The sequence below is a fragment of the Ostrinia nubilalis genome, chromosome 4, assembly GCF_963855985.1.
Source record: "Ostrinia nubilalis chromosome 4, ilOstNubi1.1, whole genome shotgun sequence".
NCBI lineage: Eukaryota > Metazoa > Arthropoda > Insecta > Lepidoptera > Crambidae > Ostrinia > Ostrinia nubilalis.
In genome coordinates, this window is record NC_087091.1 from 2039990 (window position 1) to 2161885 (window position 121896).

Here is a 121896-nt window from a genome sequence, read left to right on the forward strand (position 1 = left end):
ATTATGTGTCATGTCGTATTCCTAAACAATAGTAAACTTTTTTATAAAATACAATTATTTGTAAGGAAATGAAAAGTCATTTCTTGAATTCGAATACAATAATATATTGGTTATGGCTATTGGAGCGGGTACCACTTTCCATAAATTTGTGCCCATCATCCTTTATCCTCAGACACTACACAATCTATTTATTGTGACAATAAATCATAGAAACAATTAACACTTCACAAAGGAAGCCAACAAAGAAATATACTTACACAGATATAGGCCAGTAGAATTAAACACAAAAATGAATTAAATCGGAAATAATTCCTACTAAAGATTTTAGTGCTTTAAATTTAATGGCTTCATTAGTTGCCCATAAAGACTCTCCTAGGTTTTCGACTTCGACGGAGTTGTGCTTAAGTGGTGGGGGCCCCCGAAAGGGGCGTTTTTCGGTTTTCCGGTTATACCGCGTAAAGGACTTACCCTATCGAAAAGTGGTCTTCCTGACGGTCAAAGGGCATTTAATCCTGCATTAAATAAGACCAAATTCATATGTTTTGAACAAACCGTTCTCGTGCAAATGTTCGGCAAAGTAGAAAATATGTTTATAATTAATGAGCCTCTCCACGTCCAATGGCTCGTTACCCGCAGGCTTCCAAGTCTTGAAAAGGAGCGCCTTAACCAGTTTAACCCTATCAAGGCTTACGAACTGAATGCGCCTATCCTTGTTCTTCCCAGCCGTTCCTTAACTGCGGTTGCTGCACCTCTTCCTGGCACTCACCTGAACGACTCTGTGTTACCTACTGTGGCTACCCCTCTTCCTTGTATTTGATTTCACAAAAAATAATAGTAATTAGGAACCAAATAATAACAGGCCATAGTAAGTAAAATCGTTATGAAATGAAATGAAAGAGTTTATTCAGAACATAGGTCCTTTCCAGGGCACGTCCCAAATACATATAGCTTGCCCTACCACCACTTCGGGGCAACATATGGGCTGGTGTTGAGAATAATTTATCTTCAGGCATTTTTTATCCTCGAATCTTTTAGACCTCTTTTTTAGAATGGCAGTATCCCAGGCATTTGGCCGGCTCATTGTCCTCATAGAACAAGTCCGTTAGATTTAACATTACCAATGACCTTATGTAAACAAATACCTAGTCCTAGAGACAGAGAACTAATAAACTATTTTTACGCGCTACGTACTCGCCATTGCTACAGTTTTATCACTTAGGTTGGGTTGCACCATCTTACTTCAACTTTGACAAACGTCAAAAATCTGTCAAACTGCCTTCAAAAAACACCGGTTATAGTTATAGTTTCTGTTAAAGTCCGGTAGTGAAACAGCCTAAAGGATCTCATTTTATTTTATGATTGAGTTTTTTCAGTTCTAAGTAGAGTTTAGTCATCTACAAGTTATCTAACGAATAAAGTTGGGTTAGTAGTAGTTTCGCACGATTTTCCTTCTAATCTACTAACTACTACTAACCCATAAAGAAGTTTGCTAAAAACCAACTCATTGTTTACCATAAAAATAATTTATAAAATGCTGTCAAAGCCTTAAAGTTCTCTTTTTATTTTTGACAAGGTATGTGGAGGACAAGAATCTTACCTCATGTTAAGTGTAGTGCAATCAGTATTGTTCAGTATCGCATCAGTATTGTTGTTATAACTTATTAATTGCTGCAAAACCATTGACAATGTTATCGAAAGCATCATGTCACAATTGTGGGTATAAGATAAAAAACAGTAATTGTACCCGCGCTCCTAGCCTACAGATTTTGCAAGATGTAGTCAAGGTCGGATCGCTTCGGGCTACTTGAAACGCTTGAACTTTTTCAAATTCTATTCTGTTGCTAAAATAACAATCTGATTTAATAGATAACATTGTGACAAGCATTCCACTTAACCGCTAGTTAAACTTCAAATAGGTATTTCCATGCCTGAACTTAGAATACGCGATAGAAGTCGGGGAAAAAATTCGGTTACTCAATTAATTAGCATTGCTGTCTAAAAATATTTAGTTTACAATAATCGCCATTTTAGTAAGATACCACATAAAAGCCTTCTTATAAGGATCGAAGAATGCGTAAAGTGTGGGTGTGTTCCCGAATCTTCTCACAAGAAAACAAACTTAATTCAACAGAAATTGGCAAATATCATAATAAAAATTGACTCAAGCAGTTGTCTCATTATGACTTCACTTTGAACTGAAAACGGGACTATTCCCTCCTCTCGTTCCCACCGTTGCAACTCCTGTGTAGGCAGGATCTACAGCTTCACCGCCAATAAAAACCCAACCAGTGAAGGTCAAGTTTGTCTCGGGGGAAAGTTAAAAATATGTCATTTCACTGAATGTACGTTGCACTGAAAGTAAAAAGTCATGAAAGTGAGAATTTTTTGCAATATAGCTTTTAAAGAGCTCAATAATTCGTAGTCCATAGGTTATCCGACTTACGTCCGTATTCACAAACGATGCTTATTTTATTTTATTTTTCTTTATTCAGAAAATCACAGCTCTTAAGTGCAGTTGTGAAGTTGAATAGAGCTCTGTGATTGGTTCGTGTCACCCTGTGCGTCCACGCGCACTGTGAGACCTCATAGTAATGTTTGTGAATACGGGCTGCAAAAATCGCCAGTCTCTATCGGCGCTATATAGCCCACCTGTCATGGGCGTCACGTCCCAGCCATAGGACTATGCGCGCGCAATCTCTTTATTATCACAGACGCACGCGATCCGATTGCACTTTGTTTCGATCAAACGACGCGCGCGCAGCCCTCCGTCGTGCTGAGAAAAAAAAAACTTTTTGAATTTTTTTTTCAGCTTCCAATTTTGAAAAGTGAAGTGGTGTGAATACTTCTTAGATTGGACTTATTTTAAGAGCGATGAGCAGTATGAACGGTAAGTAAATAAATAGATATTTAGTATACTTATTCATAGTTGAATCATCTGGAAAAATCTAAGATTAAGTCGGAAAATTGCGGAGCAAATAGTTATTTAAGGATTAGTAATTGAGACCGACTCATTGCGTCATAAAAACAATTACATATACTTACTTGTAAACAATAAAAATATTGTCTTACAACAGCTCTAAATGTAAACCCCATTTACCTACGTGAATATGTTTAAAGCTTAAATTCAAACATAATAAGAAGCGGGTAAATAGCGGTTAAATTCTATCAAGCTATTAAATGAATAAGAATCTTAAATATTTCAAACACAAAAAGAACATTAAACAAGATTTATTTTACATAACTTTTGCCTTGAAATAAGTTAAGTTAAAAGTGTAATCGCAATAAAACTATATCAAAACTTATGTCAGCAAATATGCTATTAGGCAATAAACTGAAAGAATCAAATTTCAGCACATGAAATGAAATCTGATGATCTGATATTTTATTACTGTACAATACGTGTACTTTTACCGCTTTAATTTTCAATTTTGACAAATCTTTAAAATAAAAACATTATTTACTATGTTTTATTAGAACAACTTCAGTTAAAAAACAAAGATTTGGAACAAATATTATGGTATAATTTCGCACTAAAGTCAATGAAGTCTTTATTAAAAAATACGCATAACAAATTAAGCAGATAAGCCACTCCCATTTAATACAAAACAAAGCTTTATTAGGATTTTATCAAACAACAAATCCTGTTTCACTCACACGGTTTATCTAAAGGATAAAAATATCGATACAACTACATTGTATTTATTTACCATATTAATGCTTATCGCGGATTAAAAATTGCTGAATTATCTTGTTTCTAAGAAATCCATGAGAAATAAACCACCCATGTTGTAAGGTGAAAACTAAATCAACACTAGCTTTTTTCCGCGGCTTCGTCCGTGACTAGTTCGGTCTGTCATAGTTAAATAGGCTTTAGCGCGAGACCTATCTCCTGTCAAAATACTTTTCCTTTCTAAAAAGCTACCTATCCTTTGTTATTCCCTCAGTCTCAAATATCTCTATCTAAATTGAATCTACATCAAAATATATTCAGTGCTTTAAGTGCGAAAAGGTAAAAGACGAAGTGGTTCCTTTCCATAATGTTAGGATTTGATTGGCATTAATAAAAAATGTCTGCTTCTGCATAAAAGGCACACACACCTTTTGCGGAATTCCTTTAATATTACGAAAGTAGATGACCTTGGCTTTTACGTAAACTTACACCGAGTTACTCTTACGTACGGTCTTAATTGCAATGACCTGATGATTCAGTCACTTATATTGATTATAATCAAAATAAAATAAAAAGTGAATCATTTTGTCTCGTAATATTTTTGTTATTATTTCGTACACTTATTTATTTACCAGCATAACTCATGTTTAAAGCAAAAATGAGACAATAAAAATAATTAAATTATTTCACTAAAGTGAAGGAAGAAGAATAGTGTCTCTTGGAGTATAATAACCCCGTAAGAACCACAAAAACTTATGGGTAGTGTGAATTTTACGTGAAGTTTATTATTTTAGATCATTCAGAGTACAAAGCACTTTTGTCCTTCCTAAAACTGGAATTGGAAATGTCATTGTTTGGCTAAATTATAGTGTTTTTGAGTAACACTTTGAAGTAGGTACACAAAAATATTAATATTGTATCTAATGTTGGCTTTTGCATGAAGTTAGATTTTGATAAAAAAAGGAAAACTTAGTTTCTGTATAAACTAATCATCCGTGTGTTGTTATTGGATAAATCTCTACCTTAACTTGGACAATTTTCAGCTACATACTTGTAAATTCCTTGAATCGTTTCAGAAGAGAGATGAAGATTTTAAAAACGATGTTATGTATCTAAAATATTTAAATAGGTATAGGCTACCATTATGGCGTCATCCAAAAAACCAGCTTCATAAAATATCACTAGTCTAGGCAAAATTTCGACTCATCACTCACTCCCATACATGTAGCTCGCCTATAATGGCACTATCTGCTATACGGCCACTAACATTAATAATTTACTGCCTGACGATGTCTTTTTTTCAATCCAAAAACATTGTTTTTCTTGAAGGCTGTTTAAGTTTACCTTGTCCATGAACTCCATCGTTACTTTATAGCAGACTATTATAATATTATTGATATTAGTATTATTACATTGAAATAATACTAATATCAAATAGAATATTAATTATTAATTAAATTATTTTTTTCTATATTGATCGATGCCATGAATAAAGTCACAACTAAAATAGGAAATCCAATGTGAATACGTCATTTTGCAAAAAAATATATCGTTTTTGGAGCTATGTGCGTAAACGCACTGAGCGATCACTACCGAGGTCAAAGTCTATGTTCACCTTTGTAACCAATTTATTGTTTACTAGCGGCCGCCCGCGACTTCGTACGCGTGGACCTCGTTTTACCCCCTTAGTTCGTAAAATCTGTTGTTAGATATCATGTTGATAGATGGCGTTTCATGGCTTCCCCCGCATGAATATTTACGAACGTCATAAGCAGTAGTTTGTCCAGCGGAGTAGATTTTACCAATGACGATAGATGGCGAGTTTTTAGACACGTCTTATTTATTTATTGAAATTTATTTGTCATATATCGTCATAAATTATAGCCTATATGTTAATCTGGGTTATAAACAATAACATTGTAAAGTTTCAACAAAATCCGTTCAGTAGTTTTTGCGTGAACGAGTAACAAATATCCATCCAGACATCATGACATCCAGACATCCAAACTTTCGCTTTTATAATAATAATTATTAGTAGGAATAGGTGACAATGATGATATACTTAGTGTTTATCTTGATCATAATCATTCTGACTGAGGGTTATCTGGGAATTACCTAAAGATGAGAGTTTAATGTAGTACGCATTATTCTTATGTTATTTACTAAAATAAAGTTTTTTTTTGTAAACTTGACTGTATACAATATCCCTAACCAGGTGGTTCTTTGTGAAAATAAGTTATAAATAAATAAATTCATTTTTGAGTTAAGATTGTTAGTGCTTCTAAATCACGAACACATTTCGGCCGTTTGGTGTAGTGGTTCAGAACGGACTACTATGCCGAGAGGTCCCGGGTTCGATTCCCGGCCGGGCAGAAATTGAAATGATGAATTTTAATTTCTATGTATGACTATGTATAATATTTATGTATTAAAAAAAAAGTATATAAGTAGTATATCCGTTAAGCTAGCACCCATAACACAAGCATTAAGTTGCTTACTTTGGGGCTAGCTGGCGCTGTGTGAAATTGTCCAAAGATTTATTTATTTATTTATTATTATTTATTTATTATTACAAACTAGCTTTTCAGTACCTATCTAAAACCCTGCATTAGCTTAGCAAACCTAATTAATTCATCTACGCACATCTCCTCACTGATATTATTATCTTAGGTTGAGTGGGTCGAGGTAAGCCGAAAGGTTAAAATATCATTTCGTTTAGTCCTTTAGAAGCAAATCCACAAAAAAGCAAAGGCGACTGTAACGAGAAATTTTATTCTAACATGCTTCGACCCTTTCTTTTCTGTGGTTTATTTTAGGACTGTTCCTTGAACTGGTTGGTGTTTAAAACCGGGTGTGCAAATGAGTGTATTGGATTAGTTATTTTATTCCAATCAGTCAATACCACTGGTAGAATTATGGAGTCTCGATTCGCAAGGTTTTATTAACTCGGGACTATTCCCACCTCTCGTTCCCACCACTGCAACTCCTGTGTAGCCAGGATCTACAGCTTGACCGCCATAAAAACCCAACCAATGAAGGTCAGGTTTTATTAACAAGTAAGACAGCAAAACATTTATTACCAAAAAGTGTTTATAATATTTGATTAGCATCAAATGACTCTGAAATGAATGAAATTCTCCTATGTTCTTCTGATTAATTTCGTTGCGGGTCCAATGACAGTAACTTTCCTCCGGGACAAACTTGACCTACACTGGTTGGGTTTTTATTGGCGGTCAAGCTGTAGATCCTGGACAAGGAGCTGCAGCGGTGGGAACGAGAGGTAGGAATAGTCCCGTAGTATCAAATGGCCCAGTACCAGGAGTATGCTTACAATAATTTATTACAATTACAATAAAAGCAAAGGAAACAAACTTGCTAAAAATACTTTTAAGTCTTAAGTTGTAAAACTTATGACTCTTTTAGAAGCTTGACATAATAAATGAACTATTCGTGTATTTTTAACTCAGTAATAATAATGCTTGAATTCATACAACAACGCCGTAAATTGGACTTAATACGAGAAGTTTAACTTGATATTTTGTTGGAAATTTCCCATGATTGTGTTTACGTTGACGATTTCATGTTTGTTTTGCTTTTTACAAGCCTATATTTAGCTTAACTTGTCCTGGTAATTACTAGTCAAAAGTTATGTACCTAAATAATCGTACACTTAGGTTGAGTAGCACCATCTTACTTTAACTTTGAGAAACTTCAAAAATCTGTCAAACTCCATACAAAAAAACGCCAGCTACCGTTATAGTTACGGTCAAAGTTTGGTGGTGCAACTCAGCCTTCGTATTTGGCCTAAACTTAAACGCTTATCTACATACTCAAAATTTTAGCTATAGAATGTATCTCAAAGTCAAAGAACTAAAAAACCGGTAAATCCAAATTCAGATTCCGATATGAGTCATTCTAATCATCAAACCATGGAATTTTCAACCGATAATCATTCAACTCAACCGGAATCGCGGGTCAATATGGACCCGTCGCGAAAAAAAAAACCTTTTATTTTCGATGCGCATGTATAGTGTTTATTTTTGTGAGCTATGCTAATATCATATTCTGAGTGCTGGATATTTGGAATGTACAACTTTATAGAAGTAGAAATCTATATAAATAAAAATGAATTGATGTTCGTTAGTCTGATTAAAACTCGAGAACGGCTGGGCCGATTGAGCTGATTTTGGTTTTAAAATATTTGTCGTAGTCCAGGGTAGGTCTAAACCACATCTAAACGGTGAGCAAATACGCGCGCGATATTGTTTTTCTGTGACAGACAAAATTCCACGCGGGCGAAGCCGCGGGCGGAAAGCTAGTTATTATATAATATTATAGCTTTTATTGACTCACTCAGTTACATAAACAACGAAATTAATAAAAATCACAGACAGATAAATCTGCTATCGATCCTGAAATTGACTAAAAACAACTCTCTTTAACCAATAAAGTCGAAGGAAATTAAACTTTTGTCTTTGAATATAGATTTAAACGACATTTTATGATGCATAGGACAAACGTACTTATTGCAAATTATGTCAATAAATCGAGAAGAAACCTGAAATAATCGGCCACTTATGTCAACGAACCGTGTTCAATGAACGCTTGACGTCATGGCAATCTTCCTTAGGCCGCCAAAGGAAGAGGCTCCCTTTAAGAAATTATTATCAAATCAAGTCTCATTAAAACTCTCTTCACTGTTTATGTATAAGTCCACTATTGCATGCCGTGGCAACCTATAATTAAGGCAGCACTTAGATTAAGTTAAATACGTTGTAAATATTGATTGTCTTCCAGTGTATGTCTTGTTGGTTGTCCTATTAAATAAATAATAAAAATAAATAAAACCACTGACAAAAAATGAATAGAGGCCGATACTGCACCATAAGCACATGACTTCAACCATTTTCTGACTCTTCTGTGCATGAGTGCATCTTAAAGAGCAGTAAGTAAGATTTTATAGAAGTAATTTCATCTCGTGCATAAAAAAAAACACACACACAACAGTACTCATAAATTAATCGTTTCACACTGTCTTTTGGACATCAACCCACAAGAACTTACGCCCGTATTCACAAACAATGTTTGCTTAAGTGAAGCAGCAAATCGAAAGCACAGCGTTGAATAGAGCTCTGTGATTGGTTCGTGTGTCACCCTGTACGTCCACGCGCAATATGAGACCTCATAGTAATATTTGTGAATTGGCGTCAGTTTGGGCCTTCACAACTGCAACTTCAAAATCAAAACCTCTCGTCTAGATGAAACTGCGACAAATAAACCCACATTTTAATTAAAACAGTAAGTGCGATAAATAATTAATATGAACGCTAGTTCCTACTTTATAGTAGTATGACTAGTTGTCACGACAACTCCCTACTCAAAAGTTTTTAAAATTACGTGGTCCTTAAGTATTTTTTAAAATTAAAAGAGTTTAAAGACGTTACTATGCGGCTACTTTAACATTAACGCCTTTCAACTTCCTCAAATAAAAATATTTGTCCTTTCACTTGAAAATAAGCAAAAAAGCAACGTATGTTGAGCAATTATATGATCCAGAAATTGTAATTTATTAATACCTATTTATTATTTAAAAGAGTCAAACTCGATTAACTATACACCCAAGGTCTCTTGTCACTGTCATTCCAAGATACATTTCAAAACAGTAGAGTTTTTATATGTTGATTTTATCTCCAGTTGGTTACTTCGCTCGTAATATCAATTAGTATGAAAATAATTGCATAGCTACCTACCATTACGCATAATCTAGTAAATGGAAATAACAATATCAATATAATTAAATACATTTGTCTTGAAAATTCCTCACGCCAGAAGCTGAGTTCATAAAGACTTCTAACTGTAAGTTATTTTATTATAAATACTAAAGAAAAATTATTTATAATATGATCGACGCCGCCTGAAACCTGATTTAAACTCGCTTCAAAAAAGCTTGTAAAAATATTAAATTCTGCTATTCAATCATAGGGGAGGCCGAGGAAAGTTGTGTGACAGAGGAGAGTTGTGACATTGTCGATTTTTGGAAACCTATTAATTATTTATTTATCAGCGAGCTCGCAGCAGCGCGTATTTGTTAGCTCGAGACTTGAACTAAAAAACGCGCATTATTACGAGCTAGTAGTTAATAAGTTCCAAAAAATCGACAATGTCACAACTCTCCCTTGGTCTCCTCTACCGTTTACGTACCTATAAGAAAGCAAGTAAAAAAAAACCCAGCGCCATGTACACACGCGCTTACTATAAACATAAACAAACGACGTCAAATGTTAATGACATTGTCAACATTATATAATGTTTACACTTGACGTGTACACGCATAAAGCTCTAACAATGTTACATAGAGTTTGTTAATTGCTAATGTACCTAGTTGGCACGTGTTGTGAATGATAAGATGATAAAAATGACACTATAATAATATCATTTATATGAAATAATATTATTATGAAATTACATTGTTAATTATGTAATTTTTATCAAAGCATGTACTAATTATATTTGCAAATAACACATTCATGTCATGTCATAAATCATATCAGATACCTAGTCCATACAAAACGTAAAACATTAGGTAGGTACTATGTTATGTTTTACACCAGTAATTGGTGATAGCTGTTATTAATACTATCCTAATCAACAGTATGTTTTAATAAAACAAATTATGTGAGGGCTAATCCACGAAAAACCATTATTCTCCAGGGTTGAGTAGGTACGATATCAATATAAAAAAAAATATAAACTTGCTCAATAAGGCTATAAACATTGGGCCTTGGCTAACAAATAAAAACACTTACTTGGTTCTCCAGAAGTCTTTAGATAAGTACATCACATGAGATCCGTCCACTGGTCCACCAGGTAGGGCCCAACAGTGGTGGGCCCTTCCCCTTCCTTTCACTCGGTCCCTGTACCGACGCGACTGCATGTTAGTCATATTATAACACAAATCACCAATATCCACTAATTTCTCTGTTAGGAATTGGGATAAAAAAGGAGTAAAAATGATACCCAGGCTCAAGGAAGGGAAAACGATATAATAGTAAAAGGATTAAAGGAAGATACAGGAAAACAGGGATAAAGAAGAGACAGCAAGATGACAAGTGACATATAGAAAAATATAAAAATATAAACCATAAACGCTATCAAAAGAGGCCGTTCGTAACATCTCTCCCTCTCTCTCAACAATGATAGAATACGAATATCAAGAAAAAAGAGAGAGAGAGAGAGTGGGAGAGATTGATACGACCGGCCTTAAGGTGGGCTATCAAAAGAGTTAAAAGTTTATCTAACTTTGTGACGTGACGTGGTGGTTCTAAATGTGCTGGCTTCGGGTCAGGGGGTGGTGGAGTCTTGCAGTCAGGTGAACAGAAGAGGCGTCGTGCAGAAAGGAAGAGGCGTGGCAACCGTAGATAAAGCAGCGTCCAGCAGAGTTGAAGGAAGAGGCGCAGCAACCTTAGATAAGGAACGGCCAGGATGCACAGAGGTAGGCGCATCCTCGGTGGCAGCTCCAGATTGCAAATCGGGTACACTTGAAGAAGCAGGTCTACCTGGGCACACAGAGATAGGCGCGCCCGGAGAGGGAAACCTGCGGCAGCTCTACCTGGACACGCAGAGATAGGCGCGCCCGGAGAGGCAGAGCTGTAGATATGTGATGCCCGACTTGAAGGCGCCGTATTCTCCAACCATTTCAGAGTATCAACGCTGCAGCGGCTACCATTGGCTTCAACAGGCTACGAGCGGTCCCTTTCTGGATACGACGAATTTGAAAATGCCGAGCCGTAAATCCGATGGAGCTTCAGCATCCAAAGTCTCATCAACGACCATATTGGTATGCCGTGAGCAAGGCGTTGGTGATAATGACACGTCAGCAATCCACTAACTCGATGCGTTCCACCCAAGACTTCCACTCTCGACGACAGAAGTGGCCATCCAATTTTCAAAAGCAGTTAGATGTTACCGAGAGCCACAATAACCATCTTGGTATTAAATCAGAACCACGCGTCGAAGTTTTACTTTGCAAAAGTTAAGACAAATAAAAAAACTAGAGTAGCCAAAGTTAAAGATTAAAAATAAATATAAACTTAGGATTGCACAGTTTGAAATGCCAGGAGCGTGCAAGGTTTACACACATTAGCTCTACCTTACAAACACCTGATGAACTGATGCGCGATCGTTATTGAAACGAAAAATGCAGCCATTGGCTGAAACGGAACGGATCCGTACACAAAAATAATATAGTGGAAATGAATGGTTTAAATACCGATAATATACAAATGGAATTTGCTAATGGCGAAACCTCTTCGACTTCCAACAAAAAAGTGAGAACTAAAAATGAAGACTAATAAATTATTTACGTCTTTCTAAATGAAAAAATAACAATACTTCTAAAATTAATGGAAACGAGTGTACTAGGGCATATCATATCATATTACACGAAATGAAATTGAAAGTGGGATAATGTGTTGGTTGACCTTAGTAACCAAATATTCAAAAAAGAAATAGTGAAATCCTACTGATCAGGTATGGGATACCGGATGAAACCAAAAGCTCGTACGCTTTTCTAAAGATTACTTCTATCTACATAATTACTATCTACAAACTTGAGCTCAGAAGGCACAAGAGCGGGTGCCTCCGGAATAATCGAGACCCAAATGCCTTTAAAATGCACTCGCTTTTGCACCTCATGCACTAAAGATGATCGAAACGGCAAATAGGAAAGATCGCGGCATGGGAAGTGTCGTACGTCCTTGTATTGGGATCCAATCTTAATCTCCTTGATGGCAATTGAACAAGAATCTCTATCCTCTCGAACCAGGAAAATCATATCATCGTGCGAGAATAGCAGATCTGGGCCAGATAATGGAGGAGAATTAAGACTGGAAGGAGCACAAGGGACGTCGACTGCGCGTAATTTTTCATGATGTCGATGTCGATGCCTGTATTTACAACCGGAGACTTGACATAAAGTATTTGGATTATACGACTTATAAGTATGAAAACCTTTTTTCAAGCACCGAGTGCAAACTTTTTCCTTACGGACCCAATTTAATTTTGACATAATGTCTAGATGACGAAATTTATGACAGTTGTCAATCAAATGTTGTTGTTGACAATAATTACAATATGGTTTGTACAGTACAGATTGTGGATGATTATTTACAGATGGCGAAGAACCGATGGCTGTGGTGCACAACGATTTGTTTATGGGCCGTTCAGATAAAGTGCGGACAGGTAACAGGTGTTCCTGCGGGACACTGGGACCGGCGAGCAGGAGGGTTGGGTCAAGGGGCGCGGCAACCATAGAAACGGAATGGCCGGGATGCGCAGAGGTAGGCGCATCCCCGGTGACAGCTCCAGGTTGTCCTGAAATAGGCACGTTAGCAAGGGCAGATTTACCTGGGCACGCAGAAATAGGCGCGCCCGGAGAGGCAAACCTGCTGGTAGACGATGCCTGATTTGAAGGCGCCGTATCCTTCAACCACTCCGGGACACTGGGACCGGCGAACAGGAGGGTTGGGTCAAGGGGCGCGGCAACCATAGAAACGGAACGGCCGGGATGCGCAGAGGTAGGCGCATCCCCGGTGGCAGCTCCAGATTGTCCTAAAATAGGCACGCTAACAAGGGCAGATTTACCTGGGCACGCAGAGATAGGCGCGCCCGGAGAGGCAAACCTGCTGGTAGACGATGCCTGATTTGAAGGCGCCGTATCCTCCAACCACTCCGTAAGATTGCGGCTGCTGTGACGACTGGAGCGAGATCGGCTGAAGCTGGCTTCTATATGGGCGAGTTCCGCTTGCAGCTCAAGCTCACTCGCCACGGCTTCGGCAGCTTCTAACCGCGCTCTTTCTTCAGCGGCACGCACGCGTTCCGCTTCCACGCGCGCTCGCTCTGCGTCGGCAGCTCTGCGAGCGAACTTAGCTTGCACGGCGAGGATGCGTGCTCGAACGGTGGCCGATGAACAAGATGACGATCCTGTAACAGATGCCGCGTCGGCGCACTATGAACCAAAAGCCCAATCTAGCTGGACAAAAAGGGTCATCGCATATCTTTCATTCGTTTAGCAAAAACGATAGCTTAATAACCAGAGGTTACGATTCAGTCATTATTTTTAGCAACTATCCTCTGATAATTTAGTAATTTTAAGACGAACTTGAACAAGTGAGTATTTTACGATCAAATTATTCACTTTCTTGAGGTTGATATATCAGTGTCTCCTGATTAATTCTAATACAATTGTGAAATTTTTTGTTATGGATCGTTAAGTAGAAGGTATGTATTACTCATTAAACCAAAAAAATGTTCCTAAAGCCTATTAATTAATTAAGATACATGTAGAAATAAAATGAAAATTCGTATTTTTTCACGTTTTTCTGTATTTGCGAGACCAGGAACTACATGGCCCCTCATGTCCCCGGGCTGGATTTTTTATATGAAGTAGGCACATATGTGAGCTTCAAAAAATAGTAGGTTGTAGACAGCACACTGAAGCACAACTTTGATTTTTTTGCAGAAAACGTAGTGGCGGTGACCAGAAGCGAGTTTTATTACGAATGGTTAAAACACACAAAAACAATAAAATTTCAGGACTATTCCATTATTTCTTAGCTAGATAAGACTAAAAAGACGTGATGGAGTGTTGTTTAAGAAACATTATAAAGAATTTAGTCAGATTAGCTCAAAATTAGGCAAAAAAATGGGTTTAGTTTGGTAAAATTCGGGACGATTTTGTGACAAGGCCGATTGGTGTTGAATGGCTGAATGGTGAAAACTTATTTAATATCCATTATTTATTAACCAGCTGTGCTCGCGTCTTTGTATGCGTAAAAATAGTTTAAATAATACTTCCCGTTTTTGCAAAAATTTTCTTTACTGCTCCACCCCTATTGGCTGTAGGGTGTTATATCGACTAATGCCTTTCTTGATAAATGGGCTATCCAATACAAAAATAATTTTTCAAATCGGGCTGTAGCTTAGTTCCTGAAATTAGCGCGTTTAACCAAACAAACAAGGTCTTCAGCTTTGTAATTTTCAGTATAGAAAGCCATCTTTAAAAGTAATTAGGCTTAGGTTTAGCATTATACCTTAGTACTTTTACAGAACTAGTGCAAAGATGTTAAAATATCAAGTACCAGTATAAAAAAACAATAATTTACCTTAACTAACAAGTCCAGTTTAACTAGACCTCCATACACGTACAAAATGTTTAATGAAGAGGGTCAGCTTATACTGGTTTTTGTTTTATAATTATTAAAAGCTTTCTGTTCATTTTTTTTAACATATTATATCAAAGTAAGAGTTTTTAAAGCGTTTAGTACCTATTCCAAGCCTTAAATAATTTTGTCCAGCTAGATTGGCCTTTTGGTTCACAGTGCGGCGGCCGCCGCGGGGGCGGTCGCGACTGGTGCGGGGTCGGGTGCGGCAGCGTGAGGGGAGCCCCGTATGGGCTGCGTAGCCTCGGCCATACCCGATTGGCTTTGCGCTTTTCTTTGAGCCCGAGTGATCATGGCTGGTAAGCGAAAAAATGAAGGGAAACATTTTTGATTTTTTTTATAAATAATGCCGGAAAGAAGGACCAAAAATGTTAGGAATTGGGATAAAAAAGGAGTAAAAATGATACCCAGGCTCAAGGAAGGGAAAACGATATAATAGTAAAAGGATTAAAGGAAGATACAGGAAAACAGGGATAAAGAAGAGACAGCAAGATGACAATAGACATATAGAAAAATATAAAAATATAAACCATAAACGCTATCAAAAGAGGCCGTTCGTAACATTCTCATTTTCGTTTTCAGCGAAATAGACAGTTTTGACATTTCAACAGAATTAATAAACCTTTGGTAGTAATTGACGCTTAATTCAAAATTGGAACTAGATACGTGTTTAAAAAGTCCCAAATTCAAAGAGCTTTGATTCAAATAGGATAAATATTTAAAAAGTGACACCAAAACGTTTGTAAGTATTTAATGTAAAGTATCCAATGTTACATTTTATTTAAATTACACAAAAGTAAGCTGTAAATATAGCTACGGAGTTTTAATAATTTAGAATTTTCTTAGTTATTCTTAAGACAGTTTTTTATTTTGCTGCAGGTACTATGCATACATTTTTTTTTTCAAACTCAAATCTTTATTGCTTCTTTATCAATAACAATTTTTGAGTTAAATTAATTTAATAATATTTAAGACGCTTTATAAAAGTGACGCCCACACAAATTTTGTACAGATTTTTTAATTGTGTTTTATGAGATAAAATGCTTACCGCTATATTCCGCAAACAAAACAAAAAGAAATGGGTCCGTTGCTCTTTTGTCCCTTGTGTTTTTCCGCAATTACCTACCTCAGTGTGCTTACCATGAGTTTACGTTAAGTGTGCTCGCTAGCGAGTGCGTCAAAAAATATATTATTATGTATGAACATTTTAGTTCTTGAAAGTAGCCGCTGCGTCTTTCCATTCTATACATAGCCAGAACGCAAGGGTGTGAAACTAATCGAGTATAGTTTGGATGTGACTTTTTTTACTAAGCTCCTCCAAACTATACACGACCAGTACGCATACGCTGCGTACTGCTCGCGTATACTTTGTAGTGACTTAGGTCAATTATCTTACTCCAAAATATACATCGTCAGTACGCATACGGACTAATCATGTATGTATTGTAATAAGTTCGCGATTACAATGTATACGCGAGTACTTAGTTGCATGCTCGTCATTTTGACTTATTTACCTCTCTTTCTATTGCATATTAATTCATAACTGCGTGTCTACTTTAAACATTGAATCAATTTCGACACGTGCCATTGTTTTGATAAAGAGCTTTTTGGTGTTTCATATTCTGCCATAGAAAAGATATTTGTTTTGGGGCTGAATAACTCTGAAATTAAGAATTATGTATGTGAAAATGATTTTTGTTCTTGAGATAAAAGCTTATAAATAAAAATGAATATCCCTGGACATTTTACACTGCGCTTCTAGTCCCAAACTAAGCAAAGCTTGTACTATGGGTACTAGATAACGGATATAAACATACTTAAATACTTTTTTTGTAAATACATACTTACCTATTATACATAGAAGACACCCAGTCCAATACAAACAAATATCAAAATATGTTCATGCACACAAATTAATGTTTGTACTGTGCGGGAATCGAACCCGCTACCTCCGGAACAGTTATCCGTTTCGAACCACTACACCGAACGGTCGACAATTTTAGTTAATAATGCACGTTTAACTTTATTCATTCACTCTCACTAATAAATAATTGTTATTTAATTTGAAATCTACCTAATCAATTTAATTTCAGAAACCACTTACATTAGTGTTATAAATCTAGATTTATTATAATAATATGTAGATTCAGTAAAATAATAATATTTTATGTAAAAATTAATGAATTTAAAAATGGCATCACCGTACGTGATCTACATAGGTAGTTCTTATTTCTAATGTCGAGGACAAAGCACGAGCATAATATCTAATAAATGTAATAATTTTAAATATAATTCCATATTTTATTAAATCAAATAAACTAAACACACTCTAGTCAACTGTAAGTGGTGTAGTATAGTTTGGAGCGAAGACGGAATCCATCCACGACACAAACTATACACGATCAGTACGCAAAATTCGTGTATAGTTTGTAGTGACCGACTTACAAAGAGACACTCCAAAATATACACGAGCAGTTTCCTATGGGTGCGTTCTGGCCATGTATAGAACGGAAAGACGCGTAGCCGCTAGTGGCGGTCTACAATTTGTCATAAATAATTTATAATAATAATAAGAAGAAGAATTTATTGTATTTTTTTACGTAGTCGCCAGACACACCTAACGTTAACTCATGGTAGGCACACAGTAGAAAGCCTAAACTTATTTGATCAAACCAAATGTTTTAAAAAATAAATTTTCTCAATAATTTTACAAGCACGTCTGTTGAACTTCTCTGAGGTCTAGTTTTAATAGTTCTGGGAGATCAGAGGCTTTTAATCCAAATGGGACTTAATTCATTAAAGTAGGCTGCCCCCATTTAATGGTAGTTATAAATATATTAATTTATTGAAGTTTTATTATAATCAATTAAATATAATTTTACCAAAATCCCTATGGTTCTAGCGCTTGACTCAGTCAGTGCTTTAGGTATGGGAGCGGCAATTTAACTACCTAAATACGATATGTAGGCACAACATAAATAAATGTAGTAATTATGCTTAGGTAACAATTATCTAAATTAAATTAAGCAGAATTGCTAAAATCAAGTGGCAGTGGGCGGGGCACATAGCTCGTAGAGACGATGGCCGTTGGGGCAGGAAAGTTCTCGAGTGGCGACCACGGGCTGGAAGACGTAGCGTGGGCAGGCCTCCTACTAGGTGGACCGACGATCTGGTGAAGGTCGCGGGAAGAGCCTGGATGCGGGCAGCGCAGGACCGTTCATTGTGGAAAACCTTGGGAGAGGCCTTTGTCCAGCAGTGGACGTCATTTGGCTGAAAAGAAGAACAATTATCTACCAGGGTCGTTTGATGCAAGTCACAAATCGCTTGGTTGTATTATTTTATATGTAGATTAGGAAATACTAAGGCTGAGTTTCACCACCTAACTTTAACAGCAACTATAACAATAACCGGTGTGTTTTGTACGGAGTTTGACAGATTTTTGAGATTTGTCAAAGTTAAAGAAAGATGGTACAACGCGGCCTAAGTCTGCAGTAGAGATGTTATGGATATGTAGTTTCGGTTATGGATACGGTTACGGATATAGGAAAATTATTATACTGGTTTCGGTTACGGATATTTTTTTATTTCGGATATCCGAAAGTTTCGGTTACGGTTACGGATATCCATGACATCCCTGGTCTGCAGTCACCCTGATTTAAACAGCTATTTATTTATTATTAAAGAGTTTAATGACACGCGGCGATGTAATATGCCTACTATTTTTTACAAATAGGTAACAAGATACTCCGTGTGTAAAATAAAACTAAGTCTAGCATACTTTTGGTAATAATTTGGGTACGTATCTATGCAATATGTTTGTAATGTTATACATTCTCTATTTTAGTCACTCTTGAATAAAATGTCTACTTAAACCTTCGACGTTGCTAAAGTTATCGCATTTACTTTCAAGTTGGAAGTTCTGTATGTTAACCGTGAGTTTAAGTTAGGTGTGCTCGCTAGCGAGTACGTCAAAAAATCTATGAACATTTTATTCCTTGTAAGTAGCCGCAAGGGGCGCTGCACAATATTTCATACATTCAATGTAATTTTTTTACGCAGTCGGTAGAGAGCACACCTAACGTAAACTCATGGTAAGCACACTGAGTTCATAATAATATGAACTATGTTCGTTCGTTCGTTCGTTTCAGTCAAATGACGTCCACTGCTGGACAAAGGCCTCCCCCAAGGTTTTCCACAATTAACGGTCCTGCGCTGCCCGCATCCAGGCTCTTCCCGCGACCTTTACCAGATCGTCGGTCCACCTAGTAGGAGGCCTGCCCACGCTACGTCTTCCAGCCCGTGGTCGCCACTCGAGAACTATGTGTCACTGAGTTATCTTAGTGGCACAGGCATAGCACATTTTATGTATGTGTGTATTCTAAAATACAACTTTTTGCTTGGAACTAACGTCGATAGGTCAAAAATTGTAATTCCTAAGTATACTTTTTTGTAATTTCGGTATTACCTATACAAGAAGTTGTGTATGAAAACCTGTAGGACAAGCAAAGCTAGTTTTTTTTAATGCATCGCAAAGCTCGCATACCGTCAAGAGCAAATCCCTCTCATAAAAAACAATTGCTATAAAAACTTGTACACATTGAGTTTTTATAAAGTGACGGCATGTATCTTTTACCTACACATACTCGCCAACTGACTTCATTCTTAATAAAAAACAAGCTGTATTCTAACTATCCTCTATCAAATGCATACTAAAGTATGATCAAAAATCATACGCTACGAAAACTACGGAAACTAATTTTATTTAGTTCTATCCTCTACCTCTACCTACCGAATAGATTCTACGAGTGTAAATGACGAATAATAAACATTATTTGCATCATCATTAACTATGCATTATTAGATTGAGATTTACAAAAGAAACATAACATAAATAATAAATAGGTAAATAGGCGAGTCTAAATACGAAAATACATAGTCATTCATTGTAACGTAGCCATTCGTTATGAACATCTGTTTACTAAAATTCAGAAACCGCGTGCAGTCACTTTTTACGGTAATCAAATCAAATCAAATCAAAATTATCTTTATTTGTTTAGACTAATTAAATTAGTACTTACAAATCGTCAAATGCTCTTAAGGAGCCTATACATGTCTCATTCTTTTTTTGCCCTACCAATAAAACTTGACTAGCGTAGGTACAAAATAACAAAATGCTCGTTGATTTTTTACTAAAACATTATGAGAAAATGTGGCACTAGTTTCAATGTGCATGCATTAATGCAAATGCGTTCATTGACATGAACAAAATTTGCTATGGGAGCGAAATTGCAACAGCAAAAACCGCCAACATGCTGTGTTAGTCACTGAATGTTACCTATCACAGCAAAGTTTGTACAGTGAGAATCAACAAGTCTAGGTATAAAGCGTAGGGAATGACTGCAAGGATAATATTGTAAAGACAAAATTAGGTGGTTGATGGGTCGTTGTAGATTAGGATATGCCTCAATACAATAAGAAATCAACTCATTCACTACTTGTAGTATCAAACTTACGCAATAGGTACTTATCCCATAAATAAATCGCATTTTATCTGCATTTGTGCATGTTCAAGCTTATGATGCCTCGATGCGAAGGTCAGCATCAATGCAAATTATACAAACAAAGCGAGAAATAAGGAAAATAGTTTTCCGTTTGACCTGTGGTGATCTTTTTGTGTGAAATATTTAATTAATTATGAGTATATAGGAACAATAATTAAGTTGCTTTGTTTTTTAAAGAATTGTATTAATTTCAATTTTCTGAATTGAATAAATTGGTTGAATTTTAATTTGAAGCCATAGTTGGGTATCTGAGATAAAGCCATAGAAAAATTGGAATCGAATAAATAAAATAAAATGGGTTGGTAATAATAATTATTATGCGTAAAATATTTTAGACGCCAATAATCGCAGGTGCGATTGCGGTCAAATACATGCCTTGTTATGCATAAAAAAATCGAGTTATTCATAAAACACTGAACTTCAATATTTACTTGTTTATCCCGCCTCTTAGACAGTTTGATTTTTTCAAGTTGTTTATTTAAAATTTACTTGTTTGTGGTTACTTGGATCATTCACATGAAAACTTATTTAACGTAGTAAATGAGTCACATAATTAAACCGGTTAAGTGTTTATGTTTATTTCTGATATAATAACCATTTGCATGCATAAACCGTTGACGTCATGATGCGACAAGAGTTATACATATTCAAAATATCTATCGCAGATAAATATCATGGCTTTTTCCATTAATTGTATTATCATAATGGATTAGACTTAATCGACTTTTCCATCTGTAGATAACGGAATCTTAGGTCTATAATACAGAACAAAGCTCAAACCTAGATTCAATAGGTCTAAAACCTAGGTCTGAATATTGAATTTAATTTTAAAAGTTAATTTATTGCGAAATCATTTATATTATCATAAATTCTTAAAATAGTCAATTGATTAATAACTCTTCACTCTTCTTTTATAAAAAAAAGTAAGAGTAAAAAAGTGATGAGGTTCTCAATTCTTGACAATCTAAATATTATAATTCAAATCTAAACATAGTGATCTATCAACGCACAGCCCAAATCACTGGACGGAACCGGCTGAAATTTGGCATGCAGGTAGATGTTAGAACGTAGGCATCCGCTAAGAAAGGATTTTACGAAACTTCACCCCTAAGGGGGTAAAACGGGATGCACGCGTACGAAATCACGGGCGGCCGCTAGTTTAAAATAACATTAAAAGAAACGCAAGAGCTAATTAATTATGATAGTGATGATAATGATGATGATGAAGACCATTAACATGAACCAGATACTGCGGTTTTCAATGTGGTCTGGTCACATCAATTATTGCGAACTGCGACCCGGAATAAAAATCTACGCCTAATACCCATTTTGGCAATTTTAGCTATTTTTCGAAGGTTTTTTCACCGCAAATGTAAAGGTCATAGGTTTTAGCAATTTAGTCACCAATACTTCCTTATTTTTTAGACATAAGTGTGGGCAGACAACATCCTATAATGTACTATAGATTTATTTACACGGATCCAATCGGTATAAAGGTGTGACATTGGCTGCTATAAATGGGTACAGTCATAATAACAGACATTTTGTTCCAAAATCGCATCTATTGCGACTCCATAAGACACCAGTGTGTAGATAGTTGTGCCAGTGTGTACGTTGCACGTGTAATAAATAATATTTTAGCACGTTATAAAGTTTCAAGTTCATATAAAAATAATAATTAGATTCGCTATTTTTAAATGGATAGACTCTATTTTTGGTAAATACACGGATCAAAGTTCACTCACTAACAATCAAATTAAAATGGTTGGTTTCGTTGTAAACAATACCAATTTACGTACAGTGAGCATTAAAATTAATTACTATTATCTTAATCATTTACAGTTTAAATTCGCCGATGGTAATTAGATGTTGTTAAATAGTGATAATTTCATCAATCTTCTTCTTTCAATAATAATACTTCCTGTAATACTTATCTGATTTCACGATCCCGGTGTCAGACTTGATTTGCCACCATCAATGTCTGAAATGTGACGAAATCATTAGGGGAGGCCTTGTTCAGCAGTGGATGTCCTGTGGCTAAAATGATGATGATGATGATGACGAATGGCTGAAAATCATGTTCGATGACTTAACATGCTTTTTGATGCATTATTTTCAGAAAATTAGGTTCTGGCCTACAATGTCCTTTCCAATGTTTCATTCATAATAAGCATTCAATGTAGAATTGTGGAATGAGTGAGTAGTGTCGAATGAGTGAATTTGAGCATATTATTATTAGTCTTCGAAGCCGATCCAAACTCTATCAATAAGACAACCCTCTGACATTTAAAACTAATAACAGTAGCTAGTTTTAGTGTTTTAAATTTTTAATAATAATGTATGAAGCTAACTCACATCATAGCTTAGATTTTGCAGATGTTGGATTTCCCTATTTACAATTCTATTGACTTTTTATGTTATTTCATTTTATGATACCTACTTACTTATTCATAAATACATAATAATGACATATTCAAGTAGGTGTGCACAAAATGTTCTCATGATACCTAGTTCATTATTATTTTTGCACTATAGCTATCAAACGTGGCCTAAAATTTTGTCCTTGCAAAACAAAACAAAATGGATCCTATCTTAATCGGAAGAAGCTTTTCTTGGTATGAATTTGCATAATATTCTTCCTTATTACCGGACTTAGCGAGAGAGCCTCGGAAGTGATCACCGATGTCAAGAAACCCAGGTTGTGAGTGGATGGGTCGCCGCCAGACCATATTTTGCGGTATATTTAATTTTATAGTTTTTTTTTAGTTTTTGTTTTCCTTGATTTCTGATTATGTGTATCTTTTTGTACCCTTACTTTAACTAGCTCGTCGTATTCGTTATTCTGTGCTTCTACCCGTACTTAATTTTACTTCTTAATGTTTTGTTAATTCCCAAATATCTTCTCGGCCAGAGAACTCAAAAATTTTTTGTCTGAATAAAAAGGACCATTCCCATTGTTCATTGTTCAACTTGTGTGTTGGGTCTAAAGTAAAATAAGTGAAGACCATGTTACGGAGAAAATAACCCTTGTCTCAATGATTAATGCCTGTTAAAAGATAACTAATTTTTTTCTTGAAACATTTGACAATATTTCTAATACCATTCGTATTATTTTTTGGTTAATATTAGAAAATAATAATAGATCGCTGTCTGGAATATTCATTATTCGAATTACAAAAAAACTGCATATGTATCACCTAAAAACTTTAATCGTATATACGCTCGTCCTATTGTATACGGGCTGTAACAATAGATAGTTATAGTAAGGTCATTGGCATTGTTTCGTAACTGGACTATTAATAGTATAGCTTGCGAGTACTCACGTCTTTACAATTAATATTTAAATGGATGTAGACTAACTTGGTGACGTAGTTATTGATTTGGGAAAATAATTTCTTTCTTCCATCCTACATAACCGGTACCAAAATCAAAAATCAAAATCAAAAATATTTATTCAGTTTAGACCACAAGTGGCACTTATGAACGTCAATAGAAAATAATAAAAAAAGAAAAAGGTAGCCCTTATGGGGCACTTTACATGTCTCCTTATCTTTTGGGCCCTACCAGCGCTTCGAGACAAACATATGGCAAGTGCTGAGAAGAAACGCCGGAACAAACTCAGTCACCACTTATTGCCAGGAATTATCTAACGGTAAGAATAGTCAAATTTAAGTACATCAAATATGTGCAGACTGAACTGACCACGCATCCTTGTCATCAATATAGTCTCGAACCTTGTAGTACCCTTTGGACATAAGGGTATTTTTTATATGTATCTTAAATTTGTTTATTGGCAATTCGACAAGGTTGTGTGGTATTTTGTTAAATATGGTAATACATTTCCCCAAGAATGAATTACCTATCTTATGCAACCTAAATGATGGAACAGCAAGTTTATTCTTATGTCTCGTGTTAAATGAGTGGACGTCACTTTTCTTAGTATATAAATGTATATGTTTACGGACATACATAATGTTATCAAATATGTATTGCGAAGCCACAGTCAATATATTGATTTCTTTAAAAACTTCTCTAAGCGAGTCACGTGGTTTAAGACCGTATATTGCCCGAACAGCTCTTTTCTGTAAAATGAAAATTGATTCTATGTCTGCTGCTGAGCCCCACAGTAAAAGACCATAAGACATAATACTATGAAAATAACTAAAATATACAAGCCTTGCTGTTTCAACATCAGTCAAGTTTCTGATCTTTCTCACCGCAAAGGCAGCTGAACTAAGTCTTCCCGCCAAGGCAGCAATATGGGGGCCCCATTGTAATTTACAGTCTAGGGTAATACCTAGAAAGACAGTAGAGTTTATCAGTTCAATGCGTTCATTATTTACTGTAATATTAGTATTAACTTGTTTGACATTAGGCATAGTGAATTTTAAACATTTGGTTTTTTTTGCGTTTAATAGCAAATTATTAGTTGTAAACCAGTCTAATACTTTGGAAAGAGCATTATTCACGTCGTCAAATATTTCCTGACGCCTGTCAGTTTTAAAAATTAAAGAAGTGTCATCAGCAAATAATACTATCTCACAAAGGTCCTTTGAATAAAAAGGTAGATCATTTATATAAATCAGAAAGAGCAATGGTCCCAGTATTGAGCCTTGGGGCACACCCATTTTTAGGGGGGCGCCCGAAGAGTTAGTTCCGTGAATATTTACTTTTTGTAATCTGTCTGAGAGGTAAGAGTGTAATAGGCTTAAGGCCTTGCCTGATACGCCATAATGTTCTAGCTTAAATAACAGAGTTTGATGATCAACACAGTCAAACGCCTTCGATAAGTCACAAAATACACCAATAGCATCTTTTTTCTCCTGCCAAGCATCGAAAATGTGTTTGATAAGAGCAACCCCTGCATCGGTCGTACTTTTCCCTTTTGTGAACCCATATTGTTTTTCATGAAACAGTTTATTTAAGTTAAAATGAGACAGTAGTTGATTGAAAATAATTTTTTCAAATATTTTACTGAGCGCAGGTAGTATCGATATAGGTCTAAAGTTGGATGGGTCACTTTTGTCTCCTGCTTTAAATAATGGTATGATTTTACTATGTTTCATCAGGGTAGGGAACTGACCTTCGTTAATACATTCATTAAAGATATGAGCTAAATGGGGAGCTATAAGAGGAATGATGGGTTTTATTATGTCTGTTGATATGCCCCATATATCCTCTGTCTTTTTTATATTTAGTTCTTTGAAAGTTTTTATAATAACTATGGGGTCTATTTGTCTAAATTTTAATGGGCTATTGCAAACATCAACACAACCCTCGAGAAGAGACATTGCCTGATATGAACATGAATTAAGATTGCTTGTTGTTATGATTGGTACATTTGAGAAGTAACCTTCGAATGCGTTTGCTACCTTATCATTGCATTTAATATACTTATTATCAATTTTTAACGCGAATGTGTCATCCCGAGATATAATTCTACAAGTTTCTTTATTAATACAATTCCAAGTAGCTTTAATTTTGTTGCCAGAGTTTTTAATTTTGTCACGTATGTAAATAGATTTTGCCATAGTACAAACTTGTTTAAAAACTTTTGAGTATTTTTTTACATATTCTATAAAGTCCGGGTCGCTACTATAGGCTTTTCTACCATATAATTCAAACATTTTTTTCCTACTAATATAAATACCTACTGTAGCCCAGTCACTGAATTTAGTTTTATTGTTTTTAATAATAATTGTTTTCTTAGGAAAAATTTTATTGAACTCATTTTTAATTAATTCAAATAATTGCTCATATAAAATATTTATACTACAGTTAAAGTAATGCAAAAGTGGGACCTTATTAGATATTTGAGATTTAAATTTGTCTTTCTGGGATGCAGTGACTGGTCTATATTCTATTTCCTTGCTCGATGGCGCAAAATGGTGTTGAAATGACGCTATTTGACCGCAATGATCAGAATTAACAAAATTTATTATTGATTTCTCTAGCACTAAGCAGTTACAGAATATATTGTCTAAGCAAGTAGCTGATGTTGGAGTCACCCTAGTTGGTTCAGAGAAAAGATTAAACAAGTTAAAAGATTTGAATAAATTTAAAAACCGTATTGAAAGAGAGGAATCTTCTATTATATTGATATTAAAGTCTCCACATACAACTACTTTCTTTGAACTATTACACACTCTTCTAAGTACCTCTTCCATTGTGGTTTCAAATAATTCATAGTTACTAGATGGGGGTCTATATACACATACAATAACATAGTCGTCCAGTTCTGCACATGACAGCTCAATAGTTCGCTCAACAGAGAGAGATACAATATCTTTACGCTCTTTACATTTTAATTTATCATTGATTAATATTAGTGACCCTCCACGAATAGCTAACTCTCTAGTGAATGAACTAATAAGCTTATAATTATTAATGCTCAGCATTAGTTCATATTGCCTGAGCCAATGTTCCGTTAAACATAAGACATGAATATTCAATTCTTGGATAAATAACTCAATTTCCAAGTCTTTGCCTGAGAAGCCTTGTACATTTTGATGCACTAAATTAAAACCGTTAAATTTCTTTGTACCCGAATTTTGTATGCCAGAGTTATCCTCTATTGTCTTACGATGTAATTTAAATTATGATTTGGAACAGATTCCAAGGGTCGAACATCCATGGTCTGCTCAATAAAAGCAGTTTGGCTAGCCAAATTAATGGCTAAATATTTAATAAAATATGATAGCGAATTCGCTATTCGTCTTTTACAATATTTATTTAGATAATTATATTTATCTATTGTCAATAAACATTTATTTTTTAAATAATTGTTAATGTCAATTACATGGAATTTGCATTGATTATATGTCAGTGTATTCAATGTCAAATTCAATTTATATCTTAAATTATTTTCCTCCTGTGGCAAGCTTCTACTGTACCAGCGTGGTTCATACCAAAGTGGACTGACGACCTCATAGCTACCAACCAGGCGATGTGGAAATCATTGGGGGACGTCCTGTGGCTGCAATGATGATGATGATCCTACTTATTTTCTATTAATACTTTTTTAGATGTGAAAAGTAAGGATGGATTTTTGCTTAATTTCTAAGGCTGAGTTGCACCACTTAACTTTGACCGTAACTATAACGATAACCGGTGCGTTTTGTATGGAGTTTGACAGATTTTTGACGTTTGTCAAAGTTAAAGTAAGATGGTGCAATTAAGCCTTACTCTTTCATGCAAAAAGTAGTGATAGATTTTTGATGAAACTTTGCAGTATTAGATCAGAATAAACATTGTGAAAATGACGAAGGCTAAACCGCGGGATATGCTAGTGGTACATATTTTTGTCAGGCTTTTTATGCTTCAAGCGGCTTAACATGTCCTACTGCCGTTAAGTATTTCTATTTGTTTCAACCGGCAGACAGCGGTGACTGAGTTTGTTGCGGCGCTTCTTCTCAGCACTTGCCAATGTTGGTCTCGAAGCGCTGGTAGGGTAAAAAGATTATGAGACATGCTCTTTATAAGCAAAACTAAGTTCTTTTATTAGTCTTTTATCTTTTTTTTTCTTAAAATATTTAAAAATTTGTAATTATATTTAATAGTCCATACAAATAAAGAAATTTTTGACTTTGACTTCAACTCCAAGGATAAAAATAACTGCCTCATTTTGGTTTTTGTATTCTAATCTTTGCGATCCCAGAAGGTCGTCCGCAATGGTTTTGGTCTGCCATGGGAAATCTTTTTGCCTTGTTATTAAATACTTTATTTTTTTCAAAAAGCATTATTTGTATTTTGATACTTATGTATCCTTAACTTGATATGTGAATGCCTTTATATTCGAGGTCTGATCTCCAGCTCAGAAATCATGCCAAAACTAGTACTGAAATATAAAGACAAACAATTAACATTAGGTATTGTGTATAATAATATTAGTAATAGTATACCTACTTTAATTTTTTCCACAAATCTGATGTCAGAGGAGAGTTTGTTTTGTTAGTTAGAGTGTAGAGTTAGAATCTTGGCTCGACATGAGATCTGATAACTTTTTTACAATGCGATCCAAACCATTTGACGCGTCTTGGCATTGTTTAATTTCTAAAATTCTTTCTAAAAAGTTGGCTTTACTCTTCAAACCATCTCCAACATTATTAATTAAGCATAAAATTATTTAACATATTCATTAATGAACATCAATAACACATGTAAACAAATTGCATTGTGATTTTTCAATTATCATAAAACGTATTCATGCATTGACCTCACTGTTAATGGTCCACGAACGTGAGAGGAGGGGTCAGGCATGAGATTATCTGTCAAGTGCTAGGCAGACGAGGTCGTCTAAAATGCAGATTCATCTATCAGTTATTATAAGCTTTGAAGCAAGGTCACTATCATAGGGCCCGAGCATTGAGTAAGCATAGAGAGCTTAGAGCGTAGGAGTGGATGTCCTTTACTTGGTAGATAAAAAAATGCAAAATATATTTTGACTGCTTGCTGAAATTACAAATAGACTAAGAGCTAGTGAACGCAAGACCTCCGTCATTTTATAAAAGCTGAAAGTTTGTCAGTTTGTACTCCCAATATAGGATATAATGTTGGTGAATCATGAAGTTTGGGTCATCGTGGCTTTGGCAACTATCCTAAAAAAAACTGTCTGGCAAGGAGTTGGAACTGTCAAAACTGTCTGGCTGATGAGGAAACTACTTCTAATTATTGCCCTAATATTTTATAAATAAAAATCAGCTTTTATGGTATAACAAAAGCCTTTTTCTGTATATTCAATAGACTGTAATTCTACTTACGTTCCGTACGTGTAAAGTCCCTTTTCATGCTTGCTACCAGACCCAGTACTGCAGCAAGCAGACTGCAATGTCTTATCAACATTTTAGAGCCCTTGAGGCATAGCATAATTATACTTTTATCAATAGAAACTAAACTGTCCTGTTCCTGTGGACCGACGATCTGGTGAGGGTCGCGGGAGGTGCCTGGATGCGAGCGGCGCAGGACCGGTCTTTGTGGAAATCCTTGGGGGAGGCCTTTGTCCAGCAGTGAACGTCTTTCGGCTGCAACGAACGAACGAACGAAACTGTCCTTTAACTGTAAATATATTTTGTATTTATTATGAAAAGGATTGAATACAAGCTATTCATACATCTGAAGTAACTGAATTGATTATATTATCAATATAAATTTATATTCAGTGTCAAGTTACTATTAAGATGTCAGTTTGTAAAATCAAGTACGATCCAGCAAATTGGTCTCGCATTAACCAGATGGGCTCTTTTGATAAAACACAAGTGTTATTGATGTAAAGGCACATTTAATTGAATGTCAGAGTTTACAGTTGAGTAAGGCGTATTGGTGCCGTATGGAAGGCGCGGCAGCCTTGGTAGTTCTGTTTTCAAAGTTTCACAATACCGCCTTTTTGGAGACCGATTCATAATGATTGTTTATTTTAATGGTGCGGAGAAATTGGCCTTTTCTGAGTAATAGGTTAAGTGACCCTTAAGGAAGGTGGAATTATGACATTTTTCAATGAAGTGGTGGGATAGGATTTGCGTGATGGATTCTGTGGTGTAAATTAAATACATGAAATTAGTGTAGGTAAATTGACAGACATTAGCTTTGAATATAATTATGATTTAAGGTTTTTAAAGTGGTTTGAACTAATAAAATAATAATAATATGTTGTAGATCTCAAAATCCTTGAATCTTTAGTTGAAAATGATGGTAATTTTATGCTCATCATCATCTTTAAATTTTGCCAGTCATCTTCTATCATTTGAACTGACGATTTTGACTTTTTACATCACAATTAATACGACTATGATTTCGTTTGAATAAATAGCTGTTTTTTATTTGCATTCTTGCTTCCACCGAATTAACCAAAAACACTTTTTGTGAGTATTAAATCAACACCACAAAATTCAAGTTGATTAGAATCCACTCGATGTATGAGTAAAAAAGTGTGACCGTGGATTGTCGATGGATAAGTGGATGTGATCCATACAACATGTATGGCTTTATGCATGCTGTAACTAGTGGGTGGACTAAACATTCTTCGAATAATTCAATGGCTACTTGACGTTCTTGAGTGTATGACACAAGAAGATCTTGCGATAAAAATGTAAGCTCTGGTGTGCTTTCAACTATTCCTAGTCCCAGGCATAATTTTTTTGTTCTTCTTAAAAAAAAAACAGTATAGATTTTTGGACAGATGTCCCCAAAACAAACTACCAAAGATTTAACACAATCTGACCAATCTTACGGTTTCAAAAGGCATTGGGGACAAACATACGAACATTAATTTATATATATTTAAGTAAATATAATCATTATGTAGCTTTAGATAACGTATTTATCATACAGATAAAAAGAGTTGCAGAGTTATGAATAGTCCCATTTATCCCTTTTCATTGTTGCTCTATTACGGACTTATCTGTTTAATATATTTTTAATAGTTTTTTTGCTTATTACTTTTCTTTTTTTTAATGACACATTATTGGCTTAAAAATGCAATTTTTTATTTATCTGTAAAATGGGCACTTAAGAAATACAATCAATTTTTATGTAGTGTCACATAAAAAATGAATTTAAACAATTAAGCCCCCCCATTCCAGGAGGAGGGGGGTGGGCCCACATAAAATTGACATCACAACATCGTCTTAAATTATCGCTAGCCCTATCTCAAAATTCCCAAACACACTGTAAAGTTTAGAAACAATCGAGTAATATCACTCATCGTTTCCACCCTGTATAATGACGTAACTGTATTTTTAAAAGTCGTGTCTTGTTTAATTGTTATAATCAACTTTTGTTTGGCATCCGTATCATCAAAAGTAATAACGTCAATTAGCAAACAAGTGCATTAAAAATCTTTTGAGTTTTTACCGTTGTAATTTGTATTATTAACAGTTTTAGCCTTCAAAGTTGGAGCGATGAAGCAATATTAACAATACTTCATTGTTGATTATGTTTAGCAAATATTCGATACTTTAATGATAACAATAAATTTTATACGTGTTTTCAACGAGGAATGAAATGTCAAGGTGAACGTAAAAATATTTTTTCCTTGAAACGAAAACAAAAAATACCTAGATCTAGAGAATAGCGAGAACAGTGCAGACTTAAAAGCATTGTAAATAGAGTCTTAATTGTCTATTTTTATGCTATCTAAATCTTGCTCTATCTAATTTCTTTTGTTGACATAGTTTTATGGAACTGCGTTCGTATTGCATACCTTTTATCTTCTGAGAAGACAAAAATGGTGATATAGATCGTACAATGCAATATGTGCACTATTTTTATCAGATCTCGTACGTTTTTTGCTTCATTTTCCATGAAGTTTGTGAATAGAAATAATAATTGTACTTATAATGCTCCTTCGTCAATTTTAACTCATAAAAATAATGATAATTTAGTAATCAAAACTATTGAATATTAATTAAATAGTTTGTTTTTTCTGCGGGCCACATCCAAATAAAAGAAAAAAAGGTTTTTTTTTCACTTCATCAAACACAGTAAATATTAATACGTTAAGGTTCATTTTACGTATTACATAAAACAATAGAACAAAGGGTCTTCTTTGTAAACAAAGCTAAACAAAGGTGTTTTCCAAAAGTCTTCAATTTTCCTCCACGTGTAGTAAAGAATATCCCATGGGGTCTGTAATTAGAGTGTGCTCCGCCCTTTCAATGATGTATGATGACATTGGGCAAAGGCTAAGTAAGATACCTTCTAGTAAAACAGTTTTTTTAGTGCAGAACAAGGCAGGTATTTGATCGCAATCGCACCTGATGTTAAGTGAGATGCCTGTAAGGGCCTATACACTCTCGCCTTAAAAAGGCCCGGATTATAGTGTTGGGTAAATACTGCAGCAGGTAGCGAATTCCAGTCCCTAGCTGTTCACTTAGTGAGAGTCCAAATAAAATAGGAATGGAAAACTATTTTTATTTTAATACTATTCTAGAACCTAGACTTAGCTAATTAGGTCAGTGAGAAGTTTAGTAATTAACAAAAAAATTCCATGGATGATTTATTTAAAAAAATGCAAATAATTCCAGAAACTTTTTTAGCATTAGCAAACCCAACATAAAACATTAAAGCAGTCTCATTGCCATGTATTGCAAAAATGTATTATAATTTAGATTTTTTGTGTGTTACAAATGACCCCTGTTTCCTCTTGATGGGAATTGCGATGACGAGTTACTTGATTGCATGTTTTTCATTTGGATTTTACCATTCTAGTACAGATGATATCATATCATGCAACCACCGTAGCATCATAGGTACTTGTGGTACTATTTTGCATCGTAGTTGTCCTTAATCATAAACTAAATTTTGGTTTGGTCTATTAATCATAGTCGACAGGAAAATATTAAGGCTGGGTTGGACCAACTTACTTTAACTTTGACAAACGTCAAAAATCGTCAAACTCCATACAAAAACACTGGTTATCGTTATAGTTACGGTCAAAGTTAGATGGAGCAACCAACCTTAAGAAATTGAAAAGTGTGGCTTTGTAGGGAAACAAATTGCAATATTGCATAACGATCTGTAGTAAACAGGAAGGCGCTTTGGATGCACATACTTTCCGAGGTTACGGGACTATTCCTACCTCTCTTATCCACCGCTGCAACTCCTGTGTAGCCAGGATCTACAGCTTGACCGCCAATAAAAACCAGTGAAGGTCAAGTTTGTCCCTTTCCGAGGTTATTACTTATTTATTGCTAAGGTACATCTTAAATCCGTTCAGGCATATGACACATACCTACTCGTACATAAATGCCGCGCGAAAAAAAGGCGCCATTTTCCGGCATTGTCTTTTAAAACAAAAAATGCAAAATAGCAAATACAAAGTTATTTGTAAATACTTCGTATAAACATGCTTAAAATCATGTTGACACATCCAATTAGCATAAATCCACAAATGTCAAAATTAATCAAATTGTTATATCTCGTACGTTTCCCGCATATAAGTAAATGCAATGTTTATTTACCTACCAATTGGTGTTCTTGCTATCAGTTTTTTGCAAGATCTTTTTGATACAATGATTTATTTATGACTCTAGAGTCGTACACTTTGTTTAAATTAAGAATAATACAACTCAAAATAATTATTTTGACAGGATTATCAAGTAGTTCACGTAATGTTTGACGTAGATTCCGATATAATTTCCACTATCTTCATTTAAGATTATTTTGAGTTATGTAACCCTTTCTGCGTCCGTTTTTACCTATGCCTTCTTTAAACTAGACTTATTTTACATAAAAATTTCGTTGCTATCAATATAGCTGGCAGGTATTAAAATTAAAGGATAAACAAAATATGTTTTCCTAGTTCATGTGAGTAATAATTACACCGTCAGCTTCAATTTATATAAAGAAAAAAAAAAAGATGCAGTCCACTTGTTACCCATAGTGACAGGTTAAAGACACATTATAAATTTAACCGACCTTGATCAAGATTTTATAATTATTTTCTTTTACTTTAAAGCTTAAATGCCGAGACCAGGAAATAAAATAAAAATTCCTGTTAAGACAGGACTCGTTTTCTGTAACGACGCTACATAAACTCAATCGTAGAATTCCATTGCATTTGCAAATAAAATAATTAGTAGTAAGTAGAAAGATAAAGTTTTTTTTCATATTTCACTCTTAATTTAAAATAACTTGAGTATCATAAAATTCTCAATTTCAACTACTTGATTTACACTTTACAGCTCTTTTTAAAATTTCCACCCTGTATAACCAAACAAATGATTGACTAACAACTTTTACATTGAAAACTAAGATCAAAGGTGCAACTCTATTACAAATGTCTTAAAGTATATTGATTAAAACAATGAAGTTCATTTAGATTCAAAATTAACATTTTAACTCAATGTTATTTGTTTATGCGTGAAGGTTTTAGCCAGAAATACTCATATCATTTAATTTATTTAACTATCACACCGATTAAAACAATTTTACTAAGCAGAAATATAGTTTTATTCTGGCCGCTGCGATTTCTTTTTTCTTCTTCGACTTTTTTGAACTGATCGGTCATTAAAAATGTGTACTGTTTTTAAAGTGTTGTAACATATGTTATCCAAATAAACGTTTTATCTATCTATCTATCTACTAGGTATTTTAGTCTTCAAAGGTCAGACTATGATGCTGCTGTCTTTCCCGAAAACTATAATCCGGGCCTTTTCAAGGCGAGAGTGAATAGGCACTTACAGGGCAGATATGTACCATCCTAGACTGCATCCCACTTAACATCAGGTGCGATTGTGGTCAAACTGCGTTGTTATGCATTAAAAAAAAAAGAAAAAAAAAGTACCAACTAGTACAACTGGGACCACCTCTATTCTTGCCGTGGATATAATAAGAGGCATCATTAGGCCTCCCCAAAACGTCTGGCCTGTGTAGAAATCCTCTTTACCTCTGGTGAATTGGAGAAGGTCGAGTACCGGAAAACGCAGCGTGGGACGTCCACCCACAAGGTGGACAGACGACCTGATAAAGGTAGCAGGAAGGCGCTGGATGCAGGCCGCTACCAACCGTGCGATGTGGAAGTCATTGGGGGAGGCCTATGTTCAGCAGTGGACGTCCTATGGCTGAAATGATGATGATGATGATGTTTACCTGCAGTGAAGACTAACTCCCGTATTCACAAACGACGCTTGCTTAAGTGAAGCAGCAAATAGAACGCACAGCGTTGAATAGAGCTCTGTGATTGGTTCGTGTGCGTCCACGCGCACTGTGAGACCTCATAGTAATATTTGTGAATACGGGCGTAAAAGACTTGTAGGCCTAAGATGCGCATCGCTAAATATAAACTTTTATTGTGCCATTTTATCGATTTTAAGCGATAAGCCCATACATTGATCATCTAAAATCATCGTTAAAATTTTATCACGGCGCGCATCCTAGCCTAGATGATGATGTTGATAGTCCCTTAAAAATTTATATTCATGACTTCTCACAATATTAATAATTAGTCACAAAACTGTTTCGTAACTCGTACTACGTGTCAGTGACATCGGAGTAATTAGTGAGCCTAATAGAGAGTTGACAACGATTCATTACTGAGACATTTGTAGGCCATGGTGGACTACCATAGCCATCATTATGCTTAATAACTTTTCAACCGCTAGTGGTAAGATCTGACCCAGAACCATAGGTCCCGGATTGGATTTGACAAAATTGTCTGCTCAGATTGGTATCAACCAAACGAAGTTCACCACCGGTGTGCTTACCATGAGTTTACGTTAGGTGTGCTCGCTAGAGAGTACGACAAAAAATATATGAAGATTTTTATTTCTTGAAAGTAGCCGCTAGGGGCGCTGCACAATATGTCATACATTTAATGTCATTTTTTCACGCTAGCGAGCTCACATAACGTAAACTCATGGTAAGCACACAGGTAGGGCATGTTTTATGTTCACTAGCTACCATCATCTTACCTATGTCTTTCGCCATAATAACAATGATAACGATATAGTATTAGCAATTTAGGTAAGATTACTATGTTAGTTACTCTGTGGTTAAGGATTCCGGTGGAGATCACCACCGCCATCAGATTGATCATCACTTTTCAATATTTTGTGAGATGGAGACCAAAGACTACCTCGTAGTAGTTAAAAAAGTACAGCAGCTGTTTAAGTTTTTGATGAACCATTTTAGGTAGTGGTTAACAATGCGGCCACTAAAACGGTCGTAACGTCTACACAGAACAAACACTCGTGAGTTTGAGTGTATGTGTATTTTGTCTGGGTTGATTTCTTTGTGATATGTATGTACTTATTAACAAAAAATGTCTAAAGTATGTTGAATTATATCTGTACAAGTTTTGTTTGATATTAAAGGCTCCGTGTTATTATCTTCAAGGATAACATAATTAATTCAACGACGAATATGCGGAATTGGTTCCATTTTATTAAACCACTACTCCCTTAGTTGAAAGTGTTGCATTAAAGATTATTTTCACCTTTCTTATTTCCTAATAAGTAAGTATAATTTTATAAATTGACCAATTATTACTGTACATTTTAGTACACTTTTTTGCTGGAGCTGGTTTTATTCAGTAAAACCAGTAACAGTTTGACGATTTCCGAAGGGATGACAATATCACCTCATCTAAATATTTTTCAGCCAGGTCAGTAATGTTCGTGGTTGGCCCAAATAATAGAAATTCAACCACTTACAAGCTTGGACCTATCTTCTTTTTCTTCTTGTCCTGTCGACATCAAACCTACACAGTGTCAGCTCAAAACTCCGCTACAAGTGGCGTTGGACACGGTCCTTGGACTTATGATTAAGTTTGAATTGTGTTTTGTTTTGGTCTTTTTTTTTAATAAGAGTAGTGACCTTGATCAGTTGATGTTCGGCCATTGGTCTTTTGACTTGACCATTGATTCGCATTCGGAACAAAGGTCAACTCAAATCCGTGTTTGGTTTTGGAAACTTAGTGTGGACTTTTTTGGGATCGCAAATATAAACCGGTTTTGATGTATTCAAAAAATTTTACATCGTACTAGTCTTTTTTGGGACCGCAAAAATTAACTTGTGTTTTATTGTTTTTGAAATAGTAGTATTTTATGTGCACCTGGTTTTATAATTATTATGTTATATAACCTGTAGAGAGTTGATAAATCTTCTTTAATGTTAAAATTATGCGACAAATAAATTTTCAGATATCGATTAAAGCGTGTGGGTGTCATTTGAGTGTTTAGGTGTCCATTTAAGTTAGTTGGGACGAATTTCCAAAGCTATGAAGTTACAAACTGGCCGATAATTATCTTTACGTTTTGCAACATGGCCTAGACAATGCACTATCTAATTTTTAGACAGACAATGTCGTTGCAACAACAATGATCGCGAGCTAATAAATAAATTATCCACTCACGGTATCGCACAAATTAGTATAAATTTCTTGCCCGTTGCGTAGCTCATGACAATCTAATTACGGTAAAAACCATACAACAATGAATTTCCAGTGATCTTTCTACATCGGGTCATAATTACTAAATGATTGACACACATTAATGAACCTTAATGCTTAATCATTAGGGAATTGTTTGGCGTCGAAAAATACTTGCTATCGAGATAGGTTTCCGTGAGAATACGGGTAAGGTTACAAACGAAATCATTTGATTGGATTTTTCACATTAAAAGTACAAAATAAGTGAATGCAGTAGGTAAATGTTTTCTTAAAATATCTCTACAAAGCCATTGAATAATATTAGTCTATGACAAAGCCCACCAAAGAAATAAATGTGTGATGGATTGAATTTCTATAATTTTCGACTGATAATAATTTCAAGTCCTATTTCTTTAGATTCAGGTGGTTTTACAAAATTCAATGCCTTGGTGCCTGGAAAATTCAGCTAAGGAGAGATGACGAATAATATTATAATTTGGGGAGTAGATAACAAAATATGCCCTTATTCTTTGGCAGTTCAAGTTTTTACAGATTCAAAACTCGTTACTCGTATTTACATTTTTACCATCTATGGCATTTGTCCATTACCATAATAATGCTGAACATTCTTAATAGAAATGCCTACTGCCTACCATAATACGTTTTGACTATGTAAAACAAAGGTTTACGGTAGCTACAAGTATGACAAACATTTTTTTGAGCGTAAGAGATCGTCTGCGTATATTTTATTCGTTCAATAAATGCTTAAAGGTTACCTTGACCTAATAATGCCTTCGCAAAATAGGGTCTTGTTGCATGTTTGCGCCCATTTACCTATTCACGTCCAAGAGACTAGTGTAAAATACTTGTGGAAAGGAGTGTGACCTCAGATCATAGAAAGAGAATAGATATGAAGTCGCGCGTAACTACAACGAGAACCAGTGTCCCCACATTTCCCCCACCACAGCTCCCACACACACATTCAACTGTGTAAAAACAAAGCGACTGAGAGTCTACGACAACATGTGCAACCGGCTTAAAAGTGCTGTGATTGGCCAGAAGGCGTGCCTTATGGCCAATCAATGGCCGCGTGACGTGACGCACACTTTGAAAAAAGCAATTAGAGAGAAGAAAGATAAAATGGAGTCGATAAGATATCGATACTTTAAATCCTGGGGGCAAGGCTCGAAATTGGTTTAAAAAATGCTTGTATGAAAACCTTTTTATTATTATACGTTATTATTATGTTCTTTAACGATTTTTGCATAAAGGAGTCAGTTCCATTTTGTATGGACGAAAAACTCAGAATCAATTATTGGGACTAAATGAAGTTACCTTATATTAATTTACCCCAACCAAAGCTCAATGTCGTTATCGATGGAGTATAGAAGTTATAGACTGACAAAGTTTGTATGAAAAGTCATGGGCTAAGTAGGTACTTGCGATTTTTACCAGTATTTACAATATTGGTAATATATTATTATTTACTTTAATAATAATAACAGGATCACTGTAATTATTATTAACTACTATCGCGCATTAACTTTTTAATTATGGCGAAATTCGTACCGCCTATGTTTATCAAAAATAATGCCTATATTAGGCTTTCAACTAGCTCTTATAGTAATTACATAGTTGACAGTTACTAATCCCTTCTACTATTGTTATTGTTTTTGTAAAAACTTAAAAATCGCAAGCAACTCATGATTTTTTCATTCAAAATTAGAAAATAGAAAATAATAATTTACTTCTATTTATCGATAATAGGAAACCGTATTAGAACACGAGCCCTGCACTATGTTACGACCGGCACATGCGGCCGTACTGTGTATTTTCACGCGTCAGTGGATATCGGAAGAAATAAAATACATTGCGCAGTAGTTACGCATGACATAAAGTGGTTGCTAACTAAATCGTCAATGTACAACGTGTTTGAATTTTTATCACCACTAATTGCGATATCGCAGTAAATGTCACGGCACTGAATTCGTTCGTAAAAATGTTTAGTTTTTTTTATTTATAAGCAAAATACCAATGGATTTGCAATACTTACATGTGGTAAATGACTTCATTGTTCCTGTAGTTCTTCGTTTCACTTATATTATTGCACGTTACGACGCATTATCCAACAATATCGGAGAACATTTCCTCAGTACGACTGAATCGCGACTAACCTGGCGTCGCGGGCGATGTTCGTTTCTGGGCATATCGCGGAGACACGCGCCACGCCCCCGTTTCACATCTATTCCCTTCTATGATCTGAGAGTGTGACTCAGCTGACGCATCCAGGCATTTATAGAAGACATTTGGTTTTATGTGTTTCAGTGTTGGTATGGCTATTTTCACTTATCAATCGTTACTCTAAGGTAAGTGAATAAGTAGAGTGGTCGTGATCGTCATTCACGGTGGATGTTTGAAAGATTGATTGTTTGATTGCTCAATGGCGAATACGTGGTGGACGTAAACAGGCGACATCACCCTAAGTACCAATGTTACTAGGTGAATAAAGTCCATTGACATACAGCCTTGACTTTACGTCGGGTGGTACAGCATATTTGATTGGTTGACATGACTGTCATAACTATTATGACAACAAATGGGATTGCTTTAGGCTCTATTTGGATGTGTAAGTTTTCATATCACTTCGATTATTTAAGTTAATGAAAAACCGGGCCTCGTGTAAATTACTATCGCGAATAAAAGGTTTTTTATCATTACGAATGATTTTTGGGTTTTTTAAAGTCTAGTAGTTTGATACCACAATTAATTAGAATTTAGATAGTTTTTTTTTAGAGAGAGTAGAAAAGTTTCTCACATGATTTTGGGTGTTGTTCTCATATTATTTAACAGAAAAAAATAAAATTAGTCTGACGGAATCGCAGTTAATAACGCATAGCCTTAATTTATAATATTTTTTTATTTTTGACTTTTCTGTAGATTCAAAGAAAGAATAGATCTTTTAAAACCCAACCATAGCTTGAAGCTTAAAATTTTTTAAAGGCAAAGTTTCTTTGTTATTTTTTTATTTATTTTAATTACACAGGTTTATATTACACAGGCTTAACAAACCTAGATGACTCTATTAGAAATGATTTAGTTTTAATTAAATGGAATTTAACATAGTGACAAATGGTCCAATTATGTCGCATGCAAGCATGCTAACTGATTCATAATGATGTTATTTTCCATACCAATATACCTGACAGCTGCAATTAAAGTAATTAGTAACCGCGAGCGTATAATATTATTATTGTCTAAACAAAACTATGTACCTACTAATAATACTTTTTGGAATATACTAGAATGAAAGAAGAAAACTTATACAGGGTGTCCCAAAAAGTAGTATCAAGCCGAAGCCCAGAGGTAGAGCATCACTAGGGCTACCCAAATCACCTGTGTACCGAGTTATAAGTAGGTAATATGTTTCTGTATAAAGTTTTTTGTTTTTCGTTCTCAGTAGTTTGCTTTTGCAAGTAAAAAGCCATAAACTAAATAGCTATATCAATTGTTTATTACGTCAGGTCTAAGTGTCAAGTCATTTTGTTAATCATGACAAAATGTAAAATTTATGAACAAAAATCATAGCTATGGTCAACGACCCCGTTATGCAAAAACTTGATTAAATTTTAGATTAATTGGTGATTTACAGTGGTCAGTCGGTTTGCCATTGCATTTTATAGTAAAACTAGTTATACTAAAATACAAAATCGTGCCTGTTCATCATGGCCATCATCTATTTCAGTGGTGTATATTTTTAAAGTTACAAATACAAAAATACAAAATTTCTTTTTTTTCTTAAAGGACTGTTATCTTAGAAAGTAGAAAGTTCTTACCTAGATTATTACCTACCTTCTTCCGAAAAAAAATTTAAAGACACTGACAATATTTTTTTGATATTTATACAATTTAAGCGCCTAAAATGAATCATTAATCCAGTAACCTAATTAGGGTGATTACCCTGACGGGTACAATCTGGCGCCAATAAAATTAAAGCGAAAGCTATAATGTGTTTATAATTAATAACTAACTGTAATTTATATAAACACCATCATTAGGGAATTGATTTGTTTTAACAAATTTATTTTCAAATGTACCAGAACCCTTGACACTTGAAAAATTTCACAAGAAGAAAACAGTCGTCATCAAGATATACATTTTTTTTCTCTTGCAAGTTAGCATGAAACATTATAAGATGTCACAATGTTTACTTTTTACTAACTAAAACTTTATGTTGGTAGCACCTTTTCAAGACAGGACAACGTGTTTCAAAAGCTTTTTGTTTGAAAATTGTTTGGCAATTCTAAGTTAATAAATATACATTAGGTACATTTGCGTAGCACGTTACTAAAAATACCAAGCTGAATTGAAAACGCAAAGTAATGTATAATATAATGATCATTGTCATTGCTTGCTATCTAACGACTTTACATCGTATTATTATGACATATCTAATATTACGCTTTGAAATTGCCAAATTAAGAGTTGTATCAAAAAACTTAAAGGTCAAATTTGTATCGCGCAGTTACATTAAATTATCAAATGCAGCGCAATTTTTGTAAGAAAATATGATAAACATTTCAATTACATTTTTCTGATTATTATTGTGATTTTTTCTTTTGACAGTAAAAAAATCTTGAATGACACAAACAAAATGATTACCTACATTTACGAAGAAACAGTGTGCAATGTAATGTTGTAAGTGAATTAAATACCATTTATTGACATAAAATGTCTATCTAATTAAAGTATAGCTATCAACCAATAATAAACGGATCTTTTTGGAAACATTATAGGTAACTAAAATTAAGGTAGAGTCGACACCATCTACATAGAATTTTCTTACAAAATCGTTCCTATAACAAGAGCGTATCGCCCGTATTCGCAAACATTACTATGAGGTCTCACAGTGCGCGTGGACGCACAGGGTGACATACGAACCAATCACAGAGCTCTATTCAACGCTATAGTTCTATTTGCTGCTTCACTTAAGCAACACGGGCGTAAGATGCCACTGTGTTATTGATGTGCTCTCTACAAACAATGACGTCCATTCAAAGTCATGTCGTTACGTCACATGTACTTGACATTCAGCGAGGTCCGCCCTGGTCCATTACTGACATTACTGACTAATTGTTTTTCGCAACGACACTAATTTTACCTGAAGCTTGCGCGTTACCGAGGGTCAGTTACCGATTGTGCTTGTGGCGGACCGTCAGTATTGACATTTACCAGTGGATATTTATTTATTAAAAAAAAATAAGTTGGAGTTCACAATAGAATAGGTGCGTGTATTTTTTTATTTTACATTTGTGTGCGAAGAAATTGCAACATTGAAGTCTAATTCGTTGTTGATTTCAATGTGTATATTTACGGAGCTGGAACGTTTAAAAGTTTAAAGCTGAGTTGCACCATGTAACTTAGATCGTAACTATAACATAACCGGTGTTTTTGTATGGAGTTTGACAGATATTTGACGTTTGTCTCAGTTAAAGTAAGATGGTGCAACCCAGCCTAAGTATTAATGACTAACTTACATCTTTGATAGGCAATTAATGGGTAAAAATATGGTTCATTTTGTAAAAAAAAAAGTTCTAGCTGTGGACTCGAATGAACTACTGGTAAATACAGCTAGCTAAAACGCATCACATTGGATTTTATTGCAAAATAACAATACGTCGTCAGTACAATGACTCAACTCCACAAGTCCGCCTTGGTGCTAAATTTTCGTCACTTGCCCTATATAATTCTTGAAAAATGTTAATGACATGCCTATCATTACAAATTGAGTTTTGACACAAGAATGTGGAGTCTCACACGAAAGTTCATTCAATTGGGACATTCTCTTCAACTTAAGGATAACCAGTGCTTTTATTTACTTTTCTTGAACTTTATGCAAGATTGACACCGTCCTGTGAACTTTTTATGTAAACATTGACGTAATAAAATATCTGAAACATTGTTTGACATCAAATTTTAAATGATTGCGGACTTAAATTTGTTTTTTATGTCCAAAACTGAAAGAGACAATCTGTTTGACATATTACATGCAATTACATGCTCATAATTTTGTTAACCTTTGTTACTTCACCAAAAAAGTTAGGCTGAGTTGCACCACCTAACTTTAACCGTGACTATGACGATAACCGGTGTATTTTGTATGGAGTTTGACAGATTTTTGACGTTTGTTAAAGTCAAAGTAAGATGGTGCAACTTAGACTTAGATTTGATTACTCACGAGCTGTAAAATGTAGCTAATCTATTTTAGAGCCTGCTCAGAAGAGTATCTTTTGTATAATAAACTATATCTTTTGTATAACTTTGAAAACATTAATTAAAATAATTATAATTACTACTAATTTCTCTTTTCAGGTGTCAATTCAACACTCGAGATGTCGTTCGTGGACTCATACAAAAATTTCATGCAAAGAAATAGCGGTAAGTTCTTAAAACTAAAGATAAAGTAAAGATTGAAGATTTCCTAACATTAATGATCCAGTGTGAGAATACAAGACAATACTGATATGGTTGTGCCATGCCATGGAATAAATAAAAAAAAATTAACTTACACCTAATCGAAGAATTATTGATTAGAATACTAGTCCAGTCAAAATAGACATGAACCCTGCAATAATTCGCATACAGCTGAAAATTGGTACGAATGTTCGGAGCACCATTATGAATTAACTGTGAAAAGTCCCCATCGATCCGACATGTGCTAAAAAAAAAATTCAGGGTCAATCTTAAAAAATACGGGTTTTTGAGATTTTCAGCCAAACGGTAAGTTTTATCACAAAAATATGTACGACAAGGTTTAAGACCATACAATTATCTATCAAAATTGTCTAAACACTTTCTCCTAAGAGTCAGCGTTTCTGAGATTCGATGATCCGAAGAGTCAAAAAAGTGTTTTCTTCATAACGGTCTCACACATAAATCCAATGTGATATCGCCTCGTGCCACGACTCAGCATTGTATCATGATGTGTTGTCGACGTCGAATATAAAATGATCAACTTCAATGTCGTTTGTCATCTTTAATTGTCGAAAAATGTTTGCAACTTAGACGAAGGACTGCACCGTGAGTTTCTAAGATACGAAGTTTTCGTGTCTATTATGTTTAAGAGCTCTTATATGCACACGTCACTACTCTACTTGTAACTCTATGGTCACTCTTTAAGCCCGGTCAAGTCAGAAAATCCAGGTTATAATAATTCGCATAGAGCTGAAAATTTGTGTGATTGTTGAGAACACCATCCTTAATGAAATGTCAAAAGTCCCCAGCGATCCGTCATTTGAAAAAAAAATTTACGAAATCCAAGTTTTTTGCATTTTTCCACCAAACAGTAAACTTATTATAAGAAATGATAAGAAATATTGGTAGATCATAAAATTATCTATTAAAATTGTCTATGCCAGTTTTTCCAGAGTCACCGTTTATGTGGTAACGATGCAAAAAGTTGGAGAATTCGTATTCTGTTAACTACTCTACAAGTCCACAACTTCAACTCTATTAAAATAGTTTTGAATTGAACAGGATAACAAATACATCTTAAAAAAGGCCTACTGGGGAAACCTGGTAAAAAAAAATGCGCCAAATAACCCTCATAGGTATTGTGGAAACATGTGCATATAACGAGAACATCTTAACTAACTTTTTGAATCGTTCTACCTCATAATCGGTGACTCTTAGGAAAAAGGGGTAAAGACAATTTTAATAGATAATTTTATGATCTGCTATTATTTCTTATCTATTTTTATGAGAAGTTTACTACTTATCCAAAAAATGCAAAAAACTTGGGACTTCGAAAACTTTTTTTTTAAATGACGGATCGTCGGGGACTTTTGACATTTCATTTAGGATGGTGTTCTCAACATTCACACAAATTTTCAGCTCTATGTGAATTATTATAACCTGGACTGTCTACCTTGGTCGGGCTAAAATAGTGACCATAGAGTTATAAGTGGAATAGTGACGTGTGCATATAAGAGCTTTTAAACATAATCGACACGAAAACTACGAATCGTAGAAACTCACGGTGCAGTCCTTTGTCAAAGTTGCACCCCTTTTTCGATAATTAAAGATGACAGACGACATTGAGGTTGATCATTTTATATTCGACGTCGACAACACATCATGATACAATGCTGAATCGTGCCACGAGGCGATATCACATTGGATTTATGTGTGAGACTGTTATGAAGATAACACTTTTTTGACTCTTCGGATCATCGAATCTCAGAAACGCTGACTCTTAGGAGAAAGTGTTTAGACAATTTTGATAGATAATTGTGTGGTCTTAAACCTTGTCATACATATTTTTGTGATAAAACTTACCGTTTGGCTGAAAATCTCAAAAACCCGTATTTTTTAAGTTTGACCTTGAATTTTTTTTTTAGCACATGTCGTATCGATGGGGACTTTTCACAGTTAATTCATAATGGTGCTCCGAACATTCGTACCAATTTTCAGCTGTATGCGAATTATTGCAGGGTTCATGTCTAATTTGACTGGACTATACTAGATCTCAAAGTTTGAACACAAAAATACTCTAAGCTTAATGCAAGGTTTTATTTCAATAAATCAATCCTACTCCATATTATCACGTCTTGAAATTATCAATCTTTACATAATAGTCTATTACTGAAATATAATATTACTGAAATATTATCATGCACAAAGATAACGATTTATCAGAAATGCAATAAAATGTCAGATATATTTATCATTAATTAATGAAATACACTGTACACAATACTGATATTTAATTCAGAGTTTATTGACTTAGCCACAAAATATTTTGTGACTTCGTAACGTGAACAGGGCTGTCAAATGTACAATGTTCTTATGACGTCATCTCAAAATAAGTCAGAATAATCCATGATTATTGGTTTAGCATCTTATTTTTTAAACCTTAAGTTTAAAAGTACTCAAATTCAAAAATGTTGACTACATATTTTGACTCTTTAGTTAGTTACTTGAAAAAAAGCGACAAATCTTACTGTACCGCCTCATCAAGGCTTAAATCAATGAATTAATCCAAATGAAAATGTATTTATAAATTAGTATAAGATGGTGGATACGAGCAGCACAGGACCGGTCGTTATGAATACCTTTGGGGGAGGCCTTTGTCCAGCAGTGGCTGAAACGAACGTTCAACAAATGAATGCATTTTCAGGAGGACGTCAGTTGATTCAGAATTCTGGTCCTCCATTGGTATTAGTAGTAGAGAACATAAATCAAGTGAAAGCTAGCAACCCTAGCTTCTTTAAAATAAATAAAAGCACAGAACATAGAAAGTCTATGTTCTGTGAATAAAAGGCTATAAAACGCAGCGAGCGTTGATGCAAGCCCAGCCTTGTTGCAACTGAGAATCTTGATAACCCATAATTTGGCCCGGTCTTAGTGGATTGCAAAAAGTTGGCCAATGTGAACGGAAATGATTGTTTTGGGTGTAATAATAATTAACTGAGTGGAAGTGCTTCCACGTTTAAGGCCAGATAGTAAGCGTGACTGTGAAAGTCAGAAACTATCAAAACCGAAATTTATGTAATTTGGACCAACTTTTTATGATAAACTATGTTTCGACATAAAGTTTGACATTGTAGGGTCTCTTTTCGAAGTCAAGTGACTGAATTATTGTTGAATTCAAGATCGAATTAAATGCAGAGTAGCGGAAAAAAAGTGTGAAAATGTACATTCTGAAAAATATTTCTTCTAATACGAATTATTGAAATTACCCGGTAAAAGATTATGCACACACCTTTAGCACCTTATAAAATTGTTTTACTTTTCGGCTACATACTCTACAATTTGATGTCATATTAATTAATTTATGACGTGTGCACTATGCGTGTTTTATAAAAACAAAAGACGATTAAAAAGCAGCAACTGGCCAAAAATTTATGAAAAAGAAAAACAAAAAACTTTCTGGCGGCCAGTGCGCTACTGGTTAAAACGGCCTAGAAAGTTACGTCATTAAAAATATTGTGTACAAATTCATAAACTAGTTTTGATATTTTTGTAAGGCATTGAACTTGAACTAAACCAGTTTTAGCCGAAGTCTAACGAATTTTAAGTAAACCGTTATTTTTATTTACATTTATTTTTATATTATAGGAGATTTGAATATTATAATTATGAGTAAATTAATTGATGTTACATCTCAGAGACAACATAATATTCTATTGTTTGTTGTCTAAGATTGTTTTGTAAGAAAAAAGTAGACTAAATTGGTCTAAAACGCGAATTATCCCGTTACTTGACTTATGGTCCTATGTCCCCTAGATGGGGCAGAGGGCGTCCACAACAGTCCTCCATCTCGTTCGGTCTTGAGCTTCTCGCTTGATCTCGCTCCAGGTCTTGCCGATCTTCTTCGCCTCGTCCGCTACAGCTAAATTACAGTTTTATCGCCATTTGCGACATGGGGTGAGCAATAATATAGATAACTTATATACCTGATTGTTGCATTATTTCCAGTATTAACATAATTTATGAAAATACAAACAAATCAGATTCAAAAACAAGAGAAACCATCATTGAGTGGATTTAAATTGAACAACTTTTGTTTGAGCCTTACAAAAAGATATTTAACATGTTTTTATTTAATAACACTAAATGTATGGATTTTCCTATTAAATCCGCGCTCCAAAAAACTTATTTGCGTCAAACGATGATAGTCTTTTTTAGTCAGATTAGATCATAGTTCGTATTGTAATAGAAAATATAGACACATAATGAACGCCTGGACAACTAACTAGGGTTGCCAGTTGTTACTACTTAAAACCTTATAAACAATATTGCATTGGTAAGAGTTACTTACTTCATGAGATCCTATCATCCAAAGTCAATGTTCAAATTCAAATGTAAAAAATCTTTTGTTCACGTCACAAATATAGTTTGCTCTACCAACACCTCAGGGCATTATAGATGCTAAGAAGTGGGGGAACGAAATCTGCATAGCTTAGGAATCAGAAACAGTTAAATCAATGCACTTTTGGATCACTTTATTTATTCATCAAAACTTGTTTCCATTATTTCTAAAGTATAACACTAATTTCTAAAAATGTTGTCTAATTAACTGTTAATCAACTGAATATCTAATGAAACTGAGAATTTTGAAAATCCTGTAGGGTAATTCAAGTGCAATCTGTCATTTCAATCTATTCTATTTGTCATTTAGCTTGTTTAATCTGTGCTGAATAAAGTGCACAATATTTAAGCAGGATATGGTTGCACGCGGATTTTTAGAGAGTTAAATCTTTTGGCCAATAGAAAACGTCATAATAGTTATTATATGAACTGGGATTGGTCAATGACTTTTGAAATTAAAATCCGATGGCCTGAAAAAATCGGTTTTCCAACAAACGTCAGTTACGCGCAAGGAGGTTTAGCTATTTATCCATCGAAGTTAATAAGGGAGAAGACATAAGACTAATTTTATTATTTGCCTGCCGCGACCCGGTTTTTACGAACAATGACGATGACGAACGATGAACCAGTAACGAGGAGCACACTTAGCAATGCTTCCAGGTTGCGCCTCGGTATCAATTAAGTAACATTTTCTGTTAAGTTTACTTTATGGCCAACTAAAGGACTTTTGCCGTCTCCATGGACAAACTCGAAGTATGATAACTACAGTCATTGTCAAAATTTTGCACTGCCATTGCCGCTGGATACCATATATCGCTACTATATTCATAGATAATAGACTTTCAGTTAATCGTCAAAATTGACATTGTTTTTTAAATAACAACAAATGGTATGAATTTTTAAATGTGATATTTTTATAAAGGTAAGTCCCCAAAACAACATTTGATAGCCTATTTTCTTTCGTTGGCATCTAAGTTCCTGTTTTCTACATATATGTTACTACTACCTATTGGATAAGTAACTAAGAACTTTGTCGTTTATTCCATGTGAACAAAATCCCTAAAAGCCCATTTGTAATAATATTCTTACTAAACACTGCTGAAAAAGGACTAAACTTCTGAGCTATGAACGTATAATCCAGTAGCATTAAGTAGGTAGGTACGTATAGCGACGTTGGAACTTGATATAGAAGTTAGCTGTTTTATATTTTTTTTTCACAGCAGAAATCTTTATCTTTGATCTTAATATCTGATCGTACGTATTGTCTTTTAAAATATTACATTTGCCTAAATAAAAATAACCGACCTGCTGCTTATGTAAATTATAATTATTTATAACCCTACTTACTACAATGCATAACAATCATAATTAGGTATTATAACCCTACTTAACAATGCATAACAATCATAAGATAGTTTGGCGTATAAGTAGGTAGGTAGGTACTATCTAGGCCGAAGGTGGAAGCGATCGACCCGGAAATATTCTCAACCATCTCAACTATCACCCTTCTGACCCACCGCACTACCAAACCACACTACCAGTAGTGTCGTGGGGAATATTTTTTCCCTTCTGCACTACCAAGCCAGTAGTGTCGTGGGTATCATACATCTTCATTCCCATCGACACTACTACCATAACTAAATGTAAAATTTGTAAAATTTTGGATGGTTTTGTAATAAATTATGTTTATATGCAACCCTAACCTCTGTGCAAATTTGCAGTTTGACGGAATTTACTAAAAATAAAATATTACCTAAAAGGGCTTAGGTATACCGTATACCTCTATAACTTTGCGTGAAAGAAAAACAAAAATTAAATTATTTTTACCCGACTACGGCAAAGCAAAAGGAGGGTTATGATTTTGACAGGCTATGTATGTATGTATGTTCATCTGTTCCCTCGTAACTTCTAAACTACTTATCAGAATTCGACAAATGACATATCATTAGAAGCGTCTTAATTGTCCGCTGGTTATAGGCTATATGGGGTTTCACAAAATCTAATGTGGCGCCCTCTAGCGGACAAACCATACAGAGTAAAAAAATAAAGTTAAGATAAATATGCCGTGTTTGGTATCATTTGAAAGCGCTTTACTTGTACATTTACCGTAACATGTATAAGCCCTTTTAGGTAATATTTTATTTTCAGTAAATTCCGTCAAACTGCAAAATTGCACAGAGGTTAGGGTTGCATAATTATAGACATAGTTTATTACAAAACATTCCAAAATTTTACAATTTTTACATTTAGTTATGGTAGTAGTGTCGATGGGAATGAAGATGTAAGGCCATTAAAAATTACCCACGACACTACTGGCTTGGTAGTGTAGAAGGGAAAAAATATTCCCCACGACACTACTGGTAGTGTGGTTTAGTAGTGCGGTGGGTCAGAAGGGCTTATTTGCACCTAGTTTATCAATCACCATGTTAATTCCATGCTTTCTATCCAGTCGACTGCTCTAACGACAAGGGTGGGCAGTCGTTGAGATGACAGCGCGAAAATCGTCGGCATCCACTAATTATGACCCTTATGTACCACTATATTGACAAAGTTCTCCGTCTTCGTACGCGATATTGGAAATTTGGCATCTACCATCGGCTGATCTGACATTAGGCGTAGTCTGGCTTTGATATTCAATTTTCAACTGTATTACCTTGACAATCAGTTCAAAATTGATTACTAGAAAATTATTTGACAGACGATTTCTACTCTCGACAAATGCATTTGAATTAGCCCACTGGTTCGAAATAACTTTGAAAGTTCGATGACTTTTTGTAATCGACGAGTATCAATATGGGTTTTTATGGGTTTTACCCACTACAAAATCGCGTTTTTGTTTCTAGACATACTATAACATATTATTAAATATTGTTCATTATAATCCACCTCTACGAGACCTCGTCAAGATTTTGACCATTATTTCACCCATAGAATTAAAAAAAAGGTTTTGTTATAGCTGTTGCGAAAATTGTGTAAATCAAACTAGTTATATTTATATACTACTAGCTTTCCGCCCGCGGCTTCGCCCGCGTGGAATTTTGTCTGTCACAGAAAACCTTTATCGCGCGTGTCCCTGTTTCAAAAACCGGGATAAAAACTATCCTATGTCCTTTCTCGGGACTCAAACTATCTCTATGCCAAATTTCATCAAAATCAGTTCAGTGGTTTAGGCGTGAAAGCAAGACAGACAGACAGACAGAGTTACTTTCGCATTTATAATATTAGTATAGATTTTTCGGTCTTTGAACTTGAAATTATAATGTTGGTAGCAATGATATTTGCATATAATGGCAGGTTGCTGCAAGAATACATTTGTAATTGATTGCAAAATTGCAAATACGTAGGTTAATGCTATTATAGACTAGTTTTTACTTAAGTATGTACCTACGATTTGAAATTATGACAGACGCATTTTTGATTAATTGGTAGAAGTAAATACCTACTTATCAAAAATGCCGCGGTGTCAGTTATTATTATTAAATATCTGTTGAAGTCATTGATTGGTGACTATGAAAATATTTTCATTGGTTCATTTTATTATATTCTCAACTAGCTGACCCGGCGAACTCTGTTCCGCCTTAAAGGCAATAAATAAGCAAATCTTTCCTTATTTGCTCACCGTTTAGACCTACCCTGGACTACGACAAACATTTTAACACCAAAATCAGCTCAATCGGCCCAGCCGTTCTCGAGTTTTAATCAGACTAACGAACATCAATTCATTTTTATTTATATAGATAGATAGATTTCCCACCAACAGGCCCAGGCAAACTTGTAGTTGATAGAATTAACTGCCATAATAAAATTAATACGCGGGAAGTATAGGCCAAATTCCCCACTTGCCTAAAGAGAAGGTCATGCAGTCATGCATCGGGACTAAATGGTCTCTAGTCCCGCATTGAACACTAAATGAATGACCTAAAAACTTTGCCCGATAAAAGTTTTTAGGTTTATCGATATTGCATGATTAGCCCATACATTTGTCATCTAAAATCGTCGACAAGATTTTTCCATGGTAGCATCTTAGCCCTGCAGATGATAAAGAATGAAATAAAAATAATTGACGGTCGACTCTCCCAGTGGTTTGCGTTCCAGACTTCAAAACTTGATGATGAAGATTTTATATCCGGAGTCATGTACGGTTTAGTACATACATCATAATTTACTGCGTCTTCTACTACTTTTTGTGCGTGTTTAGAATTACAAAAAGAGCACTGTGGTGGGTCGATAGAGCTGTGATTATTTTTATCGACAAATAAGACGTTAATTTAAAATAAAACATGATTACATGTAAGCGGTTCGCGATGAAATCATACTCAAATGTGACTTGCAACCTAATCAAATGAACTAAAGTATGGTATTATGTTGTATGTAAATATATTTTCTTTATTCAGAAGTCTAATTTTTTTATGTGTTATGGAAACTATCTAGTAGTCGGCCTTATTTAGTAATGTAGCTCTATTTGATTGGTAATGTATTAGCTTCGAGTGTAACATCTGATTCATATGATAAGTATAATTTATTTAATAAGAAATATTTCATAATCATAATAATAAAAGGAATGACTAATTTAATATTAATTTGTACAATATCTTACATAATTATTGTAGTTATTTGCTGCATAGTCTCAGTTTGAAACGTATCCTTGACAGAGACAAGTCATATTGGTATGTAAGTATTTACAATAAAAACTACATTAAGTATCTAATGGACATCTCGCGTTATGTTTTATTAAATATTTATTTAAGCCACCATTTATTTAACTAAGTTGTTCGTGCTACTTATTATTGCTTACTAATTAGAAGGCAGGTTTAATAACAGTGTGTCAATTGACGACTTATTGAAATTGAAATTGAAAAAAAATATTGTCAGACCGGGGTCCATAATCGTGTTAGTAACAATTTTCACTTAGCCTATGTTAGTAAGATACAAATAATGAATATGAAGCCGCTTACATAGCACTGGAGACGTGCAAGCTAAGCCAGCGCCCCAGCAGCGGCGACTTATGAATAGTGATCGAAAATATACTTGAAGTAAATATACCTACATTCGATTATCCGATCACTGCTTATGACACAAACGTCTGTCTTTTGCGGACAACGAACCCCCATCTCTTTTGTGTCTCGAAAGTTAACCACTAACATTCGTTTTCATACTCGCTTTGTTGCCCCGTGTAAGTGTACCAGTAGGCCTTAGATTACACCGTCAGGTTTTAGTGTGTAGGCCCTGCCTTCTGGCAGGGAGAGCTCACGTAACCCACTGGTTCCCCCGGGGCAGTGGGTGCAATTTCATGCATTTCCTAAAAAATAAAAAAAGGATTCACGCCGCGTCAAGCTTTTATCGTTCCAATTTATGTAATGTAGCGATGCATGTGAAATAATAATTATGTAGTTGGGAAATCTTTAACAATAATTTTTATTACATTTTATCGATTTTAAGCGATAAGCCCATACATTTGTCGTCTGAAATGATCCATAAGAATGTATCCTAGCCGGGCAGGTCTTTAATCGTTATCAATGCAAAATAAACAAACACGCAACGCAAACGTATAGCATGAGCAAGCCGTGCGCGCGCACATAAAGATGGATATTATTGTAATAAGCTAAACTTCCGCATTTTTCATTGTTATCGAATACTTGATACGTAATAACTAAGTTTGATGGATGTTAATATTCCATTATTGTCTCCAGGTATATTTTTGCAAAACACAAAAATTTATCTGGATGGTAAAACGCGAAAAAAAATATATCGACGTTGCCCATTTATGAAAAATCTGCAATTTTAGTTAAAAGCTCGTTTGTTGTCTTCAACCAAATGACGTCCACTGCTAGACAAAGACCTTCCCCAAGATAAAAACTAGTCTCATTTATTTAGTCTATTTTATAAAAATTACAAACGTGTAATTAATTATTGATAGCATTAATTCAAACGGTAATTCGTTAACCCATTTAGCCCTACCGTACCCTATGTGGTACGGTATCTTTTTGAAAATATTTTGAAGTACCAAACTGTTGTTAATTTGTAAAAATGATTGTGACGGTAAGCTTAAAGTGATTATTTTACATAAAAATATTTTAAAATATGTTTTAACAAGTGGTTTCGGAAATATTTATGAAATTCCTCGACAGAAAACCAAAAAAATATTTACAATATATTTAAGAATGTATAATTTCTTATTACTCATGGTAAATTATGTTATTTATCAATTTTATTTTAAAAATAGAGTACAATAGATATTATGACTACAAAAAAAATATTATTCAGTTTATTTTTATACGGTTTATTCCAGTCTAAAATAGGTGTACCGTATAAGGTACAGTAGGTCTATGCATGAGCAAGTCATGCGAAAAAATATAATTAATATTTATTATTTTTATTTGTTTTAGGCTATTGATGCTTCACTATATTGCCACAACTCATGAAAAATTTGATAATTTCAGCAAACATAAAGCAGTCTTGGTATTTTTCTACTGCTGTCTTATCAGATGACCGCTAATGATGATCAGATTGACGAAGATTTAGGCGATAAAGATAGTGTCAATGTAAATAATAACCCTCAGAGTTTTCTTCGATGGATTTGCTAAATTTCCATCATCATGTTGCTAAATCCGATTATGGATAGCACTAAACGTAACAAATCAGAAGAAGCCAGGTCTTCTTCAGCTATCCTCAATAACTTAGGAGAAGGTAGGAAAAAAGAACCAAATGTGGTTAGTATCACAGAAAACGTCTTACAAGATATGCCAAGTGTGATACTAGTGATCATGTGATTTTATTTTTATTTTATATCATACAAAAATAAATAAAAATCTTCTTTGAACAACGACTATGTTTTGCTTGCTTATAGACCTACTGTACCCTATATGGTACGGGCTCCCCACGGCCCCCTATTTATGGATTATTTTTTAAAATATTTTTTTCATGATTTTTAGGCTTCCCTTTGTAAGTTTTTGCTGAAAAAACGATATTTATTTACAAAAATAATTATCGGTCTAAATGGGTTAATCTGAGTTTTTCATTATCTAAGTGTTTGCATATTTGAGTCACCTAACAGCAATAAGATGCCTACATACTTACTCGTAACGTTAATTGATGTCTTCCACTCTATGACCTAGGCCTTTTCAAGGCAACCATGAATGGACACTTAAACTCATCTGCATTTACTAAGTGCTATTGCGGTCACTGCCTTTTTAAAAGCATTTCATCCAAAAATGCAACTTAAATGTGCATATTTTAAGATCATAATCACACTGCATTAATATGCAATTGTATCACAGGTGCTTAGTTTACACGTTCCATTGTTGTACTGCATAATTTATTGCACAACCAACGAGGCCTTAATTGATTGAATGCAACACATTGTGTGGCTAATTAATACGCTTTGAGTCGAATGGACATAGTAATGAGTAGTGCAGATACAGGGTTATCTTTATTTTATATTAAAACTAGCGGCCGCCCGCGACTTCGTACGCGTGGATCCCGTTTTACCCCCTTCATCTATCTTACGCGGTTTAGATTTTTTCATACAAATGTTTTTTTCCGCTAATTCCCGTTCCCGTGGGAATTCCTAAGTATACTATAACCTGCCCAGGAGTATGAAGAATAATTGTACCAAGTTTCGTTAAAATCCGTCGAGTAGTTTTTGTTTCTATAAGGAACATACATACAGACAGACAGACAGACAAAAATTTTACTGATTGCATTTTTGGCATCAGTATCGATCACTAATCACCCCCTGATAGTTATTTTGAAAATATATTTCATGTACAGAATTGACTTCTCTACAGACTTACTATAAGTATAGACATCTAGCTGTGCGATGCGTTGCGGTGATTCCCCAACCCGTCTGGCCAGATAGGAGTGGGGAGTGTAGACCAAATCCTCCATTTGCCTCTGGTGCATTATAGTAGGGAATTTAGTGCAATGATTTGTATGGAGACCCCTCCACTTTGGTATAGAAGGCTCATTTTTGCAACAGTGGTTCTTTGGGTGCTCCTGAGTGGATTTCCGTCGGTAGACATCGGGAGCCCCCCCTGTGGTAGCAGGGGGAGGGGGGGCAAGTTTCCTTCCGCCGCGCTTCACTTTAAGGCCCATATCTTCAAAACTATGGGTACTAGGGCAAGTGTGGTATCATTTTCGGATAATTAAAGAATGGCGAATTCATTTCTAGAACAAACTTTTTGCCTTTTCATACAAAAAATTGAAATATTGAGTAAAATTCACAAAAACCAAAAAGTATTTTTTTAAATAAACGTCGTTTACTTTTAAACCACTGGAGATAATCTAATAAAAAAAATATGACCTGAAAGCTACATTTATCAGGATTATAAAAATATAACATTATATGGTACTTTTTTCGCAAAAAGTAGGTGAAAAAAAAATTTTCTTCAGGACACAGCGGGCGAATTTTATTGCGCATCGGAAAAAAATATTTATTTTATCCATGAATTCATACTATTTGGTTCATAAGCAAGCAAGGATTATTATTTTAGAATTTATTTAGAGTTGCTGGCACATCAATCTACCATAATTTGTATTTTTTCGTCAATTGATTTTGAACTCTATGTGTGAGAAATAAGGTTGAAAATAGCTTAAATACATTTTAATATTGAAAATATCATAAGAAGAAAGCACTATATAAAGAACTTTAATTTGTCTAAACGTCTTAATGATTATTATTATTTTAATTAACACTTTTATTTCTACATACAATTGTACCAGTGATTTAATGGAAAGGTAAGTGAGAGAAAAAAATGAGGTTTCACAATCATAGTACGGGAGATATTTTTAGCACAAAGGTTACGGCTGTGACCGTTTTAGTTGTTTTTTTTCAGACAGCACCAGCTTCTGCACTACTTCTTGCACTTACATCTCACCATTTCCAGGCAAGCCTCGGCAGCTACGGGCAAAACCGGTCCATGTAGGCTCCATCTTGCTATCGACTCTGGTCCACCCCCAACCAGTCGGGCAAAGGGAAGACTCGAGTCGGTTGCTTGCACCTGATCCTATACGCGATTCCCTTGATATACTGCCAGTAGCCAAGGCTGATGCAAAGCTGCTGCTGCTGTCTGGGTTATCTTATGTAGGGCCTAAGCTAAGCTAGGTCTAAGCGTAGTCCACAGCGACCCATTAGGATCTTTATGCTCCGTTTTTTTATTCCCTATCATCCAAAAAAATCCTATCCATTAGGTGAATTAAGCGTCTGAGTGAAAGCCTTCTAAGTCTTCTGATGCCGGATATGCTGACCCAAGCAGACCCATCCTTACAGTATTGATTCATGGACCCCACATGTATTCCACATGCTCGAGAGCTGTCTTTTGTTGTTAGGCCTATTTTGTGGGACATGTGGTTCGTTCAATAATGCCCAGTTTGCGTACCAGTAATTGCTTGGGCTTAGGTACCTTTTATTTCCGCTTAATGAGTTTTCTCCATGACCTTGTGTTTCCCTTTAGGAATGATTTGGAGAGGTTTATCTTATATCGTTGGAGCTTTTCCATTTAGCACTGTGCTTCTTGGATATGGCCATATTATGGCCATGAGGTATGCCGTTAGATAAAGGTAAGTATCAGTTCTGACCCAATAGGTATCGCCTCTGACCCTAGTTTCGCTAGACTGTCGGCTCTCCCATTGCATTTGATCCGTGTATGTCCAGGTATCCCACATCAGGGACACTTTCATGCCTTCCGAGTTTGTTCATCTATCTAGAATAATTCTAGACTCAACCTTCACTGAGGCGATGGCTTTTTGTTTGAGTGCTGCCTGGCTGTGGATCAGGATGTAAATATTGCGTTTTTTACACCCCTGTTCTTTAGTTTTTTACACCCCTGTTCTTTAGTGCACACATATCTTATCGTAGAATTCAGCTTGAAACACTGTAGCAAACCTCCTTAAGCGTTCACTATGTTCGAAGTGTTTACAGTAGACGCCCGTTCCCGTTCCCAAGGCCATCTTTACAGTGGCGGCGTAAGTCCTAAGGCACCCTCTGGTAACCCCCACGATTTTGGGGTTACCTACCGATTCCAAGATTGAAAGACAATGACATAGACCGCAGACTTGCTATGCAGATGCGCCAGTGAGTACTAATCTGTGCGACATGTGTCACCCTCTGATGCTTGGCACCCGGGGCGTTCTTTGTCTTCGTGACTTTGAGCTATCAGTAAACCAGATTAGGCTGTTCTGTTGGGATTTTGGTCCTCTTTTTAGTCATCCCTTGTTCAAGATCTATCCACTTACTTATTAAGATCTATCCAAGGGGTTCGCGTATAGGATTAGTTGCAAGCAACCGACTCAGTCTTCCCTTTACCCGACTGGTTGGGGGTGGACCAGAGCCGATAGCAAGATGGAGCCTACATGGACCGGTTTTCCCGTAGCTGCCGAGGCTTGCCTGGAAATGGTGAGATGTAAGTGCAAGAAGTAGTGCAGAAGCTGGTGCTGTCTGAAAAAAAAACAACTAAAAAGGTCACAGCCGTAACCTTTGTGCTAAAAATATATCCTGTACTATGATTGTGAAACCTCATTTTCCTCACACTTACCTTTCCGTTAAATCACTGATACAATTGTATGTAGAAATAAAAGTGTTAATTAAAATAATAATAATCATTAAGACAAATTAAAGTTCTTTATATAGGTAGTGCTTTCTTCTTATGATATTTTCAATATTAAAATGTATTTAAGCTATTTTCAACCTTATTTCTCACACATAGAGTTCAAAATCAATTGACGAAAAAATACAAATTATGGTAGATTGATGTGCCAGCAACTCTAAATAAATTCTAAAATAATAATCCTTGCTTGCTTATGAACCAAATAGTATGAATTCATGGATAAAATAAATATTTTTTTTCCGATGCGCAATAAAATTCGCCCGCTGTGTCCTGAAGAAAAAATTTTTTTCACCTACTTTTTGCGAAAAAAGTACCATACAATGTTATATTTTTATAATCCTGATAAATGTAGCTTTCAGGTCATATTTTTTTTATTAGATTATCTCCAGTGGTTTAAAAGTAAACGACGTTTATTTAAAAAAATACTTTTTGGTTTTTGTGAATTTTACTCAATATTTCAATTTTTTTGTATGAAAAGGCAAAAATTTTGTTCTAGAAATGAATTCGCCATTCTTTAATTATCCGAAAATGATACCACACTTGCCCTAATACCCATAGTTTTGAAGATATGGGCCTTAAAGTGAAGCGCGGCGGAAGGAAACTTGCCCCCCCTCCCCCTGCTACCACAGGGGGGGCTCCCGATGTCTACCGACGGAAATCCACTCAGGAGCACCCAAAGAACCACTGTTGCAAAAATGAGCCTTCTATACCAAAGTGGAGGGGTTCTTGCACTAAATTCCCTACTATTAGAGAGGGTCGTGCTCATGTAGTGGAGACTAAATGACCTGATGATAGATCTAGCTGTGCCTGCGACTTAGTACACGTGAAAAACCCTTATCACTGAGGGATGTAAAATATTTATATGTAGTTTACGTCCTAATCCAGATCTACTGAATTTCATAAGAATCGGTCAAGGTGTTTATAGGAGTTTTGGTATAAAAAAAAATGACACGAGAATTTTATATTAGAAGAGATAATTACTTATTACGAAACGATACAAAATTAGGTTTCATTTTAGGCCTATTTTCAGAACCAGCACAGGTTTAGATAAGTAATACAAAACACCGCTCAAAACTAGATTTTATTCCTAGACATTGATTTGGTCCTGTACTTAATTAATTGAATCTGGAACCTTGTGAATCTTTGATTGAACCTGTAACTTAGAGATTTTAGATTGTACCTTATTGTTTGGACTGCAATATTTAGACCAATTCCAGGCTTTCATTTTATTCTAAAGTGATTGTAATTTATTAACTATGAGTATTTTTTCCATTTTAAGACATTTAAGGCTTTACTGAAGTTAAAAATTTGATGTACACCATCAACAACAACAATAAGTAATTTTCTAAGAATACACACCCTATCCAATTTGCCTAATCATCACCTTCAGACAAACATCTATAATTACTCGTACTTTAACTCGAATCTGAGTGTCTATTTCCTCGCTCTACAATGTTTCCTGATTGTCTATGATTTCATAACTGCCGTAATGGACACCATACAAAACACCATGGTTGAGGTAAAACATTATAATTACGTCCATTGATACCTTCTAAATTGTTTGTTCTCACGATTTTTTGTGTTATTTATAAAAAATTGCACAGGTATTTATGGATATTAACTAGAAAAACAATCAACATGATATATTGGCAAATAAATCTCAAAAGGTCATGGTTTTCTTTTACAAAATATCTTTTAACTGAATTCGTAGACTAGGAGTGGCTAGTAAAAGATATTATTCTGTGGTAAAATAACAATCTGCTATTTATCATTTCGCAATTTTATAAACTACCGATACAAACTATAAGTATATTGGTGTGTTGATAGCATATTTTGCTATCATTTGCGCCAATCTTTTGATGTATAAAGGGGATAGAGGATCATCCAGAGCCTACGCTGCATGTGATCTTGTGTTCCTTTGGGATTCACTGCAGACCACTCAAAATCTTCTTGTCTAATTAAACACTTCGGTTGCTATATAATGGTTTCGAAGTGCTGGTGGAGCAAAAATTTTGACTTTGACTTTCTTAGTAATGTCTAGAGACTATTTTAATAATAGTATCTAAAGAAGGACATTTTTTACTTCGACTTAACATTTTTGCTAGGCAAGGGGGCAGTTGCTGCAGAACTTGAAGTTTTAAATCTGTAACCATAATTACCATTTTCCTTCATTCCAGATCCCAGGACAGAATCATGGCTGCTAGTGTCAGGCCTGGGCCCGCTGCTGACGATCCTGGCTTCGTACCTGTATTTCTGTACTTCAGTCGGCCCTCGCTACATGAGGGACCGCAAACCTTACAACTTGAAGAACATCATGATAGTGTACAACATCTCGCAAATACTGCTGAGCATCTTCTTGGTTTATGAGGTGTGTATTTTATTGTGTACTAGCTTTTTCCCGCGACTTCGCCCGTGTGAAGGTCACAGAAAGACGCCCGTATTCACAAAATTACTATGAGGTCTCACAGTGCGCGTGCACGCACAGGGTCACACACGAACCAATCACAGAGCTCTATTCTGCTTCACTAATGCAAGCGTCGTTTGTGAATACGGGAGTTAATGGCGCTTAAATAGGTTCTATGATTTAAGTGTGAATAGATAACGCACAAATGTTAATGTGGATTTAATCATTTTGGCCATGATGAACAAGTTTTTATGATATTTGCACATAAGTCTGAAACGATTCAAAAATAATAAAAAACCTTATAGGTAGTCAATATAGATAATAAAAATTGAGAATCTTGCAAAAAAGCCGAATAGAATTGACGCTGAACTATCATGTCTCTAATAATTTTAGTAACCAACTTTGATTGCAAATTATTGAAGTCAATATTATCACCATTTATTTTTGACAAAATTTCCTTACTGTCGACAAAGTATAGAGTTTGAAAACAGATTCAGGCCTAATATTAATTTCTCGCGCACGCCACATAAAGATGAGAATACACTTTTACATTTATAACCTTGGCTTGGAAGGTTAACCATGTCTTTGGAACCAAGGTTAAAATATCCCAGCACTAGAAAAGAACCATGTTCTAGTGTTAATTACCTTAGTCTTATTCATTAATACTAGGACATTGTCGTCAGAATCATAATGAGGGCTATCGTTTTAGCGCTCACCAGTGTGCCTACCATGAGTTTACGTTAGGTGTGCTCGCTAGCGACTGCGTAAAAAAATGACATTTAAATGTATGACATATTGTGCAGCGCCCCTAGTGGCTACTTTCAAGAAATAAGATCTTCATAGAATTTTTTGACGTATTCGCTAGCGAGCTCACCTAACGTAAACTCATGGTAGGCACACAGTTAGCGCCACCGTAGAGTAAGGTCCTGTCACTTGCTAGTAGCGAAGACAGTGGCACCAATTGGTGAGCGCTAAAGTGGTAGGAGGACTATCGCATTTGCACTCATCAAGATGGCGCCACTGTAGAGTAAGGTCCTGTCAATCGCCAGGGGTGCCAACTGTTAAGTATAAAAACGATAGCCCTCATTACGCTTGTGACCAGTTGAGACCGTAATAGTTAGATAATAAGATGGTGCTGATCACATTGCCCTTGGATGAATGTGTCAAGATCGTTGATGCCTGTACAGTAATGCCGAGGTCAGGTATGGAACATCGATTGGCAATTGAAATAATGAATGAAATTAAGCAATAATCGGTCAATGATAATATAGAAACCATGAGAGATGATTTGGCTTTTTAACGGCTCGTTACGGTAATAATACAAATATGCCTAAAATCCCATGTCTTCACAAGTAATTTTTAGGTTTTTCTATGTGAAAAACATTTACGAATAAATAATCTTGTAGTTAGTGTAATTTTGTCTGCCTCTACGTGAAAGAATTTGTAGGGTTGTATTTCCGTCAGGATTTCAATATTACGTAGAATTTAACTTAAGTTGACATTCAACACAAAATAATATTTGGTTGAAAAGATAAAGAACAATATTTACTTGAAAGTTGACAAAAGGGTTTGGGACCGTTAAATTGCCATATTAAGGGTGGGTTGCACCACGTAATTTTGATGGTAACTATGACGATAACCGGTGATTTTTGTATGGAGTTTGACAGATTTTTGACGTTTGTCACAGTTAAAGTAAGATGGTGCAACCCAGCCTAAGCCTTTTATACCAAATCCTTGTGGCTAAAGTGATTCGGAGCAGAAACCCAATTGTTGTATAATTTCGTCATAACAATCCAAAAGAGACAAAGTATATTGTTTCACAGAGATACTTCCTACACATGTTATTCAGAAGTTGTAATAAAAACCAAATATATTGATGTTTTATATCCTTTGATTCAGTTTGAGATACCTTGAAGCCAACTTTATCGTGTTAAAGTTTATATCCGGGTCAAAGTACGCATGTCTTCATATCATGAAGTTTTTTGTATAAATTGAAAGTACCAATATTGAACGCAAATGTTTGCTTGAGTGTGAACGTCATATGCGTGAATCTGTGTAAATTCAACAGCATGTATCAACCTAAACAATACCTTATATGACTTTGTTAGGGGCTATTTTGTAACTAAACATCTGATGTACTCTCGACGGTACTTACAAAACTAATTGGTGACTCTTGACCTTGACCATAATTTTCTTTTGATTGATTTATTCGTCTAATTTCTTGGGGTGCTAATAAACGTTGGAAAAAAATTACTCGGCAGCCGGTGCCAAAAAAGTACTTTCAGTCATAGGCCTTTTCTGTGCCTTATTGGATATCAAAGCCAAAGTTGGTTGAGAAACGTGATTTTCTCCAAACGCGAAAATATTTTTGAGGACTGCGCATTATTGTATAAACTGAAAAGAATTAAATTAACCTTGTGTCCTCCTACTACATTTTGTTGTGGTTTTATTAGCAAACACTTATTAAGTTATAGTAAATATCATATTGGAGGAATATCAACTAAATTTTTGGCTTTGTTTGATTGAAAAGAAAAAATCCTTATACGCCTTAACTCGCCCTTTGCAAAAAAAGGTTTTGTTGAACAAATAAAAACAGGTTATTATGTGTTTAACAATGCTGAACATACAAACGGGCGGTAATAGACGTTGTTAGCTGTTTTTTTATTTGATTTGCTCGTTAAATGTATTACGAGTATAGACGTACTGACTGACATCATATCTCGTTTAACTAGAAAATAATTAATGTCAACAATACATCCATGACCTACGATAAGATGCATGGGTTTGATTATGTATGATGATGAAAAATAAAACAAAAATAGGTACCACCACTGCTATCACCAAAATAATTAGTTAGTTTAAATATTCGTACGACTCTACATTATTGCTACATAAGCGTAATAATAATACGCATTTTAAAAATTGTTTTATTTAACATCAACATATTATACGTATCGAGTTCGAAGAACTGCTTCTAAATCAATATTATATGGTCTACTGTTACATCTCATTATTTTTTTTAACTGGAAGTGGTGATTCTTCTAGACGCTCTTGGCAAATGTTTATCTCAAAGCGCTGCTAATGCTAGGTTCTGAGACAAGGATGTAACATGCAAAAGTCACACATTTTTTTAATTCTAGCATATTTTATAATGAAACCAGTACCTAATAACTGGCAAATCAATTACATTATTTAGAATTACAACATCTTCTTGGAACATTTATGTTATTTATTACCTATTTTCTTTTACAGGGTTTGGTCTCCGGCTGGTGGAACGACTACAACTTCTCTTGCCAACCAGTGGACTACTCAGACAATCCAAAGGCCTACAGAGTAAGTAAAAAAGTATTTACCTATTAGGTACTAAAAGATGTCACATTGTACAAATTATTCTGGCGGTATCTGCACTAAGCAGGAAAGCTTGTATCGCAGCGGCCAATACGAACAATTACCTTAAAAATAATGACATCGGTCTCTATTTAATTTTAAAATCTATTCCAAACAGTCAATTCGGGTAGCTCATTGATCTTAAAACGTATTTGTGATAAAAATTGGACCTGGATTTACGACGATTTTAGTTTAATTGTCTATCATCTGCTATTGTTTTACTATTTTCACCTCTTACTTATTGCACTGTTAACATACTTCAGTATACAAAAGAACAAATTAAAAAAAGTGACACGTAGTATTTTTCCGTATTTATTTAGGTACAAAGACAACTGTTATGTAAACAACAAACAGTAAGAATCCTATAATACTCGTATTTATTTACTTACTTAAATATTACTACATAAATATTTACATAAATATTTTTTTCCTCAGATGGCGGCAGCTGTATGGTGGTACTACATGGCGAAGATCATCGAGCTGCTCGACACGGTATTCTTCGTGCTCAGGAAGAAGAACAGGCAGATTTCCTTCCTTCACCTGTACCACCACTTCATGATGCCTATCTGTGCCTGGATCGGAGTCAAGTTCTTGCCTGGTAAGACTACATTATTCTTTGTCGCTACACTCTTGGCAGAGTGGTCGTGATCGTTGCACCTGGTCTGGTGGCAAGCTTTACAATTCGTCATTGCAGCCTTTTCTTGTATACTCGTGGATTGGACCATTGAGTGTGGTTTTGACCTGATCGGTCCAGCGCATGGGCTACCGCCTACATAGTTTAAAAAAGCGTCGTAATTAGCATCGGTCTGCCGATTCGTGATTCTTACAACGCGGTTGGCCGCTTGTCTGTTTATGATGAACTAAATAAAATCTCACACACATTAGCCATCTTTGTTATAATTTGCATAAGATATTTAGCTTGTGATAGCTTTGTATCCTTCTGAATAATTTCCTTGCGGGTCCAATGACAGTTTAACTTTCCCTCGGGACAAACTTGACCTTCACTGGTTGGGTTTTATTGGCGTTCAAGCTGTAGATCCTGGCTACACAGGAGTTGCAGCGGTGGGACCGAGAGGTGGGAAAGGTCTCGATAGCGAGAGGAGGGAAAGGTCTTGTGATAGAACGAGGACACTAAGGTTTCCTAAAATATTTGCAGAATCTTCTCCACACTATGCAAATTGAAATGCACACGACAGCAAACAAACGCTACTAGTATATTAATTTCAAATACCATAAATCCAATGCAAGCATTGATAATATAATGATCTAAATTATCCTCAATAAAGCACTGCAATTTATCGCACCTAAACACATACTTATTGCCACCCGGTTAACAGTTGTGATTTACCTAGTTAAAAAACTTGGTTACTGATATTATAATGTACACATAATTATTACCTTCATTGTAGCAATAAAAACACACGTATTTTTATTGATACAATGAAGGTAATAATTTGTTAAATTACGTATTCTGCAACAATTAGCGAGTAAAATTGATTTGAAAAATGAAATTAATGCATAACTTGGTATAGAATTGGTAGGATGAAAATCTTTGATTAAATAGTATCTTACTAAATAATATTTAAAATATTATTGCGAATCTTAGATGAAGATGGCATAAACAAAATTATGGTCATGATTAAAGCGCAACTGCATGCTGACAGCAAATCGTGTTTCTATTATCATGAACCTAATTTCCACATAGAAGGTTTATTTACTCGTACACTAGCAAAATTCCCACTATTTTAGTACAAACACTTTACATACACTGATAGCTACAATGTACAATGATGTAAAGGAAGTGTTAATCAAAACTTAAACAAAGTTAGGGAAATCTTTATGGTTGAAATCATTACAACAGTGGGTAAAGTTAGAAATGTAAATATTACAATAGAATTAATAGTAGAGCGGGTCTGAAGCATTGAATATTATTTTAGGGATAACTTAATTTATTCATATTCTAACTTAACTTGGAAAATAATAATCAGGTAACCTCACACTACTTATGATCCATCTGAGAATATAACCTTCTCTTGATAGTGGATCATAAAAGTAATCCATCTATACTTCTTTGTTTCAGGTGGTCACGGCACTCTTCTCGGTGTGATCAATTCCTTCATCCACATCATCATGTACACTTACTACCTGATCTCTGGTCTCGGACCCCAGTACCAGAAATTCCTTTGGTGGAAGAGGCACCTTACTACCATGCAGCTGGTAAGCCACCTCTTTTAAACTTAATATTAAAAACGTATTTAGGACTCTTCGAGAAGAACTCCTAATACTCCCTAATCAATCCTTCAACAGTATACGACATAATATGTATACAGGGTGTTAGGTAAATGGGTATATGAGCCGACACTAGCCCATGTTAACATGGTCATATAAATGGTATGGTGAAGTCAGAAAATTGATATCTTCATTTTAATTTCGGTCAGTCGGCCGTTTGGTGTAGTGGTTCAGAACGGACTACTATGCCGAGAGGTCCCGGGTTCGATTCCCGGCCGGGCAGAAATTGAAATGATGAATTTTAATTTCTGTGATGGGTCTGGGTGTGACTATGTATAATATTTATGTATTTAAAAAAAATAAGTATACAGGGTGTTAGGTAAATGGGTATATGAGCCGACAATAGCCCATGTTAACATGGTCATATAAATGGTATGGTGAAGTCAGAAATTTGATATCATCATTTAATTTTTTTTAATTTTCATACAAAATAAATTTTATAACATCCGATTTGTATGAAAATTAAAATAATTAAAATGAAGATATCAATTTTCTGCCTTCACCATACCATTTATATGATCATGTTAACATGGGCTAGTGTCGGCTCATATACCCATTTACCTAACACCCTGTATAAGTAAGTAGTATATCCGTTAAGCTAGCACCCATAACACAAGCATTAAGTTGCTTACTTTGGGGCTAGCTGGCGCTGTGTGAAATTGTCCAAAGATTATTTATTTATTTATTTATAATTATTTTATTTTTCATACAAATCGGATTTTATAAATTTTTTTTTGGATGAAAATGTAAAAAATTAAAATGATATCAAATTTCTGACTTCACCATACCATTTATATGCCCATGTTAACATGGGCTAGTGTCGGCTCATATACCCATTTACCTAACACCCTGTATACGTCTAAAATACTTACGTAGATGATTTTTTTGTGAGTGGTAAAATTGGATAAAATGTTATGACCTTGTGTCGGCAAAAAAAATAATTTACTTTCGTTTATTGTACCTATGTTATAAACTCAGGAGTCTAAGTATCTCTGTATTTTGTTTGTTATTTAACTGTTGTTGTTTTAGTCTATAAGGTTTGGTGAACTTCACCCGGAATCCTCAACCACAGAGGAACTACCTCTTGTCCCTCCAACTGCCGAAATTCAACAATGGTGATTTTTAACTTTGAGGAAATCCTCAAGTGATTGTTCTTGTTTTTCAGATCCAATTCTGCATAATCTTCTACCACAACTTCACCGTGATGTTCTGTGATTGCAACTACCCGAAGTTCATCAACTTCCTCCTCTCTTTGAACGCTGGTCTCTTCTTGTACATGTTCGGTAACTTCTACTACAGAAACTACGTCAAGAACAATACTACTACCAGCACTGAGAAACCAAAAGAAGTTACAGCGAATGGCAAGACGAAAGAGTGTTAGCGAATATTATAAATTAGTGAGATGTAATTTAAGCATAGCTCAGGGAGATCAGCCGTAAGTTCTTTTGTAAATAACGCCTTTGAGACAGGATTAAGTGGTTAGGTTACCAAATGTACAATTTCTTTAGAAGCATTTTTTGGTAGAATTTGAACGACCTTATTAGTACCATTATGTGTGAGCAAATGATGTCTGAGCAAATGATGTCTGTAAGTATTTAAATGATGGATCAAGTTGGTCATTGCTATTTTTAAATAGTAAAATCTGCTTACATTATTGATACTGATAAGGTCGGAGAACTGTGCTGCTGTGCTAGCGATATTAGCAGTAACTCCATTGTTTTGGTAGAACTATAATGAGCTCTATTTCAGATGAGCTGACAGTAGTTTTTTTAAAGCAATACATATTATTGGAGTTCCTGCTGATATTGCTAGCATGGCAGTGTAGTGTGGTGGCTCTTCTCTTTGCGCTGTGATTTAGTTAGTTCATTTACTTGTAAGATATTGTGATAGTTCTTGTTATAAGCCTTGGTTATTACGTGTACATTTTGTTTAATATAGACGCTTCCTTGGTGATCTGTTCATTAATTATAAATACGAATAGGTATAATAATAATTATAAATTCTTCTTTGTCGAGAAGAATGGTAATTAATAAACTGTTGGATTGTAAATTGAAATGGAATTACATTATAATTATGACAATTGCTGGGTTGTTAATTGGAATGGAATTATTATTATGAACGAGTATATCAAGTTGTAAAATGACCTTTCTATTAATGGATTTCACAATTATTTTTGAGTTCTTTGAATTGTACATTTTCATCGACTAAAATGTTTTAAAGTTTTTTCGTGATTTTATAAAAATAATCATGTGCCATTTGTGTATTCTTTTAAGAAATTAATCGCAATTTATATATTTTAGAATGAAATATGGTCAGTATATTTATTTTAAGGATCTCTGTCTGTTTTATTTGTTTGACACAGGTTTGAATTTATACGATGATGGTGCAGTACCTACAGAATTTACAAAATGACGAGTGTCAAGTTTATTCATTTAGAGAAGATTCAGGTTTATTGGAAAATTTTTGTGGTGTTTTTAACTGTGCAATATAAGAAAATCTTTCATGTTTTAGTAATTTTGGTTTTTGCGTTTCCGCCTGCGTTAATAATTTAACAGTATGGACTATTTTATGAAATTATTTCAACTAAACATCTAAAATCTTATTTACCTACAAGAAAACAGCATTGATACATTTTATTACTAATCCATTTTATGCGTAGGTACCTACCAGATATAAAAGATTACCTTGATTAAAAATAATGTTTACTGTCCATCTACATATTGTAAGTAAATGCAATAATTAAATGCAGTTATCAATTGAATATGTTAATAATAATGTGAAAAATGGACAATAAAACAAACATATCCTACTACCCACACAAACTAAATAAGACTTGTTATACATTAAGAAAATGAAATATAAGGGTATTTCTATATTTTACGTGTTTTATTGATTCGCACTTTTTTTTCCACTACGAGGAAGCTCTTGGCCTGCATCTCACCTGATTGAAAGTGATGATCAAGCCGCAGGTGGAAGCGAACTTTACTCGGAATCCTCAACTACAAAAGAACTTGCTATCTTACTCGAAACACAACTATGCTGTCAACAATTTTGCAATATTAATGCTATACTATTAGATACGGACAAAGCTTAGAATAATCCCATTTCTTGGATTACACAGTAGCTTCTATCTTATGTCAGATATTAGTTTGCTGATCGACTGGACCGATATAGCTCGCAGAATTGCTAAAATCAATTGGCAGTGGGTGGGGCACATAGTTCCTAGAGACGATGGCCGTTGGGGCAGAACAGTTCTCGAGTGGCGACCACGGGCTGGAAGACGTAGTGGGTAGACCTCCTACTAGGTGGAGCGATGATCTGGTAAAGGTCGCGGGAAGAGCCTGGATGCGGGCAGCACAAGACCGTTCATTGTGGAAAACCTTGGGGGAGGCCTTTGTCCACCAGTGGACGTCATTTGGCTGAAACGAACGAACGAACGATCGACTGTATAAAATTTACTAAAGGCCAAGACTGGGCATCTAGACGAGACACGACAAAACTGGCTTTAACCATTATTGAGCAACTACTTCTACTACTATTACTAGAGAGAGAATGCTGCACGCATTAAGTATTTAAAGCAAGTTGCTGAACGCAATTTGACGAATTTCTTTTATAGTTTAATATGAATTAATGGAATAAATCGATATTTATAAACATTATCATAGTACAATCATTATCGAGAAGTGGCAAAACTAGCAAGTTACTTGCAAAAATTAAAAACATAATTGTTGCAAAAATCTGTCAATATGCGATGACAGACTTGTTGACAATGCTTTAAATTGCGTTGCGACAAGCAGAATTCATACAAATGCATTGATACCAGTAGAGTTGCTTGCTTCATGCACTACAAGAGGTAGTAGAATTGCTGCTACGGTTGTGGTCTACGATCGACTTCAAAAGCAAACTAGTGGTGACTGATACCCGTATTCACAAACGATGCTTGCTTAAGTGAAGCAGCAAATCCAACGCACAACGTTGAATAAAGATCTGTGATTGGTACTAACCAACGCACAGGGTGACCCTGTGCGTCTACGCGCTCTCATAGTAATATTTGTGAATACGAGCGTGAGTTTGTTCCGGCATTTCTTCTCAGCACTTGCCATTTATGTTTATCTCGATTAAAGTTGACAGGAACATAGTACATACTTAAGTTTTGAAAAATCACTTCTATTAGAACTAAATTACATTCTTATTCGTTAATATTAATGTTTGTGTGCTTTATTAAAGCAAAACACAAGCATACCATGCTTGATGAAATTAAACTAATATCAGCAGCTGTACATTACATAATTACATACATTACATTACATAATATAATTAATGTAATCTACAGTGTAAAATTAATTTTAATTTTACACTGTAGATTACATAACTCCAATCCAAAACTAAATACTTTAGAAAAAAGTGGTCATTAAAACCCGATCAATCGGTGGATAGAATAGAAACGCATTTGCATAAATGAAAAGGTTAATGCCACTCGTATTTCATTGTCGTTTGAAACAATAGAAAAACTGCACTCAGTGTGCTCAGTGCTTATCTATTGTAAGAAATAGCTATCATAATATCTTATCTTACGAATATTATAAACGCGAAAGTTTGTATGGATGTCTGGATGTTTGTTACTCTTTCACGCAAAAACTACCAAATGGATTTTGATGGAACTTTACAGTAATATTGTTTATAACCCAGAATAACATACAGGCTATAATTTATGACGATCTGTGATAAACTAAATTTCACGCGGGTGAAGCCGCGGGCAAAAACTAGTTGTACAATATAGAATTAGATTTATAATTGAAGAGCACTGTGTTATTTTTTTTTGTGTAAGACTTAAATATTAGTGTCTATCCACCTAATATTGCGGCCACAGAATACCAGCGTTATAATAATAGGTCAGGACCTAGAGCATAACACATGCTGAGTGGCTGCCATTTTAGTTCAAAAACTACATATGTAAGTAACTACTATGTTGTAAGTAGTCTAAGGATGTTTGGACTATAAAAATTTTTTCTTTCTTTCTTTCTTTCTTTCTAATTCGCGTTTCATAACGTGATGTGAGAGTCTAGTAGAGGGAAATCTAGAAGTATTTCTTGCGCTGCTTCTTTTTAGCACTGGCCCATTTATTGTGTGGGACGTGAAAAGCCTATTCGTAAAAATAAACGAGTTTTATGATTTTTAGTAGTTGTAGCGATTTCTATGTTTTAAGGTACGTAATTCCTTTTTTTTTCTAGATACATAGCTATTCAGGTATAGGAATAAGAATAATAATAAGACTTTTACTTATATTATTCATTACATGTCAAATTGTGAAATTGTCAATACAGATAGATAGATAGATAGATAGATAGATAGATAGATAGATAGTCATTTATATACAGATTATTAATAATAGTCAATTGCAGAATAAATAAAAAATAAATAAAAAATAATGATCAGGTAATGATGAAATGTACATTTAAAAGTTCGAATCTACTGCATTCGCTTGTATTATAAAAACAATGTATCAGTGGTAGAAAAAATAGCATTTTATACCAGTTTTAATTCACAATGACAATGCTTTCATTCCTGATGAATATTCTAACTAATTACTTATGTTGACCCTTGGCTAAGTTTAGTTTAATTGAAGTAGTCACAAGGAAAAGGTGGTTTCATATAAATATTATTAATTAGTTCAATTTTAGTTAGTATTGGTGAGATTTGAAGACTCCCCATGGCGGCGATTTTGCTAAAAGCATGGGAAGGGTATACATTTTTGTTTGAAGAATTACCTGGTAAGTTTATGATAAAATATATAAGATATTATAACCCATTAATAATGTCCTAGTTCAACCACTAGGTTCCCACTGGGTCCGTTACTCGTTAACAGTTTAACATTTCCCCGGGACAAACTTGACCTTCGCTGGTTGGGTATTGGCGGTCAAGCTGTAGATCCTGGCTACACAGCAGTTGCAGCGGGTAGCAAACGTTCCATATTAATGATTCCTTGACTACGTAGGGATATAGAAATGCCGGCGAAATTGCTGCAACTAGGTTGAGGGACAGGGGACACAATACGGCACAGAACCCTTTTAAATTTGAAATTATCTGTCCCTCCCTGCCCTGAAAATCCGCTACCAAAGTTAGAGCTCGCACTAGAATTCGCAATCAGACCCTGCTCAGTCCCTATGGTTTGTCTTGAGTGTTTGCGATTTTTTATAGGAGTTATGGACTAAACTATGGCATGTTTGACCATTAAGAAAGATGAAAATGCGTATTTGAGTACCGGACTTTTACTGCGCAACAATTTTTACTTCATTGCGGCTTAAGTACATATTAACTTAAGCAAGCACCAATTAACAAATACAAAGTTTTTTCTAAAGTTAATTAATAAAGTTATAGATCTTTATCATGAATCTACTTGTACTTTCAAGATACAAAAAAACCAACAAAACAAGATTTAAAAACTTCAGAATCCTCGACGATGTTTGCTAGCAATGTTCCATCGCATCAACATTTGTGTCGTAACTCAATTGCAGAAAAAATAATATAGCAGAATCTAGTAAAGCTAAGTAAAAATAATTTGTCATCTCATGTTCATCAAATCAAAATCAAAATCAAAAATATTTATTCAGTTTAGACCACAAGTGGCACTTATGAACGTCAATAGAAAATAATAAAAAAAGAAAAGGTAGCCCTTATGGGGCACTTTACATGTCTCCTTATCTTTTGGGCCCTACCAGCGCTTCGAGACAAACATATGGCAAGTGCTGAGAAGAAACGCCGGAACAAACTCAGTTTTCTTTACATTATAATGAATCCATATTGACTATTGGCAGTTGTCTTACACCAGCGCCACAAGTTGCCGCCAATGGTCGTGCCAACGTTGGTCGGCACTTTCGTGAGGCGTCCACACGTTGGTTGCACCATTTAGGATTCAACCAACACGCGTCAATTCCCAACGCTTGTTTCAAAGTTGATGCCAATATTCCAGATACACACCCTGGACAAGTGGCGTTGGGACCAAAGTTGGAGCCAACTTATGGAGCCGGCCTAATACAAATTTTTCATTTCAGATCCACGCACAAAACCATGGCTCCTCGTTGCCAAACCCTACCAAGGGCTCATAATTCTTGGACTCTACCTCATGTTTGTCCTGAATTGGGGCCCCAAATGGATGAAAGACCGCCCACCTTTTAACCTTGATAAAATATTAATAGTATACAACGGAATCCAAGTTATTTGCTGCCTGTACCTATTCCTTGGTGTAAGTTTCCGGCTCAATTTGCATTGAATTGGTTAATTTGTATTTCATTCGATATTGATGGATAAGTAATTAGTTTTGCTTTAGTAAAAGTTGCAACTTTAAGAGACGCAAAACGTTATTGACCAATAAATGTTACATTTGTGGTAGTTTTAATTTCATAATCGCTTCGCTGTCCTTTTAGTAAGTAACTTACGCCTGTATTCACAAATATTACTATGAGGTCTCACAGTGCGCGTGGATGTACACACGAACCAATCACAGAGATCTCTATTCAACGCTGTGGGTTCGATTTTCTGCTTCACTTAGCAAGCATTGTAAATACGGGCGTTAGAAATGTAGCAAAATGACAATTAACTTGAGCCTCATAAAATATGTATCAATTTTTTCTCAATTTCGTTTATGAGTGTACTAGCTTTCCGCCCGCGGCTTCGCCCGCGTGGAATTTTGTCTGTCACAGAAAAACTTTATCGCGCGCGTCCCTGTTTCAAAAACCGGGATAAAAACTATCCTATGTTCTTTCCCGGGACTCAAACTATCTCTATGCCAAATTTCATCAAAATCGGTTGCGAGGTTTAAGCGGGAAAGCGTAACAGACAGACAGACAGACAGAGTTACTTTCGCATTTATACGAGGGCGGTTTGATAAGTCCGTGACTTTTTGAATAAAACATTTTTTTTGCGGCAAATTAACATTTTATTTTTCGACATAATCACCTTTTAGCTCGATACATTTAGTCCAGCGTTTTTCAAATTTTTTTATTCCCTCCAAATAATAGGTTTTCTCAAGGCTCTCAAAATACGCGTTTGTTTCGGTAATGACTTCTTCATTAGACTCAAATCTCTTCCCACACAGCCATTTCTTTAGGTTTGGAAACAGATAATAGTCGCAGGGGGCTAAATCTGGAGAATATGCTGGATGGGGTAGCAGTTCGTATCTCAATTCGTGGATTTTGGCCATCGTGACTAAACAAGTGTGCACACGTGCACTGTCTTGATGGAACAGCACTTTCTTCTTCGCCAAATGCGGCCGTTTTTGCTTCAAGTCAACGTCGAATCTATCCAAAAGCTTTGAGTAATATTCGCCGGTGACTGTTTTACCTTTCTCGAGGCAATCAATGTGGATGACACCGCGTGCATCCCAAAAAACTGTGGCCATGACCTTGTTGGCTGACAGATTCCGTTTGGCCTTCTTTGGTCCACGTTCACCCCGAGCAACCCAATGTTTCGATTGTTACTTGGTCTCTGGCGTGTTGTGATGGATCCATGTTTCGTCCACAGTAACAAAACGGCGCAAAAATTCGGTTGAACATTGCTAAACACCCTTTTGAAGTTGTCACACGATTGCGCTTATGGTCGAGTGTGAGCAATCGCGGCACCCATCTCGCGAAGAGTTTTTTCATGTCCAAATATTCGTGTAAAATATGATTTACCCGTTCAGTTGAGATACCTACAGCATGAGTCAACTCACGCACTTTCATTTCCCGATCATCCAATATCATTTCAGGGATTTTATCGACGATTTCCGGCGTGATCACTTCTTTTGGGCGATCTGAACGTTCGGCGTCACTAGTGCTGGTATGACCACAACGGAACTCTGTAAACCACTTCTTTACCATTGAAATTGATGGTGCCGAGTCCCCGTAGTATTTATCAAGCTTTTCCTTGGTTTCAGTGATGGTTTTTTTACGTAAAAAGTAATGCTTAATCAGCACACGAAATTCACTTTTTCCATTTTCGTAAAAATTCACGAGGTTGTCTGCTTTGAATGGCTATCAAACACCAACTGCATGACGTAGCTTGCTCAAAATTTGACAGTTGCCCACTAATAGATTACAGTTGACGGCAGAACTGTTGCATTTGGAATAACTGCACGGGAAATTCAAAAAGTCACTGACTTATCAAACCGCCCTCGTAATATTAGTTGGGATGGGATGGGATTGTATTACCACCTTAGGGAAAAGTCTTTTATCCACCTTGATATTTTTTTGTTATTATTACATAATTTTTGATATTTCAGTCAGAGTAAATACAAATGAGTAGGTCATCTTCATAGAAACGGCCGAGCGCGGTTTGTATGTGAGCGCGCCAATACTTATGCGGCGCGCACGCACATACAAACCGCGCTCGGTGCGTTTCTATGAAGATGACCTACTCATTTGTATTTACTCTGTTTCAGTCAATAAATTACTGGCTTTGGGAGTATCGATATCTGTGTGAGCCGGTCGACTTCTCGAATAGTGCAAAAGCTGTTAGAGCCGCCAAATTGGTCTACTTGTACTTCATGCTCAAAGTTATTGACCTTTTAGACACGGTAAGTTTTTAATAATATAAATATAATATTAATTTAAGGAAATAAAACGCATTGAGTTACAATAGGGCAGTAGCGCTGATGGCCGTTGGGGCAGAAAAGTTCTCGAGTGACGAGCACGGATCGGAAGTGTGGGCAGACCTCCCACTAGGTGGACCAACGATCTTTTGAAGTACCTGGATGCAGGCACCGCAGTACAAGTAGGTGTGGAAATTCTCGGGGGAGGCCTTTTTCCAGCAGTGGACGTCATTTGACTGCAATGAACGAGTTACCCCAATGCGTAATTACCGTTGGGTAGAGCCTAATGCGTTGTTTTTGTATTTCACAATAGGCTAGTTTCCTAAGAAAAACCTTTTAGTTGTTTTAGTAATTGGATACAAATTTTTTAATTGTCAATCAAACAAATAATTACGAAGTTATGCTATGCGTTGAAGTTCCGCGTGAAGTGCCACCTTTCAAGCACTCCTTGACGTCACACGTTTGAACTTTGGCGTGCTATATTTCTATAAATTTTCATTACTTTGAAAAAGTGAAAAATATGTGTCGAGTATTTTTTAATAAGTTAACTGACGGACTAATTCAAAATCTTGCTTTTTTACCAAGGGAATCCCTCGTCCCTGTACCTACATACGTTTAAAGATAAGCTACAGAATATTTCATTAATATAAAGTTTGTATTTTCCAGGTATTTTTTGTTCTGCGCAAGAAATTTAACCAAGTATCCTTCCTACACGTGTACCATCATACTGGGATGGTGATGCTTATATGGGGAGCTGTATCCTATTACCCAGGTATGTCATGGTTGGCATACAAAACATTCAGTTTTTTAAAACGATTAGTATTTCGGAGCAATGTAGGCAAAGAGAGTTTTGTGCTCCTGCAGTGGAAAGGGATTTTGACATAGGCACATATACTCAACATCAAATAAACCGCACCTTCCGCGTCGCGAACTTTAACGATTTTCTTCTGACACAATCATGGTGCCCCAACAATATTGGTGTTATTTGAAAGCTCAATAAATATCCTTAAAGAAAAACACATTTAACTTCTTAATAAATGATTAACATATACCATAAATGTGACTTGAAAAAATACCTCATTTTGGGCCCACCTATGGGATCAATGAGACCAATTTTTATGGTTATAAAACCAAATAATGATCTCACGTGTCCTCTTTAACAGATGGATAGCAATTAATCCCAACTTAACAGTTTTATAGCCATACAATTTGGCTCTAGCGTAACTACCTATTTTTTGAAGAAGTGACTCTGGATCCTTCTAAAGACACATTTTTGGGGTAAAAACCATCCCTTTAATGAAATGAAGGTTAGAACTAGGCTTTTAAATGGTGCCAATATTGGTGGGAAGTGGGGATGCATACGTTTGAAAATGCTTGTCGCGGGAGGTGCGATTTATTTGATGTCGAGTGTATTTCCCATGCTGAAACTGTCAATGTGCCAAACTTATTCTTCAGTTAAAAGTTATCCGACGATGGTAACATCAGCCCTAAGTAAGCTAATTTAACCTTAGGGTCAAATGACTTCAAACCTTTGCAAAGATCCAAGATTAATGAATAGCAATAAAGTTCACTCTACATTTTAGTTCGAAAATGTTTGTATCGGAGAAAGAAAAGGGCTGTTTTTAGGATTTTCCCGGAAATTATTCGAAAATTTCTCGCCATAAAGATCATTCTTGAACTTCAACAAACATTTCAAAAAAAAATTGGTAAAACTTGTAAAGGCGTTGTTTAGTTTTGCGCTTACCAACTCATTTTGAGATTTATTTTTATATTATGGAAGATTGTAACTGAAAATACATCTTTAACTTGCAGGCGGCCATGGAACACTCGTTGGTGTCATCAACTCATTCGTGCATGTTGTGATGTATTCCTACTACTTACTGACTGTGGCCTACCCGTCTGTTAAGAAATCTCTATGGTGGAAGAAGTACATCACACAACTCCAAATTGTAAGTTTTTCCTGCTATACGTGATATTTCTTTAAATTTTGACGTTATTTTTATAGCACTAAAAACTTTTACAAATGATTTACAAAATAATAGAGTTTTTATGACCAGAATGAAGTTGTTTTCGAGATATCTATTGATAAATCTATAATGGTGTCAAATATCCAATTAACCTTGGGTAACTTTGAACAGTTATTATAGTGTATTATTTTTCACTGTACTCTTAGTTTTTCAAAGTTACCTTGCAATTCAAAGTTAATGTCCAAGGTGACTGTAATAGAATAATAGCCCAACAGTGAAGATGTCGTACCGGCAAACTCGAGTACAGAGGAACGATTGTACAACTTAGGCCCGAATCATGAATGATCGAATAACGATTGACCAAACAACTAACTTCTAAATCCTAAAACCCGTAGAAAATAATTGAACAAATATAATACAAAAGGCTCTGATAAACAAATGACAGAGGTATAAGATAAAAAAAAAAAACAAAAAAATTACGATTGATTTTATCCCGAATAATTTTTGACCGAAAATACGCGTACATGCTCGAATAACGGTTGCTTGAATTTACTATTGACCTAATTCATAATTCGGGCCAAAGTTGTACAATCCAGAGGAACGCGGGTTCGAACCCTGCCGCCACTAGACAAACTGTGGTGCAATGGTGATCGCAACACAAGCAAAATAATTATTTAGATTAACAAGAGGGATTAACGTAGCTATTATTCTTGTAACTTAGCTAAATGTTTTTCCAGGTCCAATTCTTCTGGTGTGTTGTCCACATGGGCCTCATAGTCTTCAAGCCGGACTGCGCCTACCCTCGTTGGATAGCAGCCGTCTTCCTGCCCCAGAACCTCTTCATGCTAATCCTCTTCATAGACTTCTACATCAAGACCTATATAAAGAAACCCAAAGTCTCGAATGGTGTCAGTCTATCCAATTCAATTCAATTGAATGGTGCTAACGGTGTTAGTAAAGAACATACTAATTAGTTATAAGAAATAAGTACATGTTGAAAATTTTGGAATGGATTGTGTCGAGGTAGGATGGACTTTGAAATGTAAATATAAATTAATGGCGGCGCATGAAAAAAAAAACTGAAATAGAAGATTAAAATCAAGGGATAAATCAGTTACCTGTTTAATATGTGTACTCAAATTAGTGACGTAACGCTATGAGTACGAAATCTAATTTGTTATCTTTTACCTGAGGGCTGAGTGTGAGATACATCAAACGTCGGGGCGTCTTCACTAGTGAGCGCGTTAAAAAAATGTATGAAAATTTTAGTTCTTGAACGTTTCCTCTGGGGGCGCTGTAAAATCCGTCATACATTGTCATTTTTTTACGCGCTCACTAGTCAAGACGTTTGCTGTAAACAGTCTCACACTAAGCCCTCCCAAAAATGATAACTATTTGAAAGAAAGGTAATGCAGTTTCATTTAGTTGTTCCACTAAAAAAAATTATGCGGTCATCAGTACATAAATGTCTACTATGGTCAAAAATAATTTGAAAATTCAACAGTTTTAGGACACTGGTTTGTATAGATTATATTTTTTGATGTGTTGAGTTTAGGGTTACTGATATTTATTTTATTTATTAATATTGCGTTGAATTTATTCCGATTTTGAAGAAATTAAATTTAGAGCAAGATTTTCTTTTATTTCTCTTATATTCACTCGTTGTATTAAAGAGTATCCTACAAAAACACACTTTTGTACCTTGCAGCCATATTAATCTTCCTGTAACAGTACTTCAATCCTTTTATGGACTACAAAGATGATTCTTGAATTAGTTAAGACACTTGATGAAACAAAGGAACATGACAGAATCCGTTACTTTCCTTTTGCTGTGCTCCATATTTAGAAAACATTAGAAACAATTTAAGGCTAGACAATTATTAGACATAAAGAGAGCAAACTTAACAAAAGCAGTGACTTTTTATTATTATGCAGACGCTATTAATAATTGTGAACCAAATGTATAATATTAAAGGTTCCTTTAGTGTCCTTTTTAGGTTCTGATAAATACAGCCCCCTTTAGAGCGCTTTCACATTGGGACGTTAGTAGCGCGACTGCAACGCGGCAGCGGCGTTTTTATAATGTGAAGGCATGTAGGCATCCGCTGTCACATACTCGTAGTATGAAGTTTTTGGCAGCGCGTTAGTCGCGCATTTGTTGCGCTGCTAAATCGCCTAAATGTGAAAGCGCTCTTAGCTTCGTTCATTGCCTAAACGATCATGGAGACCTGTTTGATACCTGTTCAAATAGTACCACCAGGTAATCCGTCTGCCCGTTTGCCTCCTGTCACATAAAAAAACCTGCACGAATAGCACCTGTCCCATTCCCAAAATATCGACAGGTGCTCTACGTAGTAGGCCAGGTGCTATTCGCGCAGGTGCTATTTGGGCGGGTGCTCAAAGTGGAATACGTCAAAAAATTGCATTCGAATCTCAAATCTTATCCAATCAAATCGTTTCCCAATTCTGCAATCATTTTCAATCCTATGAAACTGGCGTTTTCTCGTGTTCAAACAAACTACAGTAATTGCTGTAGTTTGGCCAGAGCGAGCGGCTTAGTGATTCTCTAGGCGGGCGGCCAAGCTATTTGCGAGTTTACACGGTTAGATGTTGACTTTGTTTTGATAGAATTGAGTGTAGATAAGAACCAGTTAGTTTCAAACTGTACAAAGATACTTAAAAACTTTTTTTAAATTTGTTTTTTATCATGATACAAGATATTTATTCGTTCGTCCACTGCTGGACAAAGGCCTCCCCCAAGGATTTCCACAAAGACCGGTTCATCGTTAAAGATATTAGTGATTTGATAAGCAGGCATGTGTGCAATATCTTTAAGCGAGTTTTGAATAAAGGCTGTGGTCACAAATTATTTTTTCATGGTGATATATTTTCCTTATCTCCCTAAAAAATCGAAGTAATCACAAACCACGCGAGTAGTCTCGAGAAAAGGTTAGTACAAAAGGGAACTACATTAGTTTGTAAGTAAGTAATAGTAGATAGATCATAAATGAGGAGATCCGCAGGAGAACCAAAGTGACTGACACAGTCCGCAGAATCTGCAGAGCTGACGGCTGCTGGGGCAGAAAAGTTCTCGAGTGGCGACCACGAGCCGGAAGCCGTAGTGTGGGTAGGCCTCTCAATGGGTGGACCAACGATCTGGTGAAGGTCGCGGGAGGCGCCTGGATACCGGCGGCGCAGGACCGGTCTTTGTGGAAATTCTTGGGGGAGGCCTTTGTCCAGTAGTGGACGTCATTCGGCTGAAACGAACGAAGTAATAGTAGATAATGCAAAGCAGCCGTGTCGCTAGTCAGAATTATAATTAACTATTATGAGTATTTATAGATGAATGCATTCAACCAGACGATGCATTTGGATACGTGAAGAGTGCAAGCTATTTAGGTCTCTATGAATGATATAAGATAATTAAATAATTTAGGCTTAGGTTAAATAAACTGTTAGTTCTTCTGCAATAAGACTATTTTGCTGTTTAAGGAAAAGATTGAAGAACAAGGCAAACACTTTCTAGTTCTATGTCATGTTTTTTTTTTTTATTCTACACGTAAAAGATTGGCACTCCTTCGTCGATTGAATTCCCACCTGGGAAAACACGGTACAAGAGGATTTGCATTTTAAGTGGAGTAGGTACCTAACAACACCTTATGCATTTGTGTTGGTTTATGCTGCATTTATATTACATTCAAAGATAGAGTCTTAGAGCTAATAATCAATTTATTGTCAGATTTCCGCTAAATCCACTAACATCAAATTCCAACACCTTAATTTCGAACTCCTCCTATGTTCTTCTGATTAATTTCGTTGCGGGTCCAATGACAGTTTAACTTTCCCCCGGGACAAACTGACCTTCATTGGTTGGGTTTTGTGGCGGTCAAGCTGTAGATCCTGGCTACACAGGAGTTGCAGTGGTGGGAACGAGAGGTGGGAATAGTCTCGATCCAATTGGGTAGGCTTTGAAGCCAATTTTGGTGCACAAGTTGACATCAATCAAGAGCTAATATGTATATGCTTAGAAGCATATTTAAACTACTGAAACTGTTCACCTTCTGATTTATATTAGCGCTTGGAGTCTGAAGTGCCTTTGTTTCATGATCATCCTGATCGTTTCAGTCACAGAACGTCCGTCGTCCACTACTTATTATAGGCCTTCCCCAATGATTTCCAGGTTGGTCGGTATGAAACGACACGCATCCAACGTCTTCCTGCTACCTTTGGTAATCTGCCTAAGTAACTACTAGTAGTTTAGATATTAAAATAAAAATTAGATATGCAATCACAATAATAATAACTTTGTTTACATTCACAAATAAGTCAAAGGGCGTTTTTCCTATTATAAACAAAAGAAACTACAACGCAGTTGTAACATGTTTTTGATGTTATTTTATAGACATACTTAACTTTAAACTCCAATTTATATTCCTGTTAGTTCCGTTTTGATACCTAGTTTTATTTTTCCTTTGGATTCTTTTCCACACTATAACGTTGGATTTTAACAGTTCGTTACTTTACTAATCGTGGACCGAGTTTCGTACCAATGACTCCATATTAAAAAGAACTCGGCATCAGACAGCGCCTATCACCCACGGTTCAGTCACGCATTTTGACCTTCTTCGGCCATATTGTATCTCGGCGCTGTAATGACTCCATAGAGTCTCGTAGTGCAGGGAAAAGTTGAGGGCACCAGACCACGTGGTAGACAATGAGATGGACGGACCAGATCAAGGCCGCAACTAAGTGCTCGGTTAGCGAAAGTACCCGGAAAGCTGCAGTCCGCGAGGAATGGCGCCGTATTACGAGGAACATCAATCTGAATCGTGATTCACAATGATGACCACGACCACTCTGACAAGAGTGTACCGACTAAGAAGAAGAAGAACTTTACTAATCAACCGTTACGTTTATCACTATAGGTATACTTAACTCAGTCAGTGCCTGAGGTATGGGAGCGGCACGGGAGGGTAATTTTGTGACCGTCAAACGTCAGCTAGACTTTAGATTTATACAGGGTGGAAACGTTAAGTGATCTCACTCGATTATTTCTAAACTATACAAGATATCGAAAAACTGATTGCTGATCCTGAAAGTGCTTTACAAACTCTTTCAAACGGTACCAATAATAGGTTACAGAATAAACTGGAACTATTCGAAAATTCAATGTTTCTAGCTTCATACTAAATGTATGCCAGACACACAATATTAGAAGTGTAATTTATTTTTTGTTGAATAATAAACTTAAAAAGTCGTTAAATAAACTCGTAACTTGCATCTTATTTAAAATTATTTGTGGAAAACATTGGTATTAGGTTTTACTTGCTATAATATTATTATCAAGCGATGAGTGCCATGACTGTGATAGTACTAAATGTATGTAAGATGGAAACATTGAATTTTTGGATAGATTCAATTTATTTTGTAAGCTATTGTTGACACCGTTGGATAGAGCTCGTGAAGCACTTTTAGGATTAGTAACTAGTTTTGCGATATCTTGTGTAGTTTTTAATATTATGTAACTTTACCAAATGTATGGATGCTGGAAACATTGAATTTTCGGATAGTTCCAGTTTATTCTGTAACCTATTATTGATACAGTTTGAAAGAGCTCGTGAAGCACTTTCAGGATCAGCAACCAGTTTTTCGATATCTTGTATAGTTTAGAAATAATCGAGTGAGATCACTTATCGTTTCCACCCTGTATGCTCTATCTAAATATATGTTTAAAAGGAGAAACTGACTGACTGACTGACATATCAACGCACAGCCTAAACGGCTAAACGTAGGCACTTGAAATTTGGAAGGGACGTAGCTTAGGTACCGTAGAGGTGCAATAAGAAAGGAATTCCCGAAATTCCCACGGGAACGGGAATTAGCGGGAAAATCCTTTTGTATGAAAAATCTAAACCGCTTAAGTTAGACGCTTGAAATTTGGCATGCAGGTACCCTAGTAAACTTAAAGCTTATTTACAACAGGATATTGCAAAATTCCCACGGGAACGGGAGTTAGCGGGAAAAAACATTTGTATGAAAAAATCTAAACCGCGTAAGACAGATGAAGGGGGTAAAACGGGATCCACGCGTACGAAGTCGCGGGCGGCCGCTAGTCAAGTCATAAATGTAAATTCCCTTTCGTGCCGCTCGCATACCTCAGGCACTGGCTGAGTTTAGCGCAAGACCAATAAATAATGTTAGCCCTTCAAAAAGTTCAAGCCGAGACAATAGTAATCAATTATTATGCGACCGCTTGGGGTTCCATGGGTTAAGGGTTTTATGGAATAAAAAATATTTTTTCCTTTGCCAAATGGAAAATAAAATGTTTTTATTTAAGCATTTGGCAAATAACGAAGTGAAATTTTCCCGTGCCCGTGATAAATATTTTCCCCAAAAAGTTATTTTATTCTAATGGATTTTTTATGGACTATAAAAATTGTTGACTTCCATCATGAAAAGTAGGTATTCAAATTTTCAAACGTTAAAATTAACTACAAAAACTTCGTTCTTTAATTAAAGTACAAACAATAAAGTTTTTGGTCTTGTAGAGTCAGCTATACCAAAATACAAGCTAATATTTATTATCTTTCAACCTTGTATCACCCTTATTAGCATTTACTAAAAGACACGCCAAATTCGCGACCAAGTAATCACGACATTGATATTCACCGAAACCCTACAACAACTATTTTAGGGGTTCGCGACTTACTGTTTCAACCACTTTACGGAAAATTCTTTGAACGTTTTCCAACATTTTTCCTACTTAAACCGTCGTCGTCTATAGGTCGTCCTGTGAATGTGGGACACAGAGGCCTGACACGGCTGTATTTTAACCCTAACATGTGTTAATGCAATTATACCACGCGTTCATCACCTGATGCGGTCTTGGGAGCCTCAAGACTTCGCGTTCGCGCGGAATCTTCGAGTATGAGCGATGCTCATTTGTTTTTGTTTTGTACAGCCCCGAATGTGTTACCAATGTTGTAGGTTGGACATAATCAAGTAAAGCAATGTCCCCGCAAAATAGGACGACAGACGTCTCGGCTAGCCTATGTCTTTTACATCGCGTGCTAGGTTTCGTTGTGTTCGCCGCCCGGTCGATAGCACTGCAGTACTAAACTGTATTCCGTGGTTGGCGCACGGTGACGCGTCCCGGAGGAAAGCCGGTATCACGAGCGGTGAGTTTTGCTTTTCAGTTTTCAAATATCGAATGCGGCATTTGGAATTTATTGGCGGCCAGTTTTTAGAAGTCAATTACTGTAATACTCTTTATTGTTAGTGTCATATTTTAAAAAAGAAAGGGTGGTTTTCGTTACATCGGAATTTCCTGCCAGTAATTAACTCAACCTTTTTATAAGTTCAGTTATTAGTTTTTGAAAAATTAAAATCGGAACTTTTCCTTTGTGTCCCTAAGGAAAATGTTGTATAACGTTCGGTTTGTTCTGTAATGTACTTACTTCTATAATTAGTGCCGGCATATTAAAACTTTCTATTGTTTTAGGACTTAAAGTATTAAACTTATGATTATATTGATTATAGAAGGCTTGATACTGAATTAAATAACTTGTAATTGTACTGAAAACCCTCGAAGGTAAGTTAGCTCTCCATTTTGTAAACACCTTTCAGATGTTAGGTAACTTTTCATAACCTAGCTGTAGAGTCCTGAAATTAATGAATATTTCAATTTCCACTAAAAGGCCAACCTCAAAGTTAAATGCGTTTTAATCCAGATTTGTAATTCTGAATTACGTCCAAAATGTAAATAATTCATATGGCTCAATTTGAATGTTCATTGTATTACAAATTAGTTTGTTTCTGTTAAATGAGTTAATGAAAATCCAATGTGAAATTATGGCTAAGTTTTTTTTTAATGTAGAGTCAATGTTTTCGAAGTTACATAACGCTTTCATACTAATCAGGAATGAGGTGGGCTATATAAATTTGCTGCTAGTTATATGATTTATGCGTAGGTAATTGTTTGAATATTATGTAGAAGTATTATTAGTATTTACGGTAAAACCTTTATTACTAATTTGAAAAATGTCTGATTGTCATCATATTCTGAAAGCTTTTTTCATGTCAATATGAAACAATTTTAAATAAGTATAGCACTCACACATTCGTTGTGTTCAACAATAAGTAGGTATTATGTATTTGAGAAAAATGTGATTCATGATTCATTTTTCTTTCCTTTGGGTGGATAGTGACAGTAACATTTTTATGTCATTATAGATAGACCAATGGGAAAATAGTCACAGCCATCATTTTGAAGTTTACTGCCTTTATTTATTTAGAACTTACCATGCACATAACACTGTACATAAGGCAGACTTAAAGCCAGTCGGCATTCTCCAGTCAACCTTTATGACCTAAGATCGAAAAGCAACGAAAATCAACTTGGGTCCTTTTTCACGCGTGCGAACTTATCAATGCAACTTAATTTAAAAGTAATATATAAATGGTAAATCAGGGTGTTATACTAGAACAAAAAACATAACCCTCCTTCTGGCGTAGTCGGGTAAAAATCAATGTAGTGGTTCTCTACTTCTAGTTAGGTAATCCCTTTCAAATTGAGAGACTCCTAATTTATATTCATGAAAAGGATGAATTCGTACATAAGTATTTTATTTGACTAGCTGGTTACTTTATCAAGCTACCGCAGCTACGGTGGAAGGTTTGAATCACACAGTAATGTGATGACATTCTACATTTATAACTAGAGTATAGACGTTAATAAAATGTAATAATATCTATCTATACTTATAATAAATCTGTAGAGAGGTCAATTCTGTACATGAAATATATTTTCAAATAACTATCAGGGGGTGATCAGTGATCGATACTGATGCCAAAAATGCAATCAGTAAAATTTTTGTCTGTCTGTCTGTCTGTATGTTCCTTATAGAAACAAAAACTACTCGACGGATTTTAACGAAACTTGGTACAATTATTCTTCATACTCCTGAGAAGGTTATAGTATACTTAAGAATTCCCACGGGAACGGGAATTAGCGGGAAAATTCTTTATTATGAAAAATCTAAACCGCTTAAGTTAGACGCTTGAAATTTAGCATGCAGGTACCTTAGTAAACTTAAAGCTTAGTTACAACAGAATATTGCAAAATTCCCACGGGAACGCGAGTTAGCGGGAAAAAACATTTGTATGAAAAAATCTAAACCGCGTAAGATAGATGAAGGGGGTAAAACAGGATCCATGCGTACGAAGTCGCGAGCGGCCGCTAGTTACATTACATTATAAATGTTACTTTAGTGTATCTTTCCATCAGTTATTACAATATCCGCCTAGATGGAAACTAACTTTGATAAATTGAAAAGAATCCAATGAGGGTTTTCGCGATTGAAAAATCCGCCAGATAGCAATACGTAGACGTGAGGTCCAAATGCTGCATTATTGGTTATTTTTGACATGACATTGACAGTTATGTCCCGAAAACCCTCATTGGTGTGATATTTCAAGGCGAGAGTGAATAGGTCCTAACAGGGCAGATATGTACCATCCTAGACTGCATCTCACTTAACACCAGGTGCCATTGCGGTCAAATACCTGTCTTGTCTTGCAAAAAAAAAATTAAAACACCGTTATTTGTTTACTTAAGTTATTCCGACTAATCCAAGTAAAAATCAATTTTTAAGCTTTTCAGTTCGAATGAAGGCTTCTATTTACAGCTCTTTGCGTGAAGTACAATAACTAGTCGATTTTAAGGGCAGATACGCCCTAACTACTGATCGGCTCTTATCGGTGGGTTGTTGACCTACATACTTTAAAAGCCTTTCCTTATTTATTATTTACAAAATCGCTTTTTTAGTACAGGCCTTTCTTAAGTGTTTCTTTTTATTAGAATAACAACAAATGGGTATGAGGTACCTACAGCTGTTATGGTTGAAGAATGAAGCTAGCTTCAGTTCGCGGGTTTGCATGGATTTACAGTAGTCTGCCATTAGGCCACTTTTTCTTAGCACCAGCCCATAATGTTTTCCCGCAGTGGTGGTAGAACAAGCTATATTTGCACGCACTGGAAAGGGCTTAAGTACTGAATAAAAGATTTGATTTTATTAGATTTGAGTAAGTCATAATTTAGTCTAAAACGAGGCCGTTAAATTAAAACTAATTTTTGTTTTACTGCTAGCTGATAAAGTCGATTGAATTCGAGTCGATTCGTGATCCGTCTGCTCGTTTGCTTCCTGTCCTATAAAAAACCATATCATAATAAAATTATTGGTAATTGAACATTTTAAACAACCTAAGACTTGAATATTAAAGAGTCATGTCTGACGCCTATTATGGTGATTATAACCATAGGTTAAGTTGCACCACCTAACTTTAACAGTAACATTAACGATTTCCGGTGTTTTTGTATTGATTTTGACACAATTTTGTCGTTTGTTGAAATGAAAGTAAGATGGTGCAACCCGGCTTTAGAGTTTCCAGCTCACTCGAAAGAGAAAGAGAAGAGGGGCATTTTCCAAAAAGTTTTTATTTATTAAAAGATGCAACATTTTCAACGATTACAGACTCTTTGGTGCAAACGGTTGAGTCACTAACAAGTTTTTATAAAATAACTGCCAGTATCCGCATGCGCCTACGCTTGTTTCATTGAGACGTTGTGTCTGAACACTTTTACAGTAAATCCAATATACAGGGTGATTGAACTACAGTTATATTATATTTACTTAATTTTGAACTAGAAACAATTCTTAGTACAAGTACTAATGAGATTTTAGGCACCAGAACAATCAAAGAATCAAATTAACAACGTAAACATAGTTTTTTATTTATAATATTAATGTTTTCTCGATTATCAAGCGGTAGACTTCCATTGCTGAATTTCTCTTTGCATCCAACTTATGTGATAGCAACAAGACGTAAGCGCAGTGTTACGATTTCTTAGAGCGGTTTCACATTAGGCCGTTAGAAGCGCGACAGTAGCGCAGCAGCGACGTTTTTATTATGTGAAGGCATGCATCCGCTGTCACATAGTATGAAATTTTCGGCAGCGCGTCTGTCGCGCGTTTGTCGCGCTTCTAACGCCCTAATGTGAAAGCGCTCTAAACGTATGACAAAATGTTGGCTAAAGTCTAAAGTCGCATGAAACTCACGCCATCAGTGTGCTCGAGGCTTTAAACTTCCAAAGCCTACATTCAGCAATGTATTACCTCCTTTATCAGGATGGATTTTGTCACCCTGCCCTACAGTAATGTAAAAAGGTATAGGCTATTTTCTGCTCTTCACGGTCAGATCTCTGTGTTATATTTTCTGTCCTCTGTACTTTCAGCTTGGTTTAAACTATGTTCTATGATACTGTTGATAATGGTTTCCGAATACTATTGGGCCAATCACTTTATGTCACGGTGATGTGTTTTGAGCATAGGAGATGCCATAGACTGTGTTAATTCTGAATACCTAGTAACTTAATATCTAAATTACGCCCGTTTTCATCATCAATCTCTAATTATTAAGTAACCCCTATGGAAACAAAATTCCTGTTACCTTATTGTTGCCAAAGGGGTCACTTAAATATTAGGGATTGATGGAAAAACGGGCATTAGTCTTCCAAACTAAAGTCAGACTTAGCACGTGCCCAGTAAATGTTGAATGAGCAAACAAATCGGCACGTTTAATGAATAATGTTTCGGTAATTGTCCTTGGGATTCTAATTAACAAATTGAATTTGAGTTGGAATGGTCACTGGGGTGCCTCTGTAATTATTTTTGCTTGTATCAACCTGGAAAATGTACGCTTGACTACTATGGTATTATTGTGTTTTTATCCGCATGGAATTCTATCAAGATATTAAATTGAAAATCCGTTCTATTGGACAGATCCATTTAATTTTATTGATGGGTCTGGATTGGATAGCTACTTTTATTTTGGCGGGAGAAATATTATGACGCTAACCTACTTTGTATAGTATGGTGTAAAACGGTGTAAATGAAATTCAAATCCTCACAGTATTTTCAGTTCAGAATTGTCAGAAAATTATTATTTTCAAGATGCAATGACAAGCAATCCGGTACCGATCGATCAACGTGGAGGATCAAATTAATGATGATGATGATGAATAACAAGCAATACTTCTCGACACGACCTTAAGGTCACAACAGACTGAAAGGGGTCAACACCTTTCGCGCGCTGTCAGTCGCAAAGCGAGGAGTTTACGTTACGGTGCGGATAAGTGCGCTTTGCAGTATGGAGTTTCATACATATAATACTGACCGCTTCTAGTCGATACGGTTACGATCCCTTTCCGGGTTGATAAGTGTGCTACGTCCTTTATGAAGGATATGGTCTACTCGTATATGAAGGATATGGTATACTCGTATATCGATCTTGATTAATCACAAAGATTAATAGATCTATCCGGAAATCTAAAGCTACCGGGAAGCTACATAGCATCTTTTCATCCAAAGTACCTCAATGCCTCAAGACGAAAGTCTTTAATCAGTGTGTGTTACCAGTGATGACATGCGGCTCCGAAACGTGGCCTCTCACCATAGGCCTCATAAAGAAGCTCAAAGTTTCACAGCGTGCTATGGAAAGGGCTATGCTTGGTGTTTCTTTACGAGATCAAATCAGAAATGAGGAGATACGTAAACTAACTAAATTCACTGACATAGCCTGACGGATTAGCAAGCTGAAGTGGCAATGGGCAGGGCACATTGTACGCAGAACTGACGGCCGATGGGGCAGCACGGTTCTGGAGTGGAGGCCACGTACCGGAAAACGCAGCGTGGGACGCCCACCCACAAGGTGGACCGACGACCTGATAAAGGTAGCTGGAAGGCGCTGGATGCAGGCCGCTACCAACCGTGCGATGTGGAAGTCATTGGGGGAGGCCTATGTTCAACAGTGGACGTCCTATGGCTGAAATGATGATTCGGAAATCAAAATGTCATCGATGACACCATTTTGGTCAAGACGCATTATGACCACTATACGAGAGTACTTTACACGAAACTCGATCTAATCTGCATTGAATGAAAAGTAGAGGAAGGTCTTGTTACACAAACTATTGTTAATGAGACATTAGTTCACATTTGAATAAGGTAACATATCAACTAAAAGATTAAATCTATTTTAATCAATAATCTATTTTTAGTACAAAGTGAAAATAAAAATTCGAAAGTGACTCTATCAAGAACACAAAGGTTTGAAAATTTGAATCTTCTGAAGATTCAATTCAAATTCAAAAACAATAAATTTCAGTGTGCACTTCTGCACACTAGTTGCTAGTTGGCACCACAAGCGAAAAGGCTAATCACTCGCCAGTGGTTTTGGCGGCTAACTGGGTGAGCACTCACTCACTGGCTTGAAAAGGTAAATTAATTGTGGATGTTTGACCAAAAGAAATTGACGCACTTTATTAAACTTCATTAATTGAATTTACTACTAATAAGGAAACGGTAAGGTTGCTTGAAGTTTTAATCATGTTATGAGGGTATTCCCATTTCCCATTTGAAAACAAAGGCCAATCTTTTTAAAATAATTGCAGTACCTGACTCACTGCAGTTGAATTATTTTTCCAAAAACTTTCACGGTCACATAAGTTAGAACACTGCAATATCCGTGACATTGATACTTTAGACACGAATGTTAAACTTTGTATATTTCTTAATAAATGATACCATTGCAAGCTTTAAGCCTTTGGCTCTATCATTTTGTGGATTTGATTCAGTCGGAAATTGTAATGAAATTATGCAATGAAAAGCAATAATTGAAAAATTTTCTGATTAAATAATGAATATTATGGCAAAAACACAAAAGAACTTTTAGAAGTTGCGCTTATCAAGTTCATTTTAAATTAGGATTATATTTTTTACTTACTTACAAGGAGCTTTTGCAGAACCAAAAAGTATTTTTTTAAAAGGAAACCGTAATAATTTTTTCCTTGTAAAGAAAAGCAAACCTGTCTTTAGACATCCTACTAGTCCTACTAATATATCAATGCGAAAGTTTGGATGTCATGATGTCTGGATGTTTGGATGTCTGGATGTCTGTTACTCTTTCACGCAAAAACTACTGAACGGATTTTCTTGAAACTTTACAGTATTACTGTTTATAACCCAGATTAACATATAGGCTATAATTTATGATGATCTGTGACATACTAAATTTCACGCGGGTAAAACCGCGGGCAAAAGCTAGTAGTTAATAATTGCAAATAAGTACATACTCGTATTACTGTAGCTAGTGAAATCTATTAATATACAGCTGTAGTCTAAGTGCTTATGGTTAATGAGATTGCATGTATTAGGGTTCCCCAGGGAACGGCCATATGTCACAATACGATGGAATGCAAAGGACATTGCATTTTGTTTCCTATTTCTACGTATTTAATGTTGATTATTCTTTGATGTTTATTTGCAATGGACGAGTAATTTTCCGCGCTAAGTTAGCATTCCATGAATGCAATTCTTTCTATGTATAATTATTGACATTTGTAGGTAATTTTAAATATTACAAAGTTTTAGTGGCCGGACGCACCTTAATTCGTGGAACTTTTAATTCTTCTAAACAAAAAACGTATGGCTGGAAAAAAGTCTAAAAGCTCTTTTTCGGAGAAAATATTCCTTTCCTTCTTAATCTTTTTCCTTCAATGTTGATTGTGGTATACTGTAATTTTAGTCAGATTATACAATAACAGGAAATTTTCCATCCCCTAAGTTTTGGCATCTACCTAAACCGCAAACTAAAGGGCACTGTAACATTTCGTCTTGATAAGGTTGGAACCAAGTGCCTATACATTGTCGATTTCCTCCTTACCATATTTTTCGCTAAGCATTTTCGGGTTAATATTAATGATTACCTGTCACGCAACGTCGAGGGCTGCCGTTCGTTTGATTCCGAATGAAACCAATTGAAAATGGTTCTAGTTGCTAAAGGGGTAACTTTGGAAATGGGTTACACAGTCTTTGCTGCAAACCAGAATAAAGCCGTGATTGGAGGAATTTCGATATTCTTTTTCTTTTCGTGTCGACAACAAACCTTCACAGTGTCAGCCCAAAACTCCGCCACAAGAGTGGCGTTGTCACTCATCAAATCCTCCTGAGTGCAGTTGCTTGGGCACTCAGGGCACGACATCAGGTGCTTTCATTTCATTTCGATATTGAACCAGTCACAGACCTCAACGAAGTCTGAAGTTTAAAATCAAACCCTAGTAGCTAAAATAGAGAGACACACGGGTTATGCTGCAGCCGAAACGTCAAGCTGTGAGTAATGTGACTCATTTATAAATTGTGAATTTTAAGGGCATTATAACTTCTTAGGATTATGTTCGTACTTTCCACTTTACCCACTGTCTAAATTGCAGTTATTACAGTGATATAGGATATTTGATGATGGATTTAAAACTAATATCCTTGTGCTGAATTTTCATTCATAAGTTAATTTAATGAAAAAATGGTTAGTACTGAAAGTTCAGGTTATATTTTCAGTAGAGATCTCTTGTATACATACCCACAGGCTTGGTATTTTTTTAGGAAAACAAACAGCATTCTGTAACACACATAGAGTTATCAATTAAACTGCACATTTGCCAAAAGAGTTTTCACAAATACGAGTAGTTCTTACATAGGTATCGATTTTAGAAATTGAGTAAACAGAATTTTGCGAATAATTATAATTAATTTACAAAGGCAGACAACCCTGTAAACGAATCCGCCGCAAATGTTACTGGTGCGGCTCATTCCTGACCCAATGAATACCTAATGTATGGAAATTAAATAAGTACAAATCAATGTGACCGTAAAATCCGTGAAGTTAACCATTGTGTAATGGTTACTAACCTAAAGCGCATAGTGACAGTCTCTGCGATTATGTCTAGACTAATTAAGTATTGGAAATAATGTAAAATAGAAAATTTCGCTTTTTAACCGACTTCAAAAAAGGAGGAGCACGTTATGTTTATGGAGAAAGAAAGAACAATCCGAAAATTTTACGCTTTGCTCACGATACTTTGCAAAATTATGTTTGTTGAATAAGATATTGATTTAACCCTTAACTGGTATCGTAAATTGGACATACGTAACTGGTATCGTGGGGGCCGCGCGGCCCCCATACTATGTTCGCTTCTAGCAAGCATGTTTTACCTATATACTTGAATAAATGCTCATAAATGATATATATCAGGCTTTTTCTATGTAATCATTTAGATTTTATTGTATTGAATCTAATTATAGCCTGACCAGGAACATAAAAACCCTGGCATAGAGGCGCGTCAATTGCATTTGATAGTGCAACACTGAGTACAGTCGTACCTGTGTTAAATTAATAGGCTAACTTTATGTATCAGGATTCAGGATTACGGGCTAATTTGATATTTTCATAAATTAACGAAAAAATATTATTATAGGTAACCTGATTTAAATAAATTAAATGAAACCATCAATCGAGCTAGTAGATTTATTTTATTATTCATCAATAATCAAATTCAGAACTTGAATATTCAACTGCAATGTCTGCTCATGAACGCTTCAAACTCGGTACTGCTTTCCCAATCCCATAAAATTCAACACTTAGAAAGTGACAAAATTTTTAAAATAGGTAGTTGAAACAAACCACAGCTAATTTTCATAGTGGACTGTACTATACGATAAACATGTCAGTCAATTTGACAACCTTTGTCGGAAACATTATTCAATGAAAATATTGTCCGAATCCTTAGTATTTCTCTTCGACAAATACTTTAACACATTGTGAACCACTTTTCTTTCACGACCATATAAATATTTTAGCAATTTAATTCATAAAACCAATTGCGCACATTTAAAATAAAGTTTGTTTACACTTTGACATCCTTGGGGGAGGCCTTTGTCCAGCAGTGGACGTCTTTCGGCTGAAACGAACGAACGAACACTTTGACAGCAATAGACTGACATGCAAGGTGACATGTCAATGAAGTTTTCAGTTACTGTTGCCATTAAAAGAAATTAGTACCATTAGTTTTCCGCAACATGGCGAGGGTTTTTATGTTCCTGGTCAGGCTATACATTAATACTTCAAGACATTACTTTAGTAACAACTTTTTACGTAATATTTTTTTAACGTTACAAATATCTATGAAACCTACGTTTAGAAAGTTATAACCAAAAATATTATTATTTTAATTAATTCATAATAATGTGAACTTAATAATAAATAACGTTTTAATGTAATGTTACATAAAAATAATAAGCATTTTATAAAAATAAAAACATAAATATTATGTTGACAAACATTAGCAGGAACTGGTGGATTTTCAGACCACTTGTATTTATTTTTTCATAGTAGCTGGATTGACTAGGTCCTACAACATCTTCATTTTCACTCTCTGAAGAAAAAACTTGAAAATCAGAATCAATATCCTCATTATCGACCGAATATTGGTGATTGGGTCTTCACAATGACCTATAATTTTATTATCACTATATCCTTCTTCTGACATGCTACTAATAACTAATTTGGAATCAAAAACTTCGTTCTAGGTATATTCTATCGTTTTATCACTTATAAACCACCAATACTGCAAAAAAATAAAAATTGCCATGAAAAAAAACTAACGTAACTGGTATCGTGGGGGCCGCGCGGACCCCAACACGTACATATCTTCGTCCTGGTGAATGATGCAGTGCTGAAACGCCTGCATCAAACGCGAGTAGCGCCGATATGAGAATACAAAAAATTTTGGCTGCCCACGATGCGTAGCTTCTTAGAAATCAAAGAAAACGTCATGCGTGGGGGCCGCGCGGCCCCCACGATACCAGTTAAGGGTTAATAATATTTAAGGCACATGTTTACGTAGTACATGAATATTTTTCTTGAATTTATGGCATTATGTTTAGTACATAAATACTTTTCTTTTAACTGTGAAAGGAAAACTAAATTGTAAAGTATGCGCCTGCTCACCTACCTACACTTTTTCAATAGCAATTCAGCATATCGATGAATAAAATATGAGCGTTGACAAGTTCATTAATTTTCTATAGTAAAGACACGAAAGACCAGTGACGCCACTACTTCTCCAACTTGATTGACTAACATTTCTTGTTTTTGGTCATAACTTTTGAAATTCTTACTAGATGGTGTACAATTTTCAATTGAATCATTTTTAACCAGAACAAGGAAGCTGTCCTGCATCTCACTGATGGAAAGTAATTTTCAATACATTTTCACTCAGTATCAAGATGGCATGTTCCTAATATCTAAGCGAGCCATGGCTTCCATAGTGCGCCCGCGCATTCTAACGGTCAATACCATTATAATACCATCTGACATGGACAAACTCGTTGACATACAAAACACAAATCCACAGCTGACCTGTCAGTAACAAAAACTCTTCACACTTTCCTTAATCAGGGGCATCAAAGACTGTTTTCCTTTGAACTGCAAATGTATAGAAATGTCAGATGAATCGCTTGAAATAAATTGCAGTAATGGCCTAGTTGTAGCAATTGCAGCTGACGTCAGACATTATAGGTCAATTTTACAGTCTATAAATACAGGACATATTCTTATGAAGAGAACAAGATTAGAGATTACACTTGATTTTATACAGGGTGTTTTAATACAAGTATGGAAGCGAATGTGTTATTTTACTAGGAGTTTTAATACAATATGTAGATAATAGAGCTGACTCAAAATTATCTCCTAAATATTTCCAGCTGCATCAAATCGATGCCCGTTATATTCCTGGCATGTTTTATTTCTCGTCCATCGATACTATGGAAAAATACATACTCTGGTAATAAGCCATGAAAACTATATGACTTGAGCTTTTTAAACCACATCTTGGTTTTTAACACTGAAATAACAATTTTCGCTCCTAGAGTTACAATGTTGTGCGTTTACCATCTTATCTTGCTTTGATCAGAGCATGCTGTATATTTACCATCATCCGGTGAAACTGTGTGTCACTGTTATTTCTCGTGATCAAGCAAATTTGAATAGGACCGGGACCTTAGTCAAGTGTAGATACGATTGCTTTGCACGCGGATTGTGAGAGAAATGCTATCACTCCTAGGACTTACTTATGTCTATAGAAATAAGATTTACCGTGTGATAACAAAATTATGAAGTTGTTTAGACCTGTCGATTTATTTGGTAGGTTATTAAAGAAAAAGGATTAATTCTACTGGTCAAATGCTACAAGTTTCCCCAGAAGTTGAAATTAAAAAAAAATGTAAATTTCATAAAGCATCCGCAATCAGTCATCTAAGACTACAATTTTTCATAGAATATGGGTATTGGTCCTGTAGGAAAATGACTGTATTTGAATAGTAGAGTCAACCCTTTTTGTTTGAGCCCCTACCATAGAACACCCTGTATACGGATGAATTTGAAGTTGTCTAGTAATCGAAAGCTATGGGTTTCTAATATTGAGAAGGATTTATTCAACAAAACATATTTTTTTAAATTATTTGTGTAAATGAAAACACCTTGTGGATATTACAAATATTTCAAATAACCAGACCTACTTTATACTTTCCTGCTCAAGTAATTACGTGTTAGCTGTTTTCTTTGTAGAAAAACGTTTCATTAAAATCTATTTTAACTTCCGTGGAGTTGTTGTCCTTTAAACAAGTAATTACAAGGTACCTATAAAAGTATCGAAAATAGACATCCATTTGTATATTTTTAGATCTTTTTGATCGATTTTAAGTTGAAACAATGTAATTAAAGTTAGTTTGTGTACCCACATACGTCAAACTTTTGATTGTTGAATTTATAATTTTGTTCAAAAAATATTTAAAAAATTGTACAGAGGTGTTTGTACTCGTAGTTTGTAGTAATAGGGATGGTATAAATATATTATTTCGACAATATTACATAACATTATTGCCTAAATAAACCAAAAATAATGGGAAAGTTTGTCTTCATAAAATATTATTACAAACAAAAAAAAATTTGAATGTTCATCTTCTAGATCAAAAATACGGGTTCAAAAGGTCGTATTTACCAATTTAAGTATTATAAACAAATACATTACTTTTATTAAATAGTTAACAATATTATTGTAGCCTAATGCATAATATACATCATCTATCATTAAATGTACCTACTCGTAACTCGTTGGTCTATAAAGCTAGAAGCTTTTCTCATGATTACTTACTTTCTGAACATTATTATCTGTTAATATCTTTTAAGTTGATTTATTTATCGTCATTAATGAAATTCCTCGAATTATGTTGAAACTTTTTTGATTTTCCTCTTTTGTATTTCAAACCGTAAAAGTAAAATAGTTAGACACGTGTCAAAGTTGACAGCTGAAATTTTGTTTTGCTGATAATAATTTGGATTTTGCCTTTTCTTTTCAGGTATCGCTACAGCCTGTCGGTGACGATTTAAAAAGTCTTACGCTATCCAGAGTCCGCCAAAATGAGCTACTTAGAAAAAGTTGATAAATACTTAGACTCCCTCAAAGTGGGGAAAAGTAAGTACAAGTGTTTTGTCTTAACTCCATAACAACTTTCTCCCGTATCAGGTTGTTATCTTTATGACGATAACTATCTCTGTCCCCAGGGCCACACACATCGCGATAGTACAAAGATTCACATTACCGCAATGTATTCAGAAGGTATACTTTGGTGCTTTTTTGCATGGTCGCAAGACTTCGCTCCGTTGTTGCCCGAATGTTATCGCGATGAGTGTGGCCCAGGATAGTTATTAGCTATAGTTGTTGCAATTTACGAAGGCGAGTGAGCTTTACATGTGTGGTGGCTCACTACTGTTCGTTTTTCCAAAAGGTTTGACAGACACTATACTGTCGTTATGTGCATGTAGAAGTACACACACAAGTAAAGCTCACTCGCCTTCGTGAGTTGCAAGAACTATACTTCCAACTATTCCGAAATTTTCTGCTCTATTTCTTTCCTAACATTTAAAAGGTCCTTGGGAATAGTATGTAATTTGTATTAAAGAAGAAGGTTATACCACCCCGAAAAACGCGGGGTCTCACAAGACGGGACATAATTGAAAGAGAAGACTCTAGTTCCATCTTCTTTCAGGTGCAATGGTCGACTCATGGTTCATGATGTCGAGTCCTTCGCCCATCATCGGCGTGGTGATAGCGTACCTAGTGGTGATCAGGCTGGTGCCGGTGATAATGAAAAACCGCCCGCCGATGCAGATGAACAAACTCATCACTTACTACAACGCGTCGCAAGTCCTGTTGGCGACTATGATTTGTGCAAAGGTATTTATAAACCTTTTTCGTTCGTTCGTTCGTTTTAGGCAAAAGACGTCCACTGCTGAACAAAGGCCTCCCCCAAAGATTTCCACAAAGACCGGTCCTGCGCCGCTCGCATCCAGGCACCTAAACCTGTTTACTTAAATTTTAATCTAAGACATCAGGATGCCCAGCTTTTGAGGCTATCTTTCACTGTCGCTCGTGCTAGCATCTAGCTTGGTGCAAGAGAGATGCAATTGATGCAAACATTAGAAGCATCGGATAACAATTTTGAGAGTAGCCTCGTTGATGAAAGCGTTTTGTCTCTACCTCATGCATGCTCCTTCATAAATAAAATCCCCGACCAATGATACAGAGCCGTGATTTTTTAAATCTTGTCAATTCCGCTGATTCTGTCTTAATAAAGACGTACCAGCTCAGGGACCATAGTTATTATGGTCTTCTAATTTAATGTTCTTTTAAAGTTTTGAACTTTTTAGATGTTTATGAAATTAATATTTATTTCTACAGGCATTCAAGTTAAACCTCTTCAAAGATGGTATATTGTATGCAGGGTGTCGATATCCGTCCAATACGCAAAATCCTATGGTAAGTCCATTTCTATTTTTACCGCTGAAAACTTCATTGGGTACATCACAATTCACTTGTCTTTCTCCAAGTTATTGTCTTTTGTGCATCATTAATATGATCTTTATTTGTACTTCCAGTTGTTAGACTTAGGCTGGTGGTACTTCTTCGCTAAATTCACGGAGTTGCTGGACACAGTGTTCTTCGTATTACGAAAGAAGAACAGTCAGGTAAGATATTTCTCAGTACCTAACTAAATTCAAACAGAAGTAGTACCACGACAGGAAAAAATAATCATTATATTTTTTTTTCTTTGTCTGCCTGTTTGACTGTTTTCATAATTATATCACACTTATAATTGCCATGATAAGCTCACCTTTTGATTTTTTATGTGAGAGGAAAAAAATGAAGGAAGAATGAAATTTCTGTGAATAAATGAATTTGAATTTGAATTTTAAGAGCGAAGAAGGAAAAGGAAGCAGAGTACGAAACTATCAATGAGAGAATCTGACTAGCACTTGATAGGATAAATATCTTTATAGTGACTGAAATAGCCTGCACTTTGATAAGCTCAGTGTATTTAAAACACAATAATATCCCTAATTACAACATAACTTTGTCGACCGCTACGACAATTCGTTTAACGTTCATAAATATTCCGACTTCACGTGCACAGAAATCATTTGACCTAAGCTACTCAGACTTGAATGTTGTTGGTATCGGCAGCAATCTCACGCGACATGTCTTGATATTATTTACATTTCACAGTAAGTTAGATCTGAATTCTGTTGTACAGTCACGGAATGAAAAGGTTCGTCAGTTTTCAAATTGATTCTTTCAACGAATCGCGAGCACATATTACCTTTTGAAACTATGTTACAGAATAATCTCGAGTTAGAGAACAATAATCTTTAACTGTTCGTCAGAAAAGTTCAAAATTATTCAGATCAAATTTGTTTGACGATTTATCTTGTCAAGAAGATAAGTAAAACCTTCTTGTTGGTTCAACCTGCCATTATTATTTCTATTAAATAAAAAAAACTATTGTCAATTGGTCAATGTCATCATTGCATTGCACTGATGGGATAGAAAAATAAACAAGCAAAACCTTATTCGTTAGCAAACGTCATATTTATTTAAATGTTAGCAGCAATGTTTCTTGCACGGTTATGTTGGCAGGTTTGACTCTTACAGTACCTAGTGCAAGCGAAAACCGACACTAAGGTGACGAACCTTTTCATTCCGCGACTGTACATGTACCATGTACAGCGACAGTACTTCAGGCTTTACTATTATATAGTGGATTCTTTTGTAGTTTATAGGTGCTATATTCGTCTACTTATGATTTCGACTGTACTTTCTCTGGTGCTTATAAATGATTAATCTGAAGACCCAGTAAGGAATTAAGCTAGAATTTTCTTGCTTTTTATAATAAGGTTGAAAATGATGCTGATAGATATCATCTTCAAGCGTGACAGATACGAGGGCTGCTAAAAGTATCGGGAATGGAATATTTCCGCTGTTCCAGTCATATTAAAATCTGTTTAATTGCAAACTCCAGGGTTTCAAAAATCGTATACCATTTATTTATTTAAAAAAAGATTCTCGGTCGTATCACAAGGTCTTGTCAAACTTGTTTAGTCGTTGAGAAAATGGAATTGACTCGAGAAAATTCAAGAGCGATGATTTATTATGACTTTTGAAGTGGTTTAACACAAAAACAGTGTGTTGACCGGATGATTTCTGCATTTGGTAATGAAGCCCCATCCAAAACCACAATTTATCGCTGGTTTCCTGAATTTCAACGTGGACGTGTCAAGCTCAGTGATGATCCCCGTCAAGGTCGTCCAAAAACTGCAGTCACCTAAGAAAACGTTGATGCTGTGCGGTAAGCTGATTGAAGAAGATCGACATGTGATATACCGCGAAATTCAGGCAACTTTAGACATTGGCATGAGTCAAATACAAATAATCTTGCATGAACAATTAGGTGTAAAAAAGTTGTTTTCCCGATGGATACCGCATTCGCTCTGTGAAGAGCAAAAAGCGGCTCGCGTTACTTGGTGCGTCAGAACTCTCGGGAGATTACATGCAGGATCCTCAAATGCTGTATACAACATCGTATCAGGTGACGAATCATGGATATACGCGTACAAACCCGAAACAAAAAACCAGTCACGAGTTTGGGTGTTCGAAAATGAATTAAAGCCAACAAAAATTGTTCGTTCACGGAGTGTTGCAAAAAAAATGGTGGCCACGTTTGTCTCCAAAACCGGCCATGTTGCGACTATTCCTCTTGGGGGACAAAGAACGGTTAATGCAGATTAGTATGCTAGCATTTGTTTGCCACAGGTCGTTTCTGAACTCCGTAAAGAGAACTGCAACCGCCGCATCATCCTCCATCACGACAATGCGAGTTCTCACACCGCGCACTGAACAAAAGAGTTTTTAGAGCAAGAAAACATAGAATTATTAGTCCATCCGCCGTACAGCCCCGACCTAAGCCCTAATGATTTCTATACTTTCCCTAAAATAAAGAATAAATTGCGTGGTCAGAGATTTTCATCACCTGAAGAAGCTGTGGAAGCCTACAAAACGGCCATTTTGGAGACCCAAACTTCCGAATGCAATGGTTGCTTCAATGATTGGTTTCGTGTATGCAAAAATGTGTCAAATTTCGCGGAGAATACTTTAAAAAGCAATAAATACATTTTTAAATAGTAATGTTGTTTCACTTCCTTGATTCCCGAAATTTTCAGTGCCGCCCTCGTAAAGAGTCTTTGCAATTTATTCCGAGAGGTCTAGTTTCTTTATTATGCGTATCGTGAAGGAGTACATATTGTCACTAATATCATTGATACTGTCATTTGCAGGTGACCTTCCTCCACGTGTACCACCATGTCATCATGGCAGTATACTCGTGGAGCTATCTCAAGTTTGCTGCAGGTGGACAAGGGGCGATTCTGGCTCTCCTCAACTCAATCGTGCATGTGGTCATGTACACTTACTACCTCCTCTCAGGGCTGGGGCCTCGCTTCCAGAAGTACCTGTGGTGGAAGCGATACGTGACCAGAATGCAACTGGTGAGCTTATATCATAGTCTTAGATAGAACAGGTATTTTAGATTGTTGTTTAATCCTCGCTGCAGTTCTGGCAATAGCAATATTCAGATTGATTATCCTTTAGCTATTGATAAAAAAATAAAATTTCTTATTCAATCTCGAACTAGTCACAGATACACTTAAAGTAGATATCTTTTTAACTATCCTTATCTTTCATAGATTGGTTCTATTTAAATTAATTAGATAGGATTTACTTTTTTGTTTAACTAGTCTAAGACAGTACCCGATTTTAAATTTTATTTTCCAACCTACTATTTTACCCCATTTTATTTTCCCCTAGATTCAATTCGCGTTAATGCTTGTCTACTGCGCATGGACCCACTTCTCCCCGCGCTGCCAGTACGCTTCTGGCTTCACCTACTTCATTTGCGCCAACGTCACAATCTTCCTTCTGCTCTTCCTAAACTTCTACTCAAAGAGCTACAAAGCCAAAAAGAACGTCGAGAAGGAAATCAAGGAGGTACACGAAAAGACAAGGAACGGTATCAAAAGTAATGGTGTTAAAACCAACGGCGTCACTCAGAGCGAAGAAAATGGGAAAATACACAAAAATGCTGATGAAGATACGCCGTATGAAGTAAATAATATCTGCGGGGACTACGAAAAAGACGGAAAAGTATTTTTGACAAGACGCACGGCCAAAACCGCATTCGGTCCCCAGTACGATTTCGATAGTATAATAAAGAAATGATTCAATTTCATAGACTGTGGATAGCTTCTGTTGAGACTGATGTTTGTGATGACACAGATGAAAGTTTTAATTTAGATAAGGCAATAAGAATAAAGGGGGTTTTAGTTTTAAGTACGCTAAGATATAATTTATTGGCTGTTGGAAGGGTTCTTTCAAAATCTACTTTGCCTGTGATAGATATTGTGAAAATTACTTTTATGAGAATCACAATTTTTCCAAAAATTACGGTGAATGGTTGAAAGATCTCTCTCTGACTCGACTTCAATCTTCTCAGGAAAACAAATTCTAAAGTTTCAGCATATCGTAGGTTATTGCAAGATAAATTTACGCTAACGTTTTAAATTACAAAACATTACAGTGAGAAGATACGCTTTAATATTGAAATATTTATATAAACGCCAACCGCACAATTATTGTTAATTAGATTAAGAACAATTTGGATTGCAGCGATTGTAACGAAACTGATTGAGATGCGTTGAAGTGTGTTCTTTCCGATCGTTTCTAATGTAAAAGTTCTAGGAATAACTGGTATAATATTAGGATTATCAATTATGTTATCGAATTTGAATCTTTATGTTAATGGAAAAAGGATAAATGTTACTTTTTTGATTACTGTAAGTGAATACGATTTCGTTATGCTGAAACCTTTGCAAATATTATTTTAAAGTAATTCTTCTTTATTAAGGCAATACTTGTGTTTTATTAAATACAGTCAAGATGTAAAAGATCACCTTGACAACTCTATGAGAATGAAATTCTAAATAGACGTGGGAACAGGCAGGCAAAATCAATTATATTCTATCTATAGATATTGTATCTCTTGCCACGAAATAATTATGTAACTGTTACTAATTCAAAGTAGGTACAAGAGTAACGTGACAAAAGTTGCGAATGAGGTAGGACCAGATAAAAATTCTTGCCCTTTATTATTTTCAAATTTTCCTTCTATACAATTTGCAAAAACAAGAACAATATCTTTTTTCTTACTTTTTACCGTTTGCGATCTATTTTCCGTATTCTCTTAGCTATCTATGTGCATAGGGCCCAATATTTATACATCGTTTCAAAGTGATATGAGCGTAGTATTATTAAAATCTGCTTTTAAAAATAATGGCAGTCATGACAATTTGTTAGGTAGATGGGTAAAATCTAATTCAGTAACCTCAATTATGTATGTGCGTTCCCTTCGAGAGGCCACTGTGGAAAACGAAGGTTTCGTATACATAAAGATTTAGCAGAACCTCTAAAACAAATGTAGCCAGAATGATAAATTTGTAGGTGTTGTAAGTTGGACGCTACAACTCGCCGAATGTGGTCCCTCAGATGAACTATGTCAAATGCCAAATTACTGAATCTGACCAAATAAGATGATTTTGATGAATGGTAATATTTAGGAGGTAAATCGTAGGTCTACATACTAAAATAAGAGCTCTGCATAGTTACTGCAAATAAAGAAAATCCAATCAGACGATGGGCCCTCAGTTCACCAGTGCACAAAATTTACTTTAATGCTACAAATTGGAACTTGAGACTAAGTTTCTTTGGTAAGGTTTTAATTTTAGCAGAAGTAGCCACAATGCTACCCTGAGAGTACAGGGTTTATATATTCTACTAGTACAGAATAAAAGCTCTAGTAAAGTGAGCCCTCGGAACACACGCTAAAAACCAATTCCATGATAAATATCTCGCCCAACTCATTGTTTGATAAAAATAGTTTACAGCATTTTATGTACAAAATTTGCAGTTTAAAATTGTATTCAAATATTATTGCTATATAAAGTATTTAAAGAAATATCTTGCTTCTTAAATTCTCCGTAATGATTTTATGTATGGTAACCACATTGTCGATTTTTTTAGGAAACTCAAAACAAAAGTATAAGTAGGTATTCTGTACAATTGCCTAAGAGGTATTTTGAGATAAATAAATAAATAAATAAATCATTTATTTGCTCAGAAACATGGTAACAAAATGGTCGATAGAAAATGTCAAGTCCAACATGTTTTGTCCAGGGTAGGCATGCAAATTTTACAAAATTAGAATCTACATATTAATAACAATAATAAATTAATTAAAAAATTGAAATCATTATACACTCGACATCAAATAAATCGCACCTCCCGCGACAAGCATTTTCAAACGTATGCTTCCCCACTTCCCACCAATATTGGCACCATTTGAAAGGCTAGTTCTAACCTTCATTTCATTAAAGGAAAGGTTTTTACCCCAAAAATGTGTCTTTAGAAGGATCCAGAGTCACTTCTTCAAAAAATAGGTAGTTACGCTAGAGCCAACTTTTATGGCTATAAAACTGTTAAGTTGGGATTAATCGCTATCCATCTGTTAAAGAGGACACGTGAGATCATTATTTGGTTTTATAACCATAAAAATTGGTCTAAATGATCCCATAGGTGGGCCCAAAGTAAGGTATTTTTTCAAGTCACATTTATGGTATATGTTAATCATTTATTAAGAAATTAAATGTGTTTTTCTTTAAGGATATTTATTGGGCTTTCAAATGACACCAATATTGTTGGGGCACCATGATTGTGTCAGAAGAAAATTGTTAAAGTTCGCGTCGCGGAAGGTGCGGTTTATTTGATGTTGAGTATAGGTACACAAATCAATCACTCAGAAATTCTTTGACAGTATAAAAACATTTATCAACTAACCATTCATAAAGACATTTTTTAAATTGGTTTACATGCAAGTCAGTAAATCCGAGTCTACTGATTTTATTTTAATTAAATACGACGTAAAAATAATTTTATTTAAATTACCTATGCATTGTGTGATACGGAATAGATTTAGAGCTGTGATACAACAAAATCGATTAATGCTGCGGTTCATTAATCAGTAGCAGTGAATCGTTCGTTCGTTTCAGCCAAAAGACGTCCGCTGCTGGTCAAAGGCCTCCCCAAAGATTTCCACAATGGCCGGTCCTGTGCCGCTCGCATCCAGATACCTCCTGCGACCTTCACCAAATCGTCGTTCCTGCCACGCTACGTCTTCCGGCTCCTCGTCGCCACTCAAGTACTTTCCTGACCCAGCGGCCATCAGCTCTACGAGCTACGTATGCCCCGCCCAAGCTGCCACTTGATTTTAGCGATTCTGCGGACTATGTCAGTCACTTTGGTTCTCCTACGAATCTCCTCATTTAATAATATAAAATAATATAAAAAGTATTTATTTCAGATAACAGAGATCCATAAATGTTAGTAAAAACTTAGGCTAATGTTAGTATCTTATTTCATGTGCATGTGGATTGAGTGATCCTTGCTTCAATCTTAACAAAAATCGAGGAAGTTTTACTTAAAATATGTTAAAACATTGTGATGAAGTTTAAAAATTTGTTAAACCTAAGATAAAAATGTTATGGCCAATAAATAGGAGCACTCATACCGCACGCTTTAAGAAAACGTCAAAATGTTTATTTCAGAAAATAAAGCCTTTCCACTTCTTTTTATAGTATTGAAAAATTGTTAAGAATATGTTAAAACTATTAACAAATTCCGAAATCCCTTGCACGTCCCGTTCCAAAGTTATGACGATTATTTAGGATCACTCACACCGCACACGGGCCGTATGAGTGCTCTTCAAAATCATGACTATTTATTAATAAATACGTTTTATTTCTGTTGGGAAATGTGTGCAAACTGACGAGCGAATTTGTTAAAGAATAAGTGTGACAAAACTTAAAAGCTGAAGGAAGAAATTAACCTTTATTCTTTCCTCCAATATGCCGTGTGAGTGATCCTTACTTTTACCTCTATCTGCTCATATGTAGTTCGTAGGCAGACTGAGTTAGTATCTAAAATTGTTAATCGTTTTTAACAATTACTTGGCATATATTTTGCTTTTATTAAGGCCATAATTTAAGAAATATCAGGCTTAGATGATTCCTAAAGGAAAATGTTGATTAGGGTACATATGATTTTTTATTTTGTGAGACTGTTTCGATTCATCAGAAGTTTTCCTAAGGACGTGTACGAGCCAATTGAAAGCTCTTGCTGGACGTCGATACCAGTCAAATGACGATTTCATAGAGAGGTTGACATGAAAAAACGGTCATTCCTCTGCGATGTGTATGGATCAACGTGTGAAAGCAAAAATCCGAAAACACGTGCTTTCATAGGGGTAAATAGGCCGCAACTCGCGACGTATCAAAACCCGCGTGAAATTTTGTTTGTCATATATCGTCATAAATTACCTATAGCCTACATGTTATTCTGGGTTATAACGTCCTTAGGAAAACTTCTGATGAATCGAAACAGTCTCACAAAATAAAAAATCATATGTACCCTAATCAACATTTTCCTTTAGGAATCATCTAAGCCTGATATTTCTTAAATTATGGCCTTAATAAAAGCAAAATATATGCCAAGTAATTGTTAAAAACGATTAACAATTTTAGATACTAACTCAGTCTGCCTACGAACTACATATGAGCAGATAGAGGTAAAAGCAAGGATCACTCACACGGCATATTGGAGGAAAGAATAAAGGTTAATTTCTTCCTTCAGCTTTTAAGTTTTGTCACACTTATTCTTTAACAAATTCGCTCGTCAGTTTGCACACATTTCCCAACAGAAATAAAACGTATTTATTAATAAATAGTCATGATTTTGAAGAGCACTCATACGGCCCGTGTGCGGTGTGAGTGATCCTAAATAATCGTCATAACTTGGGAACGGGACGTGCAAGGGATTTCGGAATTTGTTAATAGTTTTAACATATTTTTAACAATTTTTCAATACTATAAAAAGAAGTGGAAAGGCTTTATTTTCTGAAATAAACATTGTGACGTTTTCTTAAAGCGTGCGGTATGAGTGCTCCTATTTATTGACCATAACATTTTTATCTTAGGTTTAACAAATTTTTAAACTTCATCGCAATGTTTTAACATATTTTAAGTAAAACTTCCTCGATTTTTGTTAAGATTGAAGCAAGGATCACTCAATCCACATGCACATTCTTATTTCTACAACCGACCTCGTCCTGCTGAGCATGTGGCTGATCAGTGGACAATCCTTCAGTACGCTGTGGCACAGTTCTTAAGACACTGCGGTATTTCGGACGTGAGAATATCGCGAAGCTTCCCGGCGGACGCTGCCCAGCCTAGTTGAATTCGACGATTGAGTGAAAATCGCACTGTAACTGTATACATGGTAATTTTGTTATCAGTGTACTTTGTTTTATTATGCTCTATCTATAGAAATGTTTAACAGTACAACTTTATCTTGAATTTTTTTAATCGTGGTATTGGTTGTGTAGGGACACTTTTTCTAGTTATCCATTAATTTTCTGATGTGTGGTTACCCTAATACGAATATTTTGTTCACACATAAATGAGTCAGTTTTATTTCAAGAAAGGAAATATTTACACACCACACAGATACTTAAGTTTGTACTACGAAATGACTACGTTTTTATAGTATTATGTGTAAATTAATACACCTTCCACCTTGTCTCTAAATATGATAACTTTTTTCTGAAACGTGTGGCCCGAGGGCTCACTTTACTAGAGCTTTTATTCTGTACTAGTAGAATATATAAACCCTGTACTCTCAGGGTAGCATTGTGGCTACTTCTGCTAAAATTAAAACCTTACCAAAGAAACTTAGTCTCAAGTTCCAATTAGTAGCATTAAAGTAAATTTTGTGCACTGGAGAACTGAGGGCCCATCGTCTGATTCGATTTTCTTTATTTGCAGTAACTATCCAGAGGTCTTATTTTCGTATGTAGCCCTACGATTTACCTCCTAAACATTACCATTCATCAAAATCATCTTATTTGGTCAGATTCAGTAATTTGGTATTTGACATAGTTCATCTGAGGGACCACATTCGGCGAGTTGTAGCGTCCAACTTACAGCACCTACAAATTTATAATTCTGGCTACATTTGTTTTAGAGGTTCTGCTAAATCTTTATGTATACGAAACCTTCGTTTTCCACAGTGGCCTCTCGAAGGGAACGCACATAATTATGTTGCATTTTAGTCTGAGAATAATTCAAACCTCGAAATTTGATCAAAATGCAATTCAATTGCAATTTATTTGAATAAAATCACCATTAAATGTAGAATTTCTTGGTCTATTTTAACTTTCTTTATTTTATGTATTTTACGCTTTCTTAGAAAACATAGTGCCTAGTGTTAGAGTGATACAATACAGAATGTAACTGATGATTAATAAGATTAATCGATACAATATCACTTTAATCAAAGTCGCCTTAAATTAAAATACACTCGATTGTTTGGTGGTAATTCTGTTTTAATCTTCTGTTTCAAATTCTAATTCATATTATTTATTTGCACAATTTTCATTCTTCTGCTTTCAGAAAGAAGATTAATTAACCAATGATTTATTCGCGAAACTTGTGTTGCCTTTAAATTTGAAATCATTTGACTCAAAATTAAGTTTAAAAGAGTTCTGTTTGTATGTTCTTTGACAGAAAATAGGTATTCAATACTTTTTATACATTAAAATAGAACTGCCATTAATACAGTCCATGAAGTGTCTCGAAATAGCATTTCAAATGTTATGGTCAAATATAATTAACCAAAACTTTATTATAATTATTATTGTTTCTTTGATCACGTCAATTATTATTTTAACGGTGATATTAAAACGTCAATATAAAATTGGATTAATTTTTAATATGTACCAATGTGTATAAATTGCTTACTTACTCATGTTTTTTCTTATAATTACATTTATTATAGTACAAAATATTGTTATTGTAAGATAACGAAAAAAGGAATAAATGATGTGTTTTCAATAATGTTTTGTTATTTCTGCTACATTTCTATTTCTTAGGATCAAATGTGTAGAGTTAAGACAACCGGATTGTGTTATCTTGATACTTAATTTGATAAAAATATTAATATTGCTAATTTTTGATCACTCAATCAAATGGTATATAAATGGTATGGTGAAGTCAGAAAATTGATATCTTCATTTTAATTATTTTAATTTTCATACAAATCGGATTTTATAAAATTTATTTTGTATGAAAATTAAAAAAATTAAAGTGATGATATCAAATTTCTGACTTTACCATACCATTTACATGGACCTATAAAAAAAGGCGGACGGAACTTGAAGAAACTTTGAACTTATACAACAAAACTGTGACGCAAAATTTTGACGTCTATCTATTGTGTGAGTGAATTTAGGGATGCCATGTTAGCCAAAACATTTTACCCATTTACTTTAAGAAAAACATAGATCGGCAGATGTTACTTAGAAATGTAGACAGAATTATTCCGTGCCATTTGAAAAGAATGAAAGGTAAATGCGTTGAGGTAGGCGCGAAAGAAGAACGGTCATCTGTGACCCAGGCCCGACAGAAACGAGACATACCTCAGTTTTTTTGTCATGTTTTAATTAGTTAAATTATATATTTTTTATATTCGAAATCTATGTATAACACCAAAATATTACCCTTTGTTTTTGTTCAGGCGTTATACAAAAACTAATACAAAATGCCTATTTATCACCAAAATTGGTAAATGTATGTACCTAAATGTCTATTACAGCTGCTATAGAATGTATCTAGGTGACCTGAAGATACAGCCGGATTATACAGGGTGGAAACGAGAAGTTACAAAATCCAAAAATTCAATGTTACCAGCTTCCATAATATGTAACCTATTATTGGTACCATTTGAAAGAGCTCGTGAAGCACTTTCAGAATCATTAACTAGTTTGTCGATATCTTGTATAGTTTAGAAATAATCGAGTGAGATCACTTATCGTTCCATAAGTATAACCACCCTGTATAATCCGGCTGTATCTCCAGATCACCTAGATACATTCCATAGCAGCTGTAATAGACATTTAGGTACATACATTTACCAATTTTGATGATAAATAGGCATTTTGTATCAGATTTTGTATAACGCCTGAACAAAAACAAAGGGTAATATTTTGGTGTTATACATAGATTTCGAATATAAAAAATATATAATTTAACTAATTAAGACATGACAAAAAAACTGAGGTATGTCTCGTTTCTGTCGGGTCTGGGTTTTTTTTGTATGGGGCGTGACCGTTCTTCTTTTCAATGTTCAAATTTTCTAACATTGTTTGCAAGTCAGTGTCAGGGTATGTACATAATGTTGATAAAACTAATTCACGCAGTTACAAATTACGAATCTTGTGTACATTATAATCATAATCTTATGCATCATCAATATATTATTATTATCTCTGATAGATTTTAACATACAACTTGACACTGACTTGCAATCAATGTAAGAAAATTTGAATTTCGCAGTTCCACATTTTTGGGAAGGATCAAATCTGCCTATGAAAATATATCCCATTAAAACACAATTATTATGATAAATTATTTTATTTCTATAGTATGCGTAATAAACAACTAAAAAGTCCTAAAATTATTATTAATTTCCCATATTTCGGGTAATTTTCCCACGTAAAGAACTGAGAACACTGGTCTTTGACGTATTATTTTTTCGAGTGAATGACGTTTGATTTCAATTAATTTCAATATTTTAATGTCGGGAAATAAGTGATTGGATTATTGTTTTACCTGTGAAATGTGATTCCTTAATTTTTGTTTGTTCGAACAGAACGGTTTTTAGACAATTTCATCACACAAGAAATGTCGTATTCGTGTTGTTTTTTCGCCGCCTAAATAATATGTCAACTGTGTGAAGTTTGCACTCGAAGTGGTGCGTCAGGGTTTGAATGTGTGCGTGCCGGGCTGTACGTACAGGCAAGCTGGTGTATCCTAATGTCACAGTATTTTGTTGATGAGAATCCGTCCGACTTTTTTTATAGGTCCATGACCATTTATATGCTCATGTTAACATGGGCTAGTGTCGGCTCATATACCCATTTACCTAACACCCTGTATAAAAGGTGAAACTGACTGACTGACATATCAACGCACAGCCTAAACGGCTAAACGTAGGCACTTGAAATGGCAATGCCAGATTTTGTATGGAAGGTGGCGTCTTTTTTTTTTCGCGCGACCATCGACCAAACTTTGTTTTTTAATTACAAAATAGTGTAATAAACCACACTTACTATGACATGTATAGGCCTCTAAACTCAGTCTGAACTGAGTTACGAGCATTAGAAGTTTAATTATTTTCATACTAGATTTGCTTTTTGTGCGCAAGTTTTGTAAGAAATTGCAACAAAATATTGCGCTATTTTTTTTATTGCGCTGATTCTGCTGCATACTGATGTCTGGAGCCTTGATGGTATTGTTTGTTTACACATACAATGTCATTATTTTGTTGCAATTTCTTACAAAACTTGCGCCCAAACAGCAAATCTAGTATGAAAATCATCAAACTTCTGATGCTCGTATTGAGTTACATGAGCTCAGTTCAGACTGAGTTTAGAGGTATACATGTCATACTAAGTTTGGTTTCTTACACTATTTTGTAATCAAAAAACAAGGTTTGGTCGATGGCCGCGCGAAATAAAAAAGACGCCAATTTCCGGCATTGTCTTTTGGAAAGAACGTAGCTTAGGTACCGTAGAGGTGCATTAAGAAAGGAATTCCCGAAATTCCCACGGGATTGGGAATTAGCTGGAAAATCCTTTTGTATGAAAAATCTAAACCGCTTAAGTTAGACGCTTGAAATTTGGCATGCAGGTACCTTAGTAAACTTAAAGCTTGGTTACAACAGGATATTGCAAAATTCCCACGGAAACGGGAGTTAGCGGGAAAGAACATTTGTATGAAAAAATCTAAACCGCGTAAGATAGATGAAGGGGGTAAAACGGGATCCACGCGTACGAAGTCGCGGGCGGCCGTTAGTTAATCTACTATATAAAAATAAGTCGGGTTTTCCTCCCTGACGCTATAACTCCAGAACTAAAGAAAAGATTTCCACGGTTTTGCATTCGTTGGAAAGGTCTCGGGCTCCGTGAGGTTTATAGTAAAGAAAATTCAGGAAAATTTAACAAACGAAATTCCACGCGGGCGAAGCCGCGGGCGGAAAGCTAGTTACTTATAAAAAAATAATTTTATCTTTCAAACCTGCACTCATCATAAAAGACATAAAAACGTGGCTTGCATAGTACCTACTAGGCTTAGGTATGATTGATAGTGAAGCTTGGATGACTAACGAAAATGAACAGATTTGTAATAAATTCCCTTCTGAGAAGTACACATCGAAATTTAGAGCAGCTGTTGATTCAATTAGGTAAATAATTTAGCCCCTTCAAGGTTTTGTTCCCAATTTTCCCTATTGTTTAGTTTCATTGTCAAGTGTCTAGCATTAATCAACCGACTTTGAACTACGTGCATAAATTACTTACAAAACGGGCTGACTACGTACTTATAACTTTAATAATTAAGGATTTCTAAGCACATAATTTCATTGATATTCTAAGAAAGTAAAACCTGGAGCACATAGCTCGTAGAGCTTGTGGCCGTTGGGTCAGAAAAGTTCTCGACCACGGATCTGATGACGTGGCGGGCCCCTCATTAGGTGGACCTACGATCTGGTGAAGGTCTCTGGAAGACCTGAATGCAGGCAGCGCAGGACTCCTTGGGGGAGGCCTTTGTCCAGCAGGGGACTTCATTTGGCTGAAACGAATGATCAAAAGCCTGGAGGCACTGGAGATTGAAGTGCTATTGTTTAACAGAAAAATAATGAAAAGGCAAAATGTTTTTGGTGGGATATATTTTTCCAATAGCCAAGAAACGGGAAAGTTAAATTTGAATCTGTTATTTGTACTGAAATGTCTAATTTATTTCTGTTATGTATAAGTCCACTATTGCATGCCGTGGCAACCTACAACCTATAATTATAATTAGGCAGTAATTAGATTAAGTTAAATACGTTGTAAATATTGATTGTCTTCCAGTGTTGTCTTGTTGGTTGTCCTATTTAATAAATAAATAATAAACCACAACACTGTTATAAATTCATGCCTGCAAACAATAATTTAGAGGTTAACAATAATTTTAGAATTAAGTTCTTCTGTATATTCAGTAAAAATTATTATATCTAATTAAGATTAAGAGGTTTTGTAGATTAACAAAATGTTGTTTGATCTATTACGCCAGGGAAAAAGAGGCGTTAGATATACGAGTATATTTTATGGTTGCTATTTATTGTTACTAACGTCTGAGATGAAGAACATAGAATAATTTCTATGACTTAACTATACCACAAAAGATGGGGTGCCAAACCATAACCTTTTATGCGTCAGAAAATTAACTTTGCTTTATATTTTTACTTTAGGCGGTTATCACACTGCCGCGCTCCGCGGCGGAGCGCGGGGCGACAGATTTAATCATTGTATGCAAGTACCTCAGTTCAGTTTGTATAGAAAACACGCGCGGCACTTCACACTGACAACGCGTCCGCGCGCGTGATTTTTTATATGAAAATCACGCGCTCCGCGGCGGAGCGCGGCGCAGTGTGATAACCGCCTTAGTGTTTCACGAAAATTTTATTTTCGTTTGGCACCTCCCAGACTATTAGTTAAAATATAATTCAACATTTCTGTTTATGCAAGCCTTTAGATATTCCAAATTATCTATCAGTTGGATGTGTAGGTACTCGTATGATATCACTGGACTGGATATTTAATGTTTACTTGTAGATAGAAGAAGTTTTTTGGGAACTACACTCAACATCAAATAAACCGTAACTTCACACTGACAACGCGTCCGCGCGCGTGATTTTTTATATGATAATCACGCGCTCCGCGGCGGAGCGCGGCGCAGTGTGATAACCGCCTTAGTGTTTCACGAAAATTTTATTTTCGTTTGGTACCTCCCAGACTATTAGTTAAAATTATAATTCAACATTTCTGTTCATGCAAGCCTTTAGATATTCCAAATTATCTATCAGTTGGATGTGGACTCGTATGATATCACTGGATTGGATATTTAATGTTTGATGATGATCCTTCATCATCTCTTTCCTTGCCTCATTTTGTTACATTTTATTTGATTAGGATTTATTTATATTAGGTACTTAGAGTCTCAGATGTTAAAATTTGCATTTTAAAATACATAATTTGATTTCTAAAAGCAGGTCAATGATTTTGTTACTCAGTCACGTCATTGCACTCGACGCATACGACTTATTGCAATTCAGCAAAACGTGACTGAATCATACGTTTTGATGACATGTATTTTCTAGCGTATCGACACAATACTTCGCTGTAATTAAGATCTTTACATTTTAATTAGGATTATTGATTGGATTTAACTTTGAAGTAAAACAATATTTTGTCTGGCTGGATGTCTGGATGTCTGGATGTTTGTTACTATTTCACGCAAAAACTACTGAACTGATTTTGATGAAACTTTACAGTATTATTGTTTATAACCCAGACTAACATATTATATGCTATAATCACACTATAATTTATGTCGATCTGTGACAAACTAAATTTCACGCGGGTGAAGCCGCGGGCAAGCTATCATAAATAAAATAAGAAAAAGTTTTAATTTGTCTTTTTTACAAATATAATCTTATACTTTTCTGGTTTTTCGAACGCTAATCTAATACTAAATAGGTACTACGAGTAATTAAAAACTTCTAATTTTATCTTTCTCATTATATAATTTTTTTCTTCGCCGTTTTAGATGACGTATTCTTAACATAGGATTTAACATAAAAGTTGAAAAACAGAAGTAGGAGAAACGCAGTATTGAACAATATCATGGAAAATAAGACGTACGATGGTGGGCAGCTTCCATAAGCGTAGTTAGCGATTGCATGGAAGAGGATCAACACAAATTGAATCTGAAACAAAGCGGTTCATAATTAGAAAATGTAAGATGCTTCAGCAATATACAGAAGCTCAAAGTTGCACAGCGTGCTATGGAAAGGGCTATGCTCGGTGTTTCTTTACGAGATCGAATCAGAAATGAGGAGATTCGTAAACGAACTAAATTGTCAATGACATAGCCTGACGGATTAGCAAGCTGAAAGGGCAATTGGCAGGGCACACAGTACGCAGAACTGACGGCCAATGGGGCAGCAACATTCTGGAGTAGAAGCCACATACCGGAAAATGCAGCGTGCGACGTCTACCCACAAGGTGGACTGACTACCTTAAAGGTAGCAGAAAGGCGCTGGATGCAGGCCGCTACCAACCGGGCCACATGGAAAGCATTGGAGGAGGCCTATGTTCAGCAGTGGACGTCCTATGGCTGAGATGATGATGATTATGAAACTTTGGATGACGTTGTCAAGAGAAACCTCACTGAGGCTGGCAAAATTTGTATGGGAATTTTTAGAGCTCCATTGCACGTGGCGGCCCTAGTTCTAGTCTTATCATACATATACTGGGGATATACAGGGTGTCCCAAAATTAGCACGTCACACTGACACTGGAGGTAGCTAAGTCTAAGACGAATCGAACAAGCTTAATATGTCCATAGAAAAGGTTCATAAGTTTTAAGATATGACCAATTTTATTTATTCATTTCCATTAAAAAAGTTTGATGAGTTTTAAAATATGACTCGTATTAAATTAGTTATTTTTAAAAATGGACTTAATAATACTTGTTAGATGCGTCTTAAGCTCATTTATCTCTGGTGTAAATTAGTGTGATGTGCAAATTTTGGGACCTGTATACTCTAACTGTACATACTCTAACCTTTAAAACACTAATAAAAAAAACTCACCAGCTGCATAGAAGTGATGTACTTCTTCCACCACAGATACTTGGCCAGCGAAGGGAACGCCGACAGCCCGTAGTACAAATACATAATAATATGAATAAATGAATTGACAGTGCCTAAAAACACCACACTATACGTTGGCTCGTACTTCAAAGCGAACCATGTGTATAGCACCATGCCAGAGTGATGGTATACATGTAGGAAGGTAACTTGGTTTTGCTTTTTTCTTAGAACAAAGAAGACAGTGTCGAGTAGCTCACTTATTTTGGCTGTTAAGTAGTAGTAAATGCCTGAGGTAACCTGAAAAAGACAATTAATACTTTATTTGAAAATGAAAATATTTACTATTGTCAGAAACAAACAATACAATAACTAAAAAGACAGACCTCCACATTAGGCGTTTGTTTATCATAGACAATAATCTGAACTTGAAAAATGAGATGGTATGTATCGAATTATTTTTCAATTAACATTGTAACTGCATACCTATGGAATACAAGGTGGTAAACCGTTTTATTCTTTTATCTGGAAGCTTAGTAATGTATAGACTCAAAAACCGATTAAAGAAACATTCGTAAAATCTAATATTAGTAGATAAATATCCTGTCTGTAAAAGTAAAGTTCACGTACGCAAACCCGTAGTTTACTAAATCAAAAATAGTAGTAACTAGCAACCGACAGTCAAAGAGCCTACAAATTAAGCAAAACAATATTTACCCCCATCATGACTTTCTCATTGTTCAGCAAACACGGCCTTTGTAAAAATCCATGCGCCTTCATGAGATGGAAGCCCTGAAATCAGTATTGCCATTAGATTCATCTATATTATTAAAACTCAAAAGTGACTGACTGACATAGTGATCTATCAACGCACAGCCCAAACCACCTGCATGGATCGGGCTGTAATTTGGCATGCAGGTAGATGTTATGACGTAGGCATCCGCTAAGAAAGGATTTTACGAAACTCCACCCCTAAGGGGGTCGCTAGTTTTTAAATAAATAAACGTTTACTGTCATCAAATCAAGCACTGACATAATTAATATCAGAATAAAAACAGGTAGAAGTTACCAAAACTTCAGCTCAGCATAAGCTGTACGGCGCTACAATCCGGTCGAGTCAACTGCGTACCTAGCAGCCGTGACGTCACATTGACGCTTTGGTACGGAACGGGGCAAATACGGGGAGGTGTGCGGGTAAGTGGGAGGGAGAGTCGCATTCCAGCTAGCCGATTTTTTTTATGTGACAGGAGGCAAACAAGCAGACGGATCACCTGATGGTAAGTGATTAGCTCGATCGGATTGTAGAATGATAAAGTTAAGTTATTCAATAAACTCACCTTAGTAAATAAAAATATAGACACAAATATTTGTATTACGTTATACAATACAAGCACTTTGTTTAAGTTCATCGCCGGTCTTGATTTCATTAATTTAGGTCCTACATTTAACACTATAAATAAGTATACGAGTAAGATCGCCAAGATCGGCATTGGGCTCGTCATCAGGTACCATTTGTCGACGAAGTGCACTGAAAACAATAAAAATAATATCAATTAGCATCGACGGTCAAAAGTTGAAAACAACATTAAGAAAAACAAAAACAGTAATTGTTTGTTAAGCTTTGTAAACCCACTAATGATTTCATTTCATGATAAAAAGTGTTAAAAATAATAATTGTTTAAAACTGTATTGCACATTTGACAAGATCCAAAAGGCGAACACTATGCCATATGGCATTCTCTTTCAGTTAAAGTTTGGACCAAGATAGTAAATACACTCGGCGTCATAGAAAAATTTATTACGATGAACATCACTTATTTAAGGACAAAGAAGGTATACGGAAAAGGAGACAGAAATAGCACAGCCATAAATTACAAGGAAATAAAAAATCGCAATGGGACCGCACTCAGCATATGCCGCGGCCCACGGCGAGGAAGGCCACGACGCTGGTTTTCAGTGTGCCCCATGCCGATAATATGGCATGTTATGGTATCTAAGTATTAATTAAGGTTAGGTTCAATCATTAATTTGATAAGCAAATTGATAAACCACTAGAAGTAGAGTATGCATTGTATAGTTTCCTTGTAAAAACATGGTCGGTTTCATGGTTAAATAGCATGATTACTTTAATGTTATAATCGTCAGTATGTATGGGGAAAAAACAATATTGTGTTTATGTTATTATACTTTACAAAGTAATAATAGTACAAACACACTGTTGGATTTTGTTCCTGCTGTAGTAGTTACAGGTATACAAATTGCACTTAGCATGCAATAAAATGTCTTGACTGATACTAATCCCAACTAATATTATAAATGCGAAAGTAACTCTGTCTGTCTGTCTGTCTGTCTGTCTGTCTGTCTGTCTGTCTGTTACGCTTTCCCGCTTAAACCTCGCAACCGATTTTGATGAAATTTGGCATAGAGATAGTTTGAGTCCCGGGAAAGAACATAGAATAGTTTTTATCCCGGTTTTTGAAACAGGGACGCGCGCGATAAAGTTTTTCTGTGACAGACAAAATTCCACGCGGGCGAAGCCGCGGGCGGAAAGCTAGTTTGTAATATAATTTTACATGATAGTTTTGTAAGCATTAAATTTAAATTCTAAAAATTGACATTGAATTATTATGTTATGTAACTATTAATTTTTGTTTGTATCTTTATATGGGACTAATAATTTGTATGCCACTCATAGGCCAAACATAGAGCTCTAGGTACCCATTATTATGTACCACCTGAATTCTACATTTACCTATGTTTTACAAATAAATGATTTGATTTGATTTGATTTGCAAATTTAATATAATTATTATTTTCTACATGCATTATACATAACATTGCGCTAGTTTAGGTATTTTACTGATCTATCAAACAGGTAATACGATACCTTGTTCCGTTGGGCACAGAAATGTTTATCCAATCAAATTTTAATTTTTTACACATCATTTTTATGACATACTTATAAATAGAATTGACCCGAGCTACAAGAGAACACACACCAAAAAAATATAACACAAGAAATCAAAAAAACGTACCTTTCCCCCTGAAATCCCATAGAAAATCCCGTAAGCTTCCATTAGTGTGATTATACACATCCATACCGGCTGCCCAAATCGTGAACTAGATGCGATTTAATCGCCAAAGCCGATTCACTGTCACTTATTCGATTTTTGGTTAATTGTTATCGAGAGATCAATGTCAAATTACCACAACAATGCTAGGCCAAAACCTAATTAAGTAAGACTAAGCAGTGTAAGTTGAGCAATGTCTTGGTAACTAATGATTTCCATTCAATATGAACTAATATTTATAATGGTGGCTTGCAAATTATGTAGGGCTGAACGCACACTTGCGGACTTACTTCAAAAACGGTCTTTCGGAAAAAACAAATATTGTGAAGTTGTCTCGTCGTGTTCCCTAATAAGTAATTGATTTATTTATGTATAATAAGTATGTATTAAAAAAAAAGTATTTAAGTATATGTTTATACCCGTTGTCTAGAACCCATAGTACAAGTTTTGCTTAGTTTGGGACTAAAAGCGTAGTGTAGTTAAAATGTCCAAGGATATTTAATTTTATTATTTATTTAAAAGCACAACTACAGAATACAATTCCAATTTAACATTTAAAAAATAATTTAACTGATAAATTAAGATCATAAGCCCTAAGGCAATTAAGGCACTTTTGAAGAGGCTTTTACTGGTCATGCTCGCTCTACTATAGATGGCATCTTCGATACCAGATTGCTATCACGAGTAGGCTTATATTTTATATTATTTTATTAAACGTCTTATCGGTTATTTTCTTCAAGAGTACCTACCTATTACCAATTTAATCGTACGGAAGGGTTCGTACGGAAACAAAATCTGTAAAACAATTAATTTCCTACTTATTCTATCATCGTACCTACTGTAAAATAAGATATAATTACTTATATTTTTGATAACATAGAATGCACTATGAAACAAAGTGAATATGTAGCAAAAATAAAAATAAATAAAAATACCTATAATGTGTACTCACCCTACCATTAACGTCACAATAATTACTGTGCAGTTGTTAAGTATAACATTGACGTATTTAAAGCATCGCATGTTGATTACTATGTCATATTATAATATTTTCGATCACGGAAATATAACTTAATGTAAGGGACAAAGGTCTGCTTTTCTGGAGCAAAAAAAAATTTTTATTTATTATAATTTTTATTCTAGTTGTGGTCAATAGTAAAGTTGCTTAGGTTTGAGAGCTCTATAAAGCTACGCAAGCAAAACTAGAATTATATTCCAAAATAA

General features: G+C 35.4%; 4 protein-coding genes across 4 annotated transcripts; 3 read left to right on the plus strand and 1 right to left on the minus strand.

The window, feature by feature from the left end:
- Nucleotides 1-2669: 2669 nt before the first annotated feature.
- LOC135088464 (very long chain fatty acid elongase AAEL008004-like) lies at nucleotides 2670-69742 on the plus strand. Its single transcript, XM_063983289.1, has 7 exons — nucleotides 2670-2887; nucleotides 43684-43749; nucleotides 60965-61155; nucleotides 64444-64524; nucleotides 65014-65176; nucleotides 66659-66795; nucleotides 68033-69742. The coding sequence occupies exons 1-7, from the start codon at nucleotides 2872-2874 to the stop codon at nucleotides 68246-68248; spliced, it is 870 nt and encodes a 289-aa protein (XP_063839359.1). The 5' UTR covers nucleotides 2670-2871; the 3' UTR covers nucleotides 68249-69742.
- Nucleotides 69743-72471: 2729 nt separating this feature from the next.
- LOC135088465 (very long chain fatty acid elongase 4-like) lies at nucleotides 72472-80035 on the plus strand. Its single transcript, XM_063983290.1, has 6 exons — nucleotides 72472-72638; nucleotides 73920-74110; nucleotides 76286-76420; nucleotides 77102-77207; nucleotides 78248-78384; nucleotides 79140-80035. The coding sequence occupies exons 1-6, from the start codon at nucleotides 72578-72580 to the stop codon at nucleotides 79374-79376; spliced, it is 867 nt and encodes a 288-aa protein (XP_063839360.1). The 5' UTR covers nucleotides 72472-72577; the 3' UTR covers nucleotides 79377-80035.
- Nucleotides 80036-85489: 5454 nt separating this feature from the next.
- On the plus strand, nucleotides 85490-104607 carry LOC135088446 (very long chain fatty acid elongase 7-like). Its single transcript, XM_063983258.1, has 7 exons — nucleotides 85490-85580; nucleotides 98712-98827; nucleotides 99402-99589; nucleotides 100094-100171; nucleotides 100291-100380; nucleotides 103024-103233; nucleotides 103553-104607. The coding sequence occupies exons 2-7, from the start codon at nucleotides 98773-98775 to the stop codon at nucleotides 103961-103963; spliced, it is 1032 nt and encodes a 343-aa protein (XP_063839328.1). The 5' UTR covers nucleotides 85490-85580; nucleotides 98712-98772; the 3' UTR covers nucleotides 103964-104607.
- Nucleotides 104608-116397: 11790 nt separating this feature from the next.
- Nucleotides 116398-120884, minus strand: LOC135088448 (very long chain fatty acid elongase 2-like). The gene is made up of 5 exons (XM_063983260.1): nucleotides 120637-120884; nucleotides 118939-119129; nucleotides 118319-118393; nucleotides 117605-117901; nucleotides 116398-116716 (listed from the first exon to the last, which is right to left on the minus strand). Exons 1-5 carry the CDS (start codon nucleotides 120698-120700, stop codon nucleotides 116528-116530), a joined length of 816 nt encoding a protein of 271 aa, XP_063839330.1. The 5' UTR covers nucleotides 120701-120884; the 3' UTR covers nucleotides 116398-116527.
- Nucleotides 120885-121896: the final 1012 nt, after the last annotated feature.

Bases quoted from the DNA above. Each gene is read 5' to 3' on its own strand.
- LOC135088446 (XM_063983258.1), top strand. From the start codon at position 98,773: ATGAGCTACTTAGAAAAAGTTGATAAATACTTAGACTCCCTCAAAGTG. The intron at 100,172-100,290 runs GTAAGTCCATTT...TTGTACTTCCAG, and splicing joins CCAATACGCAAAATCCTATG to TTGTTAGACTTAGGCTGGTG. The intron at 103,234-103,552 runs GTGAGCTTATAT...ATTTTCCCCTAG, and splicing joins ACGTGACCAGAATGCAACTG to ATTCAATTCGCGTTAATGCT.
- LOC135088465 (XM_063983290.1), top strand. From the start codon at position 72,578: ATGGCGGCGATTTTGCTAAAAGCATGGGAAGGGTATACATTTTTGTTT. The intron at 74,111-76,285 runs GTAAGTTTCCGG...ACTCTGTTTCAG, and splicing joins GCCTGTACCTATTCCTTGGT to TCAATAAATTACTGGCTTTG. The intron at 78,385-79,139 runs GTAAGTTTTTCC...ATGTTTTTCCAG, and splicing joins ACATCACACAACTCCAAATT to GTCCAATTCTTCTGGTGTGT.
- LOC135088448 (XM_063983260.1), bottom strand. From the start codon at position 120,700: ATGGATGTGTATAATCACACTAATGGAAGCTTACGGGATTTTCTATGG. The intron at 119,130-120,636 runs GTACGTTTTTTT...TATTGTTTTCAG, and splicing joins ATGGGATTTCAGGGGGAAAG to TGCACTTCGTCGACAAATGG. The intron at 118,394-118,938 runs GTGAGTTTATTG...TACTGATTTCAG, and splicing joins CTATATTTTTATTTACTAAG to GGCTTCCATCTCATGAAGGC.
- LOC135088464 (XM_063983289.1), top strand. The intron at 43,750-60,964 runs GTAAGTTCTTAA...CCTTCATTCCAG, and splicing joins TTTCATGCAAAGAAATAGCG to ATCCCAGGACAGAATCATGG. The intron at 61,156-64,443 runs GTGTGTATTTTA...TTTCTTTTACAG, and splicing joins GCATCTTCTTGGTTTATGAG to GGTTTGGTCTCCGGCTGGTG.